Source organism: Podarcis filfolensis, assembly GCF_964270895.1.
Source record: "Podarcis filfolensis genome assembly, chromosome: 2".
NCBI classification, from domain to species: domain Eukaryota; kingdom Metazoa; phylum Chordata; class Lepidosauria; order Squamata; family Lacertidae; genus Podarcis; species Podarcis filfolensis.
In genome coordinates, this window is record NC_139605.1 from 114,219,712 (window position 1) to 114,350,663 (window position 130,952).

Sequence of the window (130,952 nt, forward strand, 5' to 3'; positions counted from 1 at the left end):
CATTTTATGGCCCATACACTCCGTTTGGACTTGAGGCGAGCCCAAGATGCCACTGTGTAAAATGTGGAATTTGAACACTAATATATTGGCCCATACACTCCATTTGGACTTGAGGCGAGCCGAAGATGCCATTGTGTAAAATGTGGAATTTGAACACTAATATATTTGTATCTTCTCTTGTGCCTTTTTCTGATGCCATTCAAGTTTTTTGTCCCAAAGATAACTTGAGATGAGCCAAAGATGCCAATGTTTTAAATGTGTAATTTGTCCAATGTTTATATATTTTTATCTTTAAAATACAGACACAAATCATGTATTGATCAGTATTATCTTTTTATCGCACTACCACCAGCCCACTTCCCTAAATCTCCCTGCTGCTATTGATGCCCTCTCAGGCTCCTCCACACGACCTGTTTATTCAGCATCCATCCTGATTTGCATGAACAGGAGGTTAGATTATATCTCCTCTTTGTTAAGCAGTTGGTCTGATTTATTTATTTTTTTGCAGAGAGATTATACGTAAGATATAAAGAGAGATTATAAACCGTAAGATATAAAGCAATTAAACCATCCAAAATACCCACACACCATAGATATCAGGAGCACCAATTACAGACCACCAACTTTATCCAGTTAAAGCAAACTGAAGTGGCAAAGTCTTTAAGACCTGTTGGAGCAGGACCAGCAAGGGAGCTAGATGCATGTCTTGTTGGAGACAGTTCCACAGTGATGGGGCTACCACCGAAAAGGCCCTGTTTCTTAGACTAGCCTGTCTGGTGGAGCTTATCGATGCGCCTGCAAGCAAGGCTTCTGTGGCCAATGTCGGAGCCTGGGCACTTTTGTATAGCTTTAAACTATGTGTGGGGAACCTTTGACTCTCAGAGGCAGATTTAGGGGAGCACAACCGGTTGCCCACACTGGGCGCTGAGCCAAGAGGGTGCCACAACAATGACGAACTATAGAGGGGGGGGGGAATCAAATTTTGGCAGGGCGCAAGGTACCACTGAAATTTTAAAGCTCTGCCACTGCTCCAGATACTGCTGAGCTGCAACTCCAAGCAAGCATGGCTATTGGCTAGGGATGATGGGAATTCTAGTTCAGCAACATTTGGAGTGCCAAAGGTTCTCCGCACCTGATGTAGGTTGTTCTTTAGCTAACCTGCTAATGTTTAGGCTTTAAAGATGATCACCAACTCTTTAAATATGGCACAGAATCACCCTGGTAACTGGTGTAGCCAGCAAGGACTAGGTAGTATTTTAGCCTTGTAAATGTCTAGTAAGTCTTGGGAGACAGTCTGAGCTCTGTGCACCCTCTCACCCCGCTCATTTTGCTTTGGGTTTGCTGATAAGGTTGCCAGGTCACACCATTCCAGGGAACCTCCCAGGGAGGAGGAGGAAAAACATATAACAGCCTAGTGTGCTCTTGCTCTTTCAACAACGGCATTCTCTGCAGTAATCAACCCAAGTCACTTTTTAAATGACAAGCAAAGTTGGGTAATTTTAGACGAGGGAGACAACACTCTTACAGAGGGGCCATTCTTTGGCTGGCAAGATGTAGTGCTTCACTTACATCAAAACGTGGTGTTTTGCTTGGAGGGGCTCCCTCCTGGTCGTCCTGCTGAGATGGGGCACTTGAGAGCACCACATGGTGTGAATAAGCGCCAGCCTCTGCCATTATCTGCAGAACCCACTGCTGTTAAGAGCACAGGGGCGGAGACCAATAACAAAGCTGGCAGTGCTAGGCGAAAAGTCTTCAAGGATTGTGTAGGTGTCAGGGGTCTTAGGGCAAGGGTGAGGAACTGAATGCAGGGGGAGGGATTCAAGTATTTTCTCAAGGACTGCTCTCTTGGATTCTGAGCCAAAGGGAGCAGCAAAAGCCAATGAATTCTAGCACTTAGAAAAAACCGAGGAGCAGGATTGTCAGCTCCAGATCCTAAGTGGGTTTGTACAACTTTACAAGTTCAACAGAAGGGATTTTTTCTTGTTGTTTGTTTTAGTATGGCCTCTGAAGATGGTTTGGAAATTCAGCTAGTGCAGAATTCAACAGCCAGGTTGCTCACCGGAGCAAGACAGTTTTAGCATATTACACCGATCCTGGTCTGATTGCACTGGCTAACAGTTAGTTTCCGGGCCCAATTCAAAGTGCTGGTTTTGACCTATAAAGCCTTAAACGGCACAGGACCGCAATACCTCAAGGACTGCCTCTTTCCATATGAACCTACTCGGACCCTGAGATTACCTTCTGAGGCGCTCCTTCGTGTGCCTCCTCCTCAAGAGGTCTGGAGGGTGGCAACATGAGAACAGGGCCTTCTCTGCAGTGGCTCCCCATCTTTGGACTGCTCTCCCCAGGGAAGTTCACCTGTCGCCTTCATTATGCACCTTTAGGCGTCAGGCAAAAATGTTCCTTTTTAACCAGGCCTTTGGTTGACCTGATTTACATCCTATGCCCTTTTAAAATGTTTCTTTTGGGAGGGGGGGACGACTGTTGGTTTGTTATTTTTATTTTTATCATGTATTTTGTGGTTTTATATCTTGATTTTATTCTGTGAACCGCCCTGAGACCCCCGGGTATAGGGCGGTATATAAATTCAATAAATACAGTATTTTTCGCTCTATAAGATGCACCAGACCACAAGACGCACCTAGTTTTGGGAGGAGGAAAACAAGAAAAAAATATATTCTGAATCTCAGAAGCCAGTACAGCAGGAGGGATCACTGCGCAGCGAAAGCAGCAATCCCTCTTGCTGTTCTGGCTTCTGGGATAGCTGCGCAGCCTGCATTCGCTCCATAAGATGCACACACTTTCCCCCTTACTTTTTAGGAGAGAAAAAGTGAGTCTTATAGAGCAAAAAATACGGTAAATAAATGGCTTCTGCTCTCATGCTTAATGCAATGGTGGCAGAAGCTACCCCATCTGGTGTAATGTCCCCCTTTCCATGCAGTTCGGAAAGCTGCAAACGCCATATTTCAGGAACAGAGCTGCCAACCCTAGGAAAGAATTAGGAGCTGGCCACTCATAACCATGTCTACTCAGAAGTAAGTCTCATTGATTTACCGTATTTAGTTATTGTTTTGTGGACTTACTCCCAAGTTAAGTTTGCATAGGACTATAGCCCTAAGAATTTTTTTCTGTTTCTGCTGCAAGGACATGTATACATGATGATGGGTGAGGGTCTCTATCCCCAGCCCCTCCTGGCCCCTCTGCCCCCCAAGCATCATGATGCGGTGAGGATATTCAGCTGGTCTGTCTCTGGGGGATCCTGACTGTTGGTGGGGGGAAGCGCCTGGCTTAGGAATAACTGCCGCAGAAGCCTGTCGACCAGTTGCACAGGAAGTTAGGAAGGCGGATGCCTTGTGAGGAGCTGATAACTCAACACAAGGCTCCTTCCTGGCCCTGCCAGCTGCCTCCTCCCCTCCTCCCTTTCTGGTTTCATAATATCCCACAGACTGTGGGGAGTGGCCTTGGCAGATAGAGGCTTCAGAGAGGGTTAGATTGGGGCCCCTTCCAATTGCCGTTCTGGACTTCTGTGCCCCCCTTAAGACCCTGTTCACTTAAGGCTGTTCACACATTACATCCAACATGTGTGCTGATCTGTACGCACATGCTGTTCGTCACACATGACATGCAGCGTCTAATTTTGATGCCCTTCAAACCCAACATGCATACAGTCCGTGTGCAAATAACATGTTGCTAGACGCGGGTGGCGCTGTGCAAATAACATGTTGCCGGGACGCGGGTGGCGCTGTGGGTAAAACCTCAGCGCCTAGGACTTGCCGATCGCATGGTCGGCGGTTCAAATCCCCGCGGCGGGGCGCGCTCCCGTCGTTCGGTCCCAGCGCCTGCCAACCTAGCAGTTCGAAAGCACCCCTGGGTGCAAGTAGATAAATAGGGACCGCTTACCAGCGGGAAGGTAAACGGCGTTCCGTGTGCTGCGCTGGCTCGCCAGATGCAGCTTGTCACGCTGGCCACGTGACCCGGAAGTGTCTGCGGACAACGCTGGCTCCCGGCCTCTAGAGTGAGATGAGCGCACAACCCTAGAGTCTGTCAAGACTGGCCCGTACGGGCAGGGGTACCTTTACCTTTACCCTTAGAAGGAGCTGGACTGATCTTGGCTCCATTTGTTGCACAAACACATCAGCAACTAAGTCATGCCTTTTAGCAGGGGGAAGGTATTCATTGCCCCGAACCAAAACAGCCCACCGTGCCACGCTGGGAGATAAGGGATATGTTCACATTCACGGCTTAAAACACAGCAAAGTTATCCCCCTCTCCCCACCGTGTTTCAAGCCCCATTTGCACAATGTTGTTCACACCAGAGAGGGGGCAAAGATCTCGTCACCCAACTCACATGGCCTTTTTGGGTTACCTGCCCTTTACAACCCACCTAGAATTCCTATTCATGAAGCTATCTTCGTATACGCAATTATCTGCACATGTGCAACAGCTATCTCAAATGTTCACTCAATTCTGAAGTATGAAGTGAATGTTGCTTAAGTTTGCTTGGACTGAAGCTGGTGGGGGGAGACTGCATCCAACAGCAATATTTGTAAAGAAACTGCAGAATCAAAAGAGATTGTGGCTAACGTCACATGAAGATAACTTCAGAAACTAGCAGTGGGAGTGTTAACGCGAACATACCCGGAATGTTCACACTGGAAAGCCAAGTCTCTCCCTTCATTCAGCTGCTTTAAGGCACTGGATTAAATCTTACAGGGGAAGGGATGCAAGCAAGCCTACATAGGTAGCATCCACTTGATAACCATGCCTACAATATGCCGGCTTCTTGCTGCCTTCAGAATCAATGGACAGCCAAAATAATCTTGCCTCTGGAATTTCCCTATGAAGTGCAACAGGATTGCAATACACACAGCTCTCGTGACAGTGACATCCATCTCTGTCTCTCTGCCCAAATTCCTGTGTTGCATGCAAAGACGCCTACAGGGAATATCCAGAAATAGATCCAGCCCCTGGGGAACTTTTTGTTGTTTTTTTAAGTTGTCCATATGGCAGAAAGAGACAGGAGGAGCCACAGAAACCACAGTAACGACCTTCCTGTGGTGGGCAGTGTTGTAGGATGTGACTGTGGTTGCCAGTGCAGGGTGGGAAAAGGACCTTGAGCAGGATAAATGCATCCCTTCCTAGGTCTTGTTTTGGCTATCCATCCCCTCCCCCACAGACACACTTGACCAGCTTCTGTTCCCCATTCATGGCAAGCTGCAGACATTTTACTGCAGCAATTCTGCCCGGGTCATACAATTTCCCTACATTGTGATGGCATCCTGCTTCGTAAACATGCAACCCGACGAAAGGAGGCAGCTTCTGGAACGGGTTTTATTCGTCTGGGCAGCTGCCATCAGAGTTGCCCTATAGCAGGAGTGGGGAAGCTTTATCAGCCAGAGAGGGACACATTTCCTTCTGGGGGCCATGTTCCAGTGATGGGCAGGACCGGATGCAAAAGCAGGTTGGACAATGGAGGTGACTCTTCCTTTCGGATGTGGCTGCACTTCAGCCATGCAAAAGTCAGAGGGTTCTACGGACACCCATTCGCTTCTCCAGTCTCAATCCAGGCAAGCGAGAGCCTTAGAGGGTACATTTCAGCCAGGCCAGAAGCACCTGAGGAGGTTGCGGAGTCGGGGCAGGGGATGGTGTGAGCTTTAGAGAGTGTTGACACCCAAAATACTGGGAGAACTGCCTTCAGCCCCCAGGCCTGAGGTTCTCTCCCCCTGCCTCTTTATATTATGTGGCATAATGTGATCAATCCAAGCAAACCATGCTTTAAAACAGTGGTTTTTTGAGCCATCTTCACTGGATTGGATTGCACACATCCTTTGTAGGTATTTGGGAAGTGGGTCAGATATTAAGCTATAGCCACACAGTCAGAAGTGCCCACAATTCTGGGCATGCTTACCAGGGAGTGAGGAGATTTCACCCCTCCCATATCCAAGAATCTGCTGATGTTCTCTGCTGATTCTCCAGAGAGGAGGGGGCGGTTTCTGCTCTCTACTTATTCCGCTCCAGCCTCACATCAAAGAGAGAGAGAGAGACTGAGTGTTAGAGAGAGATTGTGTGTATAGATAAGGATGCTGCTAAGAGCAGCTGCAGACACTCAGTGCCGTACAGCATTTTCATTTAGACCTCATTTAGCTCTGTACATAGTTGTGTATTATAGTTGTAGATAGAATAAAAGAAGATATTCTACAGAGCTGCTCTCTGAGTCGTCTATGCTCTGCTATACTCTGCTGTACTCTGCTGTGCGACGACTGTCTTCTTGTTGGAGTGAATCCGGTGCTCACAACTCTGAGTTGTGAGTCCACAGCACTTTGACCTGTTCCTGTGCAGAAGGTGGTCTCTGGAAGTGCTACCCAGCTCGCCTGGCCCAGTCGGGGCTGAAGTGGATGAGTCCAGTCGGTGGCACTGGCTCAAGGGCGATGCTGACAGGGAGACGGTTCCACTGAACACAATACTTTATAGTGTTGTGTAAGGGTGCATCCAGATGGGGTCCTTATGTTGCAAACAGGTTGTTGAAATACGTTTGTTTCTGTTCACTATGGGCTAAAGGGAGTCTCGTGCTTTTCGGACAGGAGCAACATCTATCTCCATTTGTTGTTGTTTCTTGAAAAAAAATATGTACTTATAGAGTGGTGTTGCACAAGACTAGCATTTAGCTCTACCAAAATCCTGAAAAAGAGGTCTTGCACAAGCTCTTCAAAGTCCCCGTATATGTACTGCAATTAAGAAATCCTCCGCATGGCGTGAGACCTCGAGAGAACGACTCCTCCAAACTTATTGTTGAAATCCCGATGTGCAACTGGAAAAGGGCACACTCCTGTCATTTGGGCTGCCGGGAACGAAAAGAGGGAGGTTGCGCTCAAGTGAGGAGCAAATGGAAGTCAATGTGTGCTGATGTATGGACAACCCAGCGAAACATCACCGCTCATGTGACAAACTGCCCCCCCAAATATGCTAATGACCTTCTAAGCCAGCAATCGATACAGATGTATGACCGGTTCTTTTAACTTAATTAATTTAACATGTGACTACGTTTGGCAGTGAAGCGGGATATGGGTGGCGCTGTGGGTTAAACCACAGAGCCTAGGACTTGCCCATCAGAAGGTCGGCGGTTTGAATCCCCACGACGGGGTGAGCTCCCGTTGCTCGGTCCCTGCTCCTGCCAACCTTGCAGTTCAAAAGCACGTCGAAGTGCAAGTAGATAAATAGGTACCACTCTGGCAGGAAGGTAAACGGCATTTCCGTGTGCTGCTCTGGTTCGCCAGAAGCGGCTTAGTCATGCTGGCCACATGACCCAGAAGATGTACGCCGGCTCCCTCCGCCAATAAAGCGAGATGAGTGCCGCAACCCCAGAGTTGGCCACGACTAGTCAGGGGTCCATTTACCTTTACCTTTATGTTTGGCAGCACAGGGTGGGAAAAGGACCTTGAGCAGGAGAAATGCGTCCCATCCTAGGATTTATTTCGGCTGCCCATTCCTGCCCCCAAACACACACACTCTGCCACCTTCCGTTCCCCAATCATGGCAAACTACAGATATTTTTGCAGCGATTCTGCCCGGGTCATACAATTTACCTACATTGTGATGGCATCCTGCTTTGTAAACATGCAACCTGACGAAAGGAGGCAGCTTATGGAATGGGTTTTATCCATCTGAGTGGCTGCCATGAGAGTTGCCCTATAGCAAGAGTAAAAGGTAAAGGTAAAGGGACCCCTGACCATTAGGTCCAGTCGTGGCCGACTCTGGGGTTGTGGCGCCACACGCGTCCTTCTATAGCAAGAGTGGGGAACCTTTATTAGCCAGAGTGGGCCATGTATCCTCATGGAGAACCCTCTGGGTTTCCGTATTGGGCAGGGCGAGATGCAGAAGGAGGTGGGACAACTGCAGGTGGAACTCTCAACCGACTTTAAAAATAATGTTAAGCAAGTAGTGGGCAGCAGATGTTGGAAGGAGAGGCATGAACAGGTTGGAAGCGTATTGTCTGGCCATCCAAGCATCCACCTGCTACAAGAGGGGCTCCCTCCCCATGAGGCCATCCCACTCCTGAGTGGGGAAACAAAGGCCTCTTTTATCACCCCCCAGTAAACATTCTGGATGTTTACAGGTGCAGGCCTATTAAAGGCACAGGCATCTTTTCCATGCCCTAGCGTGGGTAGGTAAACTAAGGCCCGGGGGCCGGATCCGGCCCAGTCGCCTTCTAAATCCGGCTTGTGGACAGTCCTGGAATCAGCGTGTTTTTACATGAGTAGAATGTGTCCTTTTATTTTAAATACATCTCTGGGTTATTTGTGGGGCATAGGAATTCGTTCATATTTTTTCTTCCAAAATGTAGTCCGGCCCCCCGCAAGGTCTGAGGGACAGTGGACCGGCCCCCTGATGAAAAAGTTTGCTGACCCCTGAGAGGTTTCCAGTGAGCAGAACAACAGGCAGAGTCCCTTCTATGCCAGGACACATGCACAGAAGGCCACATGTATTGGCCACAAGCATCAAGGCAAGAAACCACAAGCCTTAACTTGTGGGAAGTGTGTAACAGTAGATGTCCACAGCTGGATCATGTTTCAGGGCATCATTGCATTTTATTTTATTTTATTTTTATTTTTTGCTATAATTTTGTTTATTGCATTTATAGAACACATTTTCCTCCAAGTCACTCCAGATGGTGTAGGCGGTTCTCGTCCTCCTCATTTTCTTCCCACAACAACCCCGGCAGGTAGGTTACACTGAGAGGCAGCGACTGGTCCATTCTACTAGCTGTGCTCTTCAGCCTTGAATGACAGCTGGACAGGCCGGAATGAAGCACGTGAAGCTTTTATGCACGTGGAGGTAAGAGCTGGGAAGGGCTGCACCTGTTAGATTTCTGCCTGTTGGGATACTGTGAAAAGGCAGAGGATCCAGTCTTGCAGAAATTGTAGTTGTATTTATTTATTTATTTAATTTGTACACTGCCCTTCATCCGCAGATCTCAGGGTGGTTTGCAACATAGAATCACAATATGAAAATGACAAAATACATAGTAAAAAGAAAAACAGCAACGAACCAATAATCTCCCCTCCCACAGCACATTTAAAAGGCATCAGATGTCAATCAGCCAAATGCCTGGTTGAAAAGGAATGTTTTCGCCTGGTGTGTACCCTCCAATATTCCTCCAATGAAAATAGGGACCTCCCATTCCATAATGATAATTTTACTATTTATACCCCACACATCTTATTGGGTTGCCTCAGTACTCTGGGCAGCTTCCAATACTGTATATATATATAAAACAATTCAAAGAAGAATTTGTACAAAACAAAGAGAAACTTTTGTCTAAAATGCATAATCTATTATTAGAATGGAAAACAAAAGACAAGCTTGCTAAGGCCTCAATGACACACTGAGCAATAGATATAGGACACAATATAAATATTAACCTCTGGGACAAACTCTGGGAAAGTGATTTGAAATTTACAGCATGTTATTCTTTGAAGGAGAACTGCCTGGAAATGATTCACAGACTTGATAGGATGTACAAGACAGAATCAGATAAGTGCTGGAGATGCAAAGAGGCAGAAGGAACATTCTTTCATATGTGGTGGACATGTAAAAGGGTAAAAGAGTATTGGGAAATGATCTATGATGAATTGAAAAAATGTTTAAAAGTACTTTCCCCCCAAAAACCGGATTCTTCTGCTGGTGTCTAATGAAGGTGCCAGCCAAACCTCTCTGGGGAGAGCATTCCATAAATGGGGAGCCACTGCAGAAAAGGCCGCTTCTCATGTTGCTACCGTACAGACCTTTCCCAAAGGAGGCACTAATTAATCTCAAAACTAAACCCTAATGGAGAGAGAGAGAGAGAGTGAATGTGACAGGAAGAGGAGTGGTCAGGAGCATATTTTGCATGGAATTCTTGAGAGGGGTGTTCATTTATTTTTATTTTTTAAGTTTATATATATATATTTATTAAAGATTTCTTAGTTTACAAAAATACATGCCTTGTCTCTTTTTTCAAGCTTATGAGAGCATGGAAGATAGTGAGCGAAAGAGAAAGATATGTGCAAGACAGTGAGAATGACATGGAAGTGGGTGGGTATGTCTCCACTATTACTGTAATCTAGTGCACTGTCATGGTTTCCCTCAAGAAACCCTGGGACCCGTAACCCCATGACAGGATTAAGACGTTCACCCAGGAATGCTTAGCATTGCCACAAAACGACCATTCTCAAGAAACCCCAAGAACACTTAAAGCATTAAAAAAAAATAATTCCTCAGGTTTGTAGCATAGCTACAACCTCTGGTTCTCTTTGTGTGTTTCTTAAATGGCGGCCTTGCATCTGAAATGTAACCTCTCCTCATGCCCAGCACCATCTTGCAGTGTGTCCCTGTGGAGCGTCTGTCGTGAGCTTTCTCACGCTGCGTCCAGTTATTCCTTGCAGGTGGGAACACTTAGGTTGTGTCCCAGCATGAGTGTGACCTGCACATTCGGGACCAGTGGAAGACATTCCGCCGCCTGAGGCAAAGGACAAGATGGCGCCTCACCACCTCCACCAATTCCATATACAGAAACCGACAAGAGGCGAGAGAGATCACCCGCCACTCTACTTGGGTGCAGCAGGCTAGTTTAGGGGGCGCAGGGCAGGGCGTGTGACACACGCCACTCCATCTTCTCCCAGCCCCTTATTATCTGCCGCCTGAGGCAGCTGCCTAACCCCACCTAATGACAGAGCCGGCCCTGTGCAGCGTATTGAAGCGCAGTCTTGCATGTACTCTGCTTGTCTTCCCTCATTTTATTCCTTTCTCTGGCATCCCTGTTCGTTTATATCTGTTTGCAGTGCATGTTTCTGCCTGGGTAGCCTCGGAGCGGCAGATACCCTCTCTCTCATTTTCTTCCTTCGTGGTGTGTGTGTGTGTGTGTTTGTGGTGTTCTGTGGACTCTCTTCCTTCGAGCTCTGTAAGTGCAGATAGGAGACGGCTCTGTGGCCTTTCTTGGAAAGGCAGGGTGCAACACAAGGCTTTGTGGGAGGGAACAAAACCCTTGAGCCATTGCCGCCACCGGCCCTGTGGTTTCCCTGCCCCTTGCACAGGGGCGGCTCCTGTTATGTAATATCAGCAGCCCCCAGTGAGACAAGGCGGGACACGCACTGTACAGCTCTGGCCACCTGGAGTCTGTGGGACCGACTGCTGCAGCGATGGAAGCTCCTTGAGGGCCCCTTTCGAGCTGCCCTAGCCCATCAAGGGAAAACGGCACCCACCGCTTGGAAAACTGGGGGGTCCTTTCTCCTGCACATCCCAGAGGAGACCCTTTTCCCTTTTTGCTTCCTCGTCCACCCTCTCCGGCTGCACACCTGGCCCAGGCAGCCAGGAATTCCTGCAGGTAAGGAGCCATGCCGCCACTGTCTCAAAGGGTACCATTGTTTGCAGCCCTCTCTAGCAAGGCGGGGGCTATTTGTCTCCTTGGTTGCGTGGCCAGGTGAGAGAGAGGGGTGAAGGCTGTAGCAGGAGCAAGAAGAGGGGGGAGGATCTCAAACCGAGCCGCTCTTCCTATGGGAGCCCCCCGCCCTTTCCCAAATAAATGTTAGAAATTCTAGGGCCAGCCATGTTCCTGGCCCATGGGGTAGATAGGCATCACCTTCAAATCGCTCCCTCTACCCACCCCCAGAAAACTCTGGTTCCTGACAGAAGTCCCTCCGGCTCTCTGCATGTCAGGCCCTTCACTATTTTGGGCAGATAGCTTTTTCAGAAGGACTTAACTCATACAACATGGGCTCCAGGGACTTTTTTGTGTTTGCGTCTCATGATGAGGAGCAAAGGAGGTTCTTTCCCTCAGAAGCTGCCCTTATCCAGTGTTGAAGTTACAGGTGCGTTTATGGGGTGTTTTGATCCGGAACCTTTAATGGCTTGTTCCCATTGAGTCTCTTTTTTCTGAGCAACTGTGTCTCATTTTGCAAGGGAAAATGTAATTATTTCCTGAACCCCCGGGGTGGAAGGGAGCAGAACATTTGTACATACAAATGACGCACACCAAGGTCACATTTGCACCATGCTCTTAAAGCACTATTGCACCTCTTTAATGGTTGCACAGAATCTTGGGAACTGTAGTTTGTTAAGGGTTCTGATCTCACAGAGCTAAAGTTCCCAGCAACCTTAAGAAAATACAGTTCCCAGTATTCCCCGTGACTTTGAATATATGGTCTGACTGTGGCATTAGGCTGCAGCATTCTCCCATGGGGCAGAGAGGTAATTTTAGACTCTGGGTTATGATGTTAAATGGCCGTGTATATTTGCTGCAAAATATTTGTAAACTAGCCTTTGCTTGCTGCAGTTGTTGCCACACACACACACCCTGCACCCGTTCATTCTGCATGGGCATTTTTGAAGTGCGCAGGTTCACTTGCAAACAGGCCAGCAACAAGCGGCCTTGTGCACAAACACAACGCAGCAATACGGAACCACACGGATGAAGAGAAACATCCTTCACCTAATCCAAGTCTTGTGCGTGTACATTTGTGTTGCAAGCCAACACAACCAGCCTGTGCGAGGATGAAAGAAAGTGGCTGTCACAGCCGTTATAACGGTGGGGGTGGGGAGTTGGGCATTTGCAAAAGGAAACATCCCCATACCTCTTGAGCTGGGGTATGCAATTGCTTCATGCATGCTTGTGAAGGCATTCCCCCCCCCCCCATATTATGATGCAAGATGACCTGTGGGAATCCTGGAGTAAACACAAACTTTTGGGTCCACGATAGGTGGAAGTTGTTTAGGGAGGTGTGTAGCCGGCCAGCTCTCTCTGGAATGAGCCACCCAGGGTTAATTTGAATCCAGGGCTGAGGTGCAGGTATTGGATTTGGGTGTTGTGGCTCAGGGTCCCTCCAGACTGATGTTTTATTTGGGGTGTTTTCTTGCGGCATGTTCCTGACACAATAACAGGGTGTTGGTGGTGGTCTTATTCTGCTTTATTAGCTGTGATTTTCTTATTTATTTCACAATATTTACCGCTTGATTGCCATAAAGCATCAAAGCGGTTTAGGAAAAAAAAGAATAAATTTAAAGATGAGTGGGAAAACCAGTTAAAAACAACTATTTAAACCACTCAAAAATAATAGAAATCAACAGGCTAAAAAAAACACACCCAATTAAAACATGTGCCAGCTAGCCTTTTCTAAACAAAAACATTTTTTAGCAAAGAGAACAGTGAAGGCTGCTGCCTGATGTCAATAGGAAAGGAGATCCATTTATTACAAGTATGATGCTTTCTCGGTGCTATTGCTGTCTGAAGGGGCTATCGTGCAATAAAAGTGAGACAACCCGATCCCTCAGACTTTTGTGGTATGAAAAGTTATGGGATTTCAGCACATGTACTGGTGGGAAATGAAGCAGTATAACACTTTTGCAGGAACAAATAGTATTGAAGGTGGGGTTGTGTCTGACAGCCCTGACAGCAGCACGGACACAAATCATCACAAACGCCCTATAGAAAATATGTCTCTTGAGTCTGGGAATGCATGAGGTACATGAGCCAGAGCAATGTAGTGGAGCACTGGATTTGCGTGTGAGATTCAAAGCCTTGCTTAGCTATGAAGTCTCGTGGGTTACCTTAACCAAGTTATTTTGAATAACGTTGACTAGAGAGATAGAGAGAGAGAGAGAGAGAGAGAGATGGTAGTGTTTGTTTGCATGGCGGAAAGAAAGACACAAATACATACAGAGAAAGAGAGAGGGGGAGAGGGAGAAAGAACAAGAGAGACTTTTTTCTACCAAAAAATGTTTAGGGGTACTCTCATTTTGACTCAAGAAAATCACCACTTTATAGTTCAAATCGGGGGAAATAAATACAGATTCACAAAATGTTTAGGGGTATGCATCCCGCTGTGTCCCCGGCCCCCCAGAAAAAAGCACTGCTTGTATACATAAATGTATATTAAATTGTTTGGTTTGTATCATTGCCCTTTTGCCTCTGCTGAAGAAGTTATTTCTTATTTCAGAAACCTGCAAAACTTATTTATCCAGAGGCAGCAGCAGCAAGCCAAAAGGAACATTTGTGTGCATTGCATAAAGCAAAACCTCTCTCAAACCGCTTTCAACCCTCCTAAAAATTGTAGCTTGGCTCCTGGCAGTATGGTCCTGGCAAGTCGTAAGGAGAATTTTACCAGTACCCTTCTCCCTCAGGCTAGCAGATGTGTTGATGTTATGCTAAAAGGCCACCCTAAGCTCCTTGGAAGATGGCAGGAATAAAAAGGAGTGCCTTTGAGCATGTTCAGAGTGCCTTCCATGCGCTCCCACCCCCTCATCTGCAGTTTGGGATAAGGGCTTCCAGAGCAAAGGGACCTTCAGGATGTGTTGCGTTTTGGTTTTAGCTCCGACAGCTCCTATTTTACATGTTAAGCGTACAGGGGAGGGGGCTTGCACATTGTTTATTTCCCCTTTATGGTTTGTGGTGGTGCATTAATCTACATGATCCAAACTGTCTAGTCAACCTGCTTGCCGGAGGTGTCATTGTGTAATAGGAATGTGACTTTGCGTGTGTGTGTGGAGGTCCCTCTGTTAACATGGAAGTTTTAACTTGACTGTCTTGCAGGTCTGGTCTGCTTGTTTCTCCTGAGGCTTCTTCTGATCTTTGTGTACCATATCACTCCTCTCTGCCATGCTGTGTCCTCCTGTGTTGTGCGCAGCGGCGTCTGTCAATAGCACCACAAATTACTCCCTGCCCAATCTGTGTTGGTGAAGATGGGCAGCACACACACACTACCTGGGTGGTATGGGAACATTCCAAAATGTGTGTGTGTTTCTCTGTGCATGTATATTCCACATAGAAATATGAATAACACACGTGTGTGTTCATGTATGCATGTACACATGTTCTAGTCTAATGCCCTCTCCTGGATAGAACCAGAAGTCTTTGCGTTATATCTGCTTTCTGTTGTAAATGATTTTTATTGCATTTTCATATAATCACATTACATAAAATTGTACCCTCATATTTTATCTCTTTGGCTCAACTGAGCCTAAGGACTTCCCTCCCTCCCGTCTGTTGGTTTACAAAATTAAACTTTACATCTTTACATTTCTCTTCGTTTCCTATCCTTGTTATAAAAGGTAAAGGGACCCCTGACCATTAGGTCCAGTTTTGGCCGACTCTGGGGTTGCGGCGCTCATCTCGCTTTATTGGCCGAGGGAGCCGGCATACAGCTTCCGGGTCATGTGGCCAACATGACTAAGCCGCTTCTGGCGAGCCAGAGCAGCGCACGGAAATGCTGTTTACCTTCCCGCCGGAGTGGTACCTATTTATCTACTTGCACTTTGACAGGCTTTCGAACTGCTAGGTTGGCAGGAGCAGGGACTGAGCAACAGAAGCTCACCCCATTGCGGGGATTCGAACTGCTGACCTTCTGATCGGCCAGTCCTAGGCTCTGTGGTTTAACCCACAGCGCCACCCGCGTCCCATCCTTGTTATATCATTACCTAAAATATTATATTACTCAACCTGAACAGGTAGCAATTTCATCTTACAAATCTTCAGATAGTCCTGCTAATGGTGTTAATTGCTTACAGTTGTCCTTCCAATATAATACTGTATAAATTTGTTCCAGTCCTTTTGGAATGCTTGGTCTCGCTGGTTCCGGATTCTTCCCGTCACTTTCACCAGTTCTGCAAAGCCCATCCACTTCATCTGCCACTCTTCTTTTGTTGGTAACTCCTGTTGTTTCCATCTTTGGGCTAACAAAATTCTTGCCACAGTTGTTGCATATAAGAACAATTTTTTATCTTGTCTCGGTAGCTCTCTACCCACTATACCCAATAAGAAAGCTTCTGGTTTTTTAACAAAAGTGTTTTTAAACATTTTCTTTAACTCATTATATATCATTTCCCAGAAAGTTTTTACCTCTTTACATGTCCACCACATGTGGTGAAAAGTACCTTCCTTTTCCTTACATTTCCTTACAGTTCATTTTTTGTTCTATACATTTTAGCCAGTGTTATAGCTGCGTTCTGGGCCACAGAACTCTCTGCGCTGCTCCGCTTTCTGCCCTGGCGACAGAGCTGGAGTCATTCCCTCCTATCAATGTGTGGGTCCTATATGTAACTGTGGGTACGTGTGCATCAAGCACACACATGTCATTCAGATCTTACACACCTGGGGCCATTATAAGCAGGTTCCACCTGAATAAAGGCTCTGCATGTGTGTCTAGGACGGGTGGAGATCTCAGAACTCTTCGCAGGCCACAAGTCCACTCTCTGCGCCACTCGTGGCCACGGCTTTGCACCGCAGATGTTTTGGCCTGGCTGGAATGTGTCCTTGATCTCTGATGGTGCCTTTTGCCTGTCCAGATGGAAGATGGAGAGAGTTGTTTGAGTGTATATGTACAAGCTAGCCTACTGTACAAAGGTAAAAATCACATTCACGGCTCCACCTACTTTTGCCTCTGGCTTTGCCTACCGTTCTGGAATGATGTGGCCCCTGAAAGGCTTCACAGAAGGGAAGGTGGCCCTCGGTATTGTCTCTCCAGGGTCTCAAGCCAGGAGAGGTTTTCCCCATCACCTATAACCAGACCCTGCTAACACGACTCTGGTTGTTGCTGGACTCTCTCTCCAGTTCCCATCAGCCTCAGCTGTCATGTGCAATAGTCAGAGATGATGGGAGGTGTAGTTCAGCAGCAGTTGGAAGGACCACAGGTCTCCCACCTGTTTAAACTGCAGACATTGGGGATTGAGTCTGGCAGCTCAGACATGCAAAGCATGGGTTTATGACAGAGCCATGGGGCCAATTTCCAAACGCCTGGTGTGGCTGGTACACCACCCTCTGAGAAGTGGGAAGGGAAGTCTTGCCCCATTCGGGGGATCTTTGATTGGGCCAGAGATGAGCTTGTTTAGAACGGAGGAACCTTGCTTAGCATGAGGGCTACATTCTGCCCTTGGTAAAGCTGTGTGCCATGATCGGCCAGAAGCAAAAATGGGCAGAGCAAGTAGTGCAAATCGTCTTTCTACCAGCTGATTTTCAGCCATGCAAAAGCCAGAGGTTTCAACATACACCCACACCCCTCTTTCTTCCTTCCAGGCAAGTGAGAGGCATGATCGCAGTTCAGTAACACATTCCAGCCAGGCAGAAATACATGGCGTGTGAAGCAGAGGCGTGTGGCCTGGGGGCTTGGGGAGAGGGATAGTAGACTGGGGAGAGCCAGTGTGGTATAGTGGTTAAGAGCGGTGGACTCGTAATCTGGCAAACCAGCTTCGCTTCCCTGCTCCTCCACATGCAGCTGCTGGGTGACCTTGGGCTAGTCACACTTCTTTGAAGTCTCTCAGCCCCACTCACCTCACAGAGTGTTTGTTGTGGGAGAGGAAGGGAAAGGAGCCGCTTTGAGACTCCTTAGGGTAGTGATAAAGCGGGATATCAAATCCAAACTCTTCTTCTTCTTCCTGAGAGTTGGAGAAAGAGACTTGTAGGGCTACATCTGAACCTTAGAAGACCAAAGGTTCCTCACACCGGGTTTAATCCAACCCTTAAAAAACCAACCCTAATGTAGGGAACAACCAGCACACCGTGTGATAATGAATGCCACAAGTCAACAAGAACTAAGAACCACCTTACTGAGTCTGGCCTCACGTCGTTGTCAAAAGATTCTGGTAGACACATAACACAAATGCTCATCCCCTGTTGTTTTGGGCCCAGGATCTGGTGTTCAGAGGTATTCTGCATCTGCATTTGGTGATTCCATTTTGCACCCATAATGCTGGCAGTTTTTGCGTCCTCCATCGCCTCTTCGTTTTCCTAATTTGCCAGATTACCTATTCTTGGGATGGGGAATTTGGGAATTTGTAGTTTAGAAATCCCGCTGAGGCCTTGCTCATATTAATACATTTTCTCTCCCCCATCACCACCGCTGGCCTCAGAAGACTTGAGGTGTCTCAGGAGCTCTGGGTGTGGGTTCCCCCCCCTCTTCTTCTTCTTATGCAACATCCCAGCAGAGGATCGGAAATTGCAGGGCCAATCTCTGTCGAAATGCGCACGGGAAAAGCAAAGGGCGAGAGGCGATAGCAGACCACAGAGAGAGGTTCCGGGGTGGGGTGGGCGGGAGGAAGAGAGCAGAGCAGTTTCAGATCCTTGAGGCCTCCCACAATAACAGTACTTTGCCTATGAGCGCATCACACACCATAAATGTCCCCAGGGAGAAGGAGCGCACCACAGTTACATTGGAGAGCATGGCCAGAGGGATGGATGGCTCAAATCAATGGAGAGTGGGGGCATCACAAATGCAACACACACACATGCAAAGGCTACTGGGCTTGAAGACTCCAGCCTAGTGGTTCTCAACCTGTAGGTCCCCAGATGTTGTTGGACTACAACTCCCATCATCCCTGAGCTCTGGCCTTGCTAGCTAGGGGTGATGGGAGTTGTAGTTCAACAACATCTGAGGACCCACAGGTTGAGAAAGGCTGCGAGTCTAGCCTGATGTGTAGTGGACCAGCACAGATGTCTTTTCCATTGTGCTTTCATGAAGATTTGTGCTTATGATGGTGCTGGACTGGCTACCATTGACCCCACTTCAATTACTGTTTACACCTGCAAAAGTTTAGGGGCGAGGATATTGCTTCACCTCCAATCAGTGCAATCCCATGATGTCCTCCTGAAATCTTGGAACTTTTCATACCTCAAATATTCTTGGCAGTGGGGAGGGAGGGGTTGGAAGAGCAATATTTCAGATAACAATTGCTTTGAAAAAGATGCCCAAATCCCTGCACTCCAATCACATGAGTAGACTGTGGTTTTTAATAGTTCTGCCTAATCCCTCTCCCTCCTGCTGTTGGCAAGGAAATGGAATTTTTAAAAGCCTTACATAGCATAAGGTGCATTAGCCAGATGGGCGAGGTGGAAATAATGAAATTATCATTAAATTATTATTAGCTGATTGCAGTCACGTGGTGCGATTTTACTACAGTGCAATTGGTGGTCCCAAACTAGGCTAAATTTCTGTTTTTGACTGACTGACTCCAGCTACGAAAGCTGAAGCTGCTGAACGCTCCCTTGAGCTGGGATATTGTTTAGGGCAGGCTTCTTCAACTTCAGACCTCCAGATGTTTTGAGAGTTCCCATCATCCCTGACCACTGGTCCTGCTAGCTAGGGATCATGGGAGTTGTAGGCCAAAAACATCTGGAGGGCCGAGGTTGAGGAAGCCTGGTTAGGGGGCTGTGCTGCTGCTATGTATACTTTTTTTGTATCTTTATTTCCAGATATTATGATTTATGTGGAGATTGTTCAGTTGGGTTGTGTACTTTCTGGTGTGTTTTATTTCATGGTTTATGACTACTTTTGCTATGTTTGTAATTATGTAAATCTTTTCAAATTGTAAGCCGCTTTGAGCATGGTTTTAACTATGGAAAGGCGGCCTACAAATAAGACAATGATTATTGTTATGTACCGAAGTTCTCACCCTGGGCCAGCAGGGGGATACTGTAGATAGTTCAGGTCCACATATGCAAATAAGCGATCGAAAGTGACGTTCAGTGATTGGATAGTTACAGAAAGTTGTTACAGTTACGTTGTACTGGAGCTCTATATAAGCAGGCTGACTGAACCCTTCAGTTCAGTTCTTTTCTGACCTGTGAATAAACAAGAGCTGTTTGGAGAATCGCTGTGTCGTCTGATATGTTCACCCACAACTTAACAATTATTCTTCCACTTTCGTTGTGCTATAGAGCATGGGCGCTCCTCCAAATGGCAATAATGTGGTAACACTGGAAAATCATCACCTGACATATAATAAAGGAGAAGGATTTGTAGGCGGTCCAGGATGACTCCAGCGATGATGAACTATTATTGTGTCAGCAGCATGTTGCAGTCCAAAGGGGACCCTTGGGCTATTTTCTAGTCTGTTCTGATTGGCAATGGCTCTCCAGAATCTCAGGCAGAGGAAGGACTTCACCATCACCCGCTGCTGCTGTTGTCGTTTCTCAACTTGAGATGCCAGCAGTTGAACTTGGAATTTTCTGCATGTAAAGCACATGCTCCGTGTTCTTCAGCCTTGAGCCCATCAGCAGCACTCATCCTAGCCAATGGGCAAGGATTATAGGAGTTGTTGTAATCCAACAGCATCCGGTGGGCTACATCACGCAACACTGCTCTGGACTACCTCCCCTCCCCAAACTTATTTTCATGGAGCTTCTCTCACAGCCCCTCCCTGGACCTATTTCTTTTACTGCGCATTCATGATGATTTGTTCTCATGGTGCTATTGGAGCAGTCACATGCAATCTGTCAGGCTTCAGGGAATCAGCTTCCTCCCCTGTGACAGTAGATAAGCAGAACAAAGGAAAAGGAGTCTTCCTACCAGTTAGAAACTTTAATAATCACAGTGAGAGAACAAAGAAGAACATCTCCTAGATATGGCGGTGCTCCCAATTAAGGATTACACTCCCTTCTGTCCCTATTAATCTATGTCACTTCTACATTTTGTAATCTGAGCTTGTACCCTCTGTGCTTTCTGTTCTGCCACTTTCTGAGATCTCTGTGATTTTGGAGAAGGGGTGTGAATGCTGTCCAGAGACTGTGAATCTGTTAACCCTCTCTCTTCCAGTGTTTCTTCTTTCAGCTGTTCCTCATCCAGTATTTCCCAGCTTCTTCCTTCTGAACTATGTCCCTCTGCAAACCGCTGTTCCAAATCTATACTGTCCTCCTGCTCCTGGGAAGATTCATGATCCAGAGGAGGGGGAGGGGGAGGCTCCCACCATTCCTCCTCAGTGTAGCCCTCCTCAGCATGGTCCCTGACACAATCTTGCTTTCAATACAGTTTGTGCCTGTAAACGTTTTGGGGATGTCACACTGTTTCACTTGCAATCCATGTATATCCCATAGCTTCCTGCTGAAATCCCATCACTTTTTCTATCGCAAACGCTCTGGTTTATTTTTGTCCCGCTTTTAGCCCCCCTTGGACAGCACTAACGTTGTAGCATTGGGGAATCATCACAGAGCAAACTAAAGCAGAACAAATCTATGGCCGATGCACTATTTTGTATCAAGAACATGTTGCAGAATACAGCCACAATTAAAAAAAAAAAACCAGTCTGGAGGGGTCCTCAAAGGCCTGGTTTAACAGTCATTCTTTCTTCCCAGAGAATGCTGGGAGTATTGTAGTTGTTGGCGATCTCTAACCAAAAATGCACAGAAAACTTTGACTCCCAGGACCCTTTGGAGGCTAAGACTGGTGGTTGCTGGTACAATGGTTGCCAAAACAACAAAATGTCCTGCGGGAAGGCTCTAAGGATAGCCTTGGGAATTTTATTGCGGTGGAATTAATGTTTGTGAGCCAGCACTCACGGAAGCTTTTTATGCCACAATATTCAAAGACTTCAAAGGGCCACAGGAATCATTTCACAGAATTGTGTTGTTGTTTAGTCATTTAGTCGTGTCCGACTCTTCGTGACCCCATGGACCAGAGCACGCCAGGCACTCCTGTCTTCCATTGCCTCCTGCGATTTGGTCAAACTCATGTTAGTAGCTCATAGAATTGTAGAATCATAGAACTGTAGAGTTGGAAGGGACCACAAGAGTCATCAGTGCCTGTAATGCCAGAGTCTTTCTTCCCATGTGCGGCTCAAACCCACAACCCTGAGATTAAAGAGGCCCGTGCTCTCCTGACTGAGCTGTCCAGGAGTCCTTTATAATGAAGGCTCCATTTTTTCCTTACAACAGACTACATAGCTATTCCTCTGCGATTTGTCACAGTAGTAACATGAAAGTTGTGGCTATGCCTCCATAGATAAGCCAGTCTACCAGCTCCATTCGGTACGCCAGCTGAGACCCTACCTGCCCACGCACTGTCTTGCCAGAGTGGTTCATGGACTGGTTATCTCCTGCTTGGAGTACTGCAACACGCTCTACATAGGGCTACCTTTGAAGGTGACTCGGAAACTACAGTGGTACCTCTGGTTATGTACTTAATTCGTTCCGGAGGTCCGTTCTTAACCTGAAACTGTTCTTAACCTGAAGCACCACTTTAGCTAATGGGGCCTCCTCCCGCTGCTGCCACGCTGCCGCTGCACGATTTCTGTTCTCATCCTGAAGCAAAGTTCTTAACCCGAGGTACTATTTCTGGGTTAGCGGAGTCTGTAACCTGAAGCGTATGTAACCCGAGGTATCACTGTACATCTAATCCAGAATGGCTGCCAGACAACAGAACACTGGTCCTAAAGGATCTTCACTGGCTCCCAGTACATTTCCGAACACAATTCAAAGTGTTTAAAGCCTGAAACAGCTTTGGCCCTGTATACCTGAAGGAGCATCTTCACCCCCCATCATTCAGCTCGTACACTGAGATTCAGCTCCGAGGGCCTTCTGGCGGTTCCCTCACTGCGAGAAGTGAGGTTACAGGGAACCAGGTAGTGGCCTTCTCGGTAGTGGCGCCCGCCCTGTGGAACGCCCTCCCATCAGATGTCAAGCAGATAAACAACCATTTGACTTTTAGAAGACATCTGAAGGCAGCCCTGTTCAGGGAGGATTTTAATGTTTGATGTTGTATTGTGTTTTAATTTGTTGGAAGCCGCCCAGAGTGGCATAAAAATAAAGAATGATGATGATAATCTTCCATCTTGACAGTGGATGGGTTTAATGATCGCACTGTCTTCTAGGCAACCAGCTAGGGGCCACGTGTCAGAGCGGTGTGTAGGGATAGAGGGGAAAGCGGGGAGAGCAATTAATGTGAATTTTACCTTTATACAGTAGGCTACTTTCTATGCATTGCCAGAGTTCAAGGACAATTCCAGCCATGCAAAGTCAGACTGGTTGGAGGGTGTGGCCTGTGGAGAGTCCCAAGCAGTGGCGTAGCGTGGGGGGTGCAGGGGGGGCGGGCCGCACCGGGCGCAACATCTGGGGTTAGGGCAAATCCATGGGTTAGGGGGCGCAAATCCACGGGTTAGGGGGCGCAAATCCACGGGTTAGGGGGCGCAAATTACTTGCCTTGCCCCGGGTGCTGACAACCCACGCTACGCCACTGGTCCCAAGGGCCAGAGAGCGAGGACTAGAGGGCCACGTATGGCTCCCAGTTCTGAGGTTTCCCATCCCTGCTTTAGCACACAGGTTTTCTCAGTCCTCTCAAAGATGCTAGCCAGCTAGACAAAGCTCAAATCCCCAATTCTGCCACTTAGCAAGCAAGCGGAAGTGAACATAGCATGTGGCCGCCTAAGAGGTTTCTGCTGTCCCTGCGTGTGCCTTCCTTAGAGAAGCAATTTCAAATCCTTGGATGAGTAGGGAGTTCTGACACAGTCCCACTCTGTATATTATCTTTCTTGGCATATGCTTCCCCTCCCAGCTTCCTGCAGAAATATAGATAGGTTAGTAATCCACCAGGCTCTGGAGTGGGCAACAACATTTTGAAACAGTAGGCTCAATCCAGCAAAAGTTAGTCGTGGCTAAGTGTGGTTTTCGACTAAGGTCCGGGAATCAGCAAGTTCTTACATGAGTAGAGTGTGTCCTTTTATTTAAAATGCACCTCTAGGTTATTTGTGGGGCCTGCCTGGCAGTGGCGTAGCGTGGGTTGTCAGCACCCGGGGCAAGGCAAGTAATTTGCGCCCCCTAACCCGTGGATTTGCGCCCCCTAACCCGTGGATTTGCGCCCCCTAACCCGTGGATTTGCCCTAACCCCAGATGTTGCGCCCGGTGCGGCCGGCCCCCCCTGCACCCCCCACGCTACGCCACTGCTGCCTGGTGTTTTTACATGAGTACAATGTGTGCTTTTATTTAAAATGCATCTTTGGGTTATTTGTGGGGCACAGGAATTTGTTCATTTCCCCCCCCAAAATACAGTCTGGCCCCCCACAAGGTCTGAGGGACAGTGGACCGGCCCCCTGCTGAAAAAGTTTGCTGACCCCTGACTTAGAGGTTGGCCCCAGAGAGAGCCAAAATGTCTGACTCTCACTCCCATCCCCCCCTCCACCAAATTTTAATTTATTCCTGGAATGAATGGCAATTCCCAAGCAGGCTACTAATTTGTACGATCTAGAAGGGGAATCCATTGGATTCATTTGAGGCTGGTTTGAAGGGCTGTGAGGGTGTGTGAAGAGCTGTCCTGCCCAAGTCCGGTTTGAAGATCAAGAAAGGAGAGGGGCCTTGAAACTGCCCGTCAACACTGTTGAAATATACTCAGAGTCGCAAAGTGATTTCATGCTCTTTATTCAGCTCATAGTGGTGAGGAGGAATGAATGAATGTCCCCTCGAAGTATCTGCTTTATATACATTATTTACACAATGGGCTGCACATGATTGGCTAATTCCGGAATTCTACTGTAAGCCAATCAGGTTGTGGATTCACTTTTATCTGGAGCATGATTGGGTGGTTCCTGCCAACCAATCATACTGCTGCATTGTTCTAGGACCAATCAGACTGCTGCATTCTGAATCCTATTGTTCTAGGACCAATCAGACTGCTGCCTTTTGGATCCTATTGTTCTAGGACCAATCAGACTGCTGCAGTTTGGATCCTATTCAACTCAGTACATAACAACTGTGCACACTTTCATTTGCATCCAGCACACTTCCACCACTGCTAAGGGAAACGATAGCGCACATGGTGCTAGCTACAAATTATATCTATCTTCTCATTTATTAGATAATACTGGATCTCTCCCTAAACCAGCTTCGAACCGAATGGGGGAAAAGAGCGACCTAACTGCATTTGAAGCTGGTAATTTCACGGCCTAGGACCCTCGTACCTACGGGACCGCCTCTCCCGGTATGCCCCACGGAGAACCTCAAGGTCCATAATAGCAACACCCTAGAGGTCCCGGGCCCAAAGGAAGTTAGACTGGCTTCAACCAGAGCCAGGGCCTTTGCAACACTGGCCTGGTGGAACGCTCTGCCTCATGAGACCAGGGCCCTGCAGGATCTGATTTCTTTCCGCAGGGCCTGTAAGACAGAGTTGTTCTGCCTGGCCTTTGGCTTGGAGCCAATTTGATTCCCTCCCTCTCTTTTTTCTTTTCCTTCTCCTCCTGCGATGAGGCTACATTTTAATGTTTCAATATTTTAATTGTTGTATTTTAATCTTGTTTTTAAGTTGTATTCATTCAACTTGTTTTTATTATTGCTTGTTAGCCGCCCTGAGCCTGGCCTTAGCTGGGGAGGGCAGGGTATAAATAAAAATTATTATTATTATTATTATTAATGTGTACGCAGCCTTTGTGCTTGGGCAGCAGAGGGAGCAGCGGCAAAAGCCACCTGGCCACAGCCTTGCCCGCTACGGTGTGATATATTGTAGCTGGGGTTGTGTTTTTATGGATCAAAAGGGGAGAAGAGGACTGGGAACACAGGACTGTACATATTCCATGTGCAAACACAGGGACAAATGTTGCAAAATTCATTCTTTTGTTAATCAAGGGGAGTGGTACATTTCCACCCTTAACCACAGGAAATCTTATTCAACAGCTCCTCAGGCTTCTGATGAAATTTCACCCACTTATTTTTAAGCATACTTTTGCAACCATAAGATCTAGTAACTTAGCGGGTTTTTTTTGGAGGGGGGAAAAAGCTTGGTACAGTACTGAGATTCTCGGAAATCCAGTAGCCAAAGAAGCATTCCAGGGCTTTCTCGGTGTGCGGTTGCCTGGAATCACAGAATATACAGTGGTACCTCGGGTTACAGACGCTTCAGGTTACAGACGCTTCAGGTTACAGACTCTGCTAACCCAGAAATAGTACCTCGGGTTAAGAACTTTGCTTCAGGGTGAGAACAGAAAACTTGCGGCAGCATTGGGAGGCCCCATTAGCTAAAGTGGTAAAAGGTAAAGGTAAAGGGACCCCTGACCATTAGGTCCAGTTGTGACTGACTCTGGGGTTGCGGCGCTCATCTCGCTTTATTGGCCGAGGGAGCTGGCGTACAGCTTCCAGGTCATGTGGCCAGCATGACTAAGCCTCTTCTGGCAAACCAGAGCAGCGCACGGAAATGCCGTTTACCTTCCCACCAGAGTGGTACCTATTTATCTACTTGCACTTTGACATGCTTTCGAACTGCTAGGTTGGCAGGAGCAGGGACCAAGCAACGGGAGCTCACCCCGTCGCGGGGATTCGAACCAGCGACCTTTTGATCGGCAAGCCCTAGGCTCTGTGGTTTAACCCACAGCGCCACCTGCGTCCCAGCTAAAGTGGTACCTCTGGTTAAGAACAGTTTCTTTTTTTTTTATAAAATATTTATTAAGGTTTTACAAAAAGCAGAAATTTACAGAGTAAAAAGAAAACAAGAAAAAAAAGAAAAATACAAAAAATACAGAAATACATAGAAAAAAAGAAAATACAAAATACAAAAGAGAAAAAGAAAGAAAAAAACAAAAAAAAATAAGTGGAAAAAGTTAAAAACAAATCCATTTTTTTCATATCTTTAAACTCGTTTGCTTGTTTCCTTGACCTCCTCACACCTCCCTTTTTTGTATTCCCGTTCACATAGTCAGTTCAGCAAATCCTTACCCTCTTTCATTTATCTTAACTCTATATCTTAACATATTATGACTATATATTTTCATCCATTATCAATCCATTTTTACATATTCTTATTGGCCTTGTTGCTAATGCCACTTAATTTCAATCCAGCATCATTTTAACATTCATTAATTTTACAATATTTCTGCAAATAGTCTTTAAATTTCTTCCAATCTTCTTCCACCGACTCTTCTCCCTGGTCTCGGATTCTGCCAGTCATTTCCGCCAGTTCCATATAGTCCATCACCTTCATCTGCCACTCTTCCAGGGTGGGTAAATCTTGTGTCTTCCAATACTTTGCAATAAGTATTCTTGCTGCTGTTGTAGCATACATAAAGAAAGTTCTATCCTTCTTTGACACCAATTGGCCGACTATGCCCAGGAGAAAGGCCTCTGGTTTCTTCAGGAAGGTATATTTAAATACCTTTTTCATTTCATTATAGATCATCTCCCAGAAAGCCTTGATCTTTGGGCATATCCACCAAAGGTGAAAGAATGTACCTTCGTTTTCTTTACATATCCAACATTTATTATCGGGCAAATGATAGATTTTTGCAAGCTTGACTGGTGTCATGTACCACCTGTATATCATTTTCATAATATTCTCTCTTAGGGCATTACATGCCGTAAATTTCATACCTGTGGTCCACAACTGTTCCCAGTCAGCGAACATAATGTTATGTCCAACATCTTGTGCCCATTTAATCATAGCAGATTTAACCGTTTCATCCTGGGTGTTCCATTTCAGTAGCAAGTTATACATTCTTGAAAGTATCTTAGTTTTGGGGTCTAACAGTTCTGTTTCCAATTTTGATTTTTCCACCTGGAAGCCAATTTTTTTGTCCAAATTATAAGCCTCCCTTATTTGATAATAGTGAAGCCACTCTCGCACTTTATCTTTTAATTTCTCAAAACTCTGCAATTTCAATTTGTCTCCTTCTTGCTCCAAAATTTCCCAATATTTCGGCCATTTGGCCTCCATATTGAGCTTTTTCTGAGCCTTTGCTTCCATCGGTGACAACCACCTTGGGGTTTTATTTTCAAGTAAGTCTTTATATCTTATCCAGACATTAAACAATGCTTTCCTGACAATATGGTTTTTAAATGCTTTGTGTGCTTTAACCTTGTCATACCACAAATATGCATGCCACCCAAAAACATTGTTAAAACCTTCCAAATCCAAAATGTCTGTGTTCTCAAGAAGCAGCCATTCTTTCAACCAGCAGAATGCTGCTGATTCATAGTAAAGTTTAAGGTCTGGCAGGGCAAATCTGCCTCTTTCCTTTGCATCAGTTAATATTTTAAATTTTATTCTGGGCTTCTTGCCCTGCCAGACAAATCTAGAAATGTCTCTCTGCCACTTCTTGAAACAATCCATTTTGTCCAAAATTTGCAATGATTGAAACAAAAATAACATTCTTGGCAATACATTCATCTTTATAACAGCAATTCGACCCAACAAGGAAAGCTTCAAATTTGACCATATTTCTAAGTCCTTTTTCACTTCTGACCAACATTTCTCATAATTGTCTTTAAATAGGTTTAAGTTCTTAGCCGTCATATTAACCCCCAGGTATTTTACTTTCTTAACCAATGTTAAACCTGTCTCCTTCTGGAACCTCACTTTCTCAAATGGTGTTACGTTTTTCTCAAGAACTTTAGTTTTTAACTTGTTTAACTTAAATCCTGCCACATGACCAAATTCTTGAATCAATTCTAATACTCTTTTAGTACTAGATTCTGGCTCCTGTAACATCAATACTAAGTCATCTGCAAAAGCTTTCAATTTGTATTGTTTGGCTCCGACCTCTGGTTAAGAACAGTTTCAGATTAAGAACGGACCTCCAGAACGAATTAAGTTCTTAACCCGAGGTACCACTGTACATAGACATGGCGGAGAATACAGTTCAGCTGGGAATCCCTGTGCTTAAAGAAAGATTCTTCTTCTGTGGCGGCTGCCTCGCCATACCCCAGAAACAGCTGCATTCCATTGTTATCAGCCTTTGATGGTAATCATGGAAGAAGCAAGAAGTCCCAATGATGCTCTTTCATTCAGGGCTGGCACCCAGTCAGAAGGGCTGCTAGTGGTGCAATCCAGACACAGCCAATCTGCTTCTCCAGATTGCCTTTGCGGGGTCATAAATCAACTTAGACAGCATCGTGGGCACGTGCACAATGAGCAGGCGGGTACTTTGTCATCTTGGAAGCTGCTGCAGGAGCAGAGCAGTGTGGGCTGTGGAATCTTAACACTTTATGGGGTGGTATCTTTGGGGCTGCTTTCTACTTTCGCCGGGACATAGAAAAGCGGCCTCAGGACTAACCCAGGCATTCTGTTTCTCGATTGTTCATCCTTATGTGCTTGCACAAAGCTTATGTGGATTATTATATGCGGCCTTCGCTGAGCATTTATCCTGATTTGTTTGCATGGTGATCATACAACATGGGTAGGCAAACCAAGGTCTGGGGGCCGGATCCGGCCCATTCTCCTTCTAAATCCAGCCTGCGGACAGTCCAGGAATCAGCGTGTTTTTACATGAGTAGAATGTGTCCTTTTATTTAAAATGCATCTCTTGCTTATTTGTGGGGCCTGCCTGGTGTTTTTACATGAGCAGAATGTGTGCTTTTATTTAAAATGCATCTCTGGGTTATTTGTGAGCAGAGGAATTCTTTCATCCCCCCCCCAAAAAAAAATATATTCCGGCCACCTACAAGGTCTGAGGGACAGTGGACCGGCCCCCTGCTGAAAAAGCTTGCTGACCCCTGTCTCAGTCAGTTTTATTGCACATAGCCAAAGGCTGCTGCAATGTACACAGAATTATTTGACAATTAAAAGAAAATATACTGAATTGATAAAAAAAAGACTTAAAACTGACCCCTGTCACAATGAGCATTTATCCTGCATTCACCCAGACTTGCTTGTGGTGCATTTACCTGTCTTTCTATTAATCATTTGTTTCCTGCGTTTCCACACTTCCTTTGTGCAAAAATCTAGTTTCGATGCCTCTGAACACCAGGTGCTGTGGACCAATAAGAGGGTGTGTGTGTGGATGGATGGCTTTCGTTCTCCTGCCCTGCTTGTGGACTTCTCTAAGTTGTATCAGGCTGGCCGCTGCTCCAATTTTTTACCTGCCTGAAATATACTCAGAGTCGCAAAGTGATTTCATGCTCTTTATTCAGCTCATAGTGGTGAGGAGGAATGAATGAATGTCCCCTCAAAGTATCTGCTTTATATACATTATTTACACAATGGGCTGCACATGATTGGCTAATTCCGGAATTCTACTGTAAGCCAATCAGGTTGTGGATTCACTTCTATCTGGAGCATGATTGGGTGGTTCCTGCCAACCAATCATACTGCTGCATTGTTCTAGGACCAATCAGACTGCTGCATTCTGAATCCTATTGTTCTAGGACCAATCAGACTGCTGCAGTTTGGATCCTATTCAACTCAGTACATAACACCCCTCCCCTCTAAGTTCCAGTCCTGCCCGGGAGGTCGCATTCATAGTCCTCAAGGTACGCCGGCGGCCTACGTGTGCATTGCGGCCTGGGGTGTTCCCTGGTCCGGGGTTCAGGTTCTGGCTCGTGTTCCAAGGATGCTGGCTGTGATGGGGCTGTTTGGTCTGGCGCAACCGGCTCGCTCAGTCGTGGTTCTGGCTCCGGTGTCCTTTCGGCCTCACGGGTCCTCTCTGTATTTACTGATTCTGCCTCTCCTGCTTGCCCCTGCTGCTCTATGGGCCTCACTGCCCCACTGTTCCCTTGGGACTCCTCTGACCTGTCCTCCTCCTCCTGGTTTTCTCCCGGGAATCGTCGCCGTATCTGGTCGCAGTGGCGGCGCAAGGATTGCCCCCCATCTGTTAGCACCTCGTACGACACGGGGCCAGTGACCCTGGTGACTGTGGCGGGTACCCATGCAGGGCCTGCCCCAAAATTCTTTGCGTACACTGGGTCCTGGGCCTCGAAGGTCCGGGGGTTCCTGCCTTCCCCCACCACTACCTCATCCTGAGCTCTATCGGGGTGAAGGCGGTCCAATCTGATTGCAAGGCGCTGACCCATTAGTAGTTCAGCGGGGCTCCGGCCAGTCGTTGAGCTGGGGGTGCTGTGCTGTGCTAGAAGGAATGTGGCAAGGCGGTACTCCCACCTTCGTCGCCAGTGAATTTCATGCTCTTTATTCAGCTCATAGTGGTGAGGAGGAATGAATGAATGTCGCCTCAAAGTATCTGCTTTATATACATTATTTACACAATGGGCTGCACATGATTGGCTAATTCCGGAATTCTACTGTAAGCCAATCAGGTTGTGGATTCACTTCTATCTGGAGCATGATTGGGTGGTTCCTGCCAACCAATCATACTGCTGCATTGTTCTAGGACCAATCGGACTGCTGCATTCTGAATCCTATTGTTCTAGGACCAATCAGACTGCTGCCTTTTGGATCCTATTGTTCTAGGACCAATCAGACTGCTGCAGTTTGGATCCTATTCAACTCAGTACATAACACTGCCCTTCAACATCAGGTCCTTCGACGGGTTTCAACAATTTAAACCACAATATCAAAAGCAGCTAAAATTAAATTCAAGTCACAAGAATAGGCAAGTTGAGGGACCAGCCCAAGCAAGGGACTGAACCCAGGTCTTCACCAACCAAAGTCCAGCACTCTTAAAGAGGATGGCAGGGCCCGACAGAATTTGGGTCTGTTCCAGCAGTGTTCTTAGGTGCACAATGATGTATTTGGTTATCGTTGCATAATAGGCTTGTCAGCTGCCTTGAGTACCATAATGTAGAAAGGCAATACAGTGGTACCTCAGGTTAAGTACTTAATTTGTTCCGGAGGTCCCTTCTTAACCTGAAACTGTTCTTAACCTGAAGCACCACTTTAGCTAATGGAGCCTCCCGCTGCCGCCAGAACACGATTTCTGTTCTCATCCTGAAGCAAAGTTCTTAACCCAAGGTACAATTTCTGGGTTAGTGGAGTCTGTAACCTGAAGCGTATGTAACCTGAGGTACCACTGTATACAAATTAAAAAACTAACATGAAAAATCCAGTCTCCTAGGCAAGAAAGAAAGAAAGAAAGAAAGAAAGAAAGAAAGAAATGAAAAAGCAGTGGGAAGACAAATATTGCCCTGCCCTATCCCACCAAATTGCCAGAAACATTCTCTCTTTAACCTGCTCTTTAACCTCCCTGCAGGGGAGAAACTAGGCTTTATTTCACCTGAGTCAAAGACTCAGTTTGGCAAAAGCAAAAACAGAAAAGCCACACACACACACACACACACACACACACAGAGAGAGAGAGAGAGAGAGAGAGAGAGAGAGAGAGAGAGAGAGAGAGAGAGAGACTCAATGGCACCCCTCTGGAGGCTACACCCAGGGCAAAAAATGCCCCCATAGCTATGGCTCTGCCTCCCTGTATTGATCTCTGCCCACTGTCTTCTTGGCCTGCTGCCTTACCAGTCCACAGAGCCCCCAAACCCCAACCCTTCTCTCCAGGGCAAGCACTCTGTGGCTTATAAGAAGGCTGTTTATCTTTCCCTTGCAGAAACAGAGTTGGGCACCCTCGTGGCTTCATGAATGTCTAATCCAGGCAGCTGCACGCTGCAGATTCACAGAGCCAGCTCTGAGGTAAGAACGTGTGGGGAGCAGGGGAGAGTTTTATCAAGGACCAGATGGGCAGTCCCACCCATGCCAAGCTGAGACTAAGACATGGAGCACGGGGTGTGTGTGTGTGTGGAAGGTTTATAGGAAATAGACCCCAAAACACAGGTTCCTGTCTACCACTAACCTTGCTGGCTGCTACCCCAAGTCCCCGGAAAATGTTGGTGCTTCCATTTTCATCTGCCATTTTCATTGCCCAGGTTCATTACATGTTTCCCATATACAGTGGTACCTCGGGTTAAGTCCTTAATTCGTTCCAGAGGTCCGTTCTTAACCTGAAACTGTTCTTAACCTGAAGCACCACTTTAGCTAATGGGGCCTCCCGCTGCTGCCGTGCGATTTCTGTTCTCATCCTGAAGCAAAGTTCTTAACCCGAGGTAATATTTCTGGGTTAGTGGAGTCTGTAACCTGAAGTGTATGTAACCTGAAGCGTATGTAACCTGAGGTACAACTGTAGTGGCATTTTTCTTCTGGGTGGGAGGTGTGGGTTGAGGTTTTATTTCAGGTTCCCCCCCCCATCTCTGAAACAAAAGCGGATTATTATTTTTGCCTGCTGTAGTTATGTACAGTGGTACCTCAGGTTACATACGCTTCAGGGTCCAGACTCCGCTAACCCAGAAATAGTACCTCGGGTTAAGAACTTTGCTTCAGGATGAGAACAGAAATTGTGCTCCGGCAGCGGGAGGCCCCATTAGCTAAAGTGGTACTTCAGGTTAAGAACAGTTTCAGGTTAAGAACAGACCTCCGGAACAAATTAAGTACTTAACCCGAGGTACCGCTGTACACTGAAATAGATTTGGTGCGCAAATGAGTGGTTCTCCAATGTTCATCTTTCAGATACTGCTGCCACGTCAATGTACCTGCCAAGGAACATCCTTAAATAGTTGCAAAGGATTCTGGAAGTGTGCTAAGGCATGCACTCGGTTGACATTGCCCTGATGTGCAGTTAGGTCATTTTAGCTGTGGACTTCATGGTCTCTTACCCCTGCTCCCCTTTTCGGAAGGCCTTGCTTCATTTAGGCTGCTTCCAAACAGCTGTATGTTGTGGGATGACGTGACGCTGTTGGAGCCCATTGGAAAAGCATTGGAAGGTCCAAGGTCAGTCTGTAGATAGGGCTGGGAGAGACCCTGGTCTGAAACCCTGGAGAGCTGCTGACAGTCTGTGTAGACAGTATGGATGAAATATACTCGGAGTCGAGAGCGGATTTCATGCTCTTTATTCAGCTCATAGTGGTGAGGAGGAATGAAAGTTCCCCCACAATATCTGCTTTATATACATTATTTACACAATGGGCTGCACGTGATTGGCTAATTCTGGGATTCTCCTGTAGGCCAATCAGGTTGTGGATTCACTTCCACTTGGGGCTGGATTGGGTGGCTCCTGCAGACCAATCATACTGCTGCATTGTTCTAGGACCAATCAGACTGCTGCAGTTTGGATCCTATTCAACTCAGTACATAACAGTGGAGCTAGATAGACCAATGTCTTCTTCCTATGAAAGATTCACAATGGTTGAGTTCCACCTGACCCCGTTTTCTCTTTTTGCATTGCAGAACTTTGCTGCCACGGCTAATTTTGGGGGGACCCAGCTGGAGCAGAGGCTGGGCAGGGCCCGGCCTGACAAAATGCCCCCTTTCCCACCCCAGCAAGGATGGGCTCGGGGAACCTTCCTCCCCTTGTACAATCCCCTGGCAGGGGGGGAACTTGGCCCCCAAGGAGAAATGGAGCTCACCTGGCAAGAAATCCTCTCCATCTCAGAACTGCAGGTAATTTGAAATTTGAAATACGTTATTGTCACTTGTACAACCTGTATACAGTGAGATTACACGAGCACCCCCCACTCAGCTCTCTTAGTCTTAATTCCCCTCATTTACTGACACACACACACCATACCTGAAAGTCAGTTGCCCTGTTGTTATCTTTTCATTCAGCAGCCTAACAGCCCATGGATAGAAGCTGTACTTTGCCCTGTTGGTGCGACTAATCATGCTTCTATGTATTCTGCCTGAGGGTAGGAGATCAAGAAAGTGCCGGCCAGGGTGTGAATCATGCCTGGGAATTTTCCTCACTCTCCTGAGGCAACGTTCTTCCGCTATTTCATCCAGCGGATTCACGGGACAGCCCATAATATCTTGTGCTGTATTCACCACCCTCTGTAGACACTTTCTATCAGATGATGTCAAACCAGCATACCACACCGTGATGCAGTATGAAAGGACACTTTCTACTGTTGAGCGGTAGAAGGAGATCATCAAATGTTGATTGACATCGTTCTTCCGCAATACTCTGAGGAGATGGGTCTCTGTTGGGCTTTCTTAACCACCTGGGTTGTATTTATTTTCCAAGTAAGGTCTTCACTGAGATAAACTCCTAGGAATTTAAAGGAAGAGACTCTCTCCACATGGCCCTCCCTGATGTACAGTGGCGCTAGTTCTCCTCTCTTCCTCCGAAAGCCCAACACCATCTCCTTTGTCTTGCTGATATTAAGGTGCAAGTTGTTCCCTAGGCACCATGTAGATATTTTTTGGACCTCCCCTCTATACGCTGATTCATCTCCACCTGTTATTAAACCCATTGTGGTGGTGTCAGCTGCAAACTTAATAATTGCATTAGATGGGTCAGATGATACACAATGTATCAGGTAATGTGTATCAGGTAAGCAGGCAGGTTGCAGTTGAGATCCGGGACAACTTTATGGAGATGATATCATGGCAATGCGCTCTACGTGGGGCTACCTTTGAAGGTGACCCGGAAACTGCAATTAATCCAGAATGCGGCAGCTAGACTGGTGACTGGGAGTGGCCGCTGGGACCACATAACACCGGTCCTGAGAGATCTGCACTGGCTCCCAGTACGTTTCTGAGCACAATTCGAAGTGTTGGTGCTGACCTTTAAAGCCCTAAATGGCCTTGGTCCTGTATACCTGAAGGAGCGTCTCCACCCCCATCGTTCAGCCCGGACACTGAGATCCAGCGCCGAGGGCCTTCTGGTGGTTCCCTCATTGCGAGAAGTGAAGTTACAGGGAACCAGGCAGAGGGCCTTCTCGGTAGTGGTGGCCACCCTGTGGAACACCCTCCCTTCAGATGTGAAGGAAATAAGCAGCTATCCTATCTTTAAAAGACATCTGAAGGCAGCCCTGTTCAGGGAAGTTTTTAATATTTAATGCTGTACTGTTTTTAACATTTGGGAGCCGCCCAGAGTGGCTGGGGAAACTCAGCCAGATGGGCGGGGTATAAATAATAAATTATTATTATTATTATTATTATTATTATTATTATTATTATTATTATTATTATTATTATTATTAACTGGCCAAGGCAGCAGCTAAGAGAAGGTTTTTGCTGCAATTAGCAATTGGTGGAGATTGGAAGCGAACAAGAGGGGAGATGAAGAAAGGGCATGTGATTACTGCACGAAGAACTTTCTGTCCCACTGCTATTCCCAGAAAGTCATTGTCTCTCCAACTGAAGAACAAATGCTGGATCTCAGCCTTCACCATGCTGATGTTTTGAGTGCAACTCCTATCAGTCCCAATGCTGATAGGGATTGTAGTCAAAACATCCAGACTCCACCAGCCCATCTGAAAGCTCCCTATGCAGCCACACTGCTTTCTTTAGCTGCCGCCTCCTTCAATTTCTTGCCGTAATTGTTTGCAACTGTACCTCCAATATATCACCTTTTAAGAAACTCCCATCCATCTTAATCTCTCTGAGTATTTCTGACTAGGGGATCTCACCCAGTAGTTTCTTAAGATTTTAAAAATCTGTTTTCTTAAAATCCAGAGTTTGTGCATCTGACCACATCCAGCTTTCTCCTCCCTTTGCATAATGGATCCCAGTAGGTCACTTCCACCCAAGCTTCTCACTACGTTGGTGTGGATCAGGTCCAAGATAGCTGATCCTCTTGTTACTTTTTTCCACCTTCTGGGAAATGAAATTTTCAGCAAGGCAATTGTGAAATTTGTTGGACCTTACATTTTTTTGGGCAGAGTTCGAGTCCTGACGGATATCAGCTGAGGTCTCCCATGACTACTATATCTCTGAATGTTTGGTAATCTGCTATAGTAAGACGTCATCCCAAGCTTTGTCTGGCTTTGGAGGTTTATAGCAGACTCCCACACTGAAGATACTGTTGTTTGCCTCTCTCATAATTTTTACCCAAATAAGAGAGTAAGGCAAATGTTCAAACAGAATACCGGAAAACAAAAAGAACCCAGTCACTCCAAATTTTGACGAATTCTAACCTATTTACTAACACCACAGTGTTCTCAGTCTACTTATGAGTAAGCAGTGAGGATGGTCAGTTTCCCAAGGTCTGTACCCCTGATGATGGGATGGGAGAACGCTGCATCGGGCAGCCTTTTTTTTAAAGGACTTACTTTCCCCCCCAATTTTCTATTGATTTTTACAGTTTACATTTATATTCAAATCATAATCATAATCATACATACAAAGGATTCCCTTGGACTTCCCTCTGCCCCTCCATGAGTTCCATCAACATTCCTTTTTTCAACTAGTAGCACCTTAGGTAAAGGTAAAGGGACCCCTGATCATTAGGTCCAGTTACGGACGACTCTGGGGTTGCGGTGCTCATCTCACTTTACTGGCCAAGGGAGCCGGTGTACAGCTTCCGGGTCATGTGGCCAGCATGACTAAACCGCTTCTGGCAAACCAGAGCAGCGCACGGAAACGCCGTTTACCTTCCCGCTGGAGCGGTACCTATTTATCTACTTGCACTGGCATGCTTTCGAACTGCTAGGTTGGCAGGAGCAGGGACCGAGCAATGGGAACTCACCCCGTCGCGGGGATTCGAACCGCCGACCTTCTGATCGGCAAGCCCTAGGCTCTGTGGTTTAACCCACAGCACCTTAGAGACCAATTAAGTTTGTTCTTGGCATGAGCTTTCGTGTGCATGCACACTTCTTCAGATACTAAAAGCTCATATCAAGCTTTCACACGAAAGCTCATACCCAGAACAACCTTAGTTGGTGTCTAAGGTGCTACTAGACAATTTTTTAATTTTTTTATATATTTCTACTGCGTCAGACCAACACGGCTACCACCTGAATCTTTTTTCAACTGCATCTTATAAAATTCTCCTTTTTCTTAAAAATCCCTATTTTCCCATAATTCTTGTTTCATTACAAGTGTTGTTACACTCCTGCCAAAGTTTTTAGTTGTTTACAGTGTTCTCCAAGATAAATTATAAAATTTTCCCGTTCCTTCGTAAAATTTCTGTCTTCTTGATTTCTGATTTTCCTGGTCATTTTCACCATTTCGACGTGTGATGGGATGATGAGCTGCTTGTGCGTGAAATCCCTAGTCCCTCAGAGTTTGCCTATGTACGCAAACCTCTGTCTGTAACGGAGCTCCTAAGCATGGCTCCGTCAGTCGCTGGCAGAATCCGACAGTGGGCGTTTACGGAATTTCTTCCAGCATAAAAGCTCCTTAACGGAAACCCGCCTTCTGGACTCTCGGCGTGACAGTTTCCGGCGAGGAATGGGTGTCCCTATAGGAGGTCCTGAAACCTCCCCACTGTTTTCGCTGGAAGTGTCTCTGAGCCATCCCCCCGACTCACTTTCCCTAGGAGCTCCTTCCCTCCCCCTGCTGGTTCCTTCCTCAGCTGATAAGTCTCTCTCAACCTCTGGGAGTCCCTTCAACTCCTGTTCTCCCGATGGCAGTTCCCTGACACGATGTAATCCATCATCTTTATCAGCCATTCTTCTCTGGTTGTGATTTTGTCTTCCTTCCATCTCTGGGCCAGAAGTAGTTTTTAAAGGACTCTCTGAGCCCGAATTAGATTTGGTGACACCTGGCTCCTTCTGACCAATGAGAGCCAATGTCACATTTCTCAGCTGAACAGGGGAAACCTTTCAGAAGACTTGGAAAGGTGACAGACATTCACTGGCACAGAGGGAGATGGGCCATCTCCAATGTAAATCAAACCTTGCGTCCCGTCCCCCCCCTCCCAACACCTTTCACTGCTAGACACCTTAAATGTTGTCCTGTGAATTGGAATAACTGGCAAGCAAGCGAGCAAGGATTTCTTGACAGATACAACCCACATCAATTGCTATTACTTATGCTAAAGTATATGCACCAGAGTAAAAAAAGGTAAAGGACCCCTGACAGTTAAGTCCAGTCTCAACGACTCTGAGGTTGTGGCGCTCATCTCGCTTTACTGGCCGAGGGAGCCGGCATGCAGTTTCCGGGTCATGTGGCCAGCAGGACTAAGCCGCTTCTGGCGAACCAGAGCAGCACATGGAAACACTGTTTGCCTTCCCGCCAGAGCGGTACCTATTTATCTACTTGCACTTTGAGGTGCTTTCGAACTGCTAGGTTGGCAGGAGCTGGGACCGAACAACGGGAGCTCACCCCGTTGCGGAGATTCGAACCGGCGACCTTCCGAGTGGCAAGCCCAAGGCTCAGTGGTTTAGACCACAGCGCCACCCGCGTCCCATATGCTCCATGCTAAGACATGCTAAAACTTCCTGGTGTAGTCAGGTATTATAATGTAAAGAAGAAGAAGAAGAAGAAGAAGAAGAAGAAGAAGAAGAAGAAGAAGAAGGAGGAGGAGAAGAAGAAGAAGAAGAAGAAGAAGAAGAAGAAGAAGAAGAAGAAGAAGAAGAAGAAGAAGAAGAAGAAGAAGAGCCAGTTCCTCCAAGGTGCAAGACAGGGCAACCAGATTTCCTAGATCCTACAGCAATCAATCGTAGTCTGATGCAGTTCTTCAAGGTTGCAACAGGCAAAGTGGGGTGACGTTCAGGATTTTCCTCTGCACTCTTGATGCTGTGCTGCTCATTTATCTTATGTCAGAGACAACAAAGGATATATGTGCACAACGTACCTGCAATAAGGGGATGATCATATTGGTTTACCTTAACAGGGCGGTTGTGCTACTTGAGAGACGGTAGTGAAAGTACTGTGAACATCTTGCAGGCCCCCCACCAGTGTTCAAATTCTGTGACATAACAGAGAGGGCAGATATGGGATTGGCTGCTGATGTCACAATAGCCCTTAACTACGCATTGAGAGATGCTTTTCCTTTGCTGCAGTTTTGCATCTGGGGACACTTTTCAACTTCAATGGATTTTGTATGGGGACTGGTTTGTAAATCTGGGGACTGTCCCCGGGAAATGGGGATGTCTGGTAACCTTATCTACGAGGTTGTGGCATTTGGGCAGAGGCAGCCCCCCCCTCCAGGGGAAAGGCCACAGGGCTCCTTCCTATCCCTCTTGGCTTCCTGTTTGTCTTTCTCCTGCTCGGCTAGCAAAGAGCTTTAGAAGGAGATGGAAGCACTGTCATCTGCAGCATTAGTATTAGAGATTATAAAACTAGCAAGTGAAACCACCAATGAATATCTGCAGTGTATCCTTGCCCCATGGGACGCGGGTGGCGCTGTGGGTTAAACCACAGAGCCTAGGACTTGCTGATCAGAAAGTCGGTGCTTCGAATCCCCGCGACGGGGTGAGCTCCCGTTGCTCTGTCCCTGCTCCTGCCAACCTAGCAGTTCAAAAGCACGTCAAAGTGCAAGCAGATAAATAGGTACCACTCCGGCGGGAAGGTAAACGGCGTTTCCATGCGCGGCTCTGGTTTGCCAGAAGGGCTTAGTCATGCTGGCCACATGGCCCAGAAGCTGTACGCTGGCTCCCTCGGCCAATAAAGCGAGATGAGCGCCGCAACCCCAGTCGGACACGACTGGACCTAATGGTCAGGGTCCCCTTTATCCCCTAAAAGAACTCCAGCCATTCCCTTCAAGGAGGGCATTCCACTCTGCTCTCCCTCCTCCTTTTCCATTACTCATCCCTGCTGCTAGGGGGGGGGGCGCCTTCCTTTTATCATTATTTGTACTTTTGTAAAACCTCAGAAGAATGCAAGATTGAAACCCTCCCATGTCTTGCACGAGCGTGACAGCCCAGCTCCGAAACACTGCTTCCAGGGAGAAAATCAACAGGGAGTCCAACTTTTTCATTATTATTTTTTGTATTGCTAAGGAAACTTTTGCTGAAGCAAAGATAGCAGCCCTCTCTGCATTTGCCTGGGAGCAGGTCTCCTTGACCTCCGTGGAGTTTCCTTCAGAGCAAACGTGCAAAAGGAGGAGCTGTTAGGGAGAGGAAGGAGGAACATGTGGCACCCTAGACAGTGTTGCATGGGGTTTTAGGTCCTCCACGGAGGCATGGACCAAGTCAGTTGCAAAGTGGCAGGTATCCATTGCGCACAGTTGCCTCCTTCATGATGACTCTCCCAACACTGCCCCATTCAGCACCTGACCCTGGGGAGATGCAAGGTGGGGAGGAGCGGTGCACAATGCAGGATCTGTCTGATGAGATGAATCGCCCTTTTGTTCTTAGGGGGAATGCTATCAACCCATCCATCTCCGCCAGGTAGGCACCTGCGCAGGGGCTCCTTCGCTCCTCTTCCGCCCCTGCATAGCGGGCTTTGCAGCAGGAGGCCGTGCCAATGAGTAGATGAGGGTTGTGACTGAGGGATGCTCAGACTGAAACACCACCTATTTAGTCATCAAAGAGCAACGTGCTGGGTAAATAGATGGCTGGGGAGAGCAAATTGTTAGGAGAAAGCTGCTACCTACGGAGGCCTCTGTTGGAAAAGGAACCGGAAGGTGTAGGTGGAATCGAAGGAGTTAAACCGAGAGGGGGAACAGGAGTTAATATGCATGGAAGTTGGAACTTAAGGGATCAGCAGTCGGGAAACAGCTTAGAACAAGAGCCAGAATTCCTGGGTTCTAAGTTTTGCTTTCTAAATCTCTGGATAATGGGTAGACAAACTAAGGCCCGGGGGCCGGATCTGGCCCAATCACCTTATAAATCTGGCCCGCGAACGGTCCAGGAATAAGCTAGAATGTGTCCTTTTATTTAAGATGCATCTCTGGGTTATTTGTGGGGCCTGCCTGGTGTTTTTACATGAGTAGAATGTGTGCTTTTATTTAAAATGCATCTCTAGGTTATTTGTGGGGCATAGGAATTCGTTCATCCCCCCCCCAATATAGTCCAGCCCCCCACAAGGTCTGAGGGACAATGGACTGGCCCCCTGCTGAAAAAGTTTGCTGACCCCTGCTCTGGATCTTGATGGATGTCTCCCTCCTCCTAAGCCTCCGCTGTGAGTCTAGTCTACACCCTTGTATGCAAGGAAATCTGTGTGAACTTTTAAGCCTGTGCTCAGCACCTTTCTCTCATCCCTGCAGGGCCTTGAGATGCCAGCTGAAAGCTGCTATGACCCTGCCTTATGCGGCCATGCACAACCAATGGTGCCACCTCCCAGCTATGGGCCGTGCACAGAGATGGGGGACTGTTCAATTTCCTACAGCCATCCCGCTCCACCGTACGAGCGCCCCTTCCCAGAAACTCTGCCAGGCCCTTGCACTGTCTACAGCTACACAGGCATGCTGATCTCATCCTCCCTTGAGCCTCCTGGACCTGCCATTCTGGGCGAATGTAAAGGGGCGCCAGGGATGGTGCTGGAGAGGGACTTGGCCAGTTGCTATGGGCCACAAGGCCCTTGCAAGCCCCAAGAGGACTTGGAATCAGACTCTGGCTTGTCCCTTAACTACAGCGATGCAGAGTCCCTAGAGGCAGAGGGGCTGGAGAGGGCAGAGTATGCGCCACTGTACCCTATGGACCATGCACCACCCTACCCAATGTTGCCCCCTGTGCCAGAGTTGCCCTGCGCCAACCCACCCCTGGAACATTATTTGGAGAAAGGGCGGAGCCCACGTGGGGAGCTGGTGGGCAGTCGGGACGAGCGGCGAGCCCTTGCCATGAACATCCCTTTCCCAGTCGAGAAGATCATCAACCTGCCCGTGGACGACTTCAACGAGCTGGTGACACGCTTCCCGCTGAGCGAGCCTCAGCTGGCTCTGATCAGAGACATCCGCCGGCGCGGCAAGAACAAAGTGGCGGCTCAGAATTGCCGCAAGCGCAAGCTAGAGACCCTGGTTCACTTGGAGCGGGAGCTGGAGGAGCTGAGCTGCGAGCGGCAGCGGCTGCTACGGGACCGAGGAGAGTTTAACAGGACCCTAGCGCTCACCAAGCAAAAGTTGGGGGCTCTCTACCACCAGGTCTTTTGCATGTTGCGTGACGAAGCTGGCAACACTTACTCCCCTGAAGAGTATGTGCTGCAACTTGCTGCAGATGGCGGAGTCTTCCTGGTACCGCGAAATAACCAGCCAGACAACCCCATTGACTGAACAGAGCAGATTCTGGTGGGAGGAATTGCAGGGATTGCATAGACCCAAGATAAGCAACCCTGCACTGTTTTCAAGGAGACTCAAGGAGCCTCCACCTCAGGCTTTGAGGCTACCCAAATAGAGGAGCACGGTCTATTGCAAGCCACATGGCAAATGAACGCATATACATGTTTGTAACTGAACAAATGCCATTGCTTCTGAACTTAAAAGTGCTTATGACTGTATCTAGGCCGTTCTTTAAATACACAACCGATTTACAGAATGGGGAGAGGGAAACAGCTCTGGGAGCTTGAAGGCAACTAGAATCTATCCAAAGAACTATTGACCTAGCCAAACTAATCACTTTTGTTAGCTTGACATTATTTGCTTCATCCACACACCATTTCTAAGGTTAGTCTTTCCCAGAGATTGTTTACTGAAGGCAGTACAGTTGTACCTTGGATCTCAAACAGCTTAGTTGCTGAAACTTTCGGCTCCCAAACAATTGAAAACTGGGAGTGTTCCGGTTTTTGGAAGCCAAATGTCCAGCGCAGCTTCCAGTTGGCTGCAGGACTGCCAGAAGGCATTGTTTGGCAACCAGGCTACGACTGTATTCCCAGACCATTATGGCAGGGAGTGGGGAAGCTCAAGCCAGGGACCAACCAAATCTTTCTCCAAGCCTCTTTATATGGCCCTCTGAAAATTATGCACGGCCTTGTGCTTTATACCTCAAGTGCTGCCTCAGTGAAACATGCCCAAGAATTCTTGCTTACCTCAGTGGAAAGGTTGCACTGAGTGTGAAATTTGCCTACTGGCAAGGGGGTTGGACTAGATGACCCTTGGGCCCCTTCCAACTCTTAAGATTCTATTATTCTACTGTGCAAAAGCAAACTTGCATTCACTGTTCCTCCTACTTTTGCCCCTGCCCCCACCCACCTGCTGGCATGCAGCACCAAGACTGAAAAAAGATCTGTATGGTGGTGTTAGATCTGTCTCCTAACAAAAGGTATAGCAACTCGTTTAATTCTGATCAGAATTGTATTTGTGGCAAGGAAAAGGAACACTGCATGTTCTCAGGTATTTCTGTAAAAGGGGGCGTTATGGGCAGGGTTAGTGCTTGCTACACATTGCTATGAGGGCTCAAAGCATATCAACAGTACCTACAGATTTCTCCACCCACCCTGCCTTCCTGGTCTTGGGAAACTACAAGGTCTCTAGAACAGTGATGGGAAACGTAAGGTCTTCCAGATGATGGACTTCAGCTCACAAGCTCAGGAAGCAAGCCCAATGGCCACTGATGTTGGGAACTGGGAGTCTAGCACAGAGGGCCTGTTTCTTAAATTTACTCTAGAGGGCCAAATGAATTGGCACTAGTGGAGTTGAATCCAGTGTTTCTCAAAAGGGGTTGACATACCCTCCAGTGCAGAATATTAAGATCAGGGGTAGGGGAGTGCTTCCAAAATGTAAGTGGAAAAAATAGGAGCCACTTTTACCAGGAAAACCCACTGTTTACTGTTGAATCAGAACAAACATCAATCCACAGAAAATCCAACTGATATTTGTTCCGATTCAGTGGTGAACAGGTTTTCCTGCAGAAAGTGTAAAGACACACACACACACAAAACCCCAGACCTGTGCATAGAAATTATGAGACAAAAGTGAGTGAACCCTTCCACAAAAAAACTGCATGAAGGAACCAAAATGGTTCTATGACCCGTGCTCTGCTAGAATAAATTATGCAAGCCTATTTGACTAAGGCTCAGGAAAGAGCAGAGGCTTTTAAGACCCAGATGCTGCCCTGGGATCTTACTGTCGCTTCCAGATTGTCAAGGCGCAGTACAAAATTGTTTTAAGCCAACTACATATTACAAACCTGAGTTTTAGCAGGGAGGCTAACTTGTGACTCAAGAAGTTTGAAGCCTCTGTAAATGTTAGAACAGCTTATGGGACAGGATTGCACTAGCTCTGGCAGATTGCCCATTGCTCTTTACCCATGGAAATCGACAACATAATGTGGTCTCTTAAAATGCACGCTGCTTTCCAGAATTACAGGCCACCTGCATCCCCCAGAATAAGTGTACCAGGGTGTTGGGCAGAACACACTTGTGCAGGAGAGGACTGTGGCATCAAAATACATCTGGCCTGCAAAGCAGCATGGCCACTCACAATGTGTAAATAAGTTGCACTTAAATCTTTCTACAGAATAAACTTGTTTGGTTAAATCGTGCCTCATGTTGCATTTCCCTTTGCATTGTAGCATCAGTATTTTAAGTCATTTTGGTTTTGTGCATCAAAGGTTTGTGGGGCGGTTGTGTTTTACAAACCCGAACGAACTGGCTGCTAGAGCAAATACAGACACCCAATGTATTTCAGGGAAGCAGGATGATTTCAACAAAGCTGTGTGTGCACTGTGTAAGGAGCAGAGCGCCTCAACCGAGTTATCTGTGTCCGTCCCTGCTTGAAAAACGAGGCTAAGAAATGCAAATAATGCTCATTTTATTAAGATGGGGGTTTTGGCCCCAGTCATTTTATTTATGGAAGGGAGAAACTGTAGGTGTTGAGCAGCTGTAATCTGAAGACATAACTGTAGGTCTACTTCAATAAATTCTGCAATGAAAAGTGCACAATGAAGTAGAGTTCAACCCTGTTTTTATACGAAGGCCAAGAAGGCTGTGTCAGAATATTATGGAATTCACTAGTGCCTTAGAAGTTGACAACTCTGAAAATGCAACCCAGTTGCTACAAAAAAATTACTTAACAGCTATTCACATGAATAGTTTATGTATATAGCTACCCAGTAGCCATTTAAACTTTCTTGGAAAGCTTTGTTACGTGAAGTTGAAGAGTCCTGCAAGAAAAGAACAAAGGATGAAACACAGGGAACATTTGAACACACATTTGTATTACTCTTCATTCCTAGATGCAGCCTAGTATTTGCCTATCAATCTAGAAATAAAACAAAATACTGGAATCCACTGAGTTAGCCCAGTTGATTAAGAGCAGGCATGTCCAAAGTCCATTTTGTGGGCCTAATCCTGCCCGTCGGTAAGTTTAATCCGGCCCATGGCAGTTTATTTCCTGGGGTAAAATCCTAAAAAAAAAACCTCAATAACTTTGGTCGGCCCTCATGGCCCTTCACTTCATCAAATCTGGCCCTCTTTGAAAAAAGTTTGGACACCACTGATTCGCGTGTGTGGTGCTCATATTGCCACGGTTATAGGTTTGTTCCGCATAGCAACTACCTGGCATATTTCTTCATTGCAGGGGGTTGGACTAGATCAGGCATAGGCAAACTCGGCACTCCAGATGTTTTGGGACTACAATTCCCATCATCCCTGACCACTGGTCCTGTTAGCTAGGGATCACGGGAGTTGTAGTCCCAAAACATCTGGAGGGCTGAGTTTGCCTAGGCCTGTACTAGATGATCCTTGGGTCCCTTCCAACAATTCTATGATTCTATCCTACAGCTAACTATCAAGTGCTTCTTGTATTTTATTGTGCCCAGCCACTTCACCACATTCTGCCTCACCCACCTTCTTAGGATTTAAACGGAAAAGGAGATTCAGGGGCATCCTAGTCCATTTGTCTTGGGAGCAGGTGTTTTAGCACTTGAGAGCTCTTCTCCTATAAAAAGGAAGATGTGTTAAAATACTCAATACGACCTCAGCCTATTACATTTAACAGGTACTTTGCATGGGAGTCCCCTCCCCCCAAAGTAGTCTGCATTTACTGCAGTATAGCCAGTGCATTGTGGCACTATGCTTTTATAAGTCCACAAGGCTACCCGAGGAGGAGATAAGAGGCAGTGCTTTCATTAAATACATTTCATCACCCATGTTGTGACTAAATATTTTTTTATATATATAAAAAATATGCAAGTCCATATTATGTTCTACCCATCTAATGCTTATTTTTACAGCACTGGGAAAATTTAAGTAGCTCAACTAGTATTTACAAGGTAAACTCAGCCTCTGAGAAAAGTTTAGCAGGATAACAAAACTGTATAGGACATAAGTAAAATCTGTTCTTACCTACCAGTACAGTAATATAACCTTTCCTTCCTTCTGCGTCTGACTGCTAGTCCTAAGAGCAAGGATTCTTACTCTCGTCTGCCTCCTTCCGGTGGTCACTGAGCACTTTTCTAGTCAGCAGAAGCCTGCACCTGGCTTATCTGTCCACTCGACTCAACACGCGTCTACTCTCAGCTGTGGTAGCGTCTGAGCTGGAAGCCATTCGGAGCTATGCTTGCTAGCCGTTCCTAGTAGCTCAACCATCTGCAAGCCTCCCGGATTTTGTAAAGCTACTTAGTTTTCGGATCCTGGCGTGCTCTCCTCTGTTGTGGTTATGCTACCATGCCAAAACCGAGCATTACTTCGTGAATCCTGAGGTCTCGTCTCCCTCAACAGAATAAGGATCCGCCTGCTATTGCAAACTCAGCCACGTAAAAACCCATCAGGACTATCAGTTTTGCATTCTAAATTAAGCCATTCACCAGTCAAACAAAATGATATATATACAAACACCATTGCAGCTTTAGAAAAAGGTTTAAGCACACGTTAAAACTGGTCTTATTTCAACAAGAGGCTAGGATGGAAATCCTTCATAAGGTGTGCTCAGGTCTCAGTGAAGATTAACTGGACCAATATATACTAGGGTTTCCCAAACTTGGGTCTCCAGCTGTTTGTGGACTACAATGCCTACCATCGTTGGCCACTGGTGATGCTAGCTAAGGTTGATAGTTGTAATCCAAAAACAGCTGGAGCTGTTGTAATCCAAAAACAGCTGAATATTGGGAAAACCCGCACTATACAAACCCTCCCACCCTCCACTTTTAAGTGCAGTTTTGGCTCCACCTCACAGAATGGAAAGGTAGACCAGAAAGCAGTTTTAAATTATTACAGCCAAGAGGCCAATATTCTACTGTCAACTGCACTGGGGAGGGAGAAATGCCTAGAACTGTTTCTTCAAAAAACAAAATACACGCTATCCCCAAAATGGGCTGCAGAGTTCCAGTGCATCTAAGCCACTATGTGAGACAGAACTTATTGGCTGTCCCACCCAGATTAGAAGATGTAGGAATAATGGAGTTACCAAAGTGCTTTTAGCAGACAAGTAGTTGTCTTTAACGCCCACAAGACTTAAGGCCCCACCTGCACTATACCATTTAAAGCAGTACCATCCCACTTTAAGTCATTATTTTTCCCAAAGAATCCTAGGGGTGCTATCCTGCAGACCCCGGGATACTTTGGGGAAAGCCACGAGCACTAAAGTGGCATGATGCTGCTTTAAACGTTTAATGCAGATGGGGCCTAATTTAACTTTACTTTATTAATCCAAAGAATTTAAAAGCATTAAAGCTGACAGAAAAGAGCTGCTCTTCCGAGACAAGGCCAGGAAACTGGAGGAGCCTTGTTGGGGAGCTGCCTCGTATACCAGTTTCACAGGTGCACTGCTTTTCTTAGGCACCAGCATTAACCAATGGCCCTATGGAGTTTTCCTGCATTCTAACCAGGAAAGCTTTGTTTATTAACCCAGCAAGAACATTCAGACCCATTTCTTTTATATGCTGCAATGTTGCATCCCATCAGCCCAAGTATTTCCATTTGCACAACAGAAATCCCCATCTGTTCAAGGGTTTGTGAGCAGATTTGGGGAGGAGAAGAGGAGGAGAGTTGTTACACGTGGAAATCCTTGTACTGGTGGTTCACTTCACAGCACTATTTTAAACACAACTGCTTCCAGTAAAAAATTCTAATCAACCATAAAGACAGAGGCTACACAACTGTGGAGTCTTTACCCAGATCTACAGCTTTTAAAAGCTTTTGCCCAACATACACCAACTAATATAATTCTGCTGTCTAGCTCTTTAGTAAAGAACTCAACTTGTTTTGTTCCAATCTTCCCCAGTTAACTAGGATGCTCAATGCCTTCTTAATAATTGTAGTATTTCACAGACCAACCCCAAACATTTAGCTAGGAGCAGATGAGAAGTCATATTTTACTAGCCTCTTTGGTTATGGAAACAAATCCCACCATTAGGAACAGGTTGCAAAAACCATTTGGACCTGGCATTTGCTCCAGTATTGGGAGATTTTACAACCCTCAGCAGACTCAACCAACTAGCCCTGGCTTTAAGACTTTTAAAAGGTGTGGAATTTAAAAATGCGCAGGGCTGATACTGGTAGCGTATCTGTGGCAATCCAGAACCAGCTAGATTTCACAAGTATCACAGCATACCCCAGTATAAATATTACTACTATGAGTCCAAAGTGCCATTTCAAGGGTTCAATGGCAGGTGCTTATACTGCCATTGCAATTGTGGACAGCATTGCTATTTGGTCTTTGATACGGTATTATAGTAGACCTGTCAACAGGCATTGACACCCTTTAAACTAAGCCTGCACAGCAACTATGCAGCTAAAACCAGTACATATTGACTTACAGTGAAACTTAACTTATACACGGCACATTTTAAAAAAGACACATTTATTCAGCGTCATGATCAGTCTATTACAGTTAGCAATCAACAGCATGGGTGTGGAAAAAAATAATCATCTACATAAAACCCTTGTTGGAATGCTTTGCACTTTCCACAGAACACAAAAACTAAAATATCCTGTTACAGATAGTCACAAATACAGTCCTGATGTTTGCAAACAAGCGCTTGTCTAACACATGTCTTCATGAGGCAGTTCTACCCTGCCACAACTGTGTTTGGCTGAGTTCACAACTGTGGTAACCTGTAGCTTCCCTGTCACTTCTCTGGCTCTCCTCTCCTGCTAAGCTTTGTTTCCTGTTGAATAATACGGAATAAAGTTGTTAATCTAAACACATTTGAGACTCAAAGCTACAATCCAATAGCAAGCTTCTTCCCACCGACTGCCAATCCATATATTAGCTTTTAACATCTGTATTTTAGTCCAAGTAAGCTTAAACTACAATAACTTTGCTCAGCTAAATTAAGAGTTACAATTAAATTTCATCAGCACTGCATATTTCTTCAATGGTTAAAAGGAAGATTCTTACCTAGGAATTAAAACCGCCTTCCGCCGCCATAGCTACTGCCACTACCAGAGCCACCGTAGCCACCTGAAATAATCAAAGTTGCATTTTCAGAGAGGTGCATAGACTTATCCCCCCCCCCAATCCCTGTGATCAAGGAACAAAACAGAGGTTCATGCGGTTCAACTTTACTACAGTTTTAAGACGCCTACCCCCACTTCCACCATATGGCCCAGAGCTCCTGCCTCCAAAGTTTCCTCCTTTCATGGGCCCAAAGTTTGAAGACTGGTTGTTGTAACTGCCAAAGTCATTGTAGCTTCCACCTCCTCCAAAGCTGCTTCCTGTAGAGAGTCAGAAGCAATGATTTCAACAAGTTACTTGTATCTACCAAACTAAGAACAATTTGCCATCCCTGTCTATTATACACAGCATCACATGAAGATATACATACTGCTTATCTTCTCCAGACACAGTTTTGCAAAATGCGAAATTACATTGTTTACCCTAGGTGGTCTTTTTTTATCTAAGCTACTGCATTCAAAAAGTGTCTTGTTAAAAGAAATAAAAATCAAAACATAAAGATCCCCTGCTACCAACACAAAAAGTTCAGTTAACCCAAAGCAGTCTCATGTGTGCATCAAGACCTTTAAAGCTTATACTCACTGCAGTCATAAAAAGCAATATTGAACTATACAAGGATTGGCATTCATAGACTTTTTGTATTTAGTCCTTTTGACATGATCATCTTTATGTCTCTTTGCCTTGACGCATGCCAGTCAGCTCAGTTGGTTAGTCTGATAGCGATAATGCCAGGATCACAGGTTTGATCTCCTTGGTGGCCACCTGCATATTCCTGCATTGCAGGGGGTTGATTACATGGCCTTCTGAGTGTCCAATTCTGCTTCTATTATTCTAGTTGCTACTACAGTGGTACCTCGCAAGACGAATGCCTCGCAAGACGAAAAACTCGCAAGACAAAAGAGTTTTTTCGTTTTTTGAGTTGCTTCGCAAGACGAATTTCCCTATGGGCTTGCTTTGCAAGATGAAAACGTCTTGCAAGTTTGTTTCCTTTTTCTTTTCAATGCATTCCTATGGGAATCCGTGCTTCGCAAGACGAAAAAACCCGCAGAACGAATTAATTTCGTCTTGCGAGGTACCACTGTATTTTAATTAAGTGAATATGTAGAGGATTTGCCATATGGCAACAGGTACTGAAGCAAATGTGAAATTTAATGCCAAGACCACACTGGGAATTTGTCAAAACCAAAGTAATGATCTGCACTGTGCATGCAGCTGATTATTTTACCACCCAAATGTAACACTTACCGCCACTGCCGCCACCAAAGCCGCCACCTCCATTGTTATAGCCGTCATAGCTGCCACTGCTGCCATAACCTCTGCTCCCTCCAGAGTATCCGGGTCCACTGCCTCCGTAGCCTTTAAGGAAAGGACATGTTCTAGTTCACAGCATAAAGTTCTCAATTAGCATACGTGGGAAAATATTTTTAAGAACTTGAAGAGGAAGGGAAGCTGGGGAAGGTATCAAAGACTACCTGCCCCCCAACCGCAGGTTTATCCATTGCCAGCTGTCATGGGGGAGGGTCCAGTTAGGCTGCTGGGTTTTGATAATAGTCTTTTGATGTTAAGTGCCTTTCAATTTAATTTGTAAGCCACTTTGGAAAGATTTGCATCCTCAAAGTACAGTTGATGCAAACTCACCATCGTTGCCAAACCCATTGTAGCCATCTCCGCTGCCTCCATAGCCGCTGCCACCACCACCTCCGCCACTGCGACTGCCAAACCCTCCTGAGAAAGAGAACTACTGTTAGTACCGGGATCAGTTCATTAAGATGACGGGTAATTAAATTTTAGCTGATTTATTAAAATACAGCTATTATAAGCACATTCAAAGCAGGCTATGAAGAAAACGTTTTCCAACCATTGCTCTTACTATCTTTCTAGAGAAGTTAAGCAAGTTATTCCTGCAAATCCTCAACCAGAATACAGAGGTGTGGGAATTTGTCTTCTAGATGAGTTATTATACCTTAAAAACACACACACACACACACACACACACACAACCAAGCTGCACTGGGGCATTGCTCCTTTATTTCTTGTAGCATGGTAGTTAAGCTGATGTTACAAACCACCTCAAATCAGGCTAAAAACTAGTGGGGTTCCTGACCAACCAGCTGAAGACCAATGTTCTGGCTGGTATACCCCTCCTGCACAAGAGATAGGTAAATATGAACATGCAACTTCCATCTAGTTGAATCAATAACTAGACACTGAAATAAGGTTTCTTCTCCCATTCTAGTACAGTTGGTTTTTATTTGGGGGGGTGGGTTATAAAACATGAGCTCTGGGCAGATTCTTTGGAATAAGTGTTTGAAGTCGTTGAAGCCCTCGCGTTAAAATTAAATCTTGAAAGTAACCAGTAAAATTGTCCTTACCACGGCCACCAAAGCTGCTGCCACGGTTGAAGTTCTCACCACCGCCAAATCCGCCTCCACGGCCACTCCCAAAGCTGCCAGAGCTACTACGACCTAACAAAAAGAAGAACAACGTTCAGCACTACAAAGAAGCACTAGAAGTCTAGGTTCATTTCAATCAAAGCCACAAAACTCACCTCTTTGGCTGGATGAGGCACTGGCCATTTCCTGCTTTGACAAGGCTTTCCTGACTTCACAGTTATGCCCGTTCACAGTATGGTATTTCTGAACTATATAAAGAAGACAAAGTGTTGTCAGTACTTCCCTTGCAACTCTAAAACTGGAAGTCAAACCAAATCAAATAATACACTTACTGACAATTTTGTCCACAGAGTCATGGTCATCAAAAGTAACAAAGGCAAACCCCCTCTTCTTGCCACTGCCACGGTCAGTCATTATCTCAATAACTTCAATTTTGCCATACTGTTCAAAGTAGTCCCTTAAGTGGTGCTCTTCTGTATCTTCTTTAATTCCCCCAACAAAGATTTTTTTTACTGTTAAGTGGGCTCCAGGCCTTTGAGAGTCCTAGAATAAGACAGGATAAATGCAATGTTAGGCTTGGATTATCAATTGTGAGCCAATAGCTATCATTTTATTCTCCCAATCACTGTTCTGCAACTCTCTGTACTGGAGAAGGTTATCATACAGACAGCATGTTTAGGTTAAGTTGAAGACTGGTGTATATTTTACATCAAGGCTATGTGCTGTAGTTCAGAGACAGCCAACAGGTGCTCTTTAGAGGTTGTGGGACTACAATTCCCATGTGTTCCAGCTGGAGAGCACCACAAGTATGCACCGCTGAATTTGGGGTGGGTGGGGGAGAAGGACACTTCTAAATAAACATGAATTGCTCCACACTAAACGAATCCTGTGTATTCATAACCAGGAATTGACCAGAGCACATACTGGACTACAGCATTACATGAATACCAACCAACAGAATAGTTGCTCTTATGGCCATGTAAAATATAGCAATGCACAGGGACCCTGCATACCACCCAAGACTTTCATGATTAACTATAATGGTTGAAAAAAACAAAAGGATGCAACAGGTTAAATATTCCATGACCTACTGGCACGGAAAGTATAGTTTTAATTACATCGTACCTAATCCAATAAACCAAACACTGCACTAAAAAAGGTCATCAGTGAACTGAGAATGGTACTAATATAGTTGCTTTAACTGCAGTTCTGGATAAACAGATGCATGAACACAATGTTTATGGTCTTCAGCTACAAGGGTTAAGAACTTAATTCATTCCGGAGGTCTGTTCTTAACCTGGGTACCACTTTATCTAAGGGGGCCTCCCGCGCGCTTTCTCTTCTCATCCTGAAGCAAAGTTCTTAATCCGAGGTACTATTTCTGGATTAGTTGAGTCTGTAGCCTGAAGCGTCTGTAACCCAAGGTACCACTGTACAGCACTTTGGCACACTCCTCACTAGTGCAGCCGACAGCAGCTCTCACCTCTCTGGATACAGCTCTTTTTGGTTCAACAACTCTCCCATCAACTTTGTGGGGCCTGGCATTCATGGCAGCATCAACCTCTTCCACTGTTGAATAAGTGACAAATCCAAAGCCCCTGGAGCGCTTAGTGTTTGGGTCTCGCATCACCTAGGATAAAAAAAGCCAAGTCATATTATTTCACTTTGTTCTAAGGATACAATACACATCATAGCATGCCATGGAATGCATGATTCTTACAGGACTCAAAAACATTCATTTGTCTTGGGTAATGCCATCTACAGCACCAAATAACAAATGTCCTCACCAAAATTAACAGCCAATCCCCCCATGAACACCTACCACACAGTCTGTAAGTGTGCCCCATTGTTCAAAATGATTGCGAAGGCTTTCATCTGTCGTCTCGAAACTTAGGCCGCCAATGAACAGTTTGCGTAGCTGTTCAGGTTCCTTGGGGGACTGAAAAAGAGAAGAGTAGGGAAATATAGAACAAGGAAGGTGGCATCGAACTACAGCTTCATGTAGATAAGCAGGCCTACTAATGCACAATAATCCTTGGATGAGTTAGCACACTTGTTACCCATTTCCCTGCTAGCACCCTAACTGGTATCAACATGCCAGCAAAGCTTCTCAACAAGAGTAGGGGCACACTCCAATCCTGCATTTGTCACTATTTCATATAATCACTATATCCCAAATAACCAAGGACTGCCTTTTATTCTTGTTCTGATAATACAGCTACCCATTATGATGTATTAAAGCAATAGGAAATGCATCAGCCATGTATTTTGCTGCTTAATTTTATAAAACACAAGTATGCTTTCCAAGTCTTGTTGAGAGTATTGCTCCTCCTTCACTTAAATCTGCCATTCTACAAATAAACACACTTCTAACAAAGACTACAAGCTACCTATCAGAATCCATTTATGAGAAAAGGGAAAAAACCTAAAGGGGGCAGGAAAGCAGCAAGTCTATTTTCAGCTATAGGATGGCAACATTGTAGTATTTTAGGTCTCTGGGCAGAGCCAGAAACTTTGTAGCCCTAAAATGGCCAAGATTTTCAAGCTGTTCGCTAATAGTAGCGCCCCAAGTTCTACATACCTAGTTGGGAGTAATGTGCTTACGTAAGGCAGGCCTCCCTACTGAATGATAAACATGCATTATGTACACGAATCCCAGGAAAATTATCACCCAAGAGACAGGGGCGAAAGCGTGAAGGACATCCACGGTTGCAAAGGGAAAGTTGGCGAAGGGAGAAACTGGAGACATTTGCGGGGGGGGGGCGGAGAGACTGCAGACAAAGCAGGAGAGCACGTGGTGTGCGCACGTCCCCATCCCCCACGCAACTCGAAGAAGGGGAACCGGAGGCTAGTGCGCAGGCGCGCGCCAATCCTCCTGCCCGCAGAGCGCAGGCGCAGCCATTCCAAGCGTCGGAGAAGAGCAGCGGTGACCGCCACGCACTGTGAAACATGGCGCCTGCCCTGGAAAGCCAGCGCGCATGCGTAGCCCGAGGGGAGGTGGGGAAAAAAAGAGGCCAGGCGGCAAAGGAAGGAAGGCCGACCGGAGACCATTAGGCCTTGAAGCAGAAGGCGAGGCAAATGGCGGGGAAAGAGAGAAAACGATTCCGGGATGGGGATAGGGAATATATACATTTTTTTTTGTTTTAGACTTACTTCGTGAGGAGACATATCGCACCCGTAATCGGACGATCCCTAAAGGCAAAGGAAACATAATTCCACAAAAACAAGCCACAGGTTGAGGGTCGAAAGAATGGAACTAAACCGCCCGTAATCAGGGCTCTTACCTCAGACTTCGACATGGCGGCGGCGGCGTAATTACAGGCAAGGCCTAGCCCGGCTTCCCCACAAAGCGACGCTGCCTCTCGCTGAAGCCGAGACGAAAAGGGGCAGAGTCACGGAGCGCGCCGCCGCCTCACTAGTAACGCCCACGCCGGCCCCATTTCATTGGGCAGGCTTCTCGGCTTCGTCGCCTCTCACTGGACAGCGGCCAGATTGCTCTCCTTCCATTGGAAGCCCTCGTAGCGACCCCGCCCTTTTCCCTCCGTTATCCCTACCCCTGTTGGCTTTCCGTTGGTTGGGTTTTTTGTCACTCTTCCGACTCCGGCGGAATTCCCCGCCCTGTAACTCCTCAAATAACCAGTCGCAAGAGTTTCTCTTTCATTGGGCAGTTCGGAACGCAGGTTTCTTGCGATTGGCTGGGACCAACGGATACCCTTTTTGGGGGTTGGTTAGCTTTTTATTCATTCATTCTAATAGAGGCGGGAATTAAGTTGGTATTCCTGAGCGTTTTTTGTGTTGGTGGTTGGTATATGATGAAGGCGCGAGCCGGGCTGGGCTTGGGGTGCGGGAGGAAAGAGAGTTCAATACGTGCAACTTGACTCTGAGGCGAGCCTACGCTGAAGCGCGCTGCACACCTTGCGCATGCGTCACAAAGTCTTGCTTCTGACGAATAACGGGGAGGGGAGGAAGGGAAGGGGATAAATGCGCGCGCCTCACGCCGGCGCAGTGAGGTTGGGAAGGGGGCGGAGGGGCTGACGCGTGCGCACTGGACGGGGTTTTTGGCGGGCGTTGCGCAGAAGCGGCGGCTGTGAGGGGTTACAAACCAGGGAGGGGGAAGTTGCTTCCGCTCCGAGCCCGCTACTTTCCCCAGGTGAGCGACCACGGGAAACGATCTTGGCGGGGCCGCGTTACCGGGAGCCAGCGGTTCCGAGGGAGGGGGGGCGTGGTTTTGGCGTGATTGGGAGCCTGTCCGTGCTGTGAGGTACCGTTGGAAAGGGGGCGGGGCTTGCGCTCTGGGGGGCGGGGCGTTGGAATCTGAGTGACAGCCTCATAGGTCGAAGGGTTGAGGCAGTTGGGAGGGTTAGACCATTGAGGGTCGGAGGGTGGAGTGGCAGCCGGTTTATCCAACGGGGAAGCCGCATTTGCTTGTGGGGCAGGTGGTTTAGCGCAACTGTTTGATTGGCGCGGAGGATGGCCAATGGCGAGGGGCCTCGGTGCTATGGCGCTTTTCTTTAGGAGTGGGAGGCTTTCCCGCCGTGAGCTTTCCCTCAGTCTCACCCACCCCAATTGACTACATATGGCCTTGCAGTATTTTGTCCCGGCCCGTAATTTTCAAAGCTGTACACCCCCGCGAACTTTTTTTTAGAGAAACCTCTTTTAGTCTGCCGTCCGCGTTCAGCCCATTCACGCCGCAGAAAGTCTTCGTGCCTTGGTCGCTCGAGGATAAGTGGCTGCTTTGAAGGGCTGGAGTTCTGCCTCGTGTTTTTCTCCCGCCAGCCTTTCACGTACCCCTCTACTCGAGTTTCCAAAACCCGAAATTCCAGAAACTTTCCATGAAATATAACCCCCCCCCAATGGTAGATAGTTCCCAACTTATTTGGTGCCCAGCGTATATATAGCACAGGGGAATATTCGGGTATCATCGTATTGGATTATTATCAATAATAATAAATTTTTATTTATACCCCGCACTCCCCAGCCAAAACCCGGCTCAGGGCGGCTAACAATAATAAAAACAAGTGGATCAAAATACAATTTAAAAGATTAAGTTAAAACATTAGGATGCAGCCTCTTCATAGGAGGAGAAAGGAAAAAGAAAGCGGGGGAGGGAATCAAACTTGAACTTATTAGTGCTCCGCCTTTTTCCCCTGACTGGACTCAAGGCAGTTTACAACTAAAGAACCGCTGAAAACACAGTGGGAGGAAATAGTCATTTAAAAAATAAAATAAACGTTGAGAATTGGGCGATGAGTGGGAAGTCTGCAGAGGAAGGACATAGTCCACAAACCCAGGTTCACACTTCAGCAAGTTCTGGTGTTGCTATTGTGGTTGCTTTGTTTATTCTGATAGCTGGTTGGACTGAAAAAAAGAGTCCTAAAATAATAGTAATAATTTCTTTACAAGATTTCTGTTGGTCCTCACAGCAATTCCATGTTAAGATACTATGCTTCATCCAACATGAGGGAATGAAAGCGCATACTTGGATTTGTTGGCTGCAAGCCATAGAGAATATCTTACTGTGCATAACAATTGATAAAGAAATGTCAAGTCCAAATATATATGTTGCAGTTTTCTCAAATAAAACCAATGTTATTCAATCCAGAGAGCTGGAGTATCTGTAGGTGTAATGGCACTTAATGCTTTGGATTACTGTCGACAGTAAGATTTGAAAAGTGGCTTAGAGCTTTTTGTCCAGCTGTTTGTCCCATGCAGAAAGAAAATTAAAATCTTGTTGCACACAGTGTAGGGCTGCAATGTTCTAGTGTGAAGAACAACTATAGTTTTAAATACAAGCTCAGCAGATCACCGAGTCACCTTCCTACTGCTGGGTAGGGGAGCAAGGGAAATCAGGTTTAGTTTTCTTCACACCAGGGCTGAGTCTACACATAGGCCATTAGTGATTTGTGCAGATGATGTGTGGATCCCAAGTACAGACATGTTGTAGAATATACATTGAATTATGGGCATCTAGAACTTGAAATGGCAGCTGGGATGCTGAGAAGCTTGTAGTTGGCTCTCAGCCACACTTAGATGGAAACTGATTTAAATGAGGTACATAAATGCTGCACATATAGGGGTGACCCTCACCATAGGTAGAATTTTTTGCATTCTTGCCATCTTGTTTAACTTGGCTGGAAGAAAAAAAAACTGAGTAAGGTGAATATGAAAGCAGCTATATCTGCTACAAATGGGTAGATAAACAATAAGCAGAGTGGTATAGAGACATGTAGAGAAGTGACTACTCAATGTCTTTTTTCAGTGTCTTGTCAGGTATCTAGTTGCTGTGGGTTACTAGTCCCTGAGAAAGGTTGGAAGAGAAGGCTCTAGGCTTTAAAAATAGATTCAAAATCAAAGCTGCCCACTTATTGAAATTCATTTCCTTCCTGAACAAGCTTTCATACCAATAGATACTGTAACAAATAAAACATGGTTTGCAGCTAAATAATGCCTTTACATAGACAGAATCAAAACTCTTTGCTCATGTATCCCATGTACTTTTTGCATTGCATTTTTTTCCTGCTTAGAGATAAGACAAGATAGATTTCTCTCTGTACACATGTAAGTATTAAACAAAATCCATTTCCTTGACTAAAGTGGCGAAACCTATGTACATGTATTGAGAAGTAAATCCCATTGAACAAAGTGGGTGAGTAAACATGTATAAGATTAACTACAAGTTTTCATAGCTTTCCATGATGCAGGGGTTAGTTACTGTGCAAAAGAGTATTTCTTCCTGAGATAGAAAGTAATTGCATTTCATTCATAACTTGAAACTGAACACATTGAACTGGTTCGCAACTTACACTAAACCAGAGTTCTAGAATTATGTGCAAGAAAAGGAAAGATCTGCTGTGAGACTGAGGTTTGCACACTTGCCTCTTCCCGCATGGCCAGAAGGAGGATTTGAGCAATTGCACTTTGCCTGGATATTGGTTTGTTGTGCTGACTTGATCTGGTTTATTTCAAAAACACTACTCTTGGCTGTGTCATTTGCAGTACAGTTGTGCCTTGGATCCCGAACACCTTGGTACTTGGACATTTTCGCTCCTGAACGCCGCAAACCTGGAAGTGAGTGTTTCGGTTTGCGAATGTTCTTTGGAACCCGAACATCTGACAGGGCTTCCACGGCTTTCGATTGGCTGCAGAAGCTTCCTGCAGCCAATCAAAAGCCACATTTTGGCTCCAGAACGGATTCCGTTCGACTTCCAAGGTATGACTGTATTTTAAAAAATGTACATTGTTTCCCTTGTGGTTTACTTTACTAAAAAAGGAAATCTTTAACTCATTCTATTTGGTAGGTAGCTGTGATACTGGTTTTAGGAAGTTTAATGTGTTTCTAGTAAATGTTTAGGTTTCCTTTTGAACTAGATTATGCAAGACACTTTGATCTTTAAAAAGTGAAATGGTAAAAAAAAAAAATCTAGTTTGGGGGATGAACTCATTTTTAGCCAGACAGCAGAATAGTGATTAGCAAGTCCACCTTTGTCCAACTCGCCCCATGATCCTTTTGCAGACCTTATATTTTGTTTGACTTCTAATATTAAAGACTTGGAAAAACATTAAGCTAAACATGCAAATTGTAAATTACTTGTTAAATCTATTCTTTTCTATTCCTCCCAATTTATGAATTGCATTACTTGTATACAAGGTGATACATACATATGCATGCTTGTGTGTATGCAATATAAAAGCTAAATTTAAAGTACCTTAGAATAACAAAACAGTAGCAGAATTTAAACATTAAATGCTCTTGGGAATGTTTTTACTTATTTAAAGTTGCACCATGGGCTGCATCTACCTCCCTACGGCATGAGAACATGGCCTGGTTCTAGTGGCAGAGAAGATTGTGGCAGCTTCATCGTGTCAGTGGACGCAATTGGTTTTCTTCTTCCTCTCCTTCCCCCTTAAGCCCTCCTTAACCCTGACTTCCTCCAGAAGTTTTCCCAACACTCCAAAACATATTTGGGGAGCAGAGGAAAGGGAAGTCCTGCTGTGTGGGTGGAAGTTGGCATTTACCCCTTCAAAATCAATGGAAGCAGGCATCTTTCATTACTGATGCTGTATGTGAGTTTATTCCACAATTGTATATCTACGCATGGATACAAAAGTGGAATTTTTTGCCCTCATACTAACAAGAACAATATCCAAGACTCAGCAACCCGATTCCTTTTTCAAATTCTGCTCCTTCTCTGTTTGCACAGTAACTATTGTGAAAATGATAAAATGTTTTGCTACAACATAGACTTTTATTTCTTAATGAATTTCCCCCCACACATGTTAAAATAGAAGCCAATTAAGTTACAACAAGCAAATTGTCTACTATCATTTACCCTTGTATTTTCTTTTACAATATAACTTTTTTTCTAGTTATTGTATATTGTTTTCCCCAGCATGCTGTCTGAGCACTTCCTGAACAAACAGACAGATCTGCTTATTAACTGTCCAGAGCAACTTGAAATATACAACCAAACATCTGTATTCCTGATTTGCTGTACTAATAAAAACATTTTCATATCCTACCAGAAGTAATTCAGCAATTTAAGTAGTTGAACTGCAAATGACTAGTGATATTTTTAATTTAAATTACTGCATGTGTCAAAAAAATAAATAAATGTTTAAGAACTTGAGCTCTCAATTGTTTTGCAGTCTAATTCACATCTGTGTTGCTTCTTAGCAAGTTGACTGCTGCTAGTTTGGGGGTCAGAAATGGTCACTGTTTATTATTTTTTGTGGCATACTGAATTGTTGTTAAAGGTGGTGAGAGCATCAAACATTAAAGTTAAAATGGGTGTTTTGAGATAAAAGTATTTGTATATGTGCTTTTGCTCTTGCAAAAAGGCAAAATAAATTGCTTCAGGACATTCCAGCATGATAAATAGTGTAAGATGTGGATGCCCTCTGTGGATGCAAAACTCGCCAAATTACTCATCGGACTCCAGCGATAGGCCACTCTGTATTGTAGTCACATCATTGCCCCACATTTCTTCCTCTCATTCTCTCTTGGCCTACTTCAATCAACAGTGTTTGGGCCAAGAAATTCAAACTGTGTATTGCTAAGCACTTCAGTGTCTTCCGAGGGAAGTACAGTTGTACCTTAGAAGTCGAATGGAATCTGTTCCAGAAGTCCTTTCGACTTCTAAAATGTTTGGAAACCAAAGGTGCGGAAGTCGCACAAGACATTCAGCTTCTGAAAATTGTTCGAAAACCGAAACACTCAGTTCCAGGTTTCGATTGTTCAGGAGCCAAGACGTTTGAGATCCAAGGTACGACTGTACAGCATTCTTGCACACACCTGTACTGAAGTCACTGAAGGATCTGGTTAAAAGCAACAGTTTATTGTGGGATTGTGGGAGAAAGAACGCGCCCAATACAAACAAGAGAGCAACTTTTCTATGTGTATCTCAGATACAATATAAAAAATACACTGAACTAATATCCAATGGATTTTAAAAAATATTCTAGTGCAATACCAGCACATCAAAAGCCATACTTGGTACAAAACCTTACAAAGTTATTTTTACCGTTGTATTAGTTATGTGTACCACATAGTTTTTATAGGATATTTTTCTGAACTTATACTGAACAGAATATATAAATGTTTCATGCATGTACCCAAACTTTTGCAACCCCTCGTCCACCACCTCCAGCTGCTTCAAAGTAGGATTCAATGTAGTATTAATATCTGCCAATGAAAGGAAACCCCAAAAAGACAACCCCTTTTCCAACAAATGGAGAGCTTTCTACTTTCACACAGTGGTATTTAGATCCAGGCCATTATATCTTGTTTAGCGCAAAACAACACTTGAGTTTGAAAAGTATTTGACACTATCTTTCAAATTTATTGGATGTGTCCTTTGTTTAAACATTACATGATTGCATTACACAACTGATCCAAAATTATGATAGATTTCTCTCTGATCATACCAACTATGTGGGTAGGTTACCAAATTTTCAAACCTCTTTCCAGGTTCTCTTCAAAGTGAACTGAATAAAATGGATGTTATAAGAAATAGTGGGCCTTTTACCACACAGCTACATAGTGGAGTGTAGAATAGGATGGTGTTGATTTTTAAGATAGTTGCATATACTAAATGCTTTAGGAAAAGCTACAGGAACAAAGAATGTTTTCTTCTACATACAGCTCTCTTCTTGTTTTTGCCTGCATTTAGTGCTTAATCCACACCCCTGAAAAAGTATTTGCACATACAAAAGGGAGTGGCCAAAAAATCTCTCATGGGTTCTTTCCTCCAATAAAAATAAAGAATCTCTGTTATACTACCAACACCTGCTGGATACTGCAGGAAGCAGCAGCATAAAGCTCCAAAATGTTCAAATCCAGGTTTTAGGACCTAAAGTAACAGCACCTGAGATTTCCATCAAAGGATTGTATGCAGCACTGAAACCTTTCTGCCATTCCTAGAGTTTAAAAGGCCACAATATGGTGTAATTTAGAGCTGACTTTTTATTTTGAAAATCTCCCTTTCTGTCCTCCCCGGTCACTTGGATCTCCATTATGTAAATTCATCCTGTCATATCCAGCATAAATATGCCAATCTTGTAAATTGGGAAACTGCGGGAGAGCATCTCCTCTTCTATCAACTCTTTACTTTCTAGATGTGTTCAAGATCTTTTATCTTTTATCTGTCTCCAGTATTTAAATATGTGCCTTTCTGGAGCGCCATAAAATAATTAAAGGACAGATTAACTTGGTGCTCACAGAAAAGCAAGACTGAAAGTCATTGGCTTGACTGCAGCCATGGCCTAGGGTGTGTGAAAGGCTCTTTCCCTTGTGCACAATTGGTTTCCTGCGGTGCCAAATTGTATGCCAGTCCAGCATGTTCTCCTGATGGAGTAGCTTATTGCTGGCACAAGAGACAGTGAGTTGTATAAGTGGAATGCTGCTTACTTTTCTTTGGATGTAAGTTACAATGTTCTGCTTAAAATCTTGCTGGTATAGTGACATCCTAACATCTTTTTTCCTATACCACTCCCTTTCACCCGAATGATGTCCATTCAAAAGAACTAAAAGAGACTGATTAGGTTGCAAGACAGTGGTCTAAGGTCACCCAGTGTTAGAAACTGGGATTGAAAAGCTAGGACTTCTGGGACCTGGGCTTTGGACCTCTAAACAGACTGTCTAGTCACCACTGGTAGCATGCTTCAGTTTTCAAAACACTCTACTCTTTATTATTAAACTCCTTAACATGTTGTCTATCCTTAACATGTACTTCAAGGCTTCAAAGCACATACATTTCGGTAATCCTTGAGTGTCAGCCAGGTGCAAAAAATGGCACTCAGACTTTTTGAGGTGCTCACAAATGGAGAGTCTTTATTTTATTTTTATTTTTTAAAAGATATTTATTGGAGTTTTACAAAGACATGAATTTAAAAGATCATATAAAAAGAAAGAAATACAATAAAAGAAACATAGAAAAATACATAAAATAAGAAAAGGAAAATAAAAACATCCATTTTTGTAACCCTAACTCGTTATCTTATTTCCTTGGCCTCCTCACACCTCCCCTTTTTGTATTCCCATTTAAATAATCAAGTCAGCAAATCCTTACCCGCTTTCGTTTATCTTAACTCTATATCTTAACATATTATAACTCTATATTTTCATCCATTTATCAATTCATTTTTGCATATTCTTATTAACTTTGTTGTTAATGCCACTTATTTTCAATCCAACATCATTTTAACATTCATTAATTTTACAGTGTTTAATTTTACAAGATGTTGGACATAACATTATGTTCGCTGACTGGGAACAGTTGTGGACCACAGGTATGAAATTTACGGCATGTAATGCCCTAAGAGAGAATATTATGAAAATGATATACAGGTGGTACATGACCCCAGTCAAGCTTGCAAAAATATATCATTTGCCCGATAATAAATGTTGGAAATGTAAAGAAAATGAGGGTACATTCTTTCACCTTTGGTGGACGTGCCCAAAGATCAAGGCTTTCTGGGAGATGATATATAATGAAATGAAAAAGGTATTTAAACACAAATGGAGAGTCTTTAGGCACAAAATGCACCTGGCGCCCTGCTAATTTCAAACCCTGAGGCCACCCAAGTGAGCCCCATGGCCGAGGGAACTGGACAATGTCTTACTTAATTTGGTTTCACTTCTTTGCATGATGTGGGGATATACTGTGGTCTTGAGAAGTTTCATGAGGCCTAATGGATCTTTCAGTGCCTTCCAGTGGGAAACAATGGGGAAATACTGATTCTGCATGTTTATTTGATTGGAATCTGTGTGGAAATGTACCTCCTTTTAATCCAGTATGGACGAATAGGAAACTAATACAAGTACTTTAGTATCATCCCTGAAATGGCCATGTTCATATTTTAGATGGAAAATATTTCTCTGTTTCCTGTGCTCCATAAGATGGGAAACTTGTCAAGGCAAAGTAAATGCCTCACAAATCAGTAAAGACTACAGCAATATCTGGTTGAATTAGAAACTTCAGAGCACATCTGAGTGTGAGTATCCGCCCCCCCATCCTATCTTGATACATTTGTATATATTAATACACTTTAAAAAAATTATACCAAACTTTAAAATCTTTTCATTTGCGTTTTTATCCTGCAGTTTTGTTTCAGAGAATCCATGCTACTAAAGTACCCCAATCAGAATCTTACAGAGCAGCACGAAACCACCTGAAGATCAGGTAACCTGAAAATGGAATGAAGAGGTATATTGTTGACTGGGTTTTAAGCATCATTGCTAGATGTCAAAATAGGTGCAATGTGCTTTAAAGAGGCCGCTGTTTTACAGTAAGAAACTGACCCATTTATAACAGCGAAGGGCATAACTGCAAAAGCAAGATCTCTGTGTTTATGGCTGCTTATAGGCTCCATCAGTGCTGATTGCTCTGATTGATACTTTCCTGCCAGAAGAAAATTGGGGTGCCTAATAATGATGATTTATGTACAATTGAGTCATATTCTGACACTTCATATACAAAGTTCACTCAGGTCAAATTGTTACATTTGTACATTTTCAGGTTTAAATAGAAACACTGATGTTATCACAAGACGAACACTAATCAGGCACATTGATGACAACTATTCTGTAGTGCAAAGCAACTTTAGGAAATGTCTTTATTTATTTTTATTGATTGATTGATTTTATATACCGCCCTGTACCTGGAGGTATAGACGTTGATATTTGTTTCACATTAGTTTAGAAGCTGATATTTGGTTCATAAGAACTCACAGAATTCTCGGTATTTTCATATGGCACTATAACTAACCAATTACAGTGGTACCTCGGGGTTAAGTACTTAATTTGTTCCGGAGGTCCGTTCTTTGCCTGAAACTGTTCTTAACCTGAAGCACCACTTTAGCTAATGGGGCCCCCTGCTGCTGCCGCGCCGCTGGAACACGATTTCTGTTCTCATCCTGAAGCAAAGTTCTTAACCTGAAGCACTATTTCTGGGTTAGCGGAGTCTGTAACCTGAAGCGTATGTAACCTGAAGCATATGTAACCTGAGGTACCACTGTAAGGAGGTAGGATATTGGTAACTGTCTCTGAGAACTTTATGCTGAAAGCTCAGTAAATCTCTAAACAACAACAACAGTAAAACCCAGCTGGATCTATATAGTGGAAGCCTTATAATGCTCGCACAGTGGGACTTTCCCATCCCTTCCTCTCCTCTGCAGCCATTTTGGCTTCTGAAAAACTTCTCCTGGGTCAAGGAGTCTTCCAGAAAAATGTGGGCTGGGGTGCGGGGACTGTAGTGGGGAGTGGGGATTTGGCTGTACTTGTTTAGAGGTTCTTCTGTGAGTGTCTTTACACATGTGCTTCTCTGGATCCAACCCATAAATAGTCCTAAAATTGTTGTTTCCTTCAGTTGTGTTAAATATGCCTTATTTTTTGTTTCGTACAGTTTCTTGCAAAACAAGCTCTACGTATACTTATAACATGTATATGAGTTCCCTGTATTAATAAAATATTTTGCTGAATGTAACTGTATTCGGTGCTTTATTTTGGAAATACATTATTGACTCTTGTATTTTGGTATTTGATATGCTTCCTGGTGAAAGTATTTGGATTTGAAATAGTTCAATGGAGGTTGTCATTGAGAGCCTCCTGACACATTTAATAAAATTATTTGAATCTCAAACAGGATGCTTTTGAAAATTATATTTTGTGGGTAGCAAGGCATAAATGCTAACTTTTTTTCTCTAGCAAAAAAATACCTTTCAGAAATCTTATCATTTATGTTTCAGTTGGAGTTTTATGCCCTTGGCTTTGTCCCTTTCTTCTAACTTATTCCCTTTTCTGGTGTGATTTTATTGTAATCTGCTCTTCTTGTCTCTTTCCCCCCATGAAGTATAGGAAACCTAGTTAAGCAAGTTAAATTTCTAGAAGCTTGGTAGCACATAGAGAACTCATTGCAGTTTAACGAATGTTCTGACACACCATACAGAAAACATAGCCTCGCTCTCTTGTTACATTGATCTTGGTACTAATTCTTTCCTTGTATTTAAGTAGGCAACATTTATTACAGAATAGAGTAAAATCATCTACACCTTCAAGAGTTCATACACCTCCAAAGTGGCATGTCATTGATTGCCAGCAGTACCATTCTGTGGCTTACTTTGAACAAAGTAATATCTGCATAATAAAAACGACACAAATCAGACTCAACAAATCACAACACAGAAAAACAAACAGATGAACATCTCAAACTTCCACAACCTTATGTTTCTTATCTCAAAAAAAGTGGGTGGGAGACAGGCAGAGTGAAATACTACAATTTCTGGTGGCTTGAATCATGTCCTAAATTGATGAAAATTCACTCACGTATGATGTCACACAAACTGAGCACTAACCAGCAAGGATTGGGTATACCTGGATCCATCTTTATTGATGAAGCTGTTGTTGTTACCTTAGGTCTTGGACACGGGTGGCGCTGTGGTCTAAACCTCTTGGGCTTCCTGATTGCAAGGTCAGCAGCTCGAATTCACACAACGGGGTGAGCACCCGTTGCTCTGTCCCAGCTCCTGCCAACCTGGCATTTCAAAAGCATACCAGTGTGAGTAGATAAATAGGTACCACTGCAGCAGGAAGGTAAACGGTGTTTCTGTGTGCTCTAGCACTTGTCATGGTTCTCCATGCACCAGAAGTGGTTTAGTCATGCTGGCCACATCACCCGGAAAGCTGTCTATGGACAAATGCTGGCTCCCTTGGCCTGAAAGTGGAGACAAGCGCTGTGCCCCATAGTTGAATTTGACTGGACTTAACCATCCAGGGGTCCTTTACCTTTTACCTTTACCTTAGGTCTTGTTTACTTAACTTTGCTTTCAGTATGCATTGACTTTTTAACATCTTGCCTTTCCAAGCAGTTTTTCTCTCTGGCCATCTCCATCGCCGTAATTTTCACTCTACTTCATACATGAAGTAAGAGCCACTCTTGCCTACAAAAGCTCCTGACATGATAACCATTAGCTTTTATATCTCCTCTTTCCCATGTACCATGGCTGAGATCCTGAGGTGTTTTTCGTACCATCTAGTTTAGCTCTCAGATTACATTTAACTTCACCGTTGTTGTTCCTTTGTCCAGGCTGTTATTCCAACAACGAGTGAAGTTCTCCAGCCTCTCTTGAGTTGCAAGAGAGCTTTGTTCTGCAGCAGGGAAGAGACAGCACGTTCTTGACAAGGTAGAGAAACAGTGCATAGCTTGGGTTGTTGGCCTATGATCAGGACAGAAGGGAACATAGTATACACCTCTGGCGTAAGAGGACTGCACCTCCACAGAACTTGTCTGTGCTGTGGAGACACAACTCTTGCTTTATGACCAGTGGCTTAACGTTCCCCAGAAACCTATCTAGCAAATGAGACCAATATAGTGGTACCTTGGGTTAAGTACTTAATTCGTTCTGGAGGTCCGTACTTAACCTGAAACTGTTCTTAACCTGAAGCACCACTTTAGCTAATGGGGCCTCCTGCTGCTGCCGCGCCGCCAGAGCACGATTTCTGTTCTCATCCTGAAGCAAAGTTCTTAACCTGAAGCACTGTTTCTGTGTTAGCAGAGTTCTGTAACCTGAAGTGTATGTAACCTGAGGTACCACTGTATAATAATCTTGTGAGCTGGACATTTCTGGGTGTGTGTTTTTAGGTTAAGCTTGCATTTCATCAAACCATAATAAGAATCAAAAAATGTTTTGAAAGACATAGGGCATGACACTAGTGTTTTGTGGCTTTATAAGGCAGCAGCATGTCAAATTTATAGATTGGGTGGCTGATCTTTCAAATGTTGAACTACACCAGTGGTTTTCAAGCAGTGTGCCGTGGCACCCTGGGGTGCCTTGAAAGATGGTCAGGGGTGCTACAGGCAACACTGGCTTCTGCCCCACTGTCCTTCCCTGCCTCCTCGGATTCCCTCTTGCGTCTCTGCCTCCCAATGGCTTGCATAGCTGTTTGTTGCAGCAGCCCTGGCTACAAGCTCCCCAGGCAAATGGTGCCTCTGGATCTGACCAGGGTTTGCTTCCCAGGTCCCTGTAGGGCAGTGTGATGAGGCACCTCACTTTGGGGCGGGGGGCCAGCTTAGAGATCAGGGGCAGAAGCTGCGGCTGTCCAAAGCACTCCCAAGGAGAGGGGAGAAGAGAGGAGGCTGAAGGAACACTCCGCAAGGGAGGGTGTTTGAAAAAGGATGACAGGCTGCCAGCTCTGCAGGCAGGGGGTGACATAGCTGGGCTCCTGAGCCCCACAGGGATGCTGCAGAAAGAGTGCAGTTGGTTAAGGGAGCCATGGACTCATAAAGGTTGAAAGCCTCTGAACTACACCATCATGCTGCATTTTTAAAAGGCATCTTATGCTTGAAGGTGCCATAGCACCTGGTATGTCACTCAAGTGCTGTCTTGCAGGATGCTGCTACTAAAACCCAGGATCTCCAGAGAGGGAACCGTGTTCTTTGTTTTTCTGCAGAAGACTAGGTCTTGCCGCACCTTAAATTTATGGGGTAAGCTTTTGTGGAATAGAGTCCTTTATCAGGTACATGAAGTGTTGCCCTAAAGGGAGGTAAATGTAAAGGTACCCCAGACCGTTAGGTCCAGTCGCGAACGACTCTGGGATTGCTTGCTCATCTCGTTTTACTGGCCGAGGGAGCCGGCGTACAGCTTCCAGGTCATGTGGCCAGCATGATTAATCCGCTTCTGGCGAACCAGAGCAGCGCATGGAAATGCCGTTTACCTTCCTGCCAGAGCGGTACCTATTTATCTACTTGCACTTTGACGTGCTTTCGAACTGCTAGGTTGGCAGGAGCAGGGACCGGGCAATGGGAGCTCACCCTGTCGCGGGGATTCGAACCGCCGACCTTCCGATCGGCAAGCCCTAGGCTCAGTGGTTTAGACCACAGCACCACCCGCATCCTGCGTCCTAAAGGTAGCAAGCATTTAAAAAGTGATTGGGACACCCCTTCTCTTTATGATGAGCTAACGTGAAGGCTAAGTGAAATAATTGTGCTACATATCCTCTATATATGCTAAATGTGTGTTCACATTGCTTCATTTTTTTTCTTTTCTGTTATGCAAAGAAAATGCTGGCAAGTTTCTATAGATTCCTAGTAATTTCCCTACGTTTTGTTGTTGTTATTAGCTCAAAACTGCATATTTATTAGCTCAAAACTGCATATTATTAGCTCAAAACTGCATATTTAAAAAGAGGCAGAGGCACTAGTCCCCAGACAGGCGGCTATGGATCTGTGTCTTCTAAACTACAGCAGTTTATCAGATTAAAATATGACATTCGCTTCTTCCTTGTGAGTTGAATTTTTTTATTTCTCCTATATTGTAAAACAGTGGAGCTTTTTGTTTAGGCAGGAAAAATTGCTTACAGTTAAAATCAAGCACAGGAACAATTCAGCTGGAAATAGGAAGGCCTATACAGTTATGCGCATGTGAAATCAAGATCTCGTGGTAGCTGCATTGCAGTCATTTTGTTGCAGTGGTCCATGTTGACCCAGATGGTTAGATAGCATTTCTGCTTCCTGTGGCTTAATTGTAGGGTCTAGATCAGTTTTAGCTTTTTGTCCCTCCCCACCTGTCCTTCACAGCAACAGAAGTGTGCATTTACAGAAAATGACATTTTAATCACTAATGGTGCCCATAGCTGGTATTCAGTACTTCAGCACCCTACAGGATATTATAAAATGATGATAATCATACCTCAAATTTATGTAGTGTTTCTTGAGCATTCAAATAACTTCACCTTCCAAATTTCAGCAATCCTTATAACTGATACAGTATTTTTATCATTGCCATATTGCAGATACAGGGCTGAGAATAAGCTTGGTTCAGACATAACTGAGCCATGGTTTGTTTAACAAACCAGAAGTTAGCAATGAGTTAACCCACAGGTGATCAAACAAAATTATGACTAGCTTGGTTTGTTTCCCAGCTGCTCTTGTCTCCAACATACCTTTGTATATGATCATGTGTATATGTATGTGTGTGTATTGCTAATGTTTAATTGTTTTCAAACATTGCTTTTTAAATACATTTAAATACAGTAATCTAGTTTAGTTGTAAGCCACATTGAGTCCCTGTTTGGAAAAAAAGCATGCTATAAATGAATATGATATTTTGTAGTTTCTGGGGTGAGGTGATCAAACTATGGTTAGGGAAATGCTGGATTCAGATGTAATATTAAGCCATAGTGAAAGTAAGCCAGGTTTGTAAGCCAGACACAAACCATGGTTTCAGATTGTGGTTTTTTTTGCAGTAGTTAACCTGCAGGGCAGGGTTTGCACATAAAACTAAGCCATGGTTTGATAAACCACAACTTGATTTGTCTAAAGTTATCTACTAGAAGTGATGTTTGTCACTGTGCTACAGCAGCTGCCTCTCTACTCTCCCACAGTCTACACTATCATATACTTTCCCCTTCCAAACCATAAACACGCACTGGCCACAGCTCATTCTCTCAACTGCTTTCAAAGAATGCCTAGAGAAGATCTTGATGAGTTGTTATGGAGCCAGCTGCTTCATGCTCTGGGCCCTCTGGACTTTTTTGACTGCTTCTGTTGGAACAAAAGTGTTTTACCAGCTGTGTGAGCACTTTACGGTCAGAGATATGGTTTGCTCTCCTTGTAACTCCTAAATTCATCAGGGTGGATTCTCAAATATCTCCTTTACCAAAGCAACATAACAACATTCAAATGAGAATTCCTCCAGTAACTCCAGTATTTCTTGGGCCTTGACTGTTTCTAAGTAACTGATGCTTGTGTTAACCAAAAGTAGCAAGACAAGCAATTATGTGAAATATAGGGGAATGGTGTGGGAAAGATAGAGGGGTGGTTTAGACAAAGCTTCTGGGCAAAAAGATCACCTTTTGTGTCTGGTATTTATAGCCATATGCATGGAAATTGCATCAAAACGAGGTGTAAATTTCCCTTATTTATCTCAATAGAGTGTTAATGGTAAGGCTTAGTTGTCACAATTTAAATGCTAATGCTCTAAGACAGTGGCCCATCTTGAGTCACTGGAATGTGGCTGTAAATCACCCAGTGGAGACTTTGCTGTGAACTTTTGAAACTGATAGATGTAGAAGCTAAGGGTTGTGCATGAAGGTGATATTCTACTGATGTTCTTAAATTTCTTCTATAGAACAAAGACCTGTCGAGGCTTGCACAATTTTTGGTCTGAGTCTGAAGTATCTCATGCTCCTTTTGTGTTAAGGAGATACTACCCAGATCCTAGTTTGGTATAGTCTTTGTAAAGGAAAGCTGTCAGGCTAACATTGTACCTTAGAAACAAAGAAGATGAGCACCTTAAAGATGAACAAGTTAGGGCATCAGCTCAGGGTTGGAGACTAAAAATGCAAAGACATGGAAGAAAATGGTGTGGGGGTTTCTCCAAAGCTAGTTTCCCCCCCTGTCCCCTCGAATTGAAAAATGGGGTGTGTGTGAAATATTTTATTTTCATTTTACATGAATAAAATATTTAAGAGCAGGTGACCATGTACTTAACTCCTCAAAATTATTTTTACTCTTTCAAAACAAAAACAAAAAACCTGGGTAACTGGAAGATTGCTATGTAAGTACAGTATCAAATCATTACAGTTCCTGTACACTGAGGACAATCAAGTCTCAAGTTGTACACTAAGACTTCCAAGTCTCAAATGCAAGTGCAAAATACATTTCTGCCTCTAGTGCACACTGCCATTGTCACAAGAGAAGTTGCGTCTTCATCTTGTTACAACACAGTTGGTGGATCTGTCTCTGTCCCCTTGGCTTGACTGGCCCTCAAGAGAACTGGGAGTAGGGGAACATACAGAGCAACAGAAATTTGTTGCCGCTGCAAATCTGTTGGATCTAAGATTCAAAGGCAGAAATGTAAGTGATGATAGCACTGCTACTGCATTTGACTGGATTGCAAAACAAGCAGAACACTTAGGACCAGATGTGCTTTCAAATGTTGCAGAATCCAGAACATCTTTAGTTACTTAGCGCAGGAATGCAGACTGGGATTCTGCCAAACCTATCCCTCCTGCAACATGGTTGCAAGCCTCTGCACAGCACAACCTCTGACTCCTCTTGCTTCTCGCCTACTTTGTAACCCTCCATCTTTTGCAGCATGTAGAAGAAAGTGGTCTATGCTTGGAAATACACCAAATCAATAAATAAACGAACACATGAAAGGGTAGAGCAAGTCTGGGGGAACCTTTGGGCCTCCAGATGTTGCTGAACTTACAACTCCCATCAGCCCCAGCAAGCATTGTCAATGGCCAGGCATGATGGGAGCTGTAGTTCAGCAGCAGCTGGAGGGACAAAGGTTCCCCACACCTGGGGTTAAGAAACTTGTTTCAATCTGGACATACCCCCAGTTTTCAGGTCCATTATAAATCCAATGACAAATAAAAACAACTGATCGTGATAGCTGGAAAAAAAAGATAATGATTGAATTTCATGTCGTATTCATTGCCTTTTGTTCCTCTCCTCCGTGCCACTCTTTTTTTTCAGCTTTTTATAAATGGAATTACTAAGTGCTTTATGTCTGCTTGACACAGGAGGGCTGAAATATTTTTTCAGAAGACGTAATTTGTTTTACTGTACTGAAACTGGCAAAAGCAAAAGGGATGCTAGGTTCCTTATAGTTCAGCAGGTTGTAACACCGTTTGTAACAAAAAGTAAATTCAGCTTGTAATTATTGCCTTAATAAACTGTACTTTTAATAAACCAAAGATGATAATTTTATGGGAAACCAAATTGCAGATAATACGTTTTACGTTCCTAAAGCAACAAAGTCATTTCCAGTAAAGGGTGCTAGAAAAAGGAGTACTGCATATTTTCCCCTTTCCTCCAAAGTTTCTGTTCTTCCTGGTGGGGGTTGGGTTGGTTTTAATTTTGCATCTTTACTTGGGGCTTTCCTTTTGCTGCCCCCCCCCAGGCCACATTTCACTGACCCTGCTTCAGACTTTCTTTGAGTGTCTTTGGCTGGCTGGAATGCGCCCTTGAGCGCTGAATTGAAGGATAGAGAGGCATGTGTGAGTATGTGTAGAAACTAGCCCACTGTACAAAGGTAAAGATTTGTACAGAAAGCAACATGGTCCTTGGAACTGACAAAGGTCCACTCCTCCCATAAGCCTTTGTGGACTATCTTGAATTGCAGATAGATAGATAGATAGATAGATAGATAGATAGATAGATGATACATACATACATGGCACACACATCCATACATGGTTTTTGTAGGGGGGAGGTTTTGTTTACAATGAGTTCATAGGGAAATGACAGTGCAGCAAAGTACTTAATAGTGGCAATTCACAAAGCAGTTCTTAACACAGACATCCTGACATTGGTAAGCCAATTAACATATATAATGTGCTAAAAATCCTTTGCAAAAAGGATAGAGTTGAATCCTTCAAAGTGTTGTACTTCAGTGGTTTTGTGTCCCAGTTTTCCTTTGAACCTCCTTTACTCCAAGATCATTTTACAGAGTGTCCTGGGAATCTGAAATGGTCCTCCGCTGGCTTTGAATAGTGTCATTTCTACTGTCAGACTCATGCCCATTTATTATTTTGTGTGGAGGCAGGCCTGTTTTGTCCTATGTGGAATGCAGAAAGACATTGCTGCAGATCATGGCATATATCACCTTGGAAAGATGATCAGGTGAATGAATCCCTGATGTTGATGGCAGCATTAGGTTGTGCTCTAGTGTTACCAGAGTGGATGGGGGTGGGGGGGGGCAGAGCTGGCGATTTGGATGTAGCACCAGGCAGAGGCGTAGGAAGGTCAGGTGGTACCCGGTGCAGAAAATTTCTTGTCACCCCCCACACATTGATTTTTTTTATTATTATTATTTTGCCTGCAAAAATGGTTTTATGTTATTTCATATTTTCTTCCGAAGGAATGTGGATTCTGGGCCTCTGATAACAAGTAGGCAACTATGGACAGATACTTAAATCTACAGGATGGACTGTGTTTTGGCTTGTGTTATTTTATTTATATTTATTGTTTATTTATTTAATAAAATTTATTTTTAAAAACATACAAAGTGGTTTAAAGGTAAAGGTACCCCTGTCCGTATGGGCCAGTCGTGTCCGACTCTAGGGTTGTGCGCCCATCTCACTTAAGAGGCCGGGGGCCAGCGCTGTCTGGAGACACTTCCGGGTCACGTGGCCAGCATGACGAAGCTGCTCTGGCGAGCCAGCACCAGCGCAGCACACGGAAACGCCGTTTACCTTCCCACTAGAAAGCGGTACCTATTTATCTACTTGCACTTAGGGGTGCTTTCGAACTGCTAGGTGGGCAGGAGCTGGGACCGAAAGACGGGAGCTCACCCCGCTGCGGGGATTCGAACTGCCGACCATACGATTGGCAAGTCGTAGGCACTGAGGTTTTACCCACAGCGCCACCCACTGTATGTCCGCAAAGTGGTTTACCAAAACAAAAATACACCCACGGCAGTAAAATCAAGAAAAATCGGCTGCGTGCAGGGCAAAGGCAAGACAAGGCCTAATCTACTCAGCCTAGTCTCATTTTCTTCACATATGTCGACTTTCCAGGACCTGGGAAGCCCAGCGGAGGGTAGGGCAGTAGGGTGGTTCATAAAAAACTTTTTTTGTTAAATGCCTGCTCCAAAGGTCTTATCTTACTAAACTAGGGATTATATAGCTATATCTGAAATTTCATGCATATCAGTTAATATCTTGACCCTGTTCCACTGAATTGAAATTTCAGCCTTCACGACATAGGAAAACGGCCAACTAAACAGCTATTTTCGTGGAGGAGGGTCAAGATATTAACTGATATGCATGAAATTTCAGATATAGCTATATAATCCCTAGTTTAGTAAGATAAGACCTTCGGAGGAGGCATTTTTTTTAAAAAAAAGTTTTTTATGAACCGCCCTAGTAGGGCAGTTAATTGTTCCTTGACATTATGGCACCTGGGGCGGCCCCCCGGCCCCCCTTTCCTATGCCCCTGGCACCAGGAGGTGGGGGTACTGCAGGTGTAGTGGGAAATGGGTGAAAAATGCCCTCGCTGCTCCTCTGCTGGCAGGTTCCTCTGCTGGATTCTCAGTCCTGTCTGTGAGTGGAAGAAGTCCTTCAGTTAGTGCAGGGCTGGCCAACTCCCAAGAGACTGCAGTCTACTCACCGAGTTAAAAACAGGCAGTGATCTACTCCTTTTTTGGGGTTCAGGTCAAAGTTGCTGAGCTTTTTTTAGGGAGGAGGAAAGCCCAGTGATCTAGATCACGATCTACCTGTTGGACGTGCCTGAGTTAGTGGAAACCTAGTTAGGATCCAAATCCTATATTAGATTCTTTATCTTTTTCTTAAGGGTACCTGGTGCAAAAGTTTTGGGGGTATTCTTTTCCTTCTGACAAAATGTGGGCTATTGTAGACCTTATTGATAATAAAACATAATGCTAGAGAATGGGAAGATCTGGTCTCCATCCAGAACGTTAGGAAGTTGCATATGCAGTTTTAATTCTATGACACTAGTCTTTGTTTGGGATCAGGTAGAAGAGGGTTGACCTGTGACAGAAGTCCTACAAGGCACACAACACTAGTCTTAGGTATTTCATCTCAGGATTGTGGCCAAGCCATTCATTGCAGTGGTAAATGCAGCAGAAGAACAGTCATGCGTTTTAGCAGGAAGCAGAAATAGTTTTTAATAAATTGTGAAATGAATTCTTCTATAAATTTATTTTTTTAAGTCCACATTGCACCATTTGTTCATAAACTACACTTCTGAGATTGAAGTCTGTTGGATTTTTCTGTTTGTGAACCAAGTGAGCGATAAGCAGGATGTGTGGGGGGGAACCATTTGTATCAATTCTCTAAATTAAGTAACTGAAATTCCTATTCCACAGCAGCAAGGTTATAAGAAAGCTTTCTCTTTCTGTAAGATGTAGCTACCTCTTCTTTGGAGCTGATTTTTTTTGGGTGCCATTTAAATAACAATATATCTGCAACACTGAGCACATTTTATGATATTGTGGCACAATAACTCACACTTAAATGTCAATAGAGACACTTGAGAGAACCTACAAGGTTCAATAACTTCTGGTGTGGTTTGTTTCTCCTGTCATCGGCCATTATATTTTTTACAGCTTTTAAATTGCTACAGAGAGAAATTGCTTTGGATTATAATGGATGGTTAAGAGGCTGCCAAGGGTACCCTTGCACGGGGTGGATGAAAGTTCAATACTATTTTGGTTTTATGTGTCTAAGTTCTAGGCTATATAGCTTAAATGTAATTTGTTTGACAAATGCATTGGAGTGATACTGGAGTACAAAACTATACTGCGCATTAAAAGAGGCACTGCCAAACCCTTCATCAAATTTTGGGTAGAAGATTAAACTTCAGCCATTATCTTAGTTTTCTGAATATTTGCTTGGAACTTCTACGGGCATTGTCAGGCATGTGACTGTTTTTGTGGGCTCTATCAGGGAGTGGGCCCAAGAACTGAACTTAATACAAGCTTTTTTCCCTTGGATAATTGTTACTAGAAACTAGGACACTGCTTTATGGCATAGCTGTTATCCCACTGTAGATTTGTAAAGGTTTGTTGACAGGATCCAGAAAATTCATCGGGTTTCTTAAAAGCAGACTGTTATCAAAGATTGCACTGGACAAATGAAAAAATGATTTCTCTGTTCTCTCCTCCAAAAAAACCAATTATGGAGAGTCCTCTGATAATCTGAAGCCAGTCTGGGGGTATTGGGGGGGGGAGGGGGGAACCCCCAAAATCCTCCCAGTTAGTAGAATGGTCTTTACACACAGTGGAATTTTAGGATCCAAAGGCTGTGGAATTCATACTTTTAATTTACAACAACTCACTGCTTATGGGTAAGCGTCTATTTCAGTATGCCCCAAAGATTTTTATTTATTTATTTTAATATTTATTTCGATACCGCTTTATATTTTTAATAAAAATCTCAAAGCTTTTTCAGAATATTAAATCAATAAAACAATAGCCAGGCGATGTTCCTCCTGCCTCCTCCTCTTCAAACTAAAGGTGTTTTTTTTAAAAAGAAACTAAAGGTATAGTAATTGAGAAATAACAGATTTTGTTAGAGCTACATGGCACCCAGAAGCAGAAAAACTCCTGTCAGGCAAAGATTTCAGTTTGAATCCAGGCCCTCCAGTAGCTCTGATATTAGTAACTAAGAACGAGGTTTTTAAATGGCCTTAATTTAATTGTCCTGTGTCTCACCAACAGAAAACCCCACTTTTTCTTTTCTGCACAGTGATTTGCCTCAAGAAAGAAAGAACTTTAGCAGATATATCACATGCATTTTCTTTGGGATGTCTAAAGCATGTTTGTAAAGATTAGCTATGTTTGTAGAGATTGAAGTTGGAGAAATACAATAATGGTCATTGCAGCAGCAAAGCCTACCTAGAAGATTCATAACTTAGTACCATTGCTTAGGAAATGGGAATGGGTGCGGGATCACGCATCTCTCTATTCTGTCCCTTCCCTTTTGTACTGAAATTTCCCTGTCTTCTCCTAACCTGGTTTGGAATTAAGTGCGCCGATGCGGCATAGCTGAAAGTTGTCTAAATACAGTGTAGAAATAAAATAAAATACGTGATCATGTAAATGTGTAGTGTACAATGTAGGATGAATATGGGTGAATTTGTATGAGTAGGGGTACATGATATTTCAGCCAGGTACCGAATCCCTATGCTATGGTACATTATTAAATGCACACTGATCAAACGATTTGTAAATACAGGAAATTTGACAAAATGGTGACAAAACGTTATCTTACCTAGTTCTAACAAAAATATTTAATTACAATGAAAATATTTAATTTAACACTGTTGCATTTGTGCCCTGCTGGCAGGCTTCCCATAGACATTTGTTTTAACATGTTTTTAATCTTGTATTTTTAAATTGCTATAATTCACCATGAAACCTTATGGTGAAGGGCAGGTAAGTGATTGAATAGAAAATAATAATTTGTTTGGTTATTGTGGGAACAGGATTCTGAACTAGATGGGCCTTTGGCCTGAACTCCTTGGGTTCTTACTTAATTACTGCTTTTTAGCCATACTATTTTTTCTTGTTGTGTAATAGGGCTTTAGGCATTTCTTCAATATATAAACTTTCTGGTACATGGGCAGACTTAACAGAGCTTTTCTTTCAGTCCATTGTTGGGGGTTATGTTAGCGTTTAAAATTTTAAGTGTGAGACATTCACAGGGATTGTTTTTGCATCAAATTGCACAATGTGAGTGTTGCTGGAAGCATAACAAAACTTTATGGACTGGGAATTACTATAGGAAATGCATATCTTGATTATGTTTTTGTAACTAAATGTTTAAATCTTAAATGCTCTGTTATAGGGATTGCTTTACAGTATCACCAGAATATTGTAAATGCCAGCTCCATATGGCTTACAAATAACAGATGGCACTGGGGCTTATATAAAACATACAAAATTCTAATTATTATTTTCTTTTCTTCCATTATCACTTTCCATAGACGTATAGAAGACTTAGTAATAGTTGTGTTTGTGTTGCTGAATAAAGCCTAAGGTTTATGGTCTGGTCCTTCAACTGCAAGTAAAAAAGCTACTTGTAAACTTTATTTTTCTTTATCCGGGCCTCAGTGCTGTACTTGCTATTTTAGCACTAGCCTCCCCTCTTACTGGGCCAAAAGACTAGCAACAACCACATCAGTTTCCTCCAAATTTTAAGTAAAATTTGCACCCCGTAATGTTGACAAAAACACATGTGTTAATAAAGACACATGTGTTATCTATGCAGATGAAGCTCCCACCTGTAAGGAATGGGTACTCTTATGTTGGATTGCGCCATGTTATTGGATCTTGTTCCTTTCAGTGGACCGAACCTATTATTTATTTACTTTTAAGATTTCTTACCTGCTGCTCACCACAAGGTCCCAGGGCATATAAAAACATAAAGACCATTTGTTCCTTTATCTTTATCCATGGGCGTAGCCAGGATTTTTGTTGGGGGGGGCAGAATTGATGTGATTGACCAGTTAGTTAAGTATTTCTATTGATTTACTTGATCTAGGGGGGACAGCTGCTCTCCCTGCTCCCCTTGGCTATGCCCATGTCTTTATCTCATGTGCTGGGGGTCTGAGGAAGTAGTTGTTTTGTCTGCCAGAGTTAATATACGTACTATTAAATGTGTTAGCATGTGCTGTAGGACTCTGTCCCCTCCCCCAATTATTAGGTATATCCCGAGTTATAAGCTTATTCTTCTCTTAAGAATTCAGAAACAAATGTCCCTAAGATATACCACCCAGAAATCTTTCCTTAAGTCACTTTGGCTCCGGGATACAGAAGCATCTACAGGCTTTTAAACTTAATTACAAGGGTGGTTTGGCCCTATAAAGATAATTATCCCTATCTTCTGTAAGTCACAAGGCCTGCTAACAATTGCATTCGGCCTCAGTGGGTTGGCCTGCGTCCATTTCTCAACCATTGTATGTTAGATGTTACATCTTTGTGTGTGCTTTGTGTTAGGCATACATATGATTTGACAAGCATATTAATTTTCCTCTTTTAGGTATTTGCAGGATATTGATTATCATAGTGGTACAGTGTCATAAAATATTTCATCTCCAGTGTAGTAAATGCCAATTGGAGATTTTATCATACTTATCTTGGCATATATGTTTCAAATCATTCAAACAGACCTCCTAAAAACTGGACACCACTAATTTGTCTAACTTTACAATTTATCACAGCTACCTTTAAATTATGAAGGCATTTAGCAGTGGTTGGGCCTGTAGACTTGTTTGACATGCATAAACGAACACTGATTAGCGTGTTTCATTCTGCTAGAGAATGGTTATGCACTATGTTCTAAGTTGACAGTATCTGAGCCCTATTTTAGCCCTGAGTCATAGGAGTCTCTTACGGAACTTGACAGCATACTAGCACCATTGCAAGCTAAACTTCATGTCGCTGATCCTCATTAAGAAAATCCGTTGTCCCATTAGTGCAAGGACTTCTGCTTGCACAATGGGACTTCCTCTCAACCTGTTCTGGGCTTTTCCCCAGGCCTCCAGATCAGGGGACATGTGGGAAGAGGACAGAGAAGTCATCCCATTCTTCAGGCAGAAGTCCTTGCACGAATAAGACTACTTTGTTGAATGCAACCCAAGAGTTGATTGGTGTTGGTCACAATCTGAAGACTGCTCAGCCTGCCCATGTTTTGTTGATCCCATTCCCACAGTTATTGGAATTTTGCAGTGTAGATACATTTATTTAAGGCTACTCAAACACAAAGGTTCTGTATGAACCTGTGGCATAGATTTCCCCTTCCTCTCCTCTCCACTGCTTGCACCCCCCTTCCAAATCACTCTGTCCTGTAATGTTTCAAAGCTGCAGATGGGAGAAGAGTCCAGTTGTTCAAGTGGAAGTCTATTGCGCTAGTGGACAGGCACAGTTGACTATCACAAGAAACATGTGAATTATTGCTGACAATAGTAGTCTTATCCCTGCACTGCAAGATGATGTAGTAAGGGGGACAGAGGCCTCCATGTCCTGTCACTTAGTGTCCATTAGCTAAAATACCATGCTCTGGGTTTGCAAATTACCGTATTGTTTGCTCTATAAGACTCACTTTTTCCCTCCTAAAAAGTAAGGGGAAATGTGTGTGCGTCTTATGGAGCGAATGCAGGCTGTGCAGCTATCCCAGAAGCCTCTTGCTGTTCTGGCTTCTGAGATTCAGAATATTTTTTTTCTTGTTTTCCTCCTCCAAAAACTAGGTGCGTCTTGTGGTCTGGTGCGTCTTATAGAGCGAAAAATACGGTATAAAACCATGGTTTAAATGTATGTGGTTCTTTTTTTAAAAAAAAAAAATAATAATATTACTTTTAAACCTTACAAAAAAGAAGAAAAAGAGAAGAAAAAAAGGGGGGAAAGGAAAAAAAAACACAAAAGAAAGAAAATACAATACAATACAATATATAAACAATACACAACATTAACACATTTGGCTAAATAAAACAAAGCAACAACAATTTAAAAACATACATCATACCATTTCAATGCCCTATCTTTCATTCCCTTTTTTCATCGACCTCCTCTCACCTCCCTTTTTGTATTCCACTTCTATTAATTATTTCAGTAATTCCTTTCCATCTTTCACTATTTTCTGTATGTGGTTCTTTTTCAGTACCCACTCGCTGGAATATTTTATGGATTGTAGCCTTCTGAAGATATACTAAACAGATCCTCTTTCCAGGCAGGGAGATAGATACTTAACTCCTTAGGTTTAGCAAGATACTATAGAGTGTAAAGCACTATTATGGTTACATACAGTGTTAACTCAGTTGGTTTTAATGTGGTCATTACCACTGCCAAGTGCAAATGCTTCCATTGTAGAGAGACAAAGTGGGTAACAGCATGTTGTTAACATTGTGTAAAATGCTAGCATAATCCCAGCCATTGTTGGCAGTTTCGTTGATCTGTCAGATGGAGCAGAACCCACACACCCCTTTCATTTCTTTTGCTCCCCTAGAACTTTAGTCTCAGAAGCCCTGGCAGTAATAAAGTGCATTATTTCTGTCCATTGCATGGGGCAGATAGTAGAAACCTGTTACTTTTAGACAGCTGCCTTTTGACAAAAGCACAAACACCTTTTTGCATGCTGTCTTCATCTGTTATCTCCATATGATCTTTCTCCCTGTATAGGATGTTAGCTTTACATAATCTGTATAGTAAATGACAACATGCCCACAACTACATACTGTTTGGGAGTGCACACATTTTGTTCAGGCTGCACTGGTTACTATGTTGCTTTTGCCCTGGGACAGGCCTGCCAGGCAGACTCCTATGGGCAAAGAATCTGTTATAATATTCTTTAATATGTTAGCTGTCTGACCTAAACTGACACAAGTCAGGAAATTCCAGCTAAGAAATGGGAGTCTGCTTCAACATGGAATTTCCTGGTTTCCGTCAAAATAAGGCTCTCTGTTGTTGTTGTGTTAATTTCTTTTAAAAACCACATTTAATAGCCTTATAAAAATATGCACTTTCCAGGGAACTTGTAATGTGTCTCCATTTGGAAAATTATTAAGAACTTCCATTTATAAGCCCTCTTACTGTGTTTTGTTCAAGACTGCAACACCTAATTTCATGTCTGCATATGGAATGTGCAATTAATTGTGATAGGGGTGCGCATGTTTCACAATGGCAAATATTTGCAGTAGGGGTAGAGCTGTGAGGGCAACCCGTAAGTGAAAGTTAAATAAAATTTCTGCTAAGCACAGCTGGACCACACAGTGTTTATGAACTAATCATCTGCTAAATTCAGACTTGTTAAAATTGGAAGCTGTGTAATTTATAAGAGCACAAAGCAACTGTAACTACTTTTTTTTCAGTCTTGTAACTCAAATGGTGTAATTGATTTCTCTTCCACAGACACATACCTTTTTTGGGTGGTATTAAACTTCACTCAGGGTCTGAGACCTCATAAGCCCATATTTCAAGCTGCAGTGAATTTTTATAGCCAAGTTATAAATCCCTGGAAAAATATGCCTTTTTATAACTAGCTGTGACAGAACTTTAACTACTGATCCATGAATACCAGCATGACCACAGTCCAGTTTATTGTAGCCGTAGCAGTGAGACACTAGTCTGTTGAAAGAATCAATCCATTTCAGTTTTTCGTCATTTCAACTCTGCTTTTGAGAAGAGTTTCTCTTGTTAACGTGAGGTTTCTAAGTAATTTTATTGGCGCGTTACTTGCATCACACACTCACCAGTTAAAGACTGCATACTCAGAAACGTGTCTGCAACTTTTATTCTGTGGGTATAAATATCTTGATTTTTACAGTGGCAATATCCAAATTTCAGATAATGTCATCGGCTTTTAACATTTCAGAAGTGGGGCTACATTTGAATGTTAAGTGGGGCTACAAGTAATGTTAAATGGGGCAGAAAAATTTAAAAACCCATCCTTTTGTTCCACAAGAGTATTTCTCAGTTGTTACCCCCACCACACCCCCAGCACAGAAGTGGCTTACATGTGGCTCTCCACATGTTGGACTCACATCTTCCATCTGCTGCAGCCAGCATGGCCAGTGTTCAGAGATAGGGGCAGTTGTAGTCCAAAAACGTCTGGAGGACCACAGGTTAGTCATCACTTGAATATATTTTCCTGTTCATTTTTTTAAAATGTACATTTACATTATTTAAATTTGTCATTGAACCAAAATAAAGTGCCGGGCCAACTATCTTACCTTTCTTTTCAAAGTTATTTTTAATGTTAAAAAACAGTGTGTGTGACAAGAAGTTGCAGCAGAATAAAATTGAGTTTCATTCTTTTCCGTTTTCCTTTTTTAAAAAAATTCTGGATCTTTCCTCTTTGAAGTACCTGCTTTCCCTCCCCTCATATTCCTGAAATCCACAGCTGATAGACACCAGTGCCCCTACCATACGTTACTGTTGCACAAAGTGATAGATCTAATCTTCTCTTTGGAAATAGCATGCAAAATAGGGGAAATCTAGGGATGCAAACCAATTTTTCTCTACATTCATGCAACTGGTGTAAGTTACAAAATATTTCCTAGATCGCAGCTTCCAGTTCTTCAGTAACAAGGCTTGTGCATGGCTTATTTTATGGTCCGTCCCTCCTCACATTTGGCCCTAGAGAAACATAGTAGCTGGAAGTGTCCACACCATGGGTAGGCAAACTAAGGCCCGGGGGCCGGATCCGGCCCAATCACATTCTAAATCCGGCCCGCAGACGGTCTGGGAGTCATCATGTTTTTACATGAGTAGAATGTGTCCTTTTATTTAAAATGCATCTCTGGGTTATTTGTGGGGCATAGGAATTCGTTCATTCTCCCCCCTTCAAAATATAGTCTGGCCCCCCACAAGGTCTGAGGGACAGTGGACTGGCCCCCTGCTGAAAAAGTTTGCTGACCCCTGTACACTGTGCATATTTACACCCACTTAATCAGGAGTTTGAGCACAGGTTCTATTTCTGTTCAGTATGAACCCAGCAGCAGGATCCTAACCCTGTTTTCTCTGAGCTTCTGCCCTCCTAAATAATGTTTTAAGCCTATCGTGCCTTCCTGGTGTGAGCCAAGGTGCTTTTAGCCTTGCTGAAACAGGTATCTGCTCACTTCTACAGTATCCTACATTTGTAGTGTACATCTGTTTTGTCATTTTTAGGGTTCACTTCACAGTGGGTCCAGTGCTGAATCTGGGTTCCAGGCTGGGCTCTGTCATTGCATGCACTTGCTGCAGAGCCTAGTTCTAGTTTTTAGCCTTGCATCCCAGTCTGCAAAAAATGAAACAGTTGAAGGACTGCTGTAAAGTCCAAACAAGAAGAGGAAGGTGGTAAATCATTTTCCTTGCTAAAAGCTGTAAATATGTGATAAAAATTAAAACACAGTAGCTCAAATGGAAGCTCTGCTCCTTTTTAGAAGTGATTGGCTACTGCAGGAGGAGAGAATAAATTACTATATGCTGTTGAGGGGAATTCTGTTTTGAAGCATACAGCTTACCTACCCACCAGGAGTTTCATATTCATAATAAGCACCCACGCAATTCTTTCTCTCTCTCTCTCTCTTTTTAATAAATAATGTTTATTAAAGATTTTCTTGAATTAGCTCCAGTTTGACCTGCTATGCGAAGAGCTGGTATTTAACACCCTGTGAAATAATCTTATGCCATGCCTGTTTATTTATCTTGAGATAAATGCAGCCTCCTTTCTTGCTACTGAGCATCACAATTTGTTCAGTTGGGACAATGCTTACTGACTAGTGCCAGTATGGTTGATATTTCGGGTGAATGTGGGTAGGTTTGGCATATAATGTGGCTCTGTGGAATTGTTACATTTGTATCATGCACCTTAAAAATGGCCTGGAAGAAAAGACCTAATGCTTCATTTGTTCATTCCCTTCTTCCTTTAAAATTAGCTTATTTATATACTAATTGTTAGTCTCCTCTGCCCTCAGATCCCCCTTGTAGCCTTGGCTGTTAGCCAGCAGACAGTGAAAAATTTTGAGAGATGTGCCGTTACAGAGTGGGTGATGCACTGTGAGATTTCTGGAAACAGAAGCCCGTTTTCAGTTATCGCCAATTAACGTTTCCCTTCCGATTTGCAGGAATTGGGTAGCCTTTGTGCATTAGGTGCAACTTCTGCGCTATGGGAAAGAGAAACAGGAGGACAGCAGATAGTTCGTCCTCTGAAGAGGAGGAGGAATATGTTGTGGAGAAGGTTCTAGACAGGCGTGTTGTGAAGGGTCAAGTGGAGTATCTTCTCAAGTGGAAAGGATTCTCTGAGTAAGTCCAACTTTCCTTCTGACGTGGGCTTTGAGCTTTCTTGTTAGCAGAGCTCCAGGCAGTGCTTCAAATTTAACTTTCGTTGCCCTCTTTCAAGCTTTCCTTAAAAACAAAAAAACCTTCAAGGGTGGGAGCTTGCTTTCCTCACTCCAGACAAGAGTGGCGTGCATCCATTTAAATGAGTGGGTCACGAGGCGAGGGCCTGGGACCTTAAAGCGTGTTTTGGAAATCCTGGCATCTGCGTTCCCTCTCTCACTTCACAGAGTTGGTAGTTCCACTTGAGTTATTCACCAGCACTATTGTCTAAATAGTTTTCCTCCTCATTTGAGGTTTCTGATTTGGGAGGGCATTTTGATCAAATACTCTTGTGGATTGCTTTAAACTGCTGCTTTGGAAAAGGAACATTAATCCTCTTCCCCTCCCTTCAGGGCTGTGTTGTCCAAGCACAGAATTTGGTGCTGGGTGTGAAATTTGAGTATCCCAAATATCTCTGCTATGATTTTTGATTTTGATTTTTCAAAAATACAACTTTCTAGCTGTTAAGGATATTAAGATAAGCTTGAAAGTTGTCAGCAAAGGTTGTTGAATCTCAGACACCGAGATGAGCTGAGAAGAATTTCCAGGACAGTAGCTTCAGCATACTTTGGCCCTCTCCACAATTACCAGAATTGAAATAGATTTATGCAAAGCAAATATATGCAAAATGCATAATTTGCACAGGGTGCAGAGCTTAAGTTAACTTAGTATGTCATTTTGATTGATTTCATTATTTTTTAAAGCACAGCCCTTCTCATTGGTCCCAGTACAAAAGAACTGCTCTAAAAAGGATTTTTGTCGATGTATGTGTTTGTATGTATATGTACCCTGGGTATTTGTCCTGGGTTCTGGCAGCCGGTTTTACGGTTCCATGAAGGACAGCCGTGATTCATTATGTAAGAGTCCAGATTTTAGGCCACGGTGTTTAAATGGATGCACACCACCTGATTCTGGGAAGGCAAGTTATCAAGCAGACACTGACACATTGCCCTGCTGTGCAGCATTTGAGAGAGTATTTCTTCATCAGCACCACATCAAAAAAGAGCACTTTGGGCTTGCGGTGATTCAGTTGTTCAAAATGATTCTGTGTCCCTTAGACCATGCTCAGTTTGAAAATATAAAAGTAAATAATCTCCAAGGAAAATAGCCTTAGATCCAGCTCACACGTAATGCTAAACTGTTATTTAGTGCTATGTGGATGAGCCTCTCTGAACCTGAGCAAAGTGTTCTGCTTGTGTGCTTTTGCCTTCTTTTTCCTTATGTGGAGCTGGGAGGAGGACTTCTGTTTAGTTTAGCTTCACTGTCAAAGAACCTTGACTTAGCATTACGTATGAACCAGGAATCCTGGCTTGCAGCTCATAGTGGTTCGTTGCTAAACAAAGCCAGCCTCAAAGTATGGGCTTGTTTAACTAAGAATTGCTTTAAACTGGGATCCCTGGTTTGTATGCAACACTAAACTGAGATCCTTTGAAAGCAAAACTAAACTTGCCAAAGGTCTTTCTTCTGGCTGAAGAAGAGGTGGGGACTTGAGAGGCTAACACTTTGTTTGGGCTTGTGGAGAGTCAGCCACATAGCACTAAACTGTGGTTGAGCATTGTGTGGAATTGTAACCATTGCTTCAGTGTTTCAATATGCTTTTGCTGCAACCTGTAATCTCATATACTGGACACAAACTAACCCAGTTAGTCTAAAGTGACCTTTTCCTCTATTACCACCCAACTTTTTCCTTTTTGTTTTGTTTAAACATCAAGCCTGAAAAAGGGCTCTTTGAAATATGAATGTTTGCTCATTTAGTTGAACCTAATAATGATATGATTAAACTGTTACTATTTAATCTGTGTTCAGTTAGTATCTCTGGTACTGTTCTTAGAACAGCTTGTATCTAAGACGAGGCTATATTCTCAGAAATAAATCCCTTGCATTGTAGGCATTCTTGCAGCTATGCTATATAGGAAGCCTCCCTGTACGTAAGTGATGGTGTGATTAATTCCTTTATTACAAATATCTTTAAATGCTGCTAATGTTGTTCCTAATGTAAATTTGGGGAAATCTCTCAAAGAGTATGTAACCCTTTAAACAAAAATACCTCCTAGAACCAGGGCTGGTAAGATGTTTCAAATGCAAGTGTTAGAAACCAATTTTTTTAGGAAACAGACCTGTGCAAGGGTTAAGGTGGCTGGGAAGAATGACAATTTCTTAAGCAGCTGCAGTGGATTTTTAGAAATCAGGGCAATGTTGTGCTTAGAATTCTTCCCACTGCAGCTGAAACCAATCCCAAATTGCCACAGAATTCTGTTTAAGCCCTCAGAGATTCAAACAACTCTTACTCTGAGCAATCCATCGTGAGCATCAGGTCTTCTGAATTGGTTTTCTAAGTGTCCAGTCTTCCCTAAAAACCTGGAACAGTTTTTCTTGTGCAGGGTAATTCTTCACTCAGTTCTTAATTGATGTCTGTGATCACTAAATGGGAACTTTTTCAACTTTTTTCTGTTTGTTATTTTGTCCCCCACTGTTGTCCTTCTTTTACTATATCAGGGAGCATAATACTTGGGAACCTGAGAAGAACCTTGACTGCCCTGAACTGATTTCTGAGTTTATGAAAAAATACAAAAAAATGAAGGAAGGTGAGAATAAGCCTCGGGAGAAATCAGAGAGTGCCAAGCGGAAGTCAAGCCTTGCCAACAATACTGAGGACATCAAAGCCAAAAAGAAGAGAGAGGTGAGCTTTTCGCCTTGGCATTTTTCACTTCCAGAGGTTTGCCCCATCTCAGTGATTCCAGCACTGGATGTATGTGTGTATGCCGGTGGCACTCAGTAGTTTAAAACTGCATCCTAAGAAACCTTAGGTTTTTAAGTTTAAAAATCAAGGACTTGAGATGTTGCGTCCCCAGAGCAAAGCTTCAGGTTGGCTGTGCTTCACTGTGCCAATTTTCATACCCCTCTCAGGGAAAACTACCCTGTAAAACAGGATGAGCTAATTGCCACCACTCATTGTAAAGAAAAGAATCGCTAAAATAATTACGGCCTTTAAAATATAATAAAGATTAACAATCAAGCAGGGAGCCTCACAGTACTATCTAGAGCAGATTAAGATCAGAAGAAATGCAATTTACTGTTTGAACGCCTGGCTAAAGCAAAATCCTTTTTAATGCACTCTTCTAACTGTGACAGTAAACAAGCTCACAAATCAACGTGGAGAGTTGTGTGTGTGTGTATGGGAACAGCTTATTTTTTGTGATTGTGTTCTGCTGAATTTTCTGTCACTTTTCTTTGGAAGGAGTAGCCTTAACATAAAAGAAACGGGGGGGGGGGGGGAAGGGAGGGGAAGCAATTTCAAGACCCATGGTTCAGGAATCACCTGCTAAGAATGTACTGCCCAAATGGCTAACCTCTGCTGCTGTAACAGCAGGGTGCTCAGAGCAGATGTGCCACAGCAGGTAAGGAAGGGAAAGCTTGTTCTGAAGTTGGCCTCATACGAGTTCTGAAGCCAGACCCTGCACTGAGTGAGGTAGAATGGATCTTTCACAACTGCTGTGTCCTTACAGTCAAAGGTCCTCCTTACCTTTGAGAGGGTCACAGGAGAATAATATTTCAAGATTACTTGGTGTTATGCTGATATTTTGTTAGGTAGTTTGTTATTGAAATATTATCATGTATTTAACTTGTGATGAATTAATAGAATCTTAATAGTTTTATGGAATTGTTTTGATCTTTTTGCTATTACTGCTTTTAATTTTGTGTTAGCTGCATTGGGCTTTCTACAAAAATATTAGATATTTCAATTACAGTTATGGAGGGAAGGACATAATACACCTCTCTAAGCGACTGAGAGTTCTTTCCCAATACGTATGCAACAAGTAGATTGGGTCACAGTTTTACAACTAAAAGTTGAAATTCTGAGTGCTGCAGTATATGTGTCTGGAAAATCTTGGCAAAGAAAGAGAGTAAATGCTGTGGATATAAGGGCAGGCCAGGTGGTGGCTTTGAATGGCCACAGACGTGCTTTCTGGCCACATTCATCAGTCCGTGCATGTTGGTCCTTCTAGTTTGTGCCGGTCATTTGCTGCAGTTTGTACTGCAGGCTGTAATGGATACAAGGCTAATGTGGACCAGACAATCTATTGATACTCTAATAGCGAGAGAAATACGTTTTCTTTCTCCTACTTCCATAATTCTAGCTTAGTGTACAGAGAGTGTGGGTAGCTATGATCTGGATGAAACTTTAGGTGAACGTTGCAAAGTTATGTTCAGAGAAAAGCCTCTTTTGAGATAGGCAAGATAAAGCCTGTCGTATCTTTACTAGGAGTCATTACTCCATATTTCAAACCCTTATATGATTTTCACGAGGCATGCAAGCCAAAAAGAATTTGAAGGATAAATTCTTACAATTCACTTAGAAAACTCAAGCTGCCTCAGTGTGATCAGGCCTGAGTATACTCTGCTGAGAGGAATCAAAATTCTATGGGCTGCATCCAAAGCTCTGCTTCTGCAACTGGTCTTTCCCTTCTTCCTCTGGGCAGCCATCTGTACAATGTGAAAAGCTTCTCCAAAATGTCAGAGGGGCGTATCAAATGTTTTGGGCTGAGTCTTATGGAAGGGGCAATTGCAGTTCATCCCTCCTACTGCATAAAACACAGCTCACAATATTTGATAGATTCCCCTGGCTCTCTGCAGAAGGGCAGGGAATGACTGGGTGTGTGAGCTGCTTTCCACTCCTGTAGCTCAGGGTACAACCTATGCCCTGTGTACACAATACCAATATATTTTCCACATAATTAATTCTGCAAATGACCCAATGTGGGGCCCTGAAATTCTGCTCCCTCAGTTCTTCCCACTTCTGAGATTTCATGAGGAATTGTCCACACACTTTACTTTCTGGCTTATCTTTGCATTCTTACATTAATCTGAGGTTCTAGGGATGATGGTTTCTGTGCCCTGCTCCATGCTTGCACACTGGGGCCTTCAAATGACAGAGCACACACCGCTCTATACATGATGTTGTAAAGACAGTGCTCTTGCTGACTTAAGTTACAGGTATTGGAAATACTGTGAAGGTCAAATGTATCACCTTGATTGGTTAAAGCTTAATGGCATTTCTCCCCTTCATTTTAAAATTTGCCGAATTCACTAGCCAATGCATGAGGAGACATGAGAACATGGGTTATTAAAACATCTTTATAGGGGAATGTGAACATATGAAATTTGGTATAAATGAGGATCTGTTGAGTGGCATTTTATGTCTTGTCTTTCCTTTCCTGGAGGAGAAAAATCTTCTGCAGTTCTGTGTGTTCGTTATTTTTTTATAACCTTATTTGAAGAAATGCCCTGCCCTTTACAGCTGTGTCTGTACAAAATTATGGCTAAGTCACTAGAGATTCAAACCTGCACTGCTACTGTCGGTCCTTAATGAAATCATAAGGGGTAATAAGGTCGTATATTTCATATCCAGCAGGTTATCCTTAGTGCGTTTGGATTACAGTTTTATAACCCATTATGTATTCTCCTTAAAGTTTGAGAAGTAAAACTGTCCACTGTGAAAATGAGTGGTTTGGTTCCTGCCGAAACATCCTGTCTCCTCCAGCATTTTAACATGCCACGATTCCCCTTGGACTTAGTGCCTCAGGTTTTTAGGACTTGTCCATTAGGGCCAGTTGCAGACATAACACTTAACCGTAGCTAGTGGTAACCACAGTTTAGAATCCTATCAGCAGTTAAGATTTAAAGCATACAGTCAAACGACAGTCTAGGCTCTGCCTCAGCAGTCAAAATGCTCAGGTGCTGGGACCTATGAACCAGCAAAGTGTCCACCACTGATCAGACCACCATCTTTGTAGACCTCATGTTAATGGACAGTGAGTGACATTTTGGTAGCCAATGTGGGGATTATGAGGTTCTGTTGCTCTGGTAACATTTATCAAAGGCAATAGCAAGTGGGGGTGCATCACAATGGTGGTATCTTTGTTAAATGTACAAGCCAACTGCAGCTATTCTTACCACTGCCAAGAGAGGGGAACAGTGATGATGATTTCCTTGGCATTTTCTTCCCCAAAGGGGGAAAAATGTGGGACATGTTCAAAGGAGGCTGGCTAGTGTGGATTGGATACTGGTAGAAGGAGGCTGTGCTGCATCTTTACATATCGCCTCTAATCAAGTGAGGCCTGGCTTGGGCAGATTTCTGCTGGCGCTTCAATGGATTGGGACTGAATGTGTGGTGATGAGTTAAAGGACAGTGATTGCCTGTCGCGCTCTCTTGCAGTATTGCTTCCAAGGTACAAACCAGACTTGTGCTACCCTCCTGACAGAGGCAATTGGCCTGGCAGCACCAACATCAGCAACAATGGCACCCAGGAAGTGGGAGAATGGTGGCAGGCAGGTAGAGGGTGTGAGTGAGTGAGTGAGTGAGTGAGTGAGTGAGTGAGTGACCGACCCATGGATTCACCGTCCAAGGTTTCACTTTCCCACTTGCCCACACTGCTCAGGTTTTCTCCAGTGTACTTGGCCTGTACTCAAGCAGCAGTTAGCTGTGCTGAGCCGCCCTGACTGTGTGCATAGGAGGAAAGGGGGACTGTTCCTCCGCAGCTTTCAATGGTGTCCTTTGTCTCACTTGCCTTCTTCAGGAGCCCCAGATGCTCTTTGACCCTGCTCTGTATTGCCTAACTGAGGGCAAAGCAACATCATACAAGTTAGCGTTGTACCATTGGCAGGCAGATGAGCCAAGGGCATTCATCTTTGACAACTTCTGGGCAATTCTCAGCTTTTCACCTCCTGTTCAGGTGTTTCACTTCCAATTCCTAGTACTACCCACCCAAGTACCCTTCCCCAAGTTTGTAGACCAACGTACCCTAAACAGTGGCATCTAGTATTCCCTGTAATTCAGGCCTCTCCTTCACACCCCTGTTTTTTCCTCCCAGGCATACTTTCTTTAGAAATGTTAAGGGGTTATTTCTGCTACTCTTCTTCCTGTGGCTGTAGCAGATTATCGGCCTCTTCCACCCACAACCATAGAGGTGCTAAGACCCATAAACTGAATCAATGCTCGTGTGCCATCTAGGGACACACATGGTTGCTCTTTCCCTGTTTGCTGAGAGAGACAGGAATGGGGAAATATTAATTGTGCAAAAAATTAGCAAGAGACATAGGAATTTAAAGGGAAGTGGGTTATCTTGAAATGCTACAGGCACCTTTCATTTTTTTAAAGTACCTGCTAAATGAGGTACAGGAGAAGTTCTAAATACACTTATGGAATGTTTAGTTGGGCGTTGCAAGCAAACAGGAAATTAGTAGAGAATGTCAGGTGCCTGCGACTGAGCGCCTTCCAACTGTAGACTTCCCTGAGTCTGTGATGGCTTTGATAAACTCCATTCTAGGAGCAGGGTGAAGTTTCATCAAGGATCTGTGGCTCCAGGCATCTTAATCACCCTGGCAATACCTCAAGTGACACTGATTCATTCCAAAGAGTTGAGAGTGTTCATTGTCATGTTCAAAGTCTATTAGCAACAACCCCACACCCCTGGTGCTCTTTCCCATCCCCAGCAAAACACAGGATTTGTTTCGGAAGGTGTGGAGTCAGAGAAATGTTGGAACCCACAGCAATACTATTCCTTTGTCTGCAGTCCTGTGGTTTCTCTTGAAGCAGGCACTAAATGGTAACTTCTTTCATTTCCTTTTCCCCATCCTGTTGAACACTTCAGATGGCTTCTGCTCCAGAACGGAGATTGTGAACTGCCACTGCATTTCTCCCTACACTGACTAGAGCAGGGATGTGAAGCCTCTGGTCCTCCAGATGTGGCTGGACTCCATCAGCCCCTGCCTTCATAACCAATGATTCAGGGTGATGGGAGTTGTAGTCCAGCAACACCTGGAGGGCCAGAGGTTCCCCACCTGTTAGCATGAGGCTCTGTTGTAGCCTTTCTTTGCTATCTCTTAACAGCTAGATAAAGAGAGCCAGTGTGGTGTAGTGGTTAAGAGCGGTGGACTCGTAATCTGGCGAACCGGGTTTGCGTCTCCGCTCCTCCACATGCAGCTGCTGGGTGACCTTGGGCCAGTGACACTTCTCTGAAGTCTCTCAGCCCCACTCACCTCACAGAGTGTTTGTTGTGGGGGAGGAAGGGAAAGGAGAATGTTAGCTGCTTCGAGACTCCTTCAGGTAGTGATAAAGCGGGATATGAAATCCAAACTCTTCTTCTAAAGGTAGTCTTTTTTCAGAGCTGGGTTTGCAGACGTTCCTGCATATTCTTGCTCACCTCCATGTCAACAAGCTCCCTGGTCTCCTTGTTTCACTACAGTGATGCTTTTGTACCGTTTAAGAAGGAATAGCTCTGATATCTCTTTTGATCATTTTTCAGCTCTAGGTCATGGGCTGCAGCAGATGTTTTCTGGGCTCTCTGCTGGACTGCTGGGACAGACGTATCAGACAGTCACAAATTGTAGGCACAGGCTTTTGCTGGTTGAGCCCAGGGGTGCCAACTTGAATAAATATTGTGGGGGCCCAGGTAAGCCCCACCCTGCATAATTGATCACATGACACAGTGCACACACACCATTTGAATGGGAATGTCCATCAACTGGGGGGGGGATCAGCCCCTCAAATATTTTATTGTGGGAACTGAAGCCCCCGTGGACCCTAGGAATTGGCTCCTATGGTTGAGCCAGAGTTCAGGCATGAGGTGTAGATGGAGGCTGAGTGACAGATAGGAAGAGGAAGACTGTAAATATTAGTTTGGAAAAGATCTGCTTTTTGACTTGCAGTATGTCTACTCGGCATTCCCATCTCTCTGGTGTCGTGGCCTGCGCATACAGGGATGAAACCATAGACGCCGTGACTGCGATTAGCAATCTTGCTTTAAGTCATGCTTTCACATTTTAGTTTGCAGCTGATGAGAACCCAGATAGTAAGTCTAAGGCCATTTGTTATGTTTAATCATGGTTAAGCATCATGTCTGCACCAGCCTTGGAAGAGGCTAGAAGCTCAGTTCATAGTGCTCCCTCTTTGGAAGCCAGTATGGTATAGTAGTGGATGAAGCATGGGATTTGGACCACAGGCTCACTAGATGACACTGAGCAAGTTACTCTGCTTCTCTTAGTCTAACTTACCTCTCAGAACTGTGAGGATAAAGTGAGATTGCATTGAACTCCTAACAGGATCTGCAGGATATAAATGTGATGAGCAAGCGGGGAGCTGGAAAGGCATTCAAACATCCATCTAGCCCCGTTCCAGAGCTTAGGATAGCTGACAACTAAACATATATATTTAAAATGTTTTAAATAATCAATCACATATAAAACACATCTTGTGAAAATCCCATACCTGTCTGACCTAGCCACTGAAACCACATCAAAAGATGTGATTTTCAAGAGAGGAAGTTTGCAGCGGTACAGCATTATTCTTTCTTGGTATATGCTTTGGTTATCAAAGCTCAGTGCACTTATGATTGTCTCTACACTAGAGCCTGTGGTGCTCTTTAAGGGAGAGGAACACAGGGACGCCTGTGAAAAGGATGGGTCTGTGTCTATGTGTCATATAAGAGATCCTGTACCTCAGATTAAGACTCTGTTGTGCATTCCGGGCTGCTCGCAGTTTCAGCAGTGTGCTCAAAGATTAGTTGCGCTATTGGATTATTGTTGTTTTTATATTTGTTGTTAACCTTTTTTTTGTTTTTCTCATTTTCTTGCAAGCCACCCTAGGAGTTCTGCTGAAGGGAGGCCTAAAAATATTTAAATAAATAAAATAAGTGTATGAAACTTTCTGTCATGAGGGAGATTTGATAGAGGTGGGTTGGTAGTCAGCTAAGTTTTACTTGAAGTACACTCATTGGTATTAGCGAACATGGCTAGGTTAGGTCCATTAATTTCAGTATGTCTTCTCTTAAGTAAAACTTAGATTAAAAAAATAAACAAACAAATCTCCATGTGCAGCTAGGCTGCTTGGTAAGGCAGAGTGAGACAGCACTGAGCACTCGTCTCAGTTCCAGCCCAGACTGCTTTTTAACTTAGTTGGTAATCCAAGGCAAAACTATGTTTAATGGTGGCATGTAACCTGTGTCTCCTCCATGGGTCTCCTCCAGTCATATGTAAGGTGGGTGGGGCATGTGATTTTAAAGCACAAAAGGGGCATGGGGAGAATGCACATGTCCTTTGGATCGAAATCTCTCTCTCTCTCTCTCTCTCTCTCTCTCTCTCTCTCTCACTCTCTCTCTCACTCTCTCTCTCTCTCACACACACACACACACAAACAGACAAAAAAACATTCCCCTCTTTTTAAAGCCATGTGTAGCTTTGGCCCTTATATTGAGCCATCTGCTAGGGTCTTGCTAACACTGTGACTGTTTTAGAAATCACAGCAAATAACAATAGCTACTGGAGACTCAATAGTTCAAAAGGAGAACACTTTTGCTTGTTTGTTTTGGCTAGCGCACTATCCAATTACTGTTCACACAAGAGATTCTCTTTACCCAACAAATCTTTTCTTTAAAGCAGTTATCCTTTTCTACCAGGCTGTTGGGAGTTGTAACAGCTATACGTAGATCTATCATGGCCATCAGCACTTTGGGGAGTAAGAAGTTTTTTTTTTAAAAATGCCCATATACATACCTGTTGAGTTAGATATTTGTTGTAAGGGCTCAGTAATCTTAGTGGCCAGTTTTGATTAAGCCCCCACTCCAATTTTTTTGGGGGGGGGGAAATAGGGGGGCCCCTCATATGCTACAATTTTCCACACAGACATGATCTTGTTCTGGCCCTGTTATGAGTTCAATTTAAAGTGTTCTTAACTAAAGCCAGAGGTGATTGTTAGTCCAAACTGTCCTAAACCAGGAGTTTGGTCTGGATTTCTTACGCAATATGAAGAAGCTGAGAAATGAAGTGTTGTATTATATTATTACATGATTTGTGGATTCATTAGTTCCCCCAAGGTCCCCTAGAGTTGCCGTCTGTATTCAGTCTGTATACACGCACACACACAGAGATAGATTAAAATAATATATATTTCCTTTTCTTCCTCTTCATTTGGCAATTGCTTTTTTTTCCTCGAAAAACTCAAGCCGCCTGCCTCTTTGTTAACTGCTTGCTCTGCCTAGCCGCATCTACCAGACAGTATGTGTGGGCAACAAATGTGTGGATCTCCCTCAGAATAGCGTGTGGCGGTGCTGCTGCTGCTGCTGCAAAGCAGGGAGAACACGCTCGCTCCAGGCTTGCAGCAACTGAACGCTGTTACCAGCCTTCAGATGGTATGTGCAGAGGGAGCTGACCGACCCTTGTCTGGGGCCCCGGCGGTTTAAGCTCTCTCCTTGCAAACAAAAAAACAAACCAAAAAAGCGCCCCAACTGCATGAATGGGACACACCCATTGACGGCACCGGCACAAAGACCTCGAGGACCGTGTGAGAGCCCGTAGAGGTGGTGCGCTCTGGAGCGGGGGAGGCGTAGCAGGGATGGGGAGCCTTGGAAATCACGAATGGCTGCTGCTACTGCTGCTGCAGCAGCTGCAAAGGCAAGATGACTTAATTCCCTAGATCTATCCATCGCTTTGCTAGCCCATTTTAATGGCGACTCTTTATTTCTCTTCTCTCTCTACCTCTCTCTCCCTCCCCCCCCTCCTTTTAGGTTTCTTTCCCCTTTCCCCCTCTCCCCCAAACATTTCATAAAGAAGATATGTCAAAGAAAAGGGAGAAGAAGAAAAGATGTTAAGGCCTCTTCCCTCATCTGCTAATTACCATCAAGCCATGTACCACATCTGTTTATCACCTGATTCTCGGTGCCCTTTGAAGCCCCTCTGCCTCATGGTTGAGGGAGATTAACAAATGGCCAAAGAATGGGAGGAGGAAAGAATTTGTTTTTGTAACTGTCTTTCTCTTTCTCTGTCTTTCTTTCCACCAGAGCACCGATATTGCCAGGGGCTTTGAAAGAGGATTGGAGCCGGAAAAGATCATTGGAGCCACAGACTCTTGCGGCGATTTAATGTTCCTAATGAAATGGTGAGTGTGCTTCTTTCTTCTTTTTTTTAATATTGACCCTGTTGTCTGGTTTTCCTACTCTCGGCGGCCCTTCTTAAAGCAGCCAATAAATTACCAGAATAGTCTAGGGTGAGGTGCTGTGGCGAAATGGCCCAAGGACACTTCTCTGCTAAGGCTTTGTTTTCCCTCTGCTCTGCAAAATGCTCTACACCTGGAGCTTGTATATCACGCTTTGCAAGATACACAAGCCCCTTCCCTTCCACATCTCTGCCCCCCTCCCCTCCCCCAAAAAGAAGAAGAAATACTAGAGAGCACAGGAAATCCTTCTGGGAAGGTTTTGACTTGCCTCTTGTTTTTGCTCCTGGGCTTATCTCAGCTGGAAGCCTCTCTGGGCAGAGAGAGAGAGAGAGAGAGAGATGGCCGTGCTGCATATGCAGCAGCCCCTCCCCCACCAGCAGCCCGAAACAAAGAGCTGGGAGAGTCTGGCTTATCTGCCTGGCAGAGGTTGTAGCACAGCTGTGTTCAAGGGAGCTGCCTCTTGCTCCTCAACTCCCCTCCGCCACCCCCAGCCCCAGCCCCGCAAGATTTTGATCCTGGGTCCTCCTCCCTTGTAGCAATGCAGCAGAGATAATAAGCCCTTGTCCTGGGCTTTGCTGTCTCTGAAGCTGGCGGGGTTGAGATGGATGGTGCCTGCTCCTCTTGAGACAGGGTGGGGGAGGGGAGCCAGCTGCACACAGCGCCTTGGAGGAGGGGGCTGGAGGGAACACAGAGACAAGGAACGCGGGGAGAAGAATTGGTAGGTTCACCTCTCCCTGGTTCATTCTGCTACACGACCAAACGCCCTGGGTACCCAGGGGTATTTTCTGGCACCTCTTGGTTGCGGAAATACACCCCCATACCCTGTAAGGGCTACAGTCCCAAACTGGAGAACATCACCTGTGTGGAACAATCCCTGTTATTTTTTAAAAAAGTCATTTATATGAGGCCCAGGTCCAGTGGTAGCTTGGTCCCAGGTGATGCATCCAAGGAAGGCAATGATTAACAGCTGATGAATATCCAATCTTGAAATTTCCAGCTCACTTGAATTCTGTAGAGCAAGGAATCTGTTCAATGAGACAAATGCTTTGCAGATTAACACGATGATATTTTGTAGACTGTTTTAAATGTGCAAAGGTTATTTACAGTGCTCAGCACCATTGAACCCTGTGAACTGTTTTGCTGTGATTGCTGTTTTATAAATGGAAGCTGAGGTTAAGGGAATGTGGCTTGTCCAAGGCTTTGGTTTGAGCTCTGGGCTTATAGGTACACAACCAAATTATCCCCTGGATCACATTTGCTGTCATTGGGTAAATTAATTACTTCAAAAGAACTAATCTCTTTTTAGGCAGTGGGAATAATTTCTATTGCGAAATACTGCAGAAACAGATTGTGAAGTTTAACTACACTAATTTTAATTAATCTGTACTCTGCGTATGATCACTTTTAAATCTTACCTTTGCAACTGACATCATTCAGTGGTCATTAATGAAACGTGTTTGCTATCTGGCATTTAAACGAATTCTATTGAATTAAGGTTGCAATCCTGTACCCATTTACTTGGGAATTGCATTTACTGAATTGCACTCAGTTGGGACTTACAGTGCACCTTATATCTACTCATAAATATTTTGCTATAATTACTTATTGTATTTATTGCTTTTCTCAGAAAGGTAAACTCAAAGTGACTTTTGAAAACAAATATTAAAAAACGAGTAAAAAGAACCTAAAATGCTCACCAATAATATGCATAATAGAGCAGTAAATTTATCTAGATTGACAAAATGTAAAACTTAAATGATTGTTTTGTTTTGGGGATCTTGAAGCGAAGAGAAGTAGCTTATAAATTAATAAATAATGTATTGTTTAAGGAAAGGCAATTTGTCAATATTTTATTTTTCATCAGCTTAATATTAAAAAGCAAGTAAAAGTCAGGATTACCAGCTTCAGTTTCTGACGACTGTTGTGAAAACCTTTGCCTCCCAGGCGCGTAACTGTTAATGTTGGGCACAGACACAAGGAAAAGCAGTCTGCAAATTTACCTTTATCAAATTTACCTTTAACAGTCCCAGACTGTTTACTTGCTATAGCCTCTCACTAATACCATTGTGTATGTGCTGGGGGTGGAGGTTAACTGGTAATGAAGTCTTGAGTTGATTGCACCAGTTAATTAATTAAAAAGTTTGTAGCCCTAATCTGTGCTAGGTAGCCTTTACCAGTAAATGTCATGAGATACGCAATGTCTAGCAACTTTGTAATGCCTTTGCAGAAAGCTCAGGTATCACCAGAAGCTTTTAAACTCAAAGCAAGGCATAGAAAATGAGAGTGGATGGACATCCAGGCTATATTGCCCATTTCTGTTCTTGTTATTGTAGTATGCTGGTCAAGCTAAATTGTCCTCTTTGTATACCCTTGCCTTACCTCTGTTTTGCCTTTGCTTATCCCTATTTTCTAAAAAAAAAAAGATGCTAGATTACAAAGCATGCTTACATTTCATCTCGTGTAGTTGTACATTCTACTATATGATTTCTTCATCGGTTGCATGCAGTTCCCTTGAGATATTAAAATAGGAAATGCATTTTAAAATAGGAATCTCTAACATACAGTGCAAGCCTCCAGTCCTGCCAATAGAGTAAAGAAAGAAAGAAAAATCATGGGAGTTGACCTTTTGAAGCACAACATTTTAAGCGTAAATAAATTGAAACAAAGTTAAGCTGAAAAAAATAACTAAAAAGTTTGCTTATAGTAGCAGTTTTCAATATGCTGTGCCATCAAACGATTGTGTGGACAAGTACAGGAGCCAAATTCTATGCTTCTAGAGATCCAGGAAAACTGGGCACCCTTTTGTACTGCATTTAGCCCCTATTATGTTAGGTGGGAACATTTCAAACTCGGGCTGCCATTTACCTTAGTCAACCATTTATCAGTTGCTCAACAGGAATAGTTTTCTGGGTGGTGTAAAAAATAAAATCAGGGATTCATTATTAATCAATTACATTTGCACAGGGGTAAAACAAAAAAGAAAACCATACGTCCTTTGATTTAAATCAGGGGTTTCCAACATGGCATTCCTGGGCAAACATGTGCCCAGATAATCCTTTCCTCTGCTGCAATCAGGCTTGAAAGAATCATTCAATTTTTGTCAATAGTATTTCCTGCAGTGTGTGCTTGGTTGTGCGGTATGTAATGCACAGATGCACATTTTTAACCAGTTGGAGTATTTTTAATTGATTGATCTAACCAATTAATTGATTGAATGTTGCACTCCCACCCATAACTGTACAATTCCTAGAAAGATTGAGGGCGAGACATCACTCTGTGCTTCCTCTCCCCTCTTCTCATCCTTTTGATGGGAAAAGAAGTACACAGCGTCACTTCCTTTTGGCATCCCAGCCTTAATCTTAAAGTCAACTCTTGGAGAAGGGGTACAGCAGAGAAAATTGTCTTTGTGCCCCTCATCAATTGGAGCAGGAAAAAGGGAGAAATGCAGAGATTTCTGTTTGAGTATGCATTCAAACACTGGTTAGAACATCCGTGTTACTGCACTAGGATTGGGTTCAGCAACTGGAGGCACTTGTATCAGATTGGGTACCCTGGGAGATGCCAACCTGGCCCTCCAGTTACCAGCCTAGAGGATAAAAGGCAATTGTGGCAAAATAAATGGTTGGCAGGCAGCGGCGTAGCGTGGGTTGTCAGCACCCGGGGCAAGGTAAGTAATTTGCGCCCCCTAACCCGGGGCAAGGCAAGTAATTTGCGCCCCGTAACCCGGGGCAAGGCAAGTAATTTGCGCCCCCTAACCCCTAACCTGCCGCCGCTGCCAGCTTCTTCTTGCTGCTGCCTGGGCTGGTCTGGTGTGGTTCTCTCCCGCGCTCAGCGCTGCGCTGGGCGGCCGCTGCACTGTCCCTCCCCCAGATAGTCCCTCGCTCTCTCTCCGCACCGCACGCCTGGCACCCACCCCCTCCACAGTGGGCGGTGACCCGGCGGCTCGGATCGGATTCGCACAGCCAGCACTGCAGTGAGAGAGAGTGAGTGAGCCAGGTAGGGGCAGAGAGCTGCGAGTGCGAGCGCGCCCCCCCAGATGTTGCGCCCGGTGCGGCCGGCCCCCCCTGCACCCCCCACGCTACGCCACTGTTGGCAGGCATCCCTTGCTCCCTCCTCAAAGAGTCCTCCAGAAAGCCAGTTGCTGACCAGGACATTAAGTAGCATATAATGAGAGTTGTCAGTCTTTTTTTTAAGCTGATAAACCACCTGTGCTTCAATCAATTCATTGTGATATTGGAAGAAATGTAAGTTAAATTAACCATTTATGAACAAAAGATATTATTATTATTATTATTATTATTATTATTATTATTATTATTATTAGAATTTATACACTGCCCTATACCGGTCTCAGGATGGTTCACAGACTAAAATCAAGATATAAAAACACAAAATACATAATAAAAACAAAAACAACAACCTAATTAATAGGAAAGGCCACCTTTCAATCTTTTTCTTTTTCTTCCCCTCCCCACCAAACTTTTCTTCCTTTTTGTAAAAGATACCACAACCAAAACACCTTGAAATGTAAAACAAGAATGGCTTTAATTCAGTCTCATTGATTTAAAATTGCTCCCATTAATCAACTAAAGATTTAGTTGATTCATTTATTGATTATGCCTGTCGACACTTGCAGCCTGTAATAAGTATTGCATATGTATATTTTATTTATAAATTGCTTCTTCACTGAAAAAAAAGTCCCTTAGTTGACAATTAATGTATGCAGCGCGCACACACACACACACACACACACACACCCACACCCCACTGGGGTTGCAGTAGCTGCCTTCCTCCTTCTCCCATTTAATTGACAGCTTCAATGTATCTGAAGAAGTGTGCATGCACACGAAAGCTCACACCAATAACAAACTTAGTTGGTCTCTAAGGTGCTACTGGAAGGAATTTTTTTATTTAGCTTAAATACTGTATTTTTAGCTCTATAAGACGCACCAGACCACAAGACGCACCTAGTTTTTGGAGGAGGAAAACAAGAAAAAAATATTCTGAATCTCAGAAGCCAGAACAGCACGAGGGATCACTGTGCAGTGAAAGCAGCAATCCCTCTTGCTGTTCTGGCTTCTGGGATAGCGGCGCAGCCTGCATTCGCTCCCTAAGATGCACACACATTTCCCCTTACTTTTTAGGAGGGAAAAAGTGAGTCTTATAGAGCAAAAAATACGGTATATGTTTTCTCCTACTCTGGTGCTGCTTCCTTCAGGCAGGTTACTTGAGCCCAGGTCCCCTTTTTTCATGTACCAATCAATTGGGGGTATGTGACTGCTTGATCAACTAGTGACGAGTCCTTCTCTTGTTGTCCTCGCTTACCTCTTCAGGAAAGACACGGATGAGGCTGACCTGGTTCTAGCGAAAGAAGCCAACGTCAAGTGTCCTCAAATTGTGATAGCGTTTTATGAAGAGAGACTGACCTGGCACGCGTACCCAGAAGACGCTGAAAGCAAAGAGCGGGAAGCAGTGAAAAGCTAAAGTGGCCAGGGTCCTCTGTCCGTCCATAGTTGTACATATCCACCCTCCTTTCCCCTCCACCCAAATGCATCCATGAAAATGTGCTTATTACTGTGCTCCACAGGAGAAATGTTGATATTGGTTGGGTTAGCCATAACATTAATGGTGTGAGTCACGTTTGGTTTCACTCCAAAAGATTGACATGGTGTGTGTGTGTGTATGTGTGTTCCTTGTTCCCCTTATCTCACAATCCCCAAAAAATCTGTTTTCACTTTGAAATCCCTCTGAGTCTCCAGGCCATTTCTCTCCCCACCCCCCCCACCCTCCACCTCGGGTTCCTCACTTTCGCATCATTTTGAGAGTGAAGGGTTATTGTTTCCCATTGGCCTAAAAGAAGACTCTATAACTGACAGGGGGTACCGGGAAGACCTATCTGACTCAGAACACTCTTTGGATTCTGAGATTACCCAAATAATTCTCAAGCCAGGACATCATGGGGCCATTTTAGTTGTTTTAGGAATTGCTGGCGTTTTGCTGGAATTGGGTTCCAGGATGCTGGGTAGCAGTTTTCATCCTGGCTCCCAATGCCAGTGTCACTTGCACCAGCTCCACTCAGCCAACACTCGGTTTTCTAGCTGCAGGGCAGGAGCAGGTAATTTGGGAAGACAACCATTACAAACTAATTAGCTAGCAAGGACAATTTCCTCCTTTTTCAACCAGTCCTTTCATGCAATCAAAATCTAGTATCCTACCACCTCTTTCCTTCTGTTTTTCTTATCTTGCAGTACATGGGTAGGCCTAGCAGCCCAGCCAAATTTTGTGCCATTCTGGAGAGCCTTCTTTGTTGTGGCTGTTCCAAAGACAGCTGGAAATCGTGGTTCCAAAATTGGATTATTTTCTGGGCTCTCTAGCTCTCTTCATATGCAGCAGGCATCTCTGACATAATAACCTCTGCTGTGAGATGTGGGCAGACTCTTTTATTTCCACCATTTACCCCATGTATGTTTGTTTGTTTTTTTAAAAAAGAAAATTGGCCACTTAGAGGAGCATGCTTTCCTTTCAAGCACCTGGTTATACGTAGCACACGGATCTAGATGCAAGAGTTTTCTGGACAGGCTTTTTTTTTTTTTTTTGTCTCTCCTTGGCTGCCCCCTGAAAAGTATCCCATTTCTCTGCACCAGCAATGTGGCGGCTAAGTAATTATTCCACGCTGAGGGTGTTGGGATTGTTTAACCCTTAGAAGTCCTTTCGGCAGTTGATTTCCCCATCTTGTTCCATATGGTGAGCAGCTGGAGGACCAAGTCACAGAAAGCCAGGTAGCAGTCTTCCCCTCCTTCGTGCCCTTCTCTCATGACAATGCCCGTGCATGTTTTTTCACATGGAATGTCTGTATTGTGTAGTATATAGATAGGACTTTAGGGCCCTTTAGAGTTTTGACACTCACTAATAGCTTCATCTTCCCTCTTTGCAGACAGATTTTGGTGTAACTCCCGGCAATAAAAGGGAAAGCTTGACAGTATTAGCATTGATTGCTGCTGGCTTCTCACCAGCTGCGGTTTTGGATACCTAAGGACAGATAAGCATCGTAGAGCTTTGTAAGAGACTTGATGGGAGCGTGCAAAAGAATCAGTTTGACGTAGGCTAGGCTTCTGCCGTGGAAGTGAAATGCCACTAGTCCTTGCATTTCCTGCTAATTTCCTTTCAGGGTCTAGGAGTCGACTCTTTTGCTCCCTGCCTGCCCCACATGCACACCTCTTCTCCCAACCACTTTTGTCTTGCTTTTTATAGGGGAGAAGGGTGAGACAGAGTGTTTGCACCAATGCAAGTCCCAAGCCTGGTGGCAGTTCTTCGTTCCGTTTGGCATTGTGAGGTTTTCAGCTTTGTCTTTTCCTACAGCAGACAGTCAAAGCAGTTCCGCATCATTCCATTTTGTGCCTCTGTATTCTGAGCCCTGTCACACTGTCAAGAATCGCCTCTTGTGGATGGTTTGGATACGGTGTGGTGGCAGGAGCTGACTTGGTGCTATTGCTTGTAACTCCAGTGCCACCAGAGACTTGCCCATCTCCCATCTCTTCTGACTCCACCAGCATTTCTGTGTTTTGGTATCTTTTCACTCAGTCCCCAAAACACATGCATGTTGAACAGGCAGAATATAGCAGCTGCTAAGCAGGATTTGTGAGGCTAGATGGGTTTCACGCTCCACTTTAATTTGATCTGCGCCACTTTTGCACCGTGAACAAATAATCACTTGGAGAGTTCTTTGAGAAGGCTCTGATCTTTGAATATAGTTACTTTAAAGGGGGGGAAAGTTCCTGTTTGTTTCCCTACACTTCTTCAAAGAAAGCTGTCTTCTCTCTCTCCCCCCCCAATCCCCATTCCCTAGTTACAACTGTTGGAAAGGGCCAGTTGGATAATTTTTTTTTGCATTGTATTCTGTAAAGATGGAAAGAACAAATGGTTTAAAATAGCCATCATCTTATTTTCGTTATTATTGCTTTTGTTGTTAGCCATCTGTTTGAATTAAAACAGCAGGAAAAATAAAGCTGCTGAATGACCCAAATTTTATTTATGCACCTGAAAGCAATTACAGGTATGAGGCTCACCATCTTGGGTGGGGGCTGTGACTCATTATAGCTTCTGCCTTCTACTTAACAAAAAAAAAAAGGAAAAAGATGGGAGGGGGGACTGAGGAGTAGGAGACAGGAAGAATTGCATCTGGGAAGGCAATATTGAAAGCTAGATGCCCTTAATCAGCCAGCAAACAGCTCTCAGCCTCTGAAGTCCCATTTCAGTTCAGAAGCAGCACAGCCTTATGCTCTCCTAGAGGTCAGGCTGCCTTGTGTACTGACTCTTTTCCCTGGTCCTTCCAATAGGCTGTTGGACCTTCTTCTTTGCCACTAGTTATCTCCCTGTGGTCTGGAGTTTGGGGAAGTGGACAAAGAAGTAAAGAGGTATCTGGAGTCCACAGCAAGGGACCACATCTAAGCCCACCACAGAGCAGAAGCTTTGAACAAACCGCAGTCTGCCATTTGGAACATCTTTCCTGTGCTGCAGTTCTGCACAGCGGCAAAGCATTCCCCGCTTGTGCCTGGGGCATGCGCAGGGCACACCGTGGGGGTGGAGCCATGGGTGGGGCGCACCACCGGAGCAAGCCCTGCCCACTGCTATAAAGTGGGGCGCGCTCATGACACCCCACAAGCCCAGCATCGCTTTGTGAGACTTGCAAAAGCGAGGTGGGGCTTGCGGGGTAGACGTGCGCCCTGGCCCTCCCTTCGAGCCCCGTGCTGCTTTTGTGAGCAGCGCTGGGCTCGCAGGGAGGGCCAGGGCGCACGCATGTTGCAACAGCTCACAATGGGGCATGGTGCCATGTAAAAGGTAAAGGGACCCCTGACCATTAGGTCCAGTCGTGACCGACTCTGGGTTGCAGCACTCATCTCGCTCTATAGGCCGAGGGAGTCAGCGAACCGCTTCCGGGGCATGTGGCCAGCATGACTAAGCCGCTTCTGGCGAACCAGATCAGCACAAGGAAACGCCGTATACCTTCCCGCTGGAGTGGTACCTATTGATCTACTTGCATTTTCGAACTGCTAGGTTGGCAGGAGCAGGGACTGAGCAACGGGAGCTGAGGCACCCCCCAAAAAACTGTGTGCAGGTCGATGGTCCCTTCAGCTCCCCCCACGCTACACCACTGGTTCTGTGGACCAAAACCTGCAGTATTGAAACTCAGAGTTTCCATATTGTGGCCGCCTTCTTTAGCTTCCCAGGCCAAGCCTCTAGCAGCAACATTGCCTGGTATCGGCCAAGGTCGGTGTGTTTAGTTCAGGTAGGAGTGGCCAGGTGCAAAACAGAACAGGGCTCCTGTCCCTTATGATAGCTGTGTAGAAGAGTGAATCATCTGACAAATTACACCAGCTGAAATTCCCTCTTCCACACAACTGTCGAAGGTGCAGGTACCCTGACCTCTTACAGCTGGACATCCTGCCAGTAGGGTGCAGGCTAAATAAGAGAGCTTTCCTTTCATAAGGATAATTCTCAGATCCTCTCTGTAAAAGTCTCCACAGTTCCACCAGATCAAACAGTGATTTCTCCCCCTCTTACCCCTGTAAACCTCGTGGGAACAGCGTTGAGAGCACTAGAAGCACATATTTTCTTTATCCTCCACTCTACTGCAGCATAAACAGTATCCTTTTTGCCAGCTGCTGCTAATAGATGTTTCTATCTAGAGCTGAAAATGAGGACTTCTGGTGATTATAAGCACTTGTGTGTCAGGCTAAAAAAAAAAAAAAAGCAAAGACATCTGTTGGGGAAATTAGTAGGTATTTGATAATACCACTGTCCAATACCACTGTATTAAAACCATTTCTAGCAAAACACACTAGCACTTCTCTTCCTTGCAAGTATTTGTGCTACGATTCCTCAGTGGTGCATTTGTTGGTCTGCATGTGTGTTTTTAAATATCTGCTCCCATATGCAGCTTTCCAGGGAGGAGAAAAGTTAAAATAACTCGAATGTCATTCTGTTTTTCCTCTCTCAACTTTTTTAAAAAATGCACTTTTAGTCTGAGGCAGCACACAACCCCCGTCACAGTTGGACATTGTATGTGGTACTTAAAGCTCCCTGGCCAAGCTAAACATACCCACAAAATGGGTCAGCTGCCTAACCTCCTAAGAGAGAGAAAGTGAAAATCCCTTTTAATCTTCTCAGTAGGCAGAAATGTAAGGAAGTAGGCCTTAGCAAGTTTCACAACGTGAACTGATGATATGCTGCAGCACTGTTCAGAAAGACACTTCTTTTTTAAAAAAGAGAAAGCTCTTTTAAATATATCCCAAAAGCATGGCTGGATTCTTGGATATCAGCCATGCGACCGACCTCCCCTGCCCCAGTTCCCTCCAGTCAGCTGAACATCCTGCAAGGTGTATGGAACTTGCCAGCTGATTGAAAACATCTTAGGATCTCTAAGCCATTCATGCTGCGTTTCAGTGGCTTCTGAAATGATCCTACCTCCTCTTTGGCTCCTGGTCTCAATGTTTCAGTGGCAAAACAAAAGCATTTTGATGTTAGCTTTTTTGGTGTCTTACATTTGGCAGTTGTGGGAAAATGTATGTCTGATGAGTTGATGGGGGAGTTTTGAATTTTAGATCCGGGCTTTTATTAGAGGTTTGTAAATGGTGTGCATGTGTGCATGTCTGTTTGGGGCTTTAAAGAACTCTAAAATCCCCCCCCCCCCTTTTAAATTGAGTACTTCCTCTCTGTATTCATCATGGGTTAAGTTCATGGTGAGACATTCAATTTGCAGGTGCAGTCTTCTGATGCATCTTCTTCTTAGCATGCTGTCAAGAAGTGAATTGTTATCCCAGTCGCCTAGAATAATGAAATAAAATTCAGAGAGAGAAAATTAATTTTGTTTTAATTAAACTCATTAATTTTTTGATTAATGGTCTAATTTTTACCTGGGGTGGCATCTAAATCTTTCCTTGGCAACATGCACTGTAATGAGACTGCCTCATCCCCTCAGTGGGGAACAGTGAAGAAGGCAGCAGAAGGAAGGGAGAAGCCAGGCATCCACCCAGTACGATCTGAATTTTCTTGGGTCCCCCAAACTGGAGAGGCATTCTCTTTGTGAACAAGAGCATTAGATTTTACCTGCAACTTTTGCAACAACTTTAGGCTTGCAACTTGCTGCTTAGCTTACAGCAGAACAGCAGGCTGTGTTTTGGATTCCTGTTCTCTGAAGCCTTTTAAAAAAAGCATTTGAACCATTTTGAGCTAGATCCTAAATTTCTTGTGCCAGATCTGAAATTCTTGTTTATCAGAAACAAAGACCACGGGTCACAAAGAAGTGAATTTTAGCTGCACAAGAGAGACATCCAAGACGATAGCTTATGTCATCACTTCAAAATCCAAAGTCAGCTCTCAAAGGAAAAGAAATCTGGTGGTTCACTGCATTTACTTTTTTTCACCTTGCCTGGATGCAGGCATCATTTGGGTGCATAATGTTGCCTGAATCCGTTCACAACAAACTGGAGGCTGTAAAGTTGTAGCATTCGATTTATAGCAAACAGTTCAGACGACATGAATACTTTGGTCGGATCCAAGCAGAAAAACACAAGCTCAGCCACATGCAGAGTAGTTGTGTGAAAGGACCTTGAGAGTTTCCTGTGGGGCAGGGAAGTGAAGCATATCAAGGTTCAACTTGATCAGTGTTAAAAGTTCCAGTGAACACTGGAAGGAGGCCTTACTGGGGCGATGTGGCCACTCTTCCCTTTTCACCCCAGTAATATGCTGCCGTCCACAATAAAACGTTGATTAACTTTGCAGGGGGGGTGTATATGTGAGCTTCCCTTGTGGTGACGTTTTAGCCAAGCTCTTTGATTCTCCACTAATGTATGTTACACTGTTTTTTAAAGTGTGAAAATTGATTTTTAAGCGAAGGAGCTATTTGTCGTACAGTTTGACGCGTTACAAACAAACCTCTCTCCTCTGCCCTGTGTTCCTCATCCCCACTCTTTCATACTTCTTGTATTGGTTCTAATAAATGGTTACTTTTCAGAACAGGCTCTTGTCCTTTTCTTTAGCTCCTCCGGTGTCTGCTTTTGAATCTGGTTGCTGCATCGATCGAGAAGCTGTCCTAGAGAGGAAGAGCAGAGCATTGGAGGAAACCACCAACAGCAGAAGCACAGCAGGCGTGAGCAAAATTGGCTGTTTCTCCCATCGTAGCTGAGATCTGTGGTCACCATATTATATATTATATATTATATATTATATATTATATATTATATATTATATATTATATATTATATATTATATATTATATATTATATATTATATATTATATATTATATATTATATATTATATATTATATATTATATATTATTTGGCCCATGGTCTTCAGCTTTTTGAGAACCCATCTTTAAGGTAAAGGTAAAGGGACCCCTGACCATTAGGTCCAGTCGTGGCCGACTCTGGGGTTGCGGCGCTCATCTCGCTTTACTGGCCAAGGGAGCCGGCGTACAGATTCCGGGTCATGTGGCCAGCATGACAAAGCCGCTTCTGGCGAACCAGAGCAGTGCACGGAAACGCCGTTTACCTTCCCGTCAGAGCGGTACCTATTTATCTACTTGCACTTTGACGTGCTTTCGAACTGCTAGGTTGGCAGAAGCTGGGACCGAGCAACAGGAGCTCACCCTGTCACGGGGATTTGAACTGCGACCTTCTGATCGACAAGTCCTAGGCTCTGTGGTTTAACCCACAGCACCACCTGCGTCCCTAAAGAACCCATCTTTAACCTCAACATATTTAACCTTTCCCTCTGAGGCTCTGCTGCTTCATTTGCAGCCTAACAAGGGGTCTTTGCTACTGTTAAGGAAAATTCTGGGTTGAGAGACTATCCAACAGCCCAGCTCTTCGGGGTACAAGTCCCCCTCGGGTCCACGCGGTCAGTAAAATAAGGAAGTTCCAGCCAAGTAATTTGGAGCAAAACAGCAGTCAGTAGACTTAGATTCTTTATTGTCACGCAACAGGTTCAAACAGCAGCGAGTGAACCCAGAGCATGGGGTGACATTGACTTTTAAAACTTTCCCACCATATCCCAGAATACAGTTTGCACAGCATCACCAGTACATCATTGCTACATCACTAAAGGGGAGCGTTACACAAGATTAGCATGGACAGATATGTCAGGGCAACACCCAAGTATAAGATTAGCATAGGCAAACATGTCTTAAGTACCCACACAGCCAAAGTATGTCTGGAGCCTGAGGCAAGTCTGGTGATGAGATTTGGCTCCCCTTGGCTAACTCTGAGTCAGCAATTGTCACCTCTGGGCATTTCCTGGGGTAGGAGGTGTGTATATATGTCTTCACACTTGGTGAGGTGGCAGGGAAAAAGAGTCCTTTTTCCAAGGGCAAAATAGCAAAGGAGTTGATTTTGTATGATTTTTGAAGCTAGGTATCTTCCCTGAGCTGTCAAGTTGAAAGGAAAAATTCAGGTATAATATTTGTAACATTAAACAACTTTAAAGATGTGCCCCCCCCATAATATACCGTATTTTTCAGTCTATAAGACGTACCAGACCACAGGACGCACCTACTTTTTGGAGGAAAACAAGAAAAAAATATTCTGAATCTCAGAAGCCAGAACAGCAAGAGGGATCACTGCGCAGTGAAAGCAGCAATCCCTCTTGCTGTTCTGGCTTCTGGGATAGCTGCACAGCCTGCATTCACTCCATAAGACGCACACACATTTCCCCTTACTTTTTAGGAGGGAAAAAGTCTTATAGAGCAAAAAATACAGTATATAAAACGCTGCCCTATAACATTGGTCTCTGCAGACAGCTTCCAACATAGAAATGGCATATATGATAATCTAAAATAAAAACTTCCAGCGTAGTAAAGAATAAAAGCAGATAAGCATTGATTCCAGAACTTGAAAAACAGATTGATTGATTGATTGATTGATTGGTGTGTGTGTGTGTGTGTGTTTTATAAAAAAAGGACTGGGAATGTCAAAACCTAGAGGAAGCTCTCCATGTTAGGGCAGGTGCATATTCCTAGCCCCAAGCCATTCAAGGCTTTAAAGATTTAAAAAAAAGCTGTACTTTGAATTAAATCTGGAATGGAGGCTTCCGGTTTTTTCCACCTTCTGTTGTGGGTGTGCTTCGCGGGTTCTCCGCGTTCAGCAGCTGATAGAGGAAATTTTGGGGGGCAACGCGGAGGCTATGTGACCCCCAAAAAGGCTCTGGGGGTGACCCAGAACTGACAAGGTCCAGCAGCGTTAAAAAAAAGGAACTCTCTGAAGTTCGCGTCCCATCTAGGAGGCGAGGCGACGGAGGGAATCTAGATGCGAGCAATCCTCATCAGCAAGCCTCAAAACCCCAAACGGTAAGAACAATGGCAAAATTTCCAACTTCCTCAATCCCCTTAACTAAGGACTAAGCAAATAAGGAGAGATTAAGGAGAAGAGGGTCTGCAGGATTTATATAAAGAAAGTGAACTGCCTAGTGCTTTAAAGAGACCCAGAAAGATCAGTGCATAAGGAGCAAAGATCGGGAGACTATATTTTAAATACATTGCAAATCCTTCTCATTATACTTAAATAACAACGCCATGTGGACCAACTCTGTAAGTGGCGAGTAAGCAGAAGAGTCTCAGCCGTGGAAGAATAGCATTGCCTAGTAATATAGCACTATAGTGAGCACTGGGCAGAAAACCCTGTTTTGATTCCACTTTCTGGTTGATGGTGCGAAGAAATTGCCTCATCCATGCTAATGGACCTTGGTGTGGAACCAATCCAATTAGGGGTGTGGGGGTGGATGTGTGAGCCCATAGTCTTGCCCATAGAGGCTAGTGGCGCCAGGGCGCCAAGTTCTGGAGGGCGCCAGGGAAGAGGTGGAAGCTGGATGTGGCACCTCCTGGCATCAGCTCACCGCTCTCACCCACCTCCTCCATGCAGCTGTACCCAGAGCCTCTGTCTGCCATGGCCACCACGGCACGAAGTGGCCAGCTGAGCCGGGAGCTGCCACCTCCAGCCTCCTCATCTTCTTCGCCGGAGGAGCCACACTCCAGCCACTGCCCGCCTCCTCCAGCCCCGCCGGAAACACAGTCCTCCCTAAAAAGCTCTGGGAAACTGTGCATCCATATAAAATAAAGAAATAAAATGTGAAAGCCTGGCTTTGAACACCTGTGCGGTTTGTCCTTTCCCTCTCCCCTTGTTTAAAGTAGATAAAAATTATTCTCCTTTAAGGAGAATATTACGAAAATGATTTACAGGTGGTACATGACCCCAGTTAAGCTTGCAAAAATGTATCACCTGCCTGATAACAGGTGTTGGAAATGTAAAGAAGCTGAGGGAACATTCTTTCATCTTTGGTGGACGTACCCAAAGGTTAAGGCTTACTGGGAAATGATCTATAATGAACTGAAGAAGGTATTTAAATTTACCTTTCCTAAGAAACCAGAGGCCTTCCTTTTGGGCATAGTCGGCCAATTGGTGCCAAAGAAAGACAGAACATTTTTTATGTACGCAACAACAGCAGCAAGAATACTTCTCGCTAAATATTGGAAGACACAAGATTTGCCCACCGTGGAAGAATGGCAGATGCAAGTGATAGACTATATGGAGATGGCAGAAATGACCGGCAGAATTCGAGACCTGGGAGAAGAGTTGATGGAAGAGGACTGGAAAAAGTTCAAGGATTATCTACAGAAATATAGTAAATTGTTTGAATGTTAGAATGATGTGGGATGTAAAGGTAACACGGCATTTGGGATATGGTTAAAAGAGGTATGAAAAAAAAGGATCTAAAAAAGAGGGGAAATTAGACATATAACAAGTGGGAGTACACAATTATAAATGAGATGTGAAAGAGGGTTAGAATTTGCTGAATTTGACGGAATAAAGAGGAACACAAAAAAGGGAGATGTGAGGAGGTCAGGAAAGAGGGCTATAGAACCTTGAAATTTAAAAGTGGATTCTTTTTCTTGTTTTTTACTAAGTGTGTATTTTTTGTTTTTTTGTGTTGATATGTATTTGTTTGATTTTTATGTGTTGTAAAATCCTAATAAACATTTATTAAAAATAAATAAATAAAGTAGATAAAAATTATTTACACACAAAAAAAGCAAAAGCGTGGCTTTGAACGTATGGGGGCAATGCTTGCAGAAATCTCCAAAAGCCAGGATTGCCAGTGCTCAGGAATTGTGCTTCTTTGCCCAGCAGCTTCTCCCACCCACCACCACAAAAAAAAACCTAGTAAAAGTGGAATCTAATGAACAAACGAACACAAATCAGATTCTGTCCATCACTTTCCTGTGTGACCCAAGAAAGAGAAGAGTGAAAAGGTGGGACTGTGCAGATCCAAGCACACTTCGCTCCTAATGGCCAAGTTCGGAGGGAACAGGCGGTAGGTAAGTTATATACTGTATTTTTCGCTCTATAAGACGCACCAGACCACAAAACACACCTAGTTTTTGGAGCAGGAAAACAAGAAAAAATATATTCTGAATTTCAAAAGCCAGAACAGCAACAGGGATCGCTGTGCAGTGAAAGCAGCAATCCCTCTTGCTGTTCTGCCTTCTGTGATAGCTGCGCAGCCTGCATTCGCTCCATAAGACGCACACACATTTCCCCTTACTTTTTAGGAGGGAAAAAGTGAGTTATAGAGCAAAAAATACGGTATGTAAGGACAATGTTGAGATGGGGAATCAATTTGCCTTTACTCCTGACAGTGACAGAGGACGGCGCTCACTGACACGGATTTTCACAGCATTTTGCATGCCTGTACACACGCATGTGGGTGGCGCTGTAGGTTAAACCACAGAGCCTTGGGCTTGCCAGTCGAAGGTCAGTGGTTCAAATCCCTGTGATGGGGTGAGCTCCCGTTGCTCGGTCCCTGCTCCTGCAAACCTAGCAGTTTGAAACCACAAAGTGCAAGTAGATAAAGAGATACCACTCCGGTGGGAAGGTAAACGGCGTTTCCGTGCACTGCTCTGGTTCGCCAGAAGTGGCTTAGTCATGCTGGCCACATGACCCAGAATCTGTACGCCGGCTCCCTCTGCCAATAAAGCGAGATGAGTGCTGCAACCCCAGAGTCGTCCGCGACTCGACCTAATGGTCAGGGGTCCCTTTACCTTTACACACGCATGCGCAATCTTTGCCATGTATTAGACATTCTCCCATTACAAAGGGGCATTTTGCTAGAAAGGAGATCAATGCTAGAGGAGTTGTGTGTTTTTTAGCTCTAGTTTCAAAGCATCTTGCAGAAATGATCTCTGTAATTCTTACGACAGAACCGGGCAGTAGGGTAGTACGGTTATCCCCCCTGCTACAGATGTGGGATCGAGGCTGCCTGTGAGAAAGTGCTTTTCCTAAACTCAGTGGTTTGAAGGCAACATGATGAGGCAACCATCTTGCTGAAGTCAAGCAGGTCTTGCTGTGATCCTTAACTGGTTGGGAAATGACTTGCAAACCCCATGCCTTCAGCTCTGTAGAAGAAAAGTTGGCTATAAGGTGAGAATAAGAGACTTCCTGCCTGGATCAGAACTATGGAGGGAAAGAGAGGGCTTACACTGGCCTGGAGCAGCTTTGAAGGATGCTGCGCACAGCCCCTTTATCAGTAGTGCTTAAATGCTCAGCTCAATGCACTAATAAAGTCGATTGCCACTTTTAGTTCCTGGAAGGAGAATTGGGAGAATCTCTGAGCTTTTCCTCTAGTGCCACCTGGTGTCCAAAGTGGTACTCTGCAATGCAGACAACACTTCAGTAGCCATGCTTCTCTGGTCAAGCTTCTTATTATGCAAAGAATGGGATGCACCCAACCTTTACGATGCAAAACCAAATATACAATGGTTCATTATGCAAAGGAGGAGCCTGCTGCATTTCCTCCAGCACTGAGCTTTCTGTCCTGAAAAATTCTGGAAATTGCACAAGGATGTAAGATTGGGAGAAAGGGGGAAATGCAGTGTAAGAATTTTCTAACATCTCCCCTCCAAAAATAATAATTAAGGGCTCTTTAATAATAATATAAAAAATCTCCAGAAATGTATTACCTAGATTAAAAATAGATTATAAAATTATCTAAAACAGACTATAAAGAAAATTTGAGCAGAATCTACAGATAATAAGTGACACAAGTAAGCCAGCTTGTCTTGTGTGTTTGGGTCAGATCCCCATTTTATTTTAAGTATTCACATACAGATTACCACCAAGTTCTCAGGGTGAATTATGATGAGAGCAAAAGCCAATTAAGAACACATACAATAAAACAGAATCAGTAGTGAAACATATAGTGAAATCAATATAAAAAGGGGCACAGAAAGTAAATTATAGCTGGAACACATTAAAATTGCTGGGAAAATAAAAAAAAGGTATTTTTACCTGCTACTTAAATGACATCAAAAATACATCTCAGTCAAGCCTCACTGGGGAGGGTATTTCATTGCCAAGGAGCCACCACTGAAAAGACACCGCACCAAATATTTAAAGCACTCTTCTGCCACTTCAACAGCCATGGAGAATCCGGGGGAGTGTAGTTTGTGAATGTGCTGGGAATTGTAGCTCTGTGAGGTGAGCACCCTTAACAAAAGGCACTTCCTAGGATTATTTGGGGGAAGCCATGACCCAGAGATGCATTTTAAATAAAAGGACACGTTCTACTCATATAAAAACACCAGGCAGGCCCCACAAATAACCCAGAGATGCATTTTAAATAAAAGGACACATTCTACTCATGTAAAAACCACACTGATTCCTGGACCGTCCACGGGCCAGATTTAGAAGGCGATTGGGTCGGATCCGGCCCCCGGGCCTTGGTTTGCCTACCCATGCTCTCTACCTTAGAGTCACAGTTGTCAATTAGAGTAGACAATACAGACAGCTTCCTGTGTTCCTTAAAAAAAAAGTTGTGCCTGTTCTATTTCCTTTGGTGGAGGCTGGTCTACAGAGGCAAATGGAGCACTGCCCCGCCAATCTCAGCCAGCCCCCACCTGCTTGCTTTCCAGCTACTCAGTTTGGTCCTCCTCTTCTGTCTCAGCATTACCCTTGCAGAATTCAGCAGGGAGGATGCGGGGGAAACTAGAATTTGTGGGCTTTGCCTGTCATAGGCTCTGGGTGCCCCTACATTTTGGACTCCACGCCTTCTGCTCCATCAGTCAGAATGGGCCCCAGCCACATACCTGCCTGGACCTTGAAATGACCTTTGGATGTCCTCCTCCAGGTTCCTCTGCCTATTTGAATATAGAAGGTGGCTCCTAAAAAGAAGGGCCTTTTCAGTAGTGGCACCCTGGTTATGCAATACCTTCCCCAGAGAGGCTTGCTTGGTGCTCATGCTATAGTCTTTTTAGGCACCAGGTGAAGATCTTGCTCTTCCTTTTAATCACAAGTCACCTAGTGCTTCGGATATTTTTTTTTTGCACCAAGGTTCCTCTGCTGGGGATTATGCTGGTTTTGTAAACTGATTAAATTATTCTAGCCGCTGCGTTTTATGCCGATTCCGGTTGCATGCATCCTTTTGCAGCTGCTGAGATTTATTTTGCTTCGGTTTATTGTGAATTGGTTTGTTTTATTGCGAATGGTATTTTGTATTTTATGGCTTATGCAGACCACCCAGTATGCGCTATGCAAATGGGGCAGTATACAAATGTATATTGCCTGTTTGTATACTTGGCTGGACAGTACACAAATGTAATCAGACTTATCAATCAGTAAAAGCACTAGGTGGCAATCCATAAAAGTGACAGATCTTTCTTTGCTCCCAAACTGCTTTGCTTACATTGTCCTCAGCTTCTCGTATCGAGCATCGCATGTTATCACCAACATTGAGGGTGATGTTGAAAGGTTGCAGTGATGGGTACCAGAATGAAGCATTTGGGTTAGATCTGCTGCCCTCTGTGCACATTCACTACTGAAGTTATTCTCAAGGAAATGGGCATACAACTCCTAGAGTGTCCCTCCCGCTGCTCCTACACCTCAGACCCCCACCATGTTCGTGTCGGAATCTGGGGGTCATAAGGCCCCCAGCTGGAGTGCTTCCCTTCAGCCTTGCCGCTGTGGAGATTAATCGACCTCTGCTCCGACGTGATCAGTGACTCAAGCTTGCAGACTTGAGCACACTTTACTCAGCAGTGTAAACCGCACAACAGAAGAGGCTTGAGGCTGTAGTTACATACTAAAACTACGGATTTATTATACATAAACCAGGACAAAAAAACATGTCGTCTCTCCTTGCTGTCTTTTCGGAAAGAGACCAAAAACAAAAGCAATACAGTGGTACCTCGGGTTACATACGCTTCAGGTTACATACGCTTAAGGTTACAGACTCCACTAACCCAGAAATAGTGCTTTAGGTTAAGAACTTTGCTTCAGGATGAGAACAGAAATCGTGCTCCGGCGGCGCGGCAGCAGCAGGGGACCCCATTAGCTAAAGTGGTGCTTCAGGTTAAGAACAGTTTCAGGTTAAGAACAGACCACGAGAACGAATTAAGTTCTTAACCCGAGGTACCACTGTAGACAGAGCGGAAGTTCCACTCACAGGACCCAGCAATCTGTGCTGGAATGTAAACAGACACGTGACACGCAACAATCCCATGTCTGCAACGAAAGGTGGTATGGAATCCCAACAGTTTGTGGAGACTGGGGCCCCTCTGGCTCTGGGGGTGGATCCTGCTGCTCTGGTTCCTGTGCATTGACCCCCTTGTCACCCTCCATCACCCCGTGAGTATTTCCTACACCAACCTCTCCTTCCGCATCCCCAGCTTGTGTCTCAATCCCGGCTACACACCTTGCCAGGACCCTCTTCCTCTTTTCCATTGTCCTGCCACTTCAGGACACTGATGGTCTCAGGTTCAGCCCCTGGGAAAAACCCCTGCTTGAAACCCAGAGAGTTGCTGTCTGTCAGTGTTGACAATATTGACCTAGATGGGCCAATGGCTTGGCTTGGTCTGAGGCAGCTTGCGATTTTTGTAGGTGGTCTAAAGACAATGCCGTCTTTGCATTTATGCACATGGTGGCTGTGGCAATTTTATAAAAGTTACCGCGAGCTTTAACATCAATGTAACAAGTAAATTAAAAGCGCTGCCATTTAAAGTGTCTCAAATGGCTTGAAAGCCCGGCGTATTTTACGCCATTCAGCTACACTGTACAACAGCAGAATCACACACACACACGTAGATATAATGCGATGAAAAAGCGAAGTAGGAAACGTAATTGGGATATAACAAACTCTTTTACTATCGGTAATATTTTATATCCTTGGTATTTATATGCTTTTAATCTACACCATAGAGGCCTGGGATTTATGGCGACTTTATAGTACACAGAAACTTTATGAATTTACCGTGCATATTTATTAATTGTCAGATATTAATCAAGTTGACGTGGCTTTGTCAACAGATTGGGCTTGCTGCTCTCCAAGTGGCCACCAGGTGGCACTTGTGCCTGGAGGAAATGTGCGGATATGTGCATGAGGCCAGGCTAAAACCGGCAGTTCACCCACAGCCATTGTGAAGCTGCTAGTCAAACAAGGCTCCTCGCTAGTACTGCAGGCCGATTCTGCAATACAAGAAGGAACAAAAGTCACCCATTCTCAAGATTAGCCCCTGAGCTTAAGATATTTCTAATAAATACTGTATTCATTCTCTCTGGGCTGTGTCGATTTGACACCCCACAACCCCTGCAAAGCTATAGTGTTTTCATGTGACAGTGTTGAGACCTCTGTCTGGTGTTTACCGGGTGCCAGCAGAGGGAGACAGGCAGAGGCCTTGCATGCATTCAACCCCCTGGCACCTCCAGTTATAAAAGGTCCAGTCAGGAAGGGTTGCTTTCAGCTCTCAGGCCTTACGTTGCTCCCTTCTGTAGTAAAGGTTAGTTTCCTGTGTGCAAAACTGTGTGAGCTACATGCCAGAGAGCATAGCTGTCAACGTACAGGTTTGAAAATAAGGGACCAGCAGCCTCGAAAAGAAGGGATCAGCAGCCAAAATAAGGGTTTTTGCTTAATTTGTACAGAAATTTGGCACTGATGGAGACATGCTGCTTTGGCTGCGACTGACTCTGTTTTGCAGGGGGTTGGACTAGATGATCCTAAGGGTCTACAACTCCGACCAAAGAAGAGTGGCAGACAAAACTGATGAATGACGTCGAGATGGCAAAGCTTACAGGCAGAATTAGAAACCAGGTAGAGGACCTCTTTAATAAAGAATGGGGGAAGTTTATAATTTAGCTGAAAAGCGATTGTAAAAAGTTACATACATTGGTAGGATTGACAGAAAACTTGTAGTAAAAAATTGAACTATGGATGGACAAATGATTTATAAAAAAAGTTATGAAAGGGATGCAGAGGGGGAAATCACTACATTAAGATGCTGCACTGGTTGGAGGAGATGCTAAGCAGCAGGTCGGGGCTGCCGTTGTCCTGGTGTGAGGAGTTCCATCAGCCCTTCCCCGCCCGAGAGAGAGGGAGGGAGGGAGAGAGACTCTCACCCATGCTGCCCGCGAGCCTGGCATGAGGCGGTTGCGGCGCCGTGGCGGCCGCGGAAGCGCCGCCCTTCTGAGTCCCTCCCCATCCCCTCCTCTTCCTCCTCCCCCAGGCTGCAGCTGCTGCTGCCTCCTCCGGCTTCCTCTTGATGGTGATGGTGAGCTATGGCAAATTCAATATATTATTTCATAACGTTTTTTTAAAAAGCATTTTCACAATGTTTTTTATATGTGCCTAGATCCAACCTTTGTGTCTCCTTTCTCCCATGCAAACCCACCAGCTGAGTTGCATCCCAAAGCTTTTAACCTGTGGAAGGCGATTAATAAACAACAACTACTAACTTAGTCTGGATTCAAGTCAATCAATTCAGCTGCTTGGAGTTGTCAAATTTACCAGGTGATCGTGGGCTACTTTGGAGAACTCTCAGGGTTACAGCAGTAATCGCTCCCAGTCACACCCTCACCCCAATGAATGCCTTGCTTCATTCACTGGTAGGGCAACCATGACTTCACACAACCCCTCTGATCCCAGTGCAACAAGCTATTTTCATCCAAGGCAACAAGATAGTTTGAGCCACTCCTGCTCTGAGTTATTGCTGAAATTGGCCCTAGAAGGCTGGCTTATAGAGCTGAAATTTATGTAGTAGAGAGAGGGATTCTGAAGTTTTGAGTTTGTTATGTGGGAAATGTGACTCAGATTTACTTTCCATTATATTTAACTTTTTATTAATTTGAATATAATTAAAGAAACACATCCCCAAGGCTGGAAAACATATAGCCCAAAGGTACATATACAACCGAGTCCACAGTATAAATCAGCAATGAGCCAGCCAGCTGCAGAGGCAACAAATCAAACTCCAAATCATTGTAATACTTTCTTGAGCTCCGATTCTTAAACTTTCCTGATAACATTAAGCATATACTTCTCTCAAGATTAAGGAACCAAAGGGATGTCTGTCTCAAATTCTTTCCCCCTTGCAGCCGCAAAGCAGAATTAGAGCAGTTATGTCTTTCTCCTAACAGTTTTGAAGTTAGACTTTGCATTATGTAGACTGCCAAAAACATGGATTGCAAACCTCAGTTTTAAATTTTAATTTTAAATTCAGTATTCAGCGAAATAGTTGCGCTAGCAAGACCCAACACACAGGACCTCCTTCTTTTCCCACTCTGCCCCCTCAACCAGCCGGGGTGGGGAGAAACCCCCCAGAATAGGGCTGCCATGTGTCAGGGAAATTGTGTGTTTCTGGCATTTTCATCAAAAAAGCTCAACAACTTTCTGTGGTTTTGGGGGTTAGGCTGAATGACTGTGTCGGGTCCAGGGTCACCCAATGAACTTCATGGTCAAGTGAGGATTTGAACCCTTGTCTCCCAAGTCCGCAACCCAACACCCTGACCTGGGGTAACCAAACTAGTGCTTGCCTGTTGTTATTTGACCATGCCGACTCCATCACCTCTACTCAAAATGGTTAATGGTCAGCGATGATGGGAGTTGTAGTTCAACAACACCTGGAGGTCACCACCTGCTCTAACCACTACACCCCACTGCCTGTATTGTCCAGTTCTGCTTTCTGCAACTGAACCTGGGACCTTATCGTGCAAAGCCACACACAGAGGCGGTTTTAGCGTAGCGAAACTGGTTTGGCTGCACTGCAGGGGGTGTCGCAACAGAGCTGTAGAACTGAGTGTGAGAGGTGGAGGGGGGAATTTTAATATCGCGGAGGGTGGCACTGAAATTTCAGAGTCCAACGTCCACCACTGCCACACATCACTGGTGACAGGAACTGCAAGACCAGCAATGGACTGTGCAATTTAAGCATAATTCCATGCTTTTGGCTACTACCTCGCACTGGTTCCAAATACAGTTTCAGTTAACTTTCTAGGTGGCCAGGGTTTTTCTTTTGCAAACACTGAACTATAGTTTTTGGGGGAAGCTGATAGAGTGAAATGTAAGACAAAAGGGGCAGCCACAAAGTTTGGAGGAAGAACTGGTGGTGGACTTTGGCCACATGACGCCCTGAACAAGGACAAAATTGGGCATCCCCCAATAATTTATTATTTTCACAAAAATCCATTTTTTGTTAAATATTATTTTGCGCCTCCTTGGCTCAGGGGAACTGCCTGCACCGCCCTAAATCCAGCACTGCTGGTGGATCAGGAAGCAGACTTTGAACAGTTTCTTCTCTCCCCCCCCCCCGCCCACAACTGCCCCCTTTTGTTAAAGCTTTTAAAATCTCAAAGCCTTCTCCAGTTTCCACCGTGAGCTCCACGCAACCTTGCGCTCCTTTACGCCGCCCCCTTTCTTATCGCTTTCTCTCACTCTCACGCTCCCAGCTGAAATATGGGTAACGCTGCACACAGCTCTTGTAAAATATTATGAAGACATCTGTAGCACTGCCTGGGTTTATGATACGTGACCCTCGGTTGCTCGCAGTAAATGCACCGGCTGTGCTGGGGCGGCATCTGGGAGCTGTCATCCGTGTGGCTTCAGGCAAATTCCTCAGGTGTTGGTCAGAAGGGGAGAAAGAGAGAGGGGTTTCTTTTCGCTCATGGGTTGATTGATCTGGGAGAGGGGAGACGATGGACCTCCCTGTCATTCACTCTGGTTCATGGTTTCACTGGTGGTCATAACAACAGCTCAGCTTGAGAGGGGGGAGAGCTGCCCTTCCGGGTCACCAGTCTCTGGCATGCCAATGGGCAAAGGCACTGTAGGTTAAACCACAGAGCCTAGGACTTGCCGATCAGAAGGTCGGCGGTTCGAATCCCCACGACGGGGGTGAGCTCCTGTTGCTCGGTACCAGCTCTTGCCAACCTAGCAGTTCGAAAGCACATCAAAGTGCAAGTAGATAAATAGGTACAACTTCGGCGGGAAGGTTAACGGCGTTTCCGTGTGCTGCTCTGGTTCGCCAGAAACGGCTTAGTCATGCTGACCACATGACCCAGAATCTGTACGCCGGCTCCCTCAGCTAATAAAGCGAGATGAGCACCGAAACCCCAGTGTCGGTCACGACTGGACCTAATGGTCATGGGTCCCTTTACCTTTATCTAAGCTCATTTAAATAGGATAGACACAGCACTTCATTTGAGGCACACATAAAAATTGGTTTTTTGAGGAAGGGCTTGTCAGGAAGCCAGTTGCAGAACTTCTTATCCATGCCAGGGCCTCAGCACGGGGAGGAATAATGAAGGCCACCTCTGAGCACGTGCAGAGTGTAAAGGCAAAGGTGTAGAGGCATGGGCTGGCTTTATGGTTTTCAATTGTAGACCCACGGATTTGGGTGAGGGCCAGCAGACCACCATCACCAGCCCCAAACGGCCTGCCCTGCAAGAAGTGTGCAGGATCAATCCCTCCTTTCTCTCTATGTCTATGTAATAACCTGCCTAGCAGACTTCCAAGTGGCCAGAAGGTGGCGTTGCTCATTAAAGTGGAAAGCTTGGAAAAGGACAAAGGGATGCTATCTTTGCAATTGTCTGTGTCAGGGAATGAGCGAGAATGAGAAGCGTGGATTTCTTTCAGACAATGGCCCCATCTGCACTAGACAGTCAAAGCATCGTCATATCACTTTCAACAGTCATAGCTTCCTTCCCAAGAATCCTGGGAACCAGAGTGGCTGAGAGTCAGTAGGAGAGTGCTATTTCCCTCACAGAGCTATAATTCCCACACTGGAAAGAGGGATTGATTGTTACACCACTCTCAGCACCCTTAAACTATAGTTCCCAGGATTCCTGGAGGAAGTCCTGACTTTTGAATGCAGTATGATACAGCTTAATGCAGATGGGGCCAATGTTTTGAACTTTCAGGCACCGAGAATCCAGTCAAAGGGCGGTTTATCAATCATTCAAGGCTGAATTACTGCAAAGAGATCTATGTGAGACTTACCACTGAGGTTGCTCCAGAGGCCACAGCTAGTGCAAAATGCAACGGCTAGGTTGTTTGTGGGGACAAACTACTGCCAGCATGCAACACCTTGGTTTTCAGGATTTGCACTCCCTACCCATCTTCTGCTGAGCCAAGTTCAAGATGTTGGCAGTGGCAGAGGGGGGGGGGGGCGGAGAGCAGGCGGGGTGGGGCTGGCACACATCGCAGGGGTGTGGTGCCCAGCGTGGGCAGGGAGGGCAGCCACGATGGCACCCCACTGGGATTGCACTGCTGGGGTGTTAATACTAACATATAAGTCCCTATGCAGCTCAGAACCACATTAGGCGAGAGACTGCCTCATACCTAGTTCTGCAGGAGAGTTTCTCCCTCAAGGCCCTTAAATATTAGAAGCCCAGTATGCAGAAAGACACGGGTGGGGGCGCGGGTGGCGCTGTGGGTTAAACCACAGAGCCTAGGACTTGCCGATCAGAAGGTCGGCGGTTCGAATCCCTGTGACTGGGTGACCTCCCATTGCTTGATCCCTGTTCCTGCCAACCTAGCAGTTCGAAAGCATGTCAAAGTGGAAGTACGGTAGATAAATAGGTACCACTCTGGCAGGAAGGTAAATGGCATTTCCATGTGCTGCTCTGGTTCGCCAGAAGCGGCTTTGTCATGCTGGCCACATGACCCAGAAGCTGTACACCGGCTCCCTCGGCCAGTAAAGCGAGATGAGCACTGCAACCCCAGAGTCAGCCACGACTGGACCTAATGGTCAGGGGTCCCTTTACCTTTACCTTTATGCAGAAAGAGCTTTCAGCGTGGCTGCTTCTGTTTTGTGGAACAGCATCCCTGCTGAGATAAGCACCTATTATCTGTACTTTTTGGAAACAATTGAAAACATTTTCATTTTGACAACCTTTCCCAGTTGGATGAATAGATCTCTGTCAATGAGTGTCTGCTTTGTATTGTTTTCAAACCTATCTTTAGTTGCTCTCCCCCCCCCCCCATTTGAAAAAGTGTTTCCAGCTGTTTTGAAGGTATGCTTTTAAAGTTCATTTCACTTTTAATTTGTATACTGCCCTTCTATATTACTATACACAGGGCGGTTTACAACAACCAACCAATTGGACAGCAAATAGCACACAAGTGATAACAATCTGATCCAATACAAACAAGTGACAATAACTTTAAAATAAGCAGCTTATATAAAATAAAGCAATATTCAATAATCCATTATTGTATAATAGTAAATAGTAAAATTAAATATCAGCAAATAATAATTAAACAATTTACACTTATCAACTACAAGAAATAATGGTGGCGCTGTGGTCTAAACCATTAAGCCTAGGGCTTGCCGTTCAGAAGGTCGGCGGTTTGAATCCCCGTGACGGGGTGAGCTCCTGTTGCTCGGTCCCAGCTCCTGCCAACCTAGCAGTTTGAAAGCACCCCAAAAAGTGCAAGTAGATAAATACTGACGGGAAGGTGAACGGCGTTTACATGCGCTGCTCTGGTTCGCCAGAAGCAGCTTAGTCATACTGGCCACGTGACCCGGAAAAACTATCTGTGGACAAACGCCGGCTCCCTCGGCCAGTAAAGCAAGATGAGCACTGCAACCCCAGAGTCGTTCGTGACGGGCCTTAACTATCAGGGGTCCTTTACCTTTTTATAAGCAATAAAAATAACGGCAAGTCACAATGCATAAAATTCCACAAAACATAAAAAACCATGTAAAAGGATCAAATAGAGAAATGAGGACACACAACTTATACAGTGGTACCTCGGGTTACATACACTTCAGGTTACATACGCTTCAGGTTACAGACTCCGCTAACCCAGAAATGGTGCTTCAGGTTAAGAACTTTGCTTCAGGATGAGAACAGAAATGGTGCTCCGGCGGCGCAGCAGCAGCAGGAGGCCCCATTAGCTAAAGTGGTGCTTCAGGTTAAGAACCGTTTCAGGTTAAGTACGGACCTCCGGAACGAATTAAGTACTTAACCCGAGGTACCACTGTATTTTGTTTTTTAAAAATATCCCTGAACTTGGCTTCTGTCCTCCCAGCTGCTTCTGCCGTTCTCAAAGTCATGGTCTGGGAAAGGCACCTAGGCCTGGATGGTGGGGCAAGGCAGGTGGAAAAAGCCATTGCCTGATAAATGACAGAAAGCCCCTCTCCCCTCCCCTAAAGACACATGTAAAAGGCAATTCATAAAATAACAAGAACCACTTAGATGATCAGGGACTGAGCTTTGGGAGGTGCCTTCTTTCCCAGAAATCAAGTCTCTCTATACTCAGAACAGACCATCCAGTGGAGATACAGTAGTACCTCAGGTTAAGAACTTAATTTGTTCTGGAGGCCTGTTCTTAACCTGAAACTGTTCTTAACCTGAGGTACTACTTTAGCTAATGGGGCCTCCCGCTGCCGCCACACCGCCACCACGCGATTTCTGTTCTCATCCTGAAGCAAAGTTCTTAACCCGGGGTACTATTTCTGGGTTAGCGGAGTCTATAACCTGAGGCGTCTGTAACCCGAGGTACCACTGTACATAGAAAGAAAGGGAAATAGGGAGCTGCCTTATACAAAGACCATTCATCCATTTAGCTCAGTATTGTCAACACTGTCTGCCAGCGGCTCCCCGGGATTTCAGAGCGAATTCTCTCACAGCCCTACCTGGAGATGCCATTATACTAGAGCTCAGTTAAATTTATTAGCAAAAGATACAGGACAGAGGAAAGATGATGAATCCATTGGCTTAGCAGGATTCACAAGGCGTTTAAATAAATCTGTGGAGGATGAGAGCCATATGGGAACAACGAACCCCATATATTAGCCATAAACAGAATCTCTATATCCAGAAGTAATATTCCTCAGAATGCAGGGGGCAGGGTGGTATATTATAGGTGAGATCTACCGTATTTTTCGCTCTATAAGACGCACCAGACCACAAGACGCACCTAGTTTTTGGAGGAGGAAAACAAGAAACAAAATATTCTGAATCTCAGAAACCAGAACAGCAAGAGGGATCGCTGCGCAGTGAAAGCAGCAATCCCTCTTGCTGTTCTGGCTTCTGGGATAGCTGCGCAGCCTGCATTCGCTCCATAAGACGCGCACACCTTTCCCCTTACTTTTTAGGAGGGAAAAAGTGAGTCTTATAGAGCAAAAAATACGGTATTTCTATCACGCACTACCTATGGACTTCCTTCAAACAACTGGTTGACTGCTTCAGGAAACGGGATCTGGGACTGGTCAAATCTAACAGAGCTGTTTTTAAGATCCTGAGGTGGCAGTCAAAGGTTTTGTTTGCTCGACTTGAGTGCTTGAACTGAGAGTGAATGGCTGAACCTGGGACCTTCTGGAAGCAAAACAGATGCTCTTCCAGGTGAGATGGATGCTGACACTGTATGGATTCCACCGTGCTGTGAAAACATTTTTATTTCAAGCTAGCATTTCCGGTACGTTAATTTTATCTGGTCACTTTCCTCATACTCTACTGTTTTATTTGTGGCGCATGTTAACTCTGTACTTTATCTTTGCTGTAAATCTCTTAGAGATTGAGGATGATGGGCAATTCATAAACATCTTAAAACAAATAAATACCTGGATTGTGAGACCCCACTCTAGAACCTATTTTCATTCATTGGGCCCAACCTGTGAGCACGTAAAGACATAGTATAGGACAGACTGCCTCTGAGCATGTATTCCCCTTCCTACTGAATAACGGAATAACTGTTTTTTGTGGTCTGGAACAAAGGTCTATAGGTCTGGCTATGTTTCTACTAGCGGGAACAGCAGGAATAAACACCTGCCCTCAAACACTGAGGTCTGGCCAAGGATTACAAAACAAAAAATAAAAAATACCCCTTCCTCAGTGCCCCCATATTACTGCTGTGAGCTGAAGTTGGAGAACAGTGGCAGGAAGCCTGAACATAAGAACATAAGATCAGAACATGATTGCCTGTGGGTCAGGACTGAAGATATATTGGAGGTGTGGTGGGAATCAGGCCCTTATTGGGATTTGATGGTATTAGGATGGCTCTTTTTATTTTCATGTTGTTTGTTTTTAATGATGCCTGATTAATAATAATAAAGCCTGTGTGTGGTTTCAGTGGTAGGGTTTTGATTATTCTGTCATTATATTGTTTATTTGTCTTCGTGATGAGCTGCTTTAGTTCTTTGGTTTGAAAAGCAGCAGGCAAGGTGCAATACCATCTTCGCCTTCTATTTCAACGTCCTGTCCTCAGCAGTGGCCAGCCAGATATCTCTGGGACTCAACTAGCAGGGCTTGGAAGGTGACATGTCTCTTATAAGGATTTCAGTATGTTTCTGCCAAGCAAAATTCCTGTAAGTTAGCCAAAGTGTGAATCAGTGCCAGATTTACGTATAAGCTAAACAAACGATAGCTTAGGGCCCCACTCTCTTGGAGGCCCCCCCAAAAAAATATTAAATGGAAAAAAACTGGATGTACATGTCCAAAATATAAGTTAAAAAACAAATAAAATAAAACCTACATACAGCAACAGAGTTTTGTGTTGTGTAGGCTCCTATTTGTTATGTGCAAATGGCTTTAGATACCTATTAGGTCCATAAATTACCATATAGCATATATTCAACACAAAAAACAGCGACAATTTGTTGTTGACTAACAGCTGGACATATAAAAGGCCCCATTACTTTCAGTAGCTTAGGGCTTCATCAAACCTAAATCCGGTCCTGAGTGTGATAGTAGCTTCCCCCACCCCTTGTGTTTTGAGTCTACTGAAACACATTACCGCTGAGCACCGGTGTTATCAGATTTCTGTGGGGTTGGTCTAGATGACCACGAGAGACCTCTTGCGACTTGATGAATCTATGACTGTAAGACCGGCAGCTGGACAAGTATCTGCTGAAGTGGTAAAACCAGCGGAACAGGAGTTTTCTTAACAGCCCTCCAGCAAGACCTAGCCAAGCCTCTTAGGTCTTCTTGACAAAAGACAATTGTTAGCCCTGATGCCTGGCAGTATGTTGCCATGGAAACAAAGTAGTTAGCCAACTGCTTGCATGCACACGAAAGCTCATACCAAGAACTAACTTAGTTGGTCTTTAAGGTGCTACTGGAAAGAAAATTTTTTTTTTTGTTTTGACTATGGCAGACCAACACGGCTACCTTTCTGTTAATCCAGGCAAGTTTGTCCCTCTCAGCTGAAGCAATCCAGGTGTCTGTAAAGGGAACCCAAACTACAGTATGGGAATTTTGAGAATTGGCGGGGGGGGGGGGTCTTCCAGATTGTTGCTCTCTTTGGGTGGGATTTAATCTACAAACCCATTTCCAGGAAAAGGCACTCCAACAAGAATCTGGGTCCTAAGCTGTATAGGGATTTTTACACACTAAATCAGAACCTTAAATCAGGTTCCGTAGTTTATTGATGGGTTGAAAGGGTGGGTGTGTGGAGAGTGGGACTCCAACAGTATGGTAAGAATTTGACTATGGTGGAAGCCAGACACATATAAAAAACCGCTTTTTAAAAATAAATATATTGAATTTGCCATCAGCTCACCATCGCCATCTAGTGTCAAATCTATATAATGCACTTGAAACAAACACTTAAAACGTTTATATTTGTATAGCCAAGTCCTATATGTTACATTAATGAAAAGTAGCCACCTGTACCCAAACTCTGCCTGTTAGAAATTCTCAGTGTCGGATTAAACCCTGTGGAGCCCCCTTGGCAGTCGAAATCTTGGGGGTGGGGGTAGTGGCCTCACAAATGATCTCATAATATGCTTTTGATTTTACCGACCAACCAGTTTTAATAAACCAATGTTATTTCAAGATCAAATCAGTATTATTTTGATCTGTTGTCACAGGACCCCTAAATTGCTAGGGCTGCCATATGACCTGGTTTTCCTGGACACGTTCCGGGAATCGGGAAGCCATTTTGCATCTGGGCGGAATTCCGTTCGATTGGAAAAACGTCCAGGAAAACCCGAACATATGGCAAGGGGGGGTATTTTGTATTTTGTGTGTGTGTGTGTGGGGGGGGGATCCTTCAAAAATTGGGGAAAGCCCCAAACTTATTTGTGGGGAGATGAGATGTTCCCCCTAAAAATCTCAACAACTTTGAGAAAAGAAAAGAAGCTCAATTTTGTCCGGATTTTCACTTTGGGGAATATTGCAACCCTGCCAGAGACCTGGGGCAGACAGGCAGTGGAGACCTGGGGCAGACAGGCTCCCTGCCGACTCCTGAGGGGAGAGTAGCCACCAGTGGCGTAGCGTGGGTTGTCAGCACCCGGGGCAAGGCAAGTAATTTGCGCCCCCTAACCCGTGGATTTGCGCCCCTAACCCTAACCCCCAGACGTTGCGCCCGGTGCAGCCGGCCCCCCCTGCACCCCCCACGCTATGCCACTGGTAGCCACCACACAGAGAGACAGAAGAAATAAGGGAGACCTGTGGCACCGCTCCATCTTTCTCGGCCTACCTCTTCAAGGCAGAGCCTGGCAGTAAGCCAGGCAAATAGGCAGAAACCCCGATTTAAACCACAGAGCCTAGAACTTGCCGATCAGAAGGTTGGCAGTTCGAATCCCCGTGACGGGGTGAGCTCCCGTTGCTCGGTCCCTGCTCCTGCCAACCTAGCAGTTCGAAAGCACGTCAAAGTGCAAGTAGATAAATAGGTACCGCTCCGGTGGGAAGGTAAACAGCGTTTCCGTGCGCTGCTCTGGTTCGCCAGAAGGGGCTTAGTCATGCTGGCCACATGACCCGGAAGCTGTACGCTGGGTCCCTCGGCCAATAAACCGAGATGAGGGCTGCAACCCCAGAGTCGGCCACGTCTGGACCTAATGGTCAGGGGTCCCTTTACCTATCTTTAACTGGGCACCCCACAGGTCGAGGGCTTTGAGAAGCCGCTAGGAGCCCTCTCGCCACCCACCAAGTCCAATGTGGAGGACCCCCTTGAGCATGGGTAGGCAATTTCAGGCCTTCTAAATCTGGCCTGCAGTCAGTCAGCATGTTTTTACATGAGTAGAATGTGACCTTTTATTTAAGATGCATCTGTGGGTTATTTGTGGGGCACAGGAATTTGTCCATTTTTTCCCTTCAAAATATAGTCCGACCCCCCACAAAGTCTTGGGGACAG

The 130,952-nt window shown here is 44.4% G+C and overlaps 3 protein-coding genes and 2 long non-coding RNA genes across 12 annotated transcripts; 3 read left to right on the forward strand and 2 right to left on the reverse strand.

Moving 5' to 3' along the window:
- The first annotated feature begins 10,972 nt into the window (after nucleotides 1-10,972).
- Nucleotides 10,973-44,498, forward strand: NFE2 (nuclear factor, erythroid 2). Of its 2 annotated transcripts, XM_083599427.1 has the most exons (5): nucleotides 10,973-11,359; nucleotides 31,978-32,060; nucleotides 33,648-33,860; nucleotides 41,296-43,314; nucleotides 43,443-44,498. In XM_083599427.1, the coding sequence occupies exons 2-4, from the start codon at nucleotides 32,010-32,012 to the stop codon at nucleotides 42,295-42,297; spliced, it is 1,266 nt and encodes a 421-aa protein (XP_083455553.1). In that variant the 5' UTR covers nucleotides 10,973-11,359; nucleotides 31,978-32,009; the 3' UTR covers nucleotides 42,298-43,314; nucleotides 43,443-44,498. The 2 variants fall into 2 exon arrangements, with proteins under 2 accessions (XP_083455553.1, XP_083455554.1); XM_083599428.1 differs by lacking the exons at nucleotides 10,973-11,359; nucleotides 31,978-32,060; nucleotides 33,648-33,860 and adding an exon at nucleotides 40,501-40,632.
- LOC310756028 lies at nucleotides 29,312-63,078 on the reverse strand. The gene is made up of 3 exons (XR_014544662.1): nucleotides 59,390-63,078; nucleotides 30,942-31,446; nucleotides 29,312-29,567 (listed from the first exon to the last, which is right to left on the reverse strand). It is a non-coding gene; the product is annotated as an uncharacterized lncRNA (long non-coding RNA).
- Nucleotides 44,756-55,181, reverse strand: HNRNPA1 (heterogeneous nuclear ribonucleoprotein A1). Of its 5 annotated transcripts, XR_014544590.1 has the most exons (13): nucleotides 55,037-55,166; nucleotides 54,906-54,944; nucleotides 53,575-53,691; nucleotides 53,236-53,382; nucleotides 52,085-52,295; nucleotides 51,908-52,000; nucleotides 51,732-51,824; nucleotides 50,998-51,084; nucleotides 50,605-50,715; nucleotides 49,491-49,619; nucleotides 49,303-49,365; nucleotides 45,810-45,900; nucleotides 44,756-45,124 (listed from the first exon to the last, which is right to left on the reverse strand). XR_014544590.1 is itself a non-coding variant. In XM_083599432.1 (12 exons), exons 1-11 carry the CDS (start codon nucleotides 55,049-55,051, stop codon nucleotides 49,310-49,312), a joined length of 1,098 nt encoding a protein of 365 aa, XP_083455558.1. In that variant the 5' UTR covers nucleotides 55,052-55,166; the 3' UTR covers nucleotides 44,756-45,900; nucleotides 49,303-49,309. The 5 variants fall into 5 exon arrangements, 3 of the variants coding, with proteins under 3 accessions (XP_083455558.1, XP_083455557.1, XP_083455559.1); XR_014544589.1 differs by lacking the exon at nucleotides 54,906-54,944 and having other exon boundaries at nucleotides 55,037-55,180; XM_083599432.1 differs by having other exon boundaries at nucleotides 44,756-45,900.
- On the forward strand, nucleotides 55,357-109,578 carry CBX5 (chromobox 5). Of its 3 annotated transcripts, XM_083599532.1 has the most exons (7): nucleotides 55,802-55,902; nucleotides 64,114-64,244; nucleotides 64,354-64,432; nucleotides 85,322-85,499; nucleotides 88,071-88,254; nucleotides 97,409-97,506; nucleotides 102,897-109,578. In XM_083599532.1, exons 4-7 carry the CDS (start codon nucleotides 85,363-85,365, stop codon nucleotides 103,045-103,047), a joined length of 570 nt encoding a protein of 189 aa, XP_083455658.1. In that variant the 5' UTR covers nucleotides 55,802-55,902; nucleotides 64,114-64,244; nucleotides 64,354-64,432; nucleotides 85,322-85,362; the 3' UTR covers nucleotides 103,048-109,578. The 3 variants fall into 3 exon arrangements, with proteins under 3 accessions (XP_083455659.1, XP_083455657.1, XP_083455658.1); XM_083599533.1 differs by lacking the exons at nucleotides 55,802-55,902; nucleotides 64,114-64,244; nucleotides 64,354-64,432 and adding an exon at nucleotides 55,357-55,475; XM_083599531.1 differs by lacking the exons at nucleotides 64,114-64,244; nucleotides 64,354-64,432 and having other exon boundaries at nucleotides 55,683-55,902.
- LOC310756005 lies at nucleotides 68,856-109,578 on the forward strand. The gene is made up of 2 exons (XR_014544632.1): nucleotides 68,856-69,022; nucleotides 106,618-109,578. It is a non-coding gene; the product is annotated as an uncharacterized lncRNA (long non-coding RNA).
- Nucleotides 109,579-130,952: the final 21,374 nt, after the last annotated feature.

Coding starts and splice junctions, on each gene's coding strand:
- NFE2 (XM_083599427.1), top strand. CDS start 32,010: ATGTCTAATCCAGGCAGCTGCACGCTGCAGATTCACAGAGCCAGCTCT. Junction 32,061..33,647: donor TTCACAGAGCCAGCTCTGAG/GTAAGAACGTGT, acceptor TTTGCATTGCAG/AACTTTGCTGCCACGGCTAA. Junction 33,861..41,295: donor TCTCCATCTCAGAACTGCAG/GTAATTTGAAAT, acceptor TCATCCCTGCAG/GGCCTTGAGATGCCAGCTGA.
- HNRNPA1 (XM_083599432.1), bottom strand. Junction 53,383..53,574: donor GCACACTTACAGACTGTGTG/GTAGGTGTTCAT, acceptor TTTTTATCCTAG/GTGATGCGAGACCCAAACAC. Junction 49,366..49,490: donor GCCATATGGTGGAAGTGGGG/GTAGGCGTCTTA, acceptor TGATTATTTCAG/GTGGCTACGGTGGCTCTGGT.
- CBX5 (XM_083599533.1), top strand. CDS start 85,363: ATGGGAAAGAGAAACAGGAGGACAGCAGATAGTTCGTCCTCTGAAGAG. Junction 85,500..88,070: donor AAGTGGAAAGGATTCTCTGA/GTAAGTCCAACT, acceptor TTACTATATCAG/GGAGCATAATACTTGGGAAC. Junction 97,507..102,896: donor TTAATGTTCCTAATGAAATG/GTGAGTGTGCTT, acceptor TTACCTCTTCAG/GAAAGACACGGATGAGGCTG.